The sequence below is a fragment of the Sarcophilus harrisii genome, chromosome 3, assembly GCF_902635505.1.
Source record: "Sarcophilus harrisii chromosome 3, mSarHar1.11, whole genome shotgun sequence".
NCBI lineage: Eukaryota > Metazoa > Chordata > Mammalia > Dasyuromorphia > Dasyuridae > Sarcophilus > Sarcophilus harrisii.
The window spans coordinates 223,422,802-223,566,980 of NC_045428.1; the positions used below are offsets into that span (position 1 = coordinate 223,422,802).

At 33.8% G+C, this 144,179-nt stretch overlaps 1 protein-coding gene across 1 annotated transcript; it reads left to right on the forward strand.

Annotated features, from left to right (window-relative positions):
* Positions 1-49,695: 49,695 nt before the first annotated feature.
* On the forward strand, positions 49,696-118,958 carry GABRB3 (gamma-aminobutyric acid type A receptor subunit beta3). The gene is made up of 6 exons (XM_031959099.1): positions 49,696-49,911; positions 65,589-65,671; positions 71,463-71,600; positions 85,578-85,730; positions 91,213-91,457; positions 113,648-118,958. The coding sequence occupies exons 1-6, from the start codon at positions 49,706-49,708 to the stop codon at positions 113,984-113,986; spliced, it is 1,164 nt and encodes a 387-aa protein (XP_031814959.1). The 5' UTR covers positions 49,696-49,705; the 3' UTR covers positions 113,987-118,958.
* The last annotated feature ends 25,221 nt before the right edge of the window (positions 118,959-144,179 follow it).

Genomic DNA, 144,179 nt, shown 5'->3' on the forward strand with positions numbered 1-144,179 from the left:
ATTCTCCAACTGATGGACATCCATTCAGTTTCCAGTTTTTAGCCACTACAAAAAGGGCTGCCACAAACATTCGTGCACATACAGGTCCCTTTCCCTTCTTTATAATCTCTTTGGGATATAATCCCAGTAGTAACAATGCTGGATCAAAGGGTATGCACAGTTTGATAACTTTTTGAGCATAGTTCCAAACTACTCAAAATAGGATTAAATTAAAGTGGATCTTAAATTAGATTTTTCCCATCAAGTCAGAGACGCTGAGAATACTGATGTGAAGTGAGGACCAAGACTTAATAGATCTTCCAAGTTGGTAAAATTGCCCAATAATATGTTTGCTAGGCATATAGTCAAGAAGACAAAGCAGTCCAAAATATGGACAGCAAGCCTACACTTTTCATTTACTTATATGTTCATCTTGTTATACACACATGCACACACACACACACACACACACACAGAGTAACAAAGTCTCTGAAGAGAGCTAGCACATAGTAACCAATACATAAAAGAGGATTGCCAAATGATTAATTATAAATGGTACCATCAAAAAATAGTGCAAAGCAGTTGGTTAGAAAATGAGCACACAGAGAGCTTTGTGTGAAATCTAATTAAACTAGATCATCCCTAGAGAATTCATGGATGAAAAAAGAATGAGGGCAACACACAAATATGAAGCCAAACAAATCTACATTATTTCTGTCATGATCGCTTTTCATCAGTGATAACATTGGAATGGATTTGGCCTCCACGATCTACTTGATGGTCTTGCAATATGCAGAAATAGTAATAGGAATGAAGGAGATGAAGCAAAAGAGATTGACTTGTTCAGTACTAAACTCCCATAGAAGAAATCTATGCTGAAGGTAATGCAATTTTAAAGACACTCTGGAGTGAATTTTCAAAACGTATCAAAAAAAGGAAAATGATAGAAAAAGATGACAGATTTGTCTTTGAACAAAGAAAACTTATGGAATTGAGCCTAATCATAATCATTATCTGCCAAAACAACTGTGCTAGGAAAACAAAAATGTATATTTTAAGAAGTAAATATGAGGTGATGAAATCTGTGTTCTTTTTTCCAAACTAAATATATAACATATAATACAAGTTTAAGGTCAGAGAACTTTACTATCCTGGATGCCCTCAGAGGTCTGATCTATTTTCTTTTATATTTATAATCAATACTTAATACCATATAGTGATGTATTTACAATTGCACACAAAGAAAGGAGACAGGATATAAGTTGAGTCTTTATGGTAATAGTAGTAATTAGAAGGTTTGCCTGTTTCTGGGTGTGTACATGTGGGAGAAGGTTAAGGGACTGACAGTATCTAAAGTGACCAATCAGTATATTAGCTGATCTGGCAGAGAACTTTTTCTTTATATCATTTCTCAGATTTTTTTAAAAATAAGTTTCAGAATAAGCAAGGAAGCTACAACGCACTAGCTTCAACATTATATACTGTTGGTTTTGTTTTAAGCAAATACAATTCAATTTAACAATGATTTATTAGAGGTCTACTCTCATCCATTATTATCTCTTGACAGATTTAATTAGCTTTAAAGAGTGGATATTTACTGAGGTGAGATAGAAAGCATTGTACTGCCTATGAGGTAAATAAAGATAAAAATGAAAATTCTTTCCCTCAAGTAGTTTATACACACACACACATACATTTATTGTTGTTGAGCTATTTTTCAGTCAGTTCTGACACTCCATGAAATGATTAAGGGTTTTCTTCACAGAGATATTAGAGTATATGCCATTTCCTTCTCCAGATCATTTTACAGATGAGGAAACTGAGGCAAACAGAATTAAATGACTTACCCAGGGTAGCATAGATATTATCTGAGGCCAGATTTGAATTCAGGAAGATGAGTCTGCCTGACTTTGAGTCATTGCAGCACCTAACTTTCTACACACACACACACACACACACACACACAAACATGGTATGTGCATATATACATATAGATATATATATATATATATATATATATATATGCATATCTATGCCTGTATTCTAAGAGTATAACTTTAATATATATTCTCTAAGAAAACTTCAATATTAACATTATAAATTAGTTGTTTTGGAAATTATTTTCATTTCAGATTTGAAATGTTTTCTACTAAAAGTCTTCCTTCAATAACTCATTAAACTATTGAGAGAACACTGAATTCTTTTTTTAAAATAACTTTTTATTGACAGAACATATGCATGGGTAATTTTTTACAACATTATCCCTTGCATTCACTTCTGTTCCAACTTTTTCCTTCCCTCCTTCCACCCCTCTCCCCTAGATGGCAAGCAGTCTTATACATGTTAAATATTTTGTAGTATATCCTAGATACAATATATGTGTGCAGAACCGTACAGTTCTCTTGTTGTACAAGAATAATTGGATTCATAAGGTAAAAATAATCTGGGAAGAAAAACAAAAATGCAAGTAGTCCACATTCATTTGCCAGTGTTCCTTCTCTGGGTGTAGCTGATTCTGTCCATCGTTGATCAATTGGAACTGAATTAGATCTTCCCTTTGTCGAAGAAATCCACTTCCATCAGAATACATCCTCATACAGTATCGTTGTTGAAGTATATAATGATCTGGTTCTGCTCATTTCACTTAGCATCAGTTCATGTAAGTCTCTCCAGGCCTCTCTGTATTCATCCTGCTGGTCATTTCTTATAGAGAAATAATATTCCATAACATTCATATACCACAATTTACCCAACCATTCTCCAATTGATGAACATCTATTCATTTTCCAGTTTCTAGCCATTACAAAAAGGGCTGCCACAAACATTTTTGCACATATAGGTCCCTTTCCCTTCTTTAGTATCTCTTTGGGGTATAAGCCCAGTAGAAACACTGCTGGATCAAAGGGTATGCACAGTTTGATAACTTTTGGAGCATAATTCCAGATTTCTCTCCAGAATGAGAACTCTGAATTCTTAAAGAATATCAGTAAACTACATGTACGGCAAAGTCCTAATGCAGAAAAACATTGACTATGGCCTGGTGACATATTTTATATCCACTATCCAAGGAACACCTCACTAAGTTCAGAGATTCTCATCAAATAGAAAAATGAATTTTTTCTGGTCATGGTCTTGAAGACCAGGAAGTAAATTAGAGAGAATATGTGAATAAAAGGAGTAATTATAGGATGAAGTCAGAGATGCTTGGAAGCACTAAACTATATGAAATGCATTTCCCCCGATCATCAAGTTTTATATGCTTACTGCATTTGGAAGATGAACTCTACATTTGGTAGGATGTACCCCAAACACTTAGGTCAATCACTTAGCCATTCTTGAAGAGTAATGGGCTGGGGAGAACATCAAATGGCTTTAAAATCAAGAGATGGTGTAAATATTAGGACAACTATAAATTTTATAGGTAATAAACTTCTGGACTTCTGGGCACATAGTAATCCAACCATTGTAAATCATATGGGAGCTTGAGATAACTCATCTAAACTCTAGTGGAGATAAAACAGCCAAATCATATTGCCTCTATTGAAAGGGTTCCCAAGAATCATACATTCAAACTGAAGGAAAGCAGGTGATGGATGGGAATGATACAATAACTATTATCTCCCTTTTTGTGGATGTGCTTTTACTATAAAAAGTTATTTACTTCATGATGATAAGAAATCACTCACTTTTTCAATTTTCTGCTGGTTATCTTTAATTCTCATATTCTTTCTCACCAGGAGAATTCTCTGCCCCAAAGTATTTTTAAGAGCCATGCTTTGGGTACATAATTATAGGATCAGAGAGTTTTGAAATTGACAGAAAAACCAGAAAACATCTTTTCAAATTGTTACTTACTGGAAATCCCTTCTTCAGGACCCTTGAAAAAAGAATATTTATTCTTCAGCTGAAAAAATTTAATGCAGGTCTTTAATATTATATGCCATTTTTTCTGTTGAATCATTCAGTATAGAGACATTTTTAAAAAATCAAATAATAATATGATCTTAGTATTGATTGAGAATAGTGACAACTTTGTGCACAGTGCCTTCCAGAGGGCAGAACAAAATACAATTTGGTCCTAGAGTTTAATCCTATATTTGGAAATATAAATGTCCCAGAACTTAGGATAATGAAGAACATCATTATTTAGTGAAAGAATGGTCAAACTTAGGAAGCAGTAAACATAATTTGAATCCTACCTGAAACACTCACCAGCTTTCTGACAAAGATTGCTTAATCTCATAAAACTTCTATCCTCATAGATTAATAGGCAAACTCATACTTGCTTTACCTATTTCCTCAGGTTATTTTTAAGGAAAAGTTTTTCAAAGATTAAAATCCTTTATAGAGATATTATAATAGATAGAGATAATTATAATAACAATTATCACTATTATTACTAATAATTACATATATTTACTACTTTTATTATTACTATTACCACCACTATATAATAGAAATAGCTCCAGCAGTAATTCTACTGCTGTATGATTTTGAATCACTTAATATTTTTCCTATATGTACCATTATGCTCTCAGGGTTAATAGAATTAAGATACTTTTTAAAATCTTTTAAATTATTTCAAAAAAAGGTATTTTGAATAGAGGTAATTTTCACTGTCAACACATTTACTAGGCCATTTCATTTAATTTCCCTTTTACATTGATATTAAATTTGAATGTTTATATATGTCTCTGTTTACTCTTGCTATTTTTTTATATATTGGTTGATGGATCCTTCATTACAAGAAGACAAAGAATGGGTTATTTTTAGTTTCGAGCTATAAAACTATTTAGTTGCTTGCCTTGTTCTCACTGAAGTGAATGAAATTCTACCATACCTCACCTCAGCCTGAGTATTTGCTGAAACTATATCTTTGAAGGAAAGAAATATAGCTAAGCTAAGCTGTATAAGTGTGATACACTTTTCATTTTTACTCTATGTTGGGCTTTCATACTATGTTTTTTGGCCAAAAGCTTGGTAACTAAGATATTATGCAGAAAGAAGTTTGAAATTTTTCACTTGAATTCCACTGAACTTTCTCCTTATTTATTCAGTATCACTGCACATCTTGGTCTACTTATTCCCTGGACTTAGGTTGGCTAGCAAGAGCTTCTCATTGGTAATGGCTCAAAATTTTATTGGAAAAATTACTGCTACCTTTTAGTTATGTAATCTTGGACTTGTTTCCCATCTTTAGCTATCAGTTTAATCATCTGTAATATTAGTGAGTTGGTCTAGTTGATCTCTAAGGCTCTGTGCTATTCAAATACCCTATGAATTGTCTATACAATATTGCCTTTACTAAGCTTATTGCATGTAGTGATTTAATTTAAAATGGTTTAAAATAATAGAAGCACAACAATTTTAAGCTGAGAAGACAATAAGAGATCAAGATGATATCATTTAAAACTGTTTAACAAATTTAATATATTATATAGTGAAACATATCCTGTCACAAAGTCTGATTGTGTACTTGTCACTTTTTCTTTCTAGATGAATAGACTCACTTGTGTTTAGTGAACAATGATCTTCTTGAATAGAAAAATGGCACTACCCATCTGCTATTGGTTCTTTTCCTTACCTGTAGACACAAAATTATATATACGGACAAATATACACATTATAAACATTTATTTACATATATACATGTATATGTATATACATATATATGATAAAACTTTTATTGTCAATTTCAAGAAATGGGAAATTGTAGTTAATTGAATTCTGTGACTAACTGGATTCTGTAGCCAAAAAGCCTTTTTTATTTTATGGTTACTCTTGAAAATATAAAACACATTTCCTTCTCTTTCTAAACAAAAATAATGAAATGATAAGAGACTTGTATACCAAACTTAGTGATGCTTTGTGTTGAAAACTTAATTTAATCTTTGAAAATCTTATACTACTCCTTGGTCATTATTCCAAATATGAGTTCCCATCCTAGAATTATGTGTTTTAAGAGATTGGCCTGTATCTGTACAAGCCTTGGAAAGTATAGTTTTTTGGCAAAAAAAATAATAATAATAACTTTTTGGTTGGTTTGTTAGTTGTTGGTAGTGGGTTTTTTTTTTGTTCTACTTTTGTCACTTACCTCTTTAAAATCAATAATAATTTGAAACAATGGCTATGAATAATTGTACTTTAGATGATTAAAATTTTGTGTTCTGTAACTCTATCTGACCAAAACCAAAAACTATATAATGGGATGAATTGAGTTTGGATTAGTGATATAGGTCTCACAATTTTGTAGGAGACTTCTAGCAGTGGTTGAAATTAAGGTTTGAGTCCTTAAGAAAGTATCATCGTTGTTTTTCCTAACAATGTCAACATTCTTTTAGTCCTCTTCCCTAAGAAACTTATTCTCCCTTAGAGAATTCCTTCTATTATATCTTTTTTTCTGCATTTCTTGGTATTATTCATCAGCCTCTCTACCCCCATTGCCAACTCTTGACACATACATTATGGCATACCTTGTAAGCATTCTTAAGTGCCTTAAGAGTACTTTGGTACTTTGGCCTTAGAGCCTCTTCCCTTTAAATATTTAGAATTATCCAGGTGATGTATTGATTAGGATGATAAAAGGGAATGTTTTAATTAATTAATTTATCAAACTTATTAGATTCCCATACCAAAAAGTTGAATGATGCACTATACATTGTTTGCTCTCACGTCAGGTAAGTCAGATTTGTCTTTACCACTTGAGATATGAGAAATGAAGCAGAGCAATCTTATACAGTGAGAGAATTAATGAATATGAGAATTATTGTCATTCGAGTACTTGTTTTTTTGGACTTATCCTTTTCCCTACAAGTTTGCAGTAGATGAAAAGACCGAAAATAATTTTGTGTTAAATTTTATCAGGGAATGATGGGTTATATGTCATTTAACTTCTGTAATCATCTCGGTTGCAAAATTAAGAAGCTTTCCAGAATATCTAAGAAATACTATTATATACATACATCACCTTTTCCTGTATGATTATATTCAAAAATGCATTTGCATCCATTGGTAAGAGGTAGATATAAATGGGAAGGGTGAGGGAATTGATACAAACATATCATATGTGGATCACTTTGGTAATGAAGACCCATGGGATATATACATCGTGATTTACTACCATCAAAAATCATACCAAAATGAATAAGACGGCAAGTACAGTCTTTTATGAGACAAGAAGGAAATGTCTGCTTTGAATCAAGACATTTGATTGTGTGCAGTGAAACATGCTAAGCATTATGAGGCATATGGAAAAATAAAAGTCCCTATACTCAAGAAGCTGACCTGCTTGGGAAGATAATATAAAATGGTACTTATAAAATTCTGAATGAATGTTGGTCAGAAATAATTGATTAAAAAAAAAGATCAAATGGGGGAAAGGGAAAAGAGAAAGAAAAAGGGAAGAAGATAGAGAGTTGGAGAACGAGAACAAATCACTGATAAATACAACGTAAGACAGAGAGACAGAGTTACTGTGTGTGTCTGTCTATTTGTGTGGATGTGCATGTGTGTATATGTATGTGCATGGGTGACAGAGAGAGGGGAAGAGAGAGAGAGAGAGAGAGAGAGAGAGAGAGAGAGAGAGAGAGAGAAAGAGAATGAGAACTTTACCTAGGATTTGAAATATAGGTAAGGCTTGGATAAGCAGAGAGACTAGGAAGGATACACTAAGCACCTGCAGAGCAGTGTATGTCAGGACTGGTCAGAAAGCTGACCTGATTAGAATGGAAGATGCATGTTGATATGTAAAGATGAAATGTCTATAATTTAGAAGGCAAAGAAAAAGCATTAACCTAGTGTGCGAAGGTCAAGATATGTAACAAGTAAAGAAGTATTTAAAACATTGGAATAAAGGATACTATAAAAAGAAATGTATCATCAAAAATTAGATGGGGTGCTTATGTGACACAACAAGAAAGAATAATATAATTCAAGAGATGGATAAGCTAAGTTCTTACCTGGTATTCTGTGATATCAAGAAAGATCAAGCAAGCATGTCGGCAAAATGGAACTTCCATTTATGGTGAACTTATGGAAAGATGAGGACAAACGCTGCATAAAATGGGTAGCCATGGATGAATTGTTATCTATGTCAGTGGCTTGACACTTAGAAAACCACAAATTAGCATTATCTGTATAATATTGTATTTTTAATTTTTTTTGTTATTTAGGTGGCCACATGTAATTCATGGGCCATGTGTCTGGCATCTCTGACCTTACTTTGGGAACTATAGTCATGAGGACATATCCCTTGAGATTTTCAGATTTAGTAATAGATCTTAGAGAACACTGACAGGTAAATTATGTAGTTTTCAAGAGATTCACAGTTTCCTTAATGTGCTTATTTTCTCTACTGGGGCAGATCATGAACTAGCAATTTCTTCTCCTGTGTAGTTCTTGCCCATCTGTTTCCATTAATCCTTTGTACAGAATCTTCCCACCATGGTAAAAGGATTCCTTTAAATCTTGAAATATTTTGCAAATTCTCATTTAACATTTGAGCTGGCTGTCATCTCAAAATCCTGCAACATGATAAGCCTAACTTCTTTTCCTGTCACCTAGATTCTTGATGGGTATAGGAAAGACCTTAACTTAAAAATATCAAGGTCTCCCACTACATCCTGAACTGTCTCCAGTCATCCTGATCTGTTTCTTGCCACTGGATCCAGATGATTCTAGAGGAGAGAATGAGGCTAGTGACTTTGTATAGCACTGCCTCACTTAAATCCAATTTACTTGCAAGTCAAGACATCACATTCCTGATAACATTGGCCCTCTTTGAGAATGAAGGACACCAAAATAATAACAATCCTTGATAGTATGTTTTATGCCACTTAATATATACAATGTCATTGCTGTAAATATAATGCAATGTATACACACCAAACATATATTATTTCACTACTGTACATTGGGTAATCCATGAAATAAATAAAAATGTATCTGATCTGATTCAATAATGAGGATATGAGCAATACTGAAATTCAAAAGCATTGTGATCTTGGTGTCAAGTCAGATTATGAATCCCAGCTCTGATAATTACTAACTGTATTATCATGGGAAAGTCACTTAATTGTTTTGACTCTTCCCAGGAATAGTGGTAAATAACTATGATATTTGAGTAGCAAGTTTAAACCAGATCTGGTATTATTATGGCGATCCCCATCCCCATACAGTGGGAAGGACACTAAGCTTCCTAAAGGCAAATTGGCACAGGTTGAAAATGCAGGAAGTCAAAGTTCTATGGCTACTGTACTTCCAATTTGTTAGAGATAATGAGACCCAGTCTCAGAAAAATAAGCAAATAAAATCTTCACTTTCTCCATAAAATGGGGAGTGGATAACATTTGTATTACTTCTCAGAGCTGTTGTGTAGAAATTATTTTCTACCTCTTAAAAAACTCCATAAATGTGGGCTATTATTAATAAAAGCAACCAAATGGAAGACTACAGTATGCAAACTATCCATTTATTAAACCATATATGTAACATATTTCAATAAAGTCATGCAATAAAAGAACCCATGCTTTAAGATGCATCTGGTCTAAGTCATATATACTTTTTATATTCAAGGCTGGTACTATTAATGGTGTTGTTCTCCATGAGTAAGAGTGTTGGCAGAGACCAATATATAAAAAGCATCCTTTTCCACATTCAATATGTGGGAAGTAGGTAGTGGTTTGTGCCCACAGCTGCTATTTTCTAGGCATTTTTTACTTTGCCCTTTAGACTCATAGGCTGCCTAACAGCTGTGCTCAAAAAGGGATACCCCAACTCTAATTGACATATCATTTTGGTGCTATTTTCTAGCATTTAATACTACATAATTTAAAGTGCATTGAAATTTGAATATTTAGTTATCTTTTATAAACAACCTAGTATAAGTCAGCACTGTGGGTAGTAATAAAGTGTCATATGTTTGGGGGCTTAAAATTTGCTTATATAGAAAGATGCTACAGGAATAATTAGAAAATGTGAATAACTGTATGGTGCTGGCTTTAAGTGTAAGGAATTCAGAAAAAGGAGAGATCAGTGAATTCTAAAGTCATAGGTGAAGATATGATGGTGATGTTGAGACATAAGCCTTGAAAGCTAGGTAGAATTTAGCTAATCAGAAGAAGAGAGGGAGATTTTAGATATAGAAAGAGCATTATGAACAAAATCAAAGATGTGGGAAAGAGCATAGGGTATTCATGGTACAGTGCAGAGATCACCTTGTTGGAACACAGGATGAATATTAGAATCTAATAGGAAAAATGATATCTTATGTGTAGGGGCCGATTGTGGGTGGTTACTAGAACCAGAGTGAGAATTGTAAACTTGAGTAGGCAGTAAAGAGTTACTGTGGTTCCATTAACAAGACAATAATATTTTATAATAAAATACAGCAAATACTTGAGTGATAACATTCTCATTACATCGTGGGTTCTTTGGGGACAAAGTAGACCAAGAGAAATCTAGTTTAACCCCATATTTAGCCACTGGACAGAAAGCATAGACATTAGAAAACATCCACAGAGGGCCAGTCCATTCCAGTGGGATGAATTATGTTCCCATAAGGCCTGACTGCTACATGGACTATATCTTATTTAATATGTGAAGCTAAATAGGATAATAGGCAAGATTTAGAGAGCAAGTAAGCAGGTCAGATCTGACATTCATAAACTAAAGACTTTCCTCTGAAATTACGCTCTATTTAGATTTTACAAATATTTTGTATAGATATTTATATGTTGCTTATCTCAATCGAATATAAGCTCCTTGAGGACTGAGACCATGCATTTGCTTTTGTATCTTCAGAGCCTAGCATAGTGCTTGATACATAGTGAGGGAATAATAAAAGTTTATTGAATCACTAGCTGAAGCGAGCACATAGTATGAGAAGTATGATCAGTGTGAACAGTAAGAATTCCTTCCTCTAAGTTAGCCAAGAAAAAAGCGATAAGGGTGAAATACATGTATAATGGATATACGTTGAGATTTTGAATTTGTGTCAGATAGGGGATGGAATAACTGCTGTAAAGAACAAGTTGGGACTGAGAAAAGGCACCAGGCATGCCCACCCATTCATTAAAAGTGTTAGAATGGAATTGTCTTTCTCAGGAGAGGTTACCTACCTTCTCTGGTCCAAAGCAATCTCTTTCATTGGGAAGAGTTCTTAAACTGATGACTGGATACAGCAAAATTTTAAGAGTGAGGTCAGATGGATTTCAGCATGGTGGGTGAGGGATTGTTGGAGCATTAGTGGCTAGAATGCATGCTTACCCTAGTGAAGTGACAAAGACAATGAAGAAGAAATTACAAATTTGAGAGGCATTTTAAACAAAGAGATGATAGTATCTAAACCCCATCAGTCACAAGTCATGCTCAGCTTCTTCTTTTGTCCTCATGAGCTCTTTCTTCCCCACATAGCTAAAGATCAGGCAATGCCCCATTCAGGAAAGTGGAATGAGAACATATCTGATCTATATCAGTTTTCATCTTTGTTAGTGTTTATAAGGAATGCAGGAGAGGTGTGATTGGGACTTTCACCTGGTCTCTCTTAGATAAAGGTTCAACTGATAATTGAGTCAGCTCCATGTACTCATAGCCTCAACTCAATATCTTTCTTTCATCCTCCCATCCATTCCCTGCACATAATCTTTCTCTTTCACTTAATCACTCTCTACTCACTCTCATTAAGTCTCATACTTAGTTATCTCTCTGCTCTGCCTCATTTCATGAAGTTTGTGAATGATGAAACCACCTCATGTTAAACAGACTTAAACTCACTCTTTTCTTCCTTCAGTATATACAATTTCCACATTGATTTAGTTTGTCTCCTGGAATATGCTAATTCTTAGTCCCTTTTTATCCTTTACTATACCTAGCAATAATTTCTTTAAAGAATACATATTGATATATTTTACTTTTAGATCATTTTCATTCTCCAATATATCCCACTCCTCATTCAAAGAGTTATTCTTCATTACAATGAATAAAAAGATAAGGATCCCCCTTAGGGGAAAATTAAAAAGTCATTTTTCATTTGGATCCAACTCTGACTTCATTTCAGATTTTCTTGGCAAAATTACTGGAGTGGTTTGCCATTTCTTTCTCCAACTTATTTTACAGATGAGGAAAGAGAGGCAAATGGAGTTAAGTGATTTGCCCTAAGTCATACAGCTGTTAATTGCCTAAGGCCAAATTTGAATTTAGGAAAATGAGTCTTTGTGATTCCAGGCATGACATACAATTCACTGAGTCACCTATCTGTCCTCAAGAAAAAAAAAAAAAAACAAAAACAAAACTAAACAAATAATAAGAAGAAACTGCGACCCAAGATTGCTAAGTCATTTATACAGGATTGAATAGGTAATCATTGTCAGAAACATGATTTGGACTGATGTCTTCTTACTCTTGAACTACTGTACTTTTTTTTTTTCCCCCTGAAGCAATTGGGGTTAAGTGACTTACAGAGTGACACAGCTAAGAAGTGTTAAGTGTCTGAGGCCAGATTTGAACTTGGGTCCTCAGGGCTAGTACTCTATCCACTGCACCACATAGGTACTATGCTGGGCTATCATGATTTGAGTTTTTTTCTGGGAAGAAAAAAAGAAAAGTGTTACTTTTTTTTGCAAGGCAATTGGGGCTAAGTGACTTGCCCAGGTCACACATTTAGGTCTGGTACTTTATGCACTATGCTATCTAGCTTCCATCAGATAAAGTTACTTATTCTTTATATGACAGGTGAATATGATGATCAGAAGAGCTCATATATGTAAAATGTGTTATAAGTCCTAAAACGCTATTTACATGTAAGCCATGCAACTACTGAAAGCATTCCCTATTTCAGGTTCCCAGGTTCCCTATTATCTTATTTGCAGAATAGGAGTAAAATAAACCTGGATAATCAAGAATAGAGTTTATGAAAAGAGCACTGAATATGGAGTCAGAGAATCCTGATACTGCCTCCTTGTTCTCTGAAAAACCTTGGGCAAAAGCTTACTGGTCTGTTTTCTGATCAATAAAGTGAAGAGGCTGCATATGATTGCAAGGGAACTTTCAAGCTCTAAATCCTACAATTTCTAAGTGTTATCCTTTAATATGACAAAGTAACTTCTGTGCTCTAAGGAAAATTATTATTTGAGAGCTAATATTCTTGGATTTTTGCATTCAGATACATAGATGCTGAAAACTCAAGAAATTTTTTAATAGAGAAAAAAATTGTGTGTTCAATTCATTTGAAATAGCTTTTTGTTCAATCTTACATGGGTAACAGACATGATACAATGTTGCCACTTTAGATCATGAAATTTAAAAATGGAAGCAAGTTCAACACTTCTATCAAATAACTATATTTTGAATGGTAAAGATTTTACAACTTTAAAGGTGGAAAGAAAATAAGCAAGTGAATCATGAATCTGATCAAATTACTATATGCTAATTATTACATCAGTTATAAATTATAAACTCTGATTCTGATTAACATAGAATAGAATTAATTGACATCATTGGTTATGTTGCAGTGAATCTGGCATGCATAGAAAAAAATTTGTGTAGAGGAATGTGTTTTTTATATGATGGATAATTAATTCCACAGTGACTGAATTAAATCAGTACTATTCCTTGAGAAAATCAGTAGAATTGCTTCAAATGTTAAGAACACTCTGTTATTGTCCTCCCCCACTAAAAATAGCCCAGTTGTTAGCTGTATAAGGCCATTTATACATGAAAACCTATATTTTAATATTTTACATTACTCACAAATTCAAGAAAATCTACAATTAAGTTGATACAAATTGTATGCTAGTCTAGCCAGTGCCTGGGTAAAGCCAGACCTTTCTCTGCTTTGTTACCATCTGGATGCCACATAAATGTTGTTTTCAGTAGTGTATATTCTGCCCCATTGTATGGCCCTGTGGGCCATAACTCATTTGACTGTGAATAGCATGGAGGAGAATATTTAAGTTTCAATCCACCATAAATCCCAGCTGAGGGAACACACCTGCCTTATTAAAACAATGTTTTTCCTTTTGAATAATTTACTATTTCTTGTTTATTTACCAACTTCCACTACAAAAATTGGGCATTTTAACAATCAAATCATCCTTTCAGTGTTTCTGTTGGCACCATAGACATTTCACCTTCCCTTCATGCAGACCAAAATTGTCCATGTTTATGCATGCCATGCATACACAAGCACTGAAAGGTAATAATTAGGAACATCTGTTTACATTTACCAAGAGCAGATGTTTGATGAATTAAAATGAGCATAACTATCACTCAACATCATAAAGAAATTGAATTTATAAAAATTTTCAGAACACTGGCAGGCAGCTAAAATTTCTACCACAATTTATTTCTGCTCTTCTTAAAAAATGCTTATGCAAAATTCCCTTCTAAAGCCATTGAAAAGGAGAAGTGGTAGGTAGAACTATGAAAATATTCCTGTGGATCATTTACTACACATTCTATGCCATAAGTTTTTTTTTTAGGTTGATGTTAACTTTAAGGATCGACCCATGAGTAACAATGCTAATTAACAACTTTTACCATTAGTCAACAAAGCAGGGCTTATTTTAGCTTGTATCAGCCAAATCGACTGCCTTTACAACTTCTGAAGAAATCTGCATAACTTTGTTGACCTGTATCATCTATAAAGACTTATTATTTTTAGATACTCCATGCATAAAAACATTTTGTCAAATCATCATCTTATAAATGCTTCTTGAAATCTGTTTGTAAGATTGGTATTCAAGCCAGAATGCTTCTTCAAGAAATAGAATGGTATTCTCCAATTGATAAATGGTCAAAGGATATGAACAGACAATTTTCAGATGATGAAATTAAAACTGTTACTACTCATATGAAAGAGTGTTCCAAATTACTATTGATCAGAGAAATGCAAATTAAGACAACTCTGAGATACCACTATACACCTGTCAGATTGGCCAGAGTGACAGGGAAAGATAATGCAGAATGTTGGAGGGGATGTGGGAAAACAGGGACACTGATACATTGTTGGTGGAATTGTGAACACATCCAGCCATTCTGGAGAGCAATTTGGAACTATGCCCAAAAAGTTATCAAACTGTGCATACCCTTTGATCCAGCAGTGTCTCTACCGGGCTTATACCCCAAAGAGATACTAAAAAAGGGAAAGGGACCTGTATGTGCCAAAATGTTTGTGGCGGCCCTGTTTGTAGTGGCCAGAAGCTGGAAAATGAATGGATGCCCATCAATTGGAGAATGGTTGAGTAAATTGTGGTATATGAATGTTATGGAATATTATTGTTCTGTAAGAAATGACCAACAGGACAAATACAGAGAGGATTGGCGAGACTTACATGAACTGATGCTGAGCGAAATGAGCAGAACCAGGAAATCATTATACACCTCAACAGCAATACTGTATGAGGATGTATTCTGATGGAAGTGGATTTCTTCAACAAAGACAAGATCTAACTTAGTTTCAATTGATCAAGGATGGACAGAAGCAGCTACACCCAAAGAAAGAACACTAGGAAATAAATGTAAACTGCTTGTATTTTTGTTCTTCTTCCCAGGTTATTTATACCTTCTAAATCCAATTCTCCCTGAGCAACAAGAAAACTGTTCGGATCTGCACACATATATTGTATCCAAGATCTACTGTAATCTATTTAACATGTATAGGACTGCTTGCCATCTTTGGGGAGAGGGTGAAGGGAGGGAGGGGAAAAACTGGAACAGAAGTGAGTGCAAGGGATAATGTTGTAAAAAATTACCCTGGCATAGGTTCTGTCAATAAAAAGTTATTTAATTAAAAAAAAAAGAAATAGAATGGCAGATAAATTTTAAATTATATTCTTATGAATGTTTTCACACATAAAAGATACCCCTTATTGCACTTAAGGCAAGCACAAAAACAAACTTGGGTAGAGGAATGTGTCCTTATATGATGGATAATTAATTCTACAGTAACTGACTTAAATCAGTCCTATTCCTTGAGAAAATCAGTAGAATTACTTCAAGTGTTAAAAACACTATGTTATTGTCCTCCCCTGCTAAAAAATAGTCCAACTGTATCAGCTGTATAAGACCACTTATATGTGAAAAACTATATTTTAATATTTTACATTACTCACAAATTCAAGAAAACCTACAATTAAATTGATCCAAATTGTACTTCAATATTTTGGACATTCAGAAAAAAAAACAGAGATTACTATAAATTACAATTATTTCATTATTTCATCACAACTATACAAAGTTTCTAGAAAAAAGAGTTTATTAATCAAAAAATTTTTAATATACTTTAAAGTTTCAAGGCTAATTTTATCCAAAATTTTCCAGGAAAATGAGTAAACTCAAATAACAAAGTTAGCTTACATGATTTTTTTTATCACCATTGATTTTGAATTCACAGAAATGGTATAGATGTTAAAAATATATGTTCTTTTGTTTGATTAAATTTAGTTATTTTAAGAATCATGATTTTCCCTTTATTTGCTGGGGATTTGAGAAGGAAAGAACTAATGTTTGTATTGCCCACCAAAAGAAGAAACAAAAAAAACATTGGGGTATCTTTAAAAAAACAGAGAAGGAAAAGGAAATAAATTGAGAAGAAAACACAGCTAAGTAGGACAGCTTTGAAAGTTAACGTGAAGGATTTGTTACTTAAAAAAAGCAGACTCTATGTAATAGAAATTTAGGGTTGTAGATATAATGCTCTACTACTGTTTTAGTGTACATGTGGAAATATTCTTTTTTATTCATTAAATAAAGAATAAAAGTTATATAAAAGTGTATTGTTAAAAGAAAAAAGCATAATTGTAATTATAACTTTCTATGTGAAATTTTGTTTCAAGTAGCCTGATATGATTATAAGACATAAAAGGCTGCTGTTAAGTGTTATTGTAAGATAAAATTTTAAAATAGAAAACTATGAAATGCTTGGGTCTATATCCTAGCTTTGAAGTTACTAAAAGATGTAAATGTGATATGGTATAAGAAGTTCTTTCCTTGGAGAAAGAAAACAAGAGTTCAAATCCTGGTTCTACTATTTATTATCCTTGTGTAAAAATTATTTAACTCCTCTCTGTTTCAGTTTTCCCATTTGGAAAGTGGGGAAGTTATAGCATATGATCACTTCCAACTAAATAGTACATGTTATGGTTGCAAACAGTGTTGGCATCTGACAACAATCATTCACTCACTCAATAACTATCTATTGAACACCCGGTCCATGCTGGACATAGCAGAACATAAAAGAAATAAAATAATGTGGTATCTGGCAAGCAGAAATATAAAACCTTGTTGGAAGTCAAAGCTTTGAAGCAATAGCAATATGGGGTTGAAATTTCAAAATAAGTGCTATAAGCAATTTGTAGTATGAGTTCAGAGAAGGGGGAAATTCAAAGTTACTACAAGTGATGTGAATTAGGAATGTGTAAGAATGGGATAGATGGAAAGAAAAATATGAAATTTTCTTAGCTAGTGGTGTGGCTAGAGCACTGGACTTTCAGTCCAAAAGACCTGGGTGAAAATCCTACCACAGAAAAACTTTACTGTGTCTCTTTTTCCTCACCTGTATTTGGGAAAAATATTAACCTCTTCATAGGGTGTTGGTAGGATCAAATTGAAATGAAAGCATTTTGCAAACCTTAAAGCGTGTTATCATCATCCCCCTCACTCTTACTCTCCTCTTTATTATCATCATCATTTTGTAGGGAGAATAGTATAATTATAGGCATAAAGTCAAAACTTGAAGACGACATGTTTCAGAGATATTGAAGAGCCTATTGTGGCTGGAGAAGAGCTTTATGTTGAAGAAGAGGAGGAAGAAATGAAATTGAGTTGGGTAAAATATAGCCTGTTTCTGTAAAGCTGTGGATGCTAGGTTTAATAATATTAGGGAATTCTCTTTCACATGAAAGAAAACTCTTAATATGTCTTTACTTTTGTAGTCAGAAATTATGAAACTTATAATTTGGGGGAGATGTGAATGAAAATTATAATTTTATACAACACTGAAGAGTAAAATGTCTTGGATTTAAGCAATCCCCAAAATCCCATTTTCTCCAAAATCTTTCCCTAATTAGAGGAAAGGTCCATAATTTCCACTTTATTCTTTGTTGTTGAGTCATTTCAATTGTGTCTGACTCTTTGTGACCCCATTTGAGGTTTTCTTGGCAAAGATACTGAGTGATTTGTCATTTCATTTTCTGATTCATTTTCACAGATAAGGAATTGAGATAAGCAGGGTTATCCAGGATCACACAGCTAGTCAGTGTCTGAGATCAGATTTCAACTCAGATTTCCTGAATTCCAACTATTGAATCACCTAGCTGCCCTTCACTTTATTCTATCTTATCTAAAAATGAAAGACATTTGCTTCTTAGGTGCTCATCATCTCTGACTGTCTTTGTTCTAGCCTGCACTATATTTCTTTCTGAAGCAATGTTGCACTTCTTGTATTCTGTGTTTCCAGCAGGGAAAAACTGTTTTGTGGAATGTCTTGCATTAATAGGCAACAAAATGCTCCCTGATGACAACAATGCTTATCTGAAAAGTTAATCACTATCATAAGTCCTATTTTACACTATATGATTACCAATATTGATAATGATATTTTAGTGCTGCTAATATAACAAGCTCTTATAAAAATAATAATTAAAAATGTTCTATAATGAGAGGGTTTTCCCTGCCTCCCTTTTTAGACTGAAGGAACTTGGAAATGTAGAATTGCTTAGGTTCTATGACCATTGACAGCAAAGATTTCCAAATTTCTGACACCGGCATTTCCTAGATTATAGGGAAATACTCAGAAAATGCCTACAAAGACAGAACTATTGTTGACTTTATGACTTAAAAGTCATCATTACTATCCCAATGCCTAAGGATTAAAAAAAAAAAAAAAACTTTATACTATATTTCAATGCATTTTCCCCAAGGACTTACATAACATAGAAGAACATAGACTCATAAGGGAAGCAAAAAATTAATCTGATTTCCCAGAGTTTCTCTGTTCTGATACAAAGAGGTCTCTTTTGCCACCTAGCTCTCTTTAATTCTCTTTCTAAAACAAAGAGCCCAAACATCTCAGTATAAAAAGCAACCGAAAGGCACAGGCTCCTTGACCCTTTCAGTGTTCCCTATAGGCAGCCAAAGAATGGTAAAGAGGCTGGCACATTTTAATAAGGTTATTGGTGAAAGGTTTTATTTTCTTCCTTGGAGGTAAACTATATTGGTTTGTTGATTCTGGCAACAGCATTCATATCTAAAGCCAGTCCTCCTTCATTCTCTCCCAGGAGGAGGCAAAGGTAGCCCTATTTTACCATGTTCTTTGGGGACAAACTAGCTAATGGCCATAAAATTCTGTCCTTTTTTGTCATTCTGGGGTAGTGACTGTCTAATAGATTTTATTTTTCTCATCAATGATTATAGTTACAAAATCCTTTATGTATTCCACTTTGGCACTATTTGCTTTGTCTTTTGACCAGGCTTCTTTTATTCCCTTTCCTAACTGGTTTATTTATGCTAATGGTCATTCCATTATTTGTTCTTCCTCTCTGTATATTGTTGGTACTTCTAGAAGGGGTTAATTATAAATGTGATCTATACTCCCTTCTCTTGTGGCCTTTGACCCTGGACAAAGGGTTCTATTTAGCTTCGTGAGAATTGAAAACTTCTCTGTAAGCCAAGTTAATAAATGTTCATTCCACTGAACTCCATGAGTCAGGATTTGTATTGCCTGGGGCATTGCAACCCAAATGTTACTCCTATCAAGGTTATATTGACAATTTTTACCTACTGCCAGGTAAATAAAATGTTTTATTACTATACCAACCCTCATTCTCTGAATGTTTCTTACATCATTGCAACATTCTCAACTAGTGACTTCCTCCTGAATGACATACAAACTTCCTACTAAAAGATGAACTACATAATACTGGTATCTTAAAATATATTTATGTATGCACATTTGCTCTTTCTGATTCTCAAATTATTAGATCTGACTTCTTCTTGGGTCATTGTATCATTTATGTCAAGCTGGAATTCCCCTCAAAACTACCTAATCCTCACCTTTCATTTTGCAGATGAGGAAAGTCAAACCTTGAGATTTTGTCGAAAGTTACAAAGGGATAGTAAGTTATAGAAGCCAAATTTGAACCCAGATCTTCTTATTCCTCCGGTTCTTAACTCAAGGTTGTTTCCTTTGTTTTATGCTGTTTTTCTATACTTCCAGGGCATCTTTCTTTCACCAGAGTCTATTAGCCCCCTGCATTTTCACTTGAGCTGCCAAACCAGATGCCCAAGCCTCCTATAGAAGAATCACTGTTCTACAAAACTTGATATAGTCGTATTTCAGGAGATTAAAGGAGATTATACGAGTTCACTGTTGTAGCCTTATTGCTGAACCCACTGGTATTATTAGATTAGATGATCAAAAGGACTACATTAAATGAATGGTAAGCCACATATTGCTACTCCTTAGGGAACAGCACTCTCCAACTTCCCAAAAGATGAATGACTCTGGGACTTTTCTGATACCCTAGTGGTTTTGAACAGTCTTCTCAGTGAAAGAAAAAATTAGATTATCAGTAAAACTAACATTGAATGTGCAGGAAGAGATGGGATTATTTACTAGTTGTTTACTTACTAATTGTTTATTTACTAGTCATATGATCAAGCAAGTCAATTTACCTAATTGAATTTCATTTTCCTTGTCTATAAAATAGGTTAATCATACTTATATTTACATGGTATCTTCTGGAGTTGTTATCCAGAGAGTACTTCTAACATCTTAAGAGATATATAATTGTAAGTCAATGTTGTTATTCTTCTCAATCAACCTTTATTCTTTAATCAGTAATAATAATCAGTAAATAATCACCAACCCAATGTGACAAACAAGAAGAGGATTTTATAGATATTGGCTGGTTTCCCATCAGTGAACATAGAGAACCAGGACTACCTCTATCTTGTCTTAGAAGAGAAAGAAGGAGAATTCAGTTTATAACCTATTTGTTAGAAAGAATTAAGTAGGACATTAAATAGAGTGATGAGCCTGAAGTTAGAAAGACAGGGTTAAAACTGGCCTCAGAAGCTTACTAGTTTTGTGACCGTGGGTAAGTTATTTAACTTTGCTTCAGTTTCTTCAACTGTAAAATGAGGTTAATTGTAGTACACATCTCCCAGCATTATTATGAGGATTGCATGAAATATTTGTAAAGAACTTAGCATAGTACATAATGCGTATTCCCTTCCCCACTTCTCTTCCTCTCTTCCAGGTATACTCTATAATTAGAATAAAACAACCAAATATCTAGACACAGGATACTCTTATGTGTCAGCCATATTGTAGTCTCTTCTACGAGAAGACAGTAGTCTTGTTTCACATTTACTTTAATGGTTTTGTTAAGTTTTTTAAGTATATCTGACTCTTTGTGACTCTATTTTGGTTTTTCTTGACAGAGATACTTGAGTGATTTGCCATTTCCTTCTCCAATTCATTTTACAGATGAGGAAACTTGAGGCAATATGATTAAGTGACTTGCCCAGAGTTACACAGTTAAGTGTCTGAAGTCAGATTTGAACTTAGGAAAAGGAACTTCCTGACTCCATCTCTGGCTTTCTATCCATGGTACCACCTAACTGTATTCTAATGGAAACCAGATAATATCTATATAATTTCCTCCTTCTTTGTTGTTATGAACTGGTGACTATCTACTGATTTCTTCTAAGTCAGTGACTATATAAAAAGACCTTTACAAATAACACTTAAAAATATTTTTTCATTATCATCTAATTGTCTAACTGAATTAAATCCAATAAACTTATCATATAATAACTGATTGTATAAAGCAATGGACAGAATGTTGGGCTTATAATCAGGAAGAACTAAGCTCAGATCCCAAAACCTACTATGTGCTGTTATTTTACTCACTGAACAAGTTACTTAACCTCTACCCAAAACATTCTCTGGTGTTTATTTTTTAATTTAGGAAGTTTTCCAGACTGAGGAATTCAGATATCTATTGTTCACATATGAGCATGTTATCAAAGCAAAACAAAAATAGGACCTGCCTTTAAGGAGCTTACATGGCTTTCAGTCAGTAGAATGAATTTATATAAACTATTAAAAAAAAATCCTTCTGGTTGAAGTCTAAGCATAGTGGACACTATATCTTGCAAGTAAATCTCACTTTAATCTATTGATCCATCGCCCCTACCTCCATAAAAACTGCTCAACGACTGGTCTCAAAGTCTTGAACTTGCTGATCCAGGAAGAACAGTTTTTGTTTCCTCTATTCTTAGAACACTAATTGAGAAATAATGGAAGATTGAGGCAGCAGCACTGAGGCCATCACTGAGATGGATGACAGCCATTCATGGTCAATTGTAGGTAGAATATTTCATGAGCAACTATACTACAGCTATTCATTAGACACTCAGAACTTACAGAACACATTATAAGCTTCCATAATATGTCATTGTTTATTTAGTCCCTACAACTCACCATTATCAGCAGCCAATGAAATCTGACACAAATGTCCCAGAAGGACTGGAAAAAGGCTCAGAAGATGCTATCCAGGATCCAGATGTCAATTTTTTAAAAGCACAGTAAATACTGCCTACTTTTTTGGTAGATTTTATACCTAAAACTCCAAGCAACTAATCATAGCATATATCTATGCCAAAGGCAGAAGCCTCAAGGACACGCAAAGCAAAGAATATGTAGAAAGCCTCCTAGCCAACCAGACTACCCAACAATGCACTTTTATATCACCAAAAAAATCTTCTATCATCCCCTTATTCTTTGTTTTTTTTTAAAGCATACAACTCAGTCACCATAGTATAATAAGCCAATGTAAACATCATTCCATAAGTTCATTCTTTAACTGTCTATATTATATGCACCATATAGATAGTCTTAAAGGGTCTCCTTTTTAAGGCCATTCACAACAATTGCTGCCTTTCTATCTCATGAATCAAATCTCAAAATATAAGTAAGGTAGAGCAAATCTATCTGAAGTAAATATTGATCTATAGAACCACATTTGAAACTGTCTGAACAATTGAATTTTCAAGGTGTGGGTGAGCCAAAAGAGAGAAGATTCCTTGGTTTTAATAATAATATTTAGTGTTCTTGAATTTTCTTGGAGAAAAAAAATAAATCACATATAATTTAAGAGGAAAAATAGACTTCGGTGTCCACCAATTCCAACCCATGCCTATTGAATCCACATTGTGACATATTTGGGAATTGGCCATGCAGCCTCTGTTCAAACCATTCAAATGAAGGGAATTCCACTCACAAGGTACTACATTCCATTTTTGGGTAGCTCTAATTGTTATGGAATTTTGGGATTTTTTTAACCTTCTTGCCTAATAATAGCAAGGTGAAATTATCTCCCCTTACTCTGTATTCTGCCCTCTGTGACCAAAGAGAACATCTAAATCCTCTTCTACAGATCAGCCTTTTAGATTCTCCCCTCAGCTCGTCTCATTCTTCTACTCTCAAGGTGAAATGTGGCCAGTTTCTTCCTCATGACATGAATCTTGGATTTTTCTCATCCTAATAGCTTTTCTCTGAATGTTGTCCAATTTATCATTATCCTACCTTCCAATTCCAGTAGTCTGTTAGCTGTGTTACCTGATTGTTATGGGGAAATTACCTAAGGAAAACTGTAAAAGTTTATGAGAGGTTTCATCATTATTCAGTCTGTATCTGAAATGTTTCCCTCTAGTTGAAGATTTAGTGGTCAAATAGAGTTCTCTATAGTTACACAAACTAAACTTTGTGTAGCATAAACGACATTACTCAAGTTTCTTCTTTGGGATGAAAGGTCATATGTAGTGAAGTTGCCAAATGTGGAAGAAAAATGGTATTCCTGAGGAAGTGTCAGTTGGGTCTCTACTATTTCTCCCAGGTGCTCAAGCATTTTTCTAAATTGATGGGTTGAAATAGGAGTAAAACCTGAATATTAGTTATGATTTGTGACATTGTGCTCCTAACTCTCCAATATGTAATCCTGCTCTATCATTGCCTTCATAAAAATATTCACTAGAAGATGTAATTGGGATTAATTGGAAATTTTTCTGTAAAAACTACTAATCTATTTCTAATTATACTACTTAAAAATTTCATTACATACTGTGACTTTTAAGTGAATATGGATCTCATTTAGATGGAGATTTCTAGGGCTACATATACAATATCATCCATAATCAAGCACATCTGGAAGATCTCAGCATTTAAGGGGAATCATTTTCTTTTCCTTTTTTGTGTTTAAATTTGAGTGAATATGCTCTATGATAGTAGCAAATGCTATCACTGACTCTTGTCTATTTTATGCCTCAACTGATATAATAATCAAAGTGTAACTGATCAAAGATATCTCTGTTACATTTTTTAATGAAGTTTGTGTGATTTTGACATATGTTGGAAGACTTTTTGAGGAGGAATTTTATTTTATTTAAATAGCCACACGGGAAAAAAGAAGAAATGTACAGAACACAACTGGTATCTAAACATGGACAAATTAGAACAGTATTGTCCTCCACAGATCTTGTTATATATACATTCATCTATCTTAGATTTAGCATTTGCTGCCACCCCCGGCTCTTTCATGAGACTTAATCCACTCTTTCGTGGAACTTCACCCTAGAGCTAGGCTATTCTAACTAGACTTTTTGTACAAGCCAACTAAGTACAGCCTAATTTACTAAATCTAGCTAGCATGAAACTAAGCTACACACTCACTCATCTCAGACATCTTGGTGCTGGACTCTACTAAATATAGTCTCCCTCTCTTTCCTTGCTGTTCCTTTGCTTCTGAAAGCCATGATAACCAAATAGCTTATGCTTCATTCACCATTCTTGTGATGACTCAAACCAAAAATTTTTCCTGATCACCATGCTTCTATGAGTATTTTATCCCCTCTCCTCCCCCCCATTTTGAATGCAAGCTTCTTGAAACCAGAAACTGTATTACTTTGGTAGTTGTATCACCAGAGTCTAACATAGTACCTGGTACAAATAGTTAATGTGTATTTTTTTTTTCATTCATTCATTTGTGATATGCAGGTGAATAGTCAAGTAAAATAGGTACTCCAAATACAGTGAATGTATTTTCAATAGATGCTGCAGATGTCCAAAGAATGTAACCAAAAGTAGAAAAGTAGAATGGTCTGAATTGACTTTTAGAAATTATCTCACACACACACATATTCTTACATTGATGCTATGTATTTGCAAATCCTGGAATATATTGGTGTCGAAAAAATTAATGTAGACATTTATCTAAATGAAGAAGTGAATGAAAGAAGAGATCGGGTTGTTAATCATCAGTAAAAAATTACTTAGGTGAAGTGATATAGAGAATGGTATTATAAAGGATACATCAGACAGAGAGAAGGAAGAATAATCAGGGCAAGATCTCAGACTCCATTCATCCAATGCAATCTTGGAGGACTAGTAGAGTGAAAATGTGTGGAAGATTTACAAGAAGACATTCAATTCCACAGAAATGGATGAGCTGCAATCTGTAATTTTATGTGGAGAAACCACATCAATGATCTTAGATACATTTACATATTAAAGTACTAGAACTTTATATAACATATAAATAGAGAAATTTAATATTTTGCCAGTCTGATAGTGTTGAATATTGTCTAAGTGAGCATGTCTAACTTATTTTAGTAACAATGTTAGATCCACATTTGCTAAAAAATTAAAATGGATTTTATAATGCACATAAAAAAGTTAGGTATGGGTTCTAATATAACCCTACTTTACCTCCTGAGTTATCCAGATTCATATTGAGCATGACAGTAATGAGTTTGTCAGTTAGCATTTATTTAATGTCTACTATGTGCCAGGCACTGTACTAAGCACTAGAGCTATAAAGAAAGGAAAACAGAAAATAAAAACAAATAAATGATAACAAAATCAACAATTTTTGGTCTCAGTAAGTATAGTCTAATAAGTTAGACAACACACAAAGAGATAAATACAAATAATATATAAATTGGAGATAATTAATAATTATCTGATAATCTGATATTGGAGATAATATCAGAGAAAAAGCATTAGTATTAAGAGGGGCTGAAGTTTTAGCAGAGAGGACATGACAGCTGATCATGAAACTGATAATGAATAAAGGGAATGAACCTTAAAATCTAGCTCCTCTCCACTTTTCTTGTATCTTTACTATAATGCCTAGATTCACTTCCTCCTGATTAATACTTTGGTAACAATGAAAAGGCAAGAGGGGGTCATTTCAGTCACTCATGGATGGTGGGTGGTAAAAATGTTTACTCCTGTTCTTGTGGTGTACTAACCTTCTCTGCATGCACTCAAATGATCTTTGGTTTCTTGTGCATGGCTCCATAAAATTGTCGTGTTTAATCCACAATCTTGTTGCCCTTTGCTTTTCCATCACTGCTAAAAATGAAACTGATAGTGGATGGTGCAGCTGCTTCTACTACAGGTAAATATCTCATTGTCTACAGGAGAAGCCTTGGGGAAAAAATCGTTAACTCCAAGGTCATCTTTTTCCTTCACTCATTTCCCAGTTGCTTTTTCCCAAACTTCTGCTCTTCTGTTCAAATTCTTCTCCATTTGTCTCTTGTGACTTCCAAGGTAATGTCATTACCTACTCATATTTATACAGAATCATGAGAAACGTAGTTCCTGAAGAGACAGGGCCATGATTCATAATTATGGTACCGGGGTCAAACAACTTAAGATTGGGGATAAGGGAAGGATCATGGGAAAGATTTTAGATGGATGTCTAAGGGAGAAACCTTGAGATTTCCTGCCTGCACAAGAGAATAAAGGAAGACCAGAGACCTCAGGAGCTTACCATGTCCGACTTAGAGTCACATAAAGAATGAAATTATTAATAAATTAGAAGAACACAGGATAGTTTACCTCTCAGACCTGTGGAAGGGGAAGGAATTTATGACCAAAGAACTAGAGATCATTACCGATCACAAAATAGAAAATTTCGACTATACCAAACTGAAAAGTTTTTGTACAAACAAAACTAATGCAGACAAGATTAGAAGGGAAGCAATAAATTGGGAAAATATTTTTATAGTCAAAGGTTCTGATAAAGGCCTCATTTCCAAAATATATAGAGAATTAACTCTAATTTATAAAAAATCAAGCCATTCTCCAATTGAAAAATGGTCAAAGGATATGAACAGATAATTCTTAGATGAAGAAATTGAAACTATTTCTAGTCATATGAAAAGATGCTCCAAGTCATTATTAATCAGAGAAATGCAAATTAAGACAACTCTAAGATACCACTATACACCTGTCAGATTGGCTAAGATGACAGGAAAAAATAATGATGATTATTAAAGGGGATGTGGGAAAACTGGGACATTGATGCATTGTTGGTGGAGTTGTGAACGAATCCAACCATTCTGGAGAGCAGTTTGGAACTATGCTCAAAAAGTTATCAAACTGTGCATACCCTTTGATCCAGCAGTGTTACTACTGGGATTATATCCCAAAGAGATTATAAAGAAGGGAAAGGGACCTGTATGTGCACGAATGTTTGTGGCAGCCCTTTTTGTAGTGGCTAGAAACTGGAAACTGAATGGATGTCCATCAGTTGGAGAATGGCTGAATAAATTGTGGTATATGAATATTATGGAATATTACTGTTCTGTAAGAAATGACCAACAGGATGATTTCAGAAAGGCCTGGAGAGACTTACACGAACTGATGCTGAGTGAAATGAGCAGGACCAGGAGATCATTATATATTTCAACAACAATACTATATGATGATGACCAGTTCTGATGGACCTGGCCATCCTCAGCAATGAGATCAACCAAATCATTCCTAATGGAGCAGTAATGAACTGAACCAGCTATGCCCAGAAAAAGAACTCTGGGAGATGACTAAAAACCATTACATTGAATTCCCAATCCCTATATTTATGCACACCTGCATTTTTGATTTCCTTCACAAGCTAATTGTACAATATTTCAGAGTCTGATTCTTTTTGTACAGCAAAATAACGTTTTGGTCATGTATACTTATTGTGTATCTAATTTATATTTTAATATATTTAACATCTACTGGTCATCATGCCATCTGGGGGAGGGGGTGGGAGGTAAGAGGTGAAAAATTGGAACAAGAAGTTTGGCAATTGTTAATGCTGTAAAATTACTCATACATATAACCTGTAAATAAAAGGCTATTAAATAAAAAAAAAAAAAAGACTTAGAGTCAAGCTTTGCTTTCACTGAAGTCAGATTAAAAGCACAATAATATGGTGGTAAAGGGGGAGGGGGAGGTGTAGCTAAACAATAATATTTGCTTAGATAGTCTCTTCAATTATGGTTAACCAGAACAAGGGCCCCATCTGCCTTAATATCTCTGCAAAGAAAACATGTCACAATTCCAGCTCAGAAACACATTACAAATTAGATATGGTCAACATTTGATTTGCTAATAAATAAAAATAACCTTATTTCTGCTGACTTCTGGCTTTTCAAAAATTAGATTTGTATTTTAAATGACCAAAGAGGAGATATATCTATATCTATATTTATATAGATATAGATATATATAAAACACTAGGAAACCTGGTGACTTTCTTCAAAAAAAAAAATTTGTTCTGAGATTGTGCACAACACCCAGCTAGAATTCAATATAGAATGATTATTTACCAAAATTACAAACACTTAACATTATATTGGGAATTCATTCTTCAAGCATGTTAGATTGTTTCTGGAAAATAAAGGATATTCTTTTTTGACATTTGGAACATAATAGGTGGGAGGCAGCCTTTGTTAATGAGAAACAGCAGAATATCATGGGAAGAACACTAGCCCTTGAGCCAAAGGGATGGTGTTCAAATTTTACCTCTGACAGTCTGTGACCTGTGTAACTTTGGCCACCTCAATTAATTTCAATGAATTTAATGCTCTAACTGGAGGCTTTGTAATACTGTCAAAAGAAGAGATACCTGGGATTCAAATACCATACCGTTCACATTGACTCTGTACAAATTGCTCATCCTCTGTTTTCTCATTTGTAAAGTGAGGAAGTGTGACTACATTGTCACTGCAGTGCTTTTCACATTCAGATCTATGATCCTATACATTACAGGAAAGCCCCACAAAACAAGTAGATTCTTTTTTTTCACTAAGATATATATATACATATATATATATATATATTGCAATTCACATGAGGCAAGGCAACATCTATTTTTCATGGGCAATATGTGCTATTAGTTGTTATGCTACAGCCTAGAGATGGGGCTCTTCTTGTTTTCAGAGCAGACTGAGGTCAAGATTTCTAGCTGTAATAAGGCTGATACAAGTTGCATTTGTTCCAGGAAAAAAAAAAAAAGCTTTCTGTCTCTCGAGAAATATCTATCTTTCTAGCTAGCTATGTACTGATCTCTATTCATATCTCCACCTTTTTGTATCTACTTATCTCTATCTCTCTTTTTCTATATATGTATCTATCTACCTATCTATCTTTTCTATACTTCCCTGCCTATCTACCTATCTACTTATCTCTCTTTTTCTATGCATTTATCTACTTATCTCTTTCCAAATATCTCTTTTTTGTCTATGTATCCATCTACTTATCTCTATTCATATTTTTCTATGTATCTATCTATTCACTTATCTATCTACTTATTTCTATCCATATCTCTCTTTTTCTGTCTACCTATCTCTATTTTTTGTCTATCTTATTTATCTAATCTACCTATCCACATTTCTCTCTATCCCCTCTATCTCCATGTCTATTCACCTTTATCTCTATTATTTTGTTTGTTGCTCTGAATGGCATCAAAGTTCCTATTGAAGAAACAGGAAAATCTCTTGTGTAGATTAGCAACTAAAGAGATGCTTAGGGCATTGAGAGATTAAATGAATTTTCCTAGGTCATATGGGTCTGTATTTATCTGAAATAGAAACTCATCCCCAGTCTTGTTAATTCTAAGGCCAGTTTTCTATCCACTATGTCATTTGACTTCTATATTTCTTTTTTAGATGTTTATTTCTTTAAAATCATAACAGCAGCTTATAGACTATATCAAATGTATAAATAGTTTTTCAGTCCCTTAAAGCCCATCAAATCACAGATCTTTTGCCAATGCAATCTCATAGTAATCATTCTATCTAATGGAAAGTGATAGGGAAAGGGTAGTCAACAGTGCAATTGTAGAATTTAAAAGGATTTTAAAATTAGCTATTATAGTGTGTATTTTTCTATAGGTGACAAAATTGAGGCCCCCAAAGATCCAAGAGTCCTATCCAAGTACTAAAGTCCCAAGACTATGGACCTATAGCCTGAATTAATTTAATATTTATTTATATGATTTAGTGATTACTGCATTAAGGATCAACTCATACTTCATCAAAAAAGAAGAAGAAGAAGAAGACTTCAGGGGACATATTGTAGTAGAGGAATGAAGATGTTAGAAAATATATGTTGACTGTGAGTCTCAGGGAAGAATTGATATACTAGATTATAACCATCCATTTTAAACACTGGATATCAGTTGCTAGGATTCCCCAGTATAATCTTAATCTCAGCAGTCCTTCTGAAGGAAGGCACTACCACCCAGAGATTGTATAAGCTCCTCAGAATAATTCTCCATCAACCCTACCCTGAGAATACCATACCTGAGCCATTTTGCATCATAAACTTGCTGAACCAGATGCAAATGTGGGTATCCTGTGGTTTTCACAGCTGCAGGTAAATATTGAAATTTGGTTTAGAGATTGCATTACTTTCTCAGGATCAAGTTAATTTTTCTTTTTTGTTTACTTGGGAATCTTTCCAATTACTTAATCACAGAATAATGAGCAATATTTCCACTTTTAAAGAGAATATATATACAGACATATTTCATTTTAATGTGGTAAATACCAGTGGATTCCCAGAAACTTTTTTTATATCTTAGTACAATATGTAAAAGATTAAATATATAAGAATTGCTTGAATCCTGGTTATTCAGAAGAAGAAAAACCACTACTCAGCTTTTCAGAAATTTGGATTTTGAGAATATGGGCTCTTGAATATTTGATACAAAGATGATCCACTGATCTATCCTTGCTGTGAGAGAGATTATGTGTAACAGTGAAGGGTGACCTGGACTTGTACTTAGGAACACCTGAGTCCAAGTCCTGCTATTGACATATAGTAGTTTGTGAGCCTAGACAGATAATTTAAAGTTTGTATTGCCCTAGGCAAACAACTCTATAAATCTCCACACATTGATGAAGGAAGTTTCCATATTGGAAGTTCCTAGAAAGGAATCTATACCAAAAAAATGTATATCTATGCTTCCAGAGCTTTACCCTATTTCTTTCCCCTCCCCAAACAAAGATGGATGCCTTTTCTCCATTTTTTCTCTTGGGCTCTGCAATACCTGCCATCAAATCTCTTCTTCTAATATTATCAAAATAAGCATTCACATCCCATTTCATCCCCTTGAAACATATGAGAGTAATGGAACTCAAGAGGAGACAAGAGAGGTGGGTGTAGGTTCTACAGTATGGCTTCAAAGGGAATTGATTGATGTTATTATTAGTAACTGAAATGTGAATAAATAGACCTATATAAACTGGTAAGAAGGTAAACATTCTATGAAATGTTGTTGCTTTTATTAGAAATTTATGCAGAGTTCCATATAAATTACATGGAAATATACTATATATTGCATATGTTATATTTAATATGCCATATATGGTTATGTTACATGGTTGATTGTTGTCCTTTGTTCTCACAGAGGTCCAAATTGACATCACTATATTAGAGTCAAGTTAATATGTCCAACTATGACTGATGAGATCAATAAGAGGTAGGAAAGCTATGTCATAGGTCAGACATAAATAGTCCCTGTGAACATTTGGGGTGGTTCCTCTACCTTTGTACATTTTATTTTTCTTCTGAGCTAAATCAATTCAACTTTTTTCATAGATAGAGCACAGCACCTTCCCTGATGAGCGCATGCTGTGCTAGGTGGTCCTCTGACAATATCTCTCATATTATACAATCAATTCTAAAATTCTTGAGAGACCTTGAGAATGTTCTTGTATCACTTTTTCTGACCATTTAGTGAGTGCTTGCTCTGTGTGAGCTCTCCATAAAATACTCTTTTTGGAAAATGTACATTTGGCATTTAAACAGTGCAGCCAGTTGAATAGAGTTGCACTCTCTGCAGCAGAGTTTGAAAGTTTGGCAGTTTCATTTGAAAAAAAAAAAAACTGTCTGGTATCTTATCCTGCTGGGTGATCATTAGAATCTTCCTAAGACAATTCAAACGGAAGTGATTCCATTTCCTGGCATGGTGCTGATATACTGTGCAGATTTCATAGATATAAAACATTGAAGTCAGCACAACAGTTCTGTAGACCTTCAGTTTGATAGCTAGTCTAATACTTTTTTTCTCCCATACTTTTCTTTGGAGCCTCTCAAGCATTAAACCAATTCTGGCAATGCATGTTTCTTTTTCATATCTATTTTGTAAGGAGTTATATGCTTTTTCCCATTTCATCAAATCTATTTGTTCAGGAGTTTTCTTCAGATAATTTCTGTTTTTCCTTTTCCAATCTCTTACAAAGTCCTCATTTCCTTTCTCCATTTTTCTTCTAACTTTCTTTTAAGATTCTGTTTGAATTCTTCCAAGAGAGCCTTGTGAAATGGGGACCAACTCATATCACCCTTTGGGGCTTCATCTGGAGATGATTTTCCTTTAGGATCTTCAGGGTTAGATCCTCCTCTTGCAATCTAATCTGGAAATTTTCAGCTTTTGTATGAGCAGTGGACTCCTGTACCCTCCCCCCTACACACACCTTGTAAATCTCGGCTAGAATAGAATAAGTACTAGGTGTTTTACCACATGATGACATTCTTTCTTTATCAGTTGGAACTTCAGCTAGGGAGTTATTGATTTTAACTTGAGATAAGTGGTCAGTGACTAAAGCATTGATTGATGATGCTCTTTTGACACTATGAAAGTGTTCAGCCCAATTCTCTAGGATCATGTCCTCATCACAAAGCAATGTGGCTTCATCAGTACTGAGTAGTTGAGATATGCCATAGGTCTTTGGCCCATAAAAAGCCTTCATTACATCAAAAAAAAAAAAAAAAAAGGCTTTGGATTGTTATTATCAGCATAAAACAGAATTTTATCTGCCTTCTTACTAAAAGAATTCTGTTCTGTTTCCATTGTACTTTACTTTTGATAGAAATTAATTCTACCTGTTTTTTTTTATTTTAAAGCTTTTTATTTCCAGTAGTTTTTATTCCATTTCCATTATTTTTGACATTCACCCTTGCAAAACCTTATATTTCAAAGTTTTCTCCCTCCCTTATCCTCATCCCTCTCCTAGACAGCAATTAATCCAATATACATTAAATATGTGAAATTTTTTCTATACATATTTCCACAATTTTCATGCTGCGTAAGAAAAATCAGATAAAAAAGGAAAAAATGAGAAATGAAACAAAATACAAGCAAACAACCACAAAAAAGTGAAAATACTATGTTGTGATCCACACTCCGTCCCTACAGTTCTCTCTCTGGGTGGATCTGGCTTTCTCCATCACAAGACTATTGGAACTAGCCTAAATCACTTCTCTGTTGAGAAGCCACGTCCATCAGAATTGATCATTGTTTAATTTTGTTGATATTGCATACAATGTTCTCTTGGTTTTATTCACTTCACTTAGCATCAGTTCATGTGGATCTCTCCAGCCGAAATCATCCTGCTGATCATTTCTTATAGAGCAATAATATTCCATAATATTCATATACCATATTTTCAGCCATTCTCCAACTGATGGGCATTCATTCAGTTTCCATTGCCTTGCCATTACAAACCATTTTTGCACATGTGGATCCTTTCCCCTTTTTTATGATCTCTTTGGGATATAGGCCCAGTAGAAACACTGTTGGATCAAAGAGTATGCATAGTTTCATAACCCTTTGGGCATAGTTCCATATTGCTCTCCAGAATGATTGGATCAGTTCACAACTCCACCAACAATGCATTAGTGTCCATGTTTCTCCACATCCCCTCCAACATTGATCATTATCTTTTCCTGTCATCTTAGCCAAACTGAGAGGTGAGCAGTGGTACCTAAAGGTTGTCTTAGTTTATGTTTTTCTGATCAATGGTGATTTAGAGCATTTTTTTCTTATGACTAGAAATGGTTTTAATTTCATCTGAAAATTGTCTGCACATATCCTTTGACCATTTACCAATTGGAAAATGGTTTAAATTCTTATCAGTTTGAGTCAATTTTCTATAAATTTTAGAAATGAGGGCTTTATCAAAACTCTTGGCTGTAAAATTTTTGTTCCCAGTTTACTGCTTCCCTTCTAATCTTGCTTGCATTTGTTTTGTTTGTACAAAAGTGGTTTAACTTAATATAATCAAAATTATTCATCTTCTATTCCATAATGTACTTTAGTCCTTCTTTGAGCATAAATTCCTTTCTTTTCCACAGATATGAGATGTAGACTATCCTTTTTTCTTCTGATTTGCTTATAGTATCACTCTTTATGTCAAAATCATGAATCTACTTTGACCTTATCATGATATAGAATGTTAGATGTGGGTTAATACCTAGTTTTTGCCATACTAATTTATAATTTCCCTAGCAATTTTTGTCAAATAGTGAGTTCTTATCCCAGAAGTTGGGGTCTTTAGATTTATCAAACACTAGATTACTATAATCATTGACTATTGTGTTTTCTGAACCTAACTTATTCCATTGATTGACTACCCTATTTTTTAGCCAGTACTAAATGATTTTGATGACCATTGCTTTATATTATAATTTTAGGTCTGATACAGCTAGGCCACCTTTATTTACATTTTTTTTTCATTAATTCCCTCGAAATTCTTGACCTTCTATTCTTCCAGATGAACTTTGTTATTTTTTTTTAGCTCTGGAATACTACCTTCTTAAAGATGGATGAACTATCCTGCTTGTACATCTGTGGAGTTCTTGTTTCTCATTTAGTAGCTTCTGAATTTCCCCAACATTTACATTAAACCAATTGATGTTTGTGAGTGTTCTGACCCAGGTGAGCAAATGCAGTGCTATACATCAATTCTCTGAAACCTGCCCACACATTTTCTGCTCCACTGTTACCAGCTTTAAACTTTGTTGGTTTAGATTACCCTCCAAGTTAGAAACAAATTGTTCCCTTTCAGAGAAGTGCTCTAATGTGTTGGCATTTATCTTCCTAGTAGTCTTTTTGTCTTGGAGTCAATGCTTTTGTTGAATGCAGATATTCATCTTGGAGAAGATAAGTTTATGGCACTCTGCACCATACCACCTTCTTCACTCACACATTCTGTCTGTCTCTTCTCCTTACAATCACATAATCTATTAAATGTCAATTTTTATTTTGAGAGTGTATACATGAAGTTATATTGGTAAATAGAATGTTGTGTTGGTAATAACAAGGTTTTGAGATATACAAGTATTCAGTAGTAAGTGACCAACTATTTCCACTTCCATTCTTCCTAAGGATTCCCACTATATCTGGTAGTCTGAGCCTTTTCTAACAATAGTCACTTAGTTTTATAAGATTGTCTTCTTTTGGCAATTGATGATAAGGGTCTCTAGGTCTTCATAATTTTTTTCTTTGATTTTATCAGGGTTTGTCATGGTGGGATTATAGATGCTGATGATGGAGTTGTGACATTTTCCTCTAAGTGACAATTACATTGTTATGAGCCTATTGTTCACTTCTTCTGGAAGGGATATATATGCATGTTTACTAGAGTAGTTGATTGCAAAACTTACAACAGTTTCATGACACTCCCCTTCACTGCAGCCACTTCAGAAAAATGTGTATCCAGCTCCAATTTCAGTAAGATGGCTTTCAGTTTGTCAACCTTGTTTCATTCAAGGCTGCTATTTGGATGTAATACTTGTTTGACTTCTCTTGCAACAAGAGATGTTCATCCAAGTGTACTGGATTTTGTGTTAGCTATAAGTATACCCACATTCCATTTACCAATGGTGATTGGAATCAACTTTGCAGATATTTTTGTACTTTTTTTTATCATTTCAATCACATCATGGGTTCCCTGCCTGCTGAAATAATCAGGCCAGGCATCTTTTCTAGTCTCTTCCTCATACGTAGAGATAAGCAGTATTATCCTTAAAAGGCTTCTCAGTTATCCAGGGGTCTGCCAAGTCTCACTAGTGCTTCCAGGGAGAAGGCAACCCTATGGCTTGGGCCACTGATGTACAGGTTTGCATCTACAACTCCCAGTGTATCCATACCTGGCTACTTTGTCATTCCCATTGCCACAGGACTTTATGATAGGTAGAAATTATACATGCTATGATGATGTTTTTTGATTCATGGATAAATCAAGTTTAAGTGAGCCAGACTTGTTCAAAGTTGTCAGTTTCACTCTCTTCCAGAATCATCACTATCCAATGAAAGGACAGAGACAAGACAACTGGTGATGATTCGAGATGCAGTAGATGAACTTGGTGTCTTTGATGTCTAAACAAGCCCTAAGTGCTCCACAGCACCTGCTTCACCTGCCTTCATGGCCATTGGAACAAAATTTTCTCATCTGCCTATTCCATCAGAGAAAGTCTTAACATGTTTTCCCTAACTTACTGTAGGGTTTGAGACACCTTGGTTACCCTCAATGTGGTTTAGCCAATCTGACAAAACAGTTACCAGGATATGGCCAACTTTTTGGAGCCATAGATGAGAGGTAGGTGAATCAGGTGGCCACCAAAGTTGGAAAGCAGCTTTGTAAAGTGCTAATTAGCTCTCATCCTTGATATAGTATATAATAAAATGGCATATATAGAATATAAAATATAATATAGTATATATTAAAAATACAATCCATTACACTAAAACATTATTGGTGGAGTTATGAATTGACTCATTCATTCTGGAAAACAATTTGGAAATATCCTCAAAGGGCTGTAAACTGTATATATTCTTTGATTCATCAGTTGGGTCTGTATCTCAAAGAGATCATAGAAAAGGGGAAAAGATCCACAACTGCAAAAATGTTTTGTAGCAGCTCTTTTTGTGGTGGCAAGCAATTGGAAATTGAGTGGATACCCATCAGCTCAGAAATGTTCAGAAACCAATAAACTGTGGTATATGAAAGTAATGGAATATTATTGTTCTATAAGAAACAATGAACAGGCTGATTGTGGAAAAGCCTGGAAAGACTTAAATAAACTGATGCTGAGTGAAGTGAGCAGACCCAGGAGAACATTGTACATAGTAACAGCAAGACTGTGTGATGATTAGCTATGAAAAGCTCAGCTCAGCTCAGCACTTTTCAGCAACGCAGTGATCTAAGAAAATTCTAATAGATGTGGAATAGAAAATGCTATCCACATTCAGAGAGAGAATGATGAAAACTGAATACAAAATAAAGCATACTATTTGCACTTTTTTTTCCTCATGGTTCTTTCCTTTTGTTCATATTTTTCTTTTACAACTTGACTAATATGTGTAATCTATATCAGATTGCATGCTATCTTAGGGAAGGAAGAAGTAAGTCAAGGAGGGAGAAAAAATTTAGAACTCAAAAGTTTACAAAAGTGAATATTGATTTCCCAATAGATAAATTCCCCAATTGATGGTCAAAGGATATGAACAATTTTCAGAAGACAAAATTAAAACCATCTATAGTTATATGAAAAAATGCTCTAAATCATTATTGATTAGAAAAATGCAAATTAAAATACTTCTGAGACACGACCTCACACCTCTCAGATTGGCTAAGATGACAGAAAAAGAGAATGATAAATGTTGAAGGGGATGTGGGAAAAGTGGGACACTAGCACATTGTTGGTGGAGTTGTGAAATGATCCAACCATTCTAGAGATCAATCTGGAACTGCATTCAGAGGGCTATAAAACTGTGCATACCTTTTGACTCAGCCATGCCATTACTGGATCTGTATCCCAAGGAACTCATAAAGGAAGGAAAAGGGCCCACATATGCAAAAATGTTTGTAGGAGCTCTTTTTGTGGTAGCAAATAATTGAAAAAGGAATGGATGCCCATCGATTGGGGAATCAAAGTTGTAGTATATGATGGTAATGGAATATTGTTTTTCTTTAATAAAAAAATTGAACAAGCTTATTTTAGAAAGGCCTTTAAAATTTTATACGAACTGATGCTGAGTGAAATAAGAGAACCAGGAATACATTGTACACAATAAAAGCAAGAATGTGTGCTGATCAGCTATGAAAGACTTGATTCTTCTCAGTGGTGCAGTGATCCAAAGAAATCCCAATAAACTTTGGACAGAAAATGCATCCAGAAAAACATCTAAGGAGACAGAATGTAAATCAATACATGCTATGTTCACTTATTTTTTTCTGTTTTTTTTTAATCTCTCCCATAGTTTATCCCTTTTGCTCTGATTTTTCTCCCCCGACATGATTCATAAAGCAGTACTAAAATAAATAAATAATTTTTAAATAAATGAACGCTTTTTAAAAAAAAAAAAGTGACCTATCTTTACATGTAATTGAGAAAATAAAATATTATTGAAATAATAATACAACTTTTTCCTAAATTGATAGTTTCTTATACATTAGTTTTTATTCAGAACTTAAGTTAGTGGTTTTGGAATAGTCAGAGAAAATGGTTACCAAGGAAATGATTTAAACCCAATTTCTCTGACTATTCCAAAACTACCATGCTTAAATTTAGAATAAAAACTAATGTCCTCTGAGATCCCTTTTGAAAGATTTAGCATCTTTTTTGTCACATATGGGAAAAGATGCTAGAAAGAACAGGAATAATGTCATTAAATAGGAAAAATGAAAATTAAAGATCAAAGAATTATAAAATCCTGTAAAATTTAGAGCTAGAAATGGCTTTGGAGACCATTTAGTCCAATGTCTTCATTTAGCAAATGAAGAACTTGAGTCTCAGAGAGATTAAGTGAATAATTAACATTAACTTAATTTTGGCCCTGATTATATTTCCTCTTGTAAAGAAAAATCATTTTCAGTTTAAGAAAATCTCTTAATTTTGCATATTATTCTTTGCAATGACTTAAGCTGGCATTTTGACCTAATTTTTTTCCCTGATTGTGGCCACTTAACCTCAACCTGGAGGTTCAGCCCTACCCCTAACTTGGAGTATAGTACAGTTGATTGTACACATAAGGAGCTATGGAAAAATAGTTCAGATGGCTTAGTATTGTACCAGCAATGATAGATATTACATCCTGACCTTGAATTCCCATTTTAATTATTGTTCTTTTGTATATTCTTTATGAACAGAACTCTACCTTGTTGTATCCGAACCCTGGAAGAATGTGTCTCTTTCTTGTTTCCTTCTGTCTGTTTCTAAATTGATATTCCACTCATTATCTCATTTCCAATATAATTGGGGTCCTACTTTGATCCATTCAGGAAATAAGAAGTAAAAATAGTAGTCTGCCTACAATACGGTGTTTGTTGTTAAAAAAAAAAAATTAAAAGCAATATTATTGAAGAATTTTGCAGTGGGAGCAAAATGCAGTTGTCCTAATAGTAAGAGATATAACAATGTAGTTACCATTCTACTGTCTAATTGACCCCATTTTTAAAGTCTAAGAACAAAGAAGCAGTGAATAAATTTTTAACTTAAAAGGAGATCAAAATATAAAGAGGACTATAAATTTAAAAGAATAACAGCAACTGTGTTGCAAAATTGAGATGAACTGACTTTCCTAGTGTAAGTGGATCCATGAACTTTCACTGCGATTCAGATGCCTCCACCTGGACAAAGTCACCTAGGTAGGGTGCTATCTCTACCAAAAAGCTATCTCATGAATGCTGATCTTTTTAACTTCAGTTTTTCTCCCTGAACTATTATAATGATGAGTCTTGTGGTTTCTGAAAAATTAAAGCTGTGAGTTGCCCAAAGGGCAATAGAGGGACCTATTGTGGCTGTAAATAGACTGAAGGTGACAATTTAGTCAATAATGAGCTGCACATATAAATCAATTGAACAAGCATTTCTCCATGTTGTTTCCCCATTAGATTGTGAGCTCTTTGCGGGTAGAAACTGATATTTACATTACTTTTTATTCCCAGTATATGGCATACAGTAGGTACTTAATAGATACTAACAAAACTCCAGGAATAAAAAGAAGAAATTAATGAAAAACAGTTCCTGTCCTCAAGGAACTTGATTCTTTTTTTTTTTTTTATTATTCCTTTTTTTTTTTTTAATAGCCTTTTATTTACAGGATATATGCATGGGTAACTTTACAGCATTAACAATTGGCAAACCTCTTGTTCCAATTTTTTACCTCTTACCCCCCCACCCCCTCCCCTAGATGGCAGGATGACCAGTAGATGTTAAATATATTAAAATATAAATTAGATACACAATAAGTATACATGACCAAAATGTTATTTTGCTGTACAAAAAGAATCAGACTCTGAAATATTGTACAATTAGCTTGTGAAGGAAATCAAAAATGCAGGTGGGCATAAATATAGGGATTGGGAATTCAATGTAATGGCTTTTAGTCATCTCCCAGAGTTCTTTTTCTGGGCATAGCTGGTTCAGTTCATTACTGCTCCATTGGAAATGATTTGGTTGATCTCATTGCTGAGGATGGCCAGGTCCATCAGAACTGGTCATCATATAGTATTGTTGTTGAAGTATATATGATCTCCTGGTCCTGCTCATTTCACTCAGCATCAGTTCATGTAAGTCTCTCCAGGTCTTTCTGAAATCATCTTGTTGGTCATTTCTTACAGAACAGTAATATTCCATAATATTCATATACCACAATTTATTCAGCCATTCTCCAACTGATGGACATCCATTCAGTTTCCAGTTTTTAGCCACTACAAAAAGGGCTGCCACAAACATTCGTGCACATACAGGTCCCTTTCCCTTCTTTATAATCTCTTTGGGATATAATCCCAGTAGTAACACTGCTGGATCAAAGGGTATGCACAGTTTGATAACTTTTTGAGCATAGTTCCAAACTACTCTCCAGAATGGTTGGATTCGTTCACAAGGGAACTTGATTCTTTTGAGGAATAAGACTTATGAATAGATAAGTAAATATAAAATGACAGGCAGCAAGGTGTGATGAAGAGAGAATCAGCTTGAGAGTCAGGAAGATCTGTCTCCAAATCTTGTTCTTGATATATTGAACCTGAACGACTTTGATCAAGTTATTTAAACTCTTAATGATTTAGTCAATTCTCTAAAACTATAAAGTATGGAATACTTGCAGATTTGTAAGAAAGTTTCTTACAGGGAAAGGCTCATATGAATGAGATAATAGTAATAAATCTCTCTGTTTCTTTCTCTTTCCCTTGTATCTGTCTCAATCTCTCAATATCTTTGAGATTGACAGATCTCTATCTCTCTCAGACTCTCTTTGTCTCTATCTGTTTCTGTCTTATTTTCTCTGTCTTTGTGTCTCTCTTTCAAACTCTGTCTCTGTCTCTGTGTGTCTATGTATCTCTCTGTGTGTCTCTGTGTGTTTCTGTCTTGCATACATGTATGTATATATGTATGTATGTGTACATACACACATTTGTGTCTGTGTCTGTGTCTATGACAGAAATACAGACAAGCTAAGTAAAGGCACATAAGAGATACTTTTAAGAAAAGCCTGAATAAAGATTCTAAAAATTGATTGTGAGGAAGGATGGCATTCCAGGTATGCAGGGCAGTCTGAACAAACATATAAAAAGGAAATGGAATATCAGGTTTAAATATCAGTAAGTAGGACTCTGGTTGGCAATTACAGAGTGCATGAAAGGGAATAATGTGAAGTATGTCTGGAAAGGGAGCTAGATTATTAATGCACTCTGTAAATTATATCATCACAGAGATTTATAACTGGAAAAGTAGGTCATGTAGTGAAAATGAAGATCAGTAGATGAAAAGTCCATGTGCTTCTTTTGGTACCACATTCTATCAGATGATATAAAGATAGGACTCCAACATATTAGGTGGTTGCAGCAAGAAATAGATGGAGGTTATACAGCCAATCAATCAATTAACATTTAGTAAGTACTTAATATGTGCCAGGCATTGTACTAAGTTCTGGGGATACAAAAAGGTGCAAAAAGCAATCATTGCCCTCAAGGAATTTACAATGTAATGGGGAAGAATATAAATATATACAGAGGTTATATCTAGACTACATATAGAATAAATAGAAGAATTAACAGAGGGAAGGCATTAGAATTAAAAGGAGTTGGGATAGGATTTTGTTTGGTAGTTAAAGGAAGCAAGTAAGTAGAGATCAGTAGAGAGAACATTCTAGACAGGAGACTTTCAGAGAATCTTGTTGAGCTAAGAAATGGAGAATCTTGTTGGTACAACAGCAACAGGGCTGATGTGAATGGATCAAAGCATCCACTGGATAAGAAAGTATGGAGGATTTATGATATAAATCACTTTAGGGATTACACATGTATAAGAACACAAATACCAAAAATATATTAAAATGAATACCAAAGTTATCCATGGAGAAAAAGGAATCTTTGCTTTCGTTTTTCCTTCTGTCCGAAATTCCATCTCAGATTATCAAAATCTTAACCATTTGTAAAAACCCAGCTCAAATATCACCTGTATTCTGAAGTCTTGATCATTAACATCACAACCTTTAGTAATAATAGTTTGCGTTTCTACAGCACTTCATCTTGTAATCCTTTTTTATTATTTTATTGTGTTCCACTTCTCTTATTAGATTTAAAATTCATGCTGGTCATTCTCTAATTGATAAATGGTCAAAGGATATGAACAGACAATTTTCAGATGATGAAATTAAAACTATTACTACACATATGAAAGAATGTTCCAAATCACTATTGATCAGAGAAATGCAAATTAAGACAACTGAGATACCACTATATATACCTGTCAGATTGGCCAGAATGACAGGGAAAGATAATGCGAAATGTTGGAGGGGATGTGGGAAAATAGGGACACTGATACATTGTTGGTGGAATTGTGAATACATCCAGCCATTCTGGAGAGCAATTTGGAACTATGCCCCAAAAGTTATCAAACTGTGCATACCCTTTGATCCAGCAGTGTCTCTACTGGACTTATACCCCAAAGAGATACTAAAAAAGGGAAAGGGACCTGTATGTGCCAAATGTTTGTGGCAGCCCTGCTTGTAGTGGCTGGAAACTGGAAAATGAATGGATGCCCATCAATTGGAGAATGGTTGAGTAAATTGTGGTATATGAATGTTATGGAATATTATTGTTCTGTAAGAAATGACCAGCAAGACAAATACAGAGAGGATTGGCGAGACTTACATGAACTGATGCTGAGCGAAATGAGCAGAACCAGGAAATCATTATATACCTCAACAACGATACTGTATGAGGATGTATCCTGATGGAAGTGGATTTCTTCAACAAAGACAAGATCTAACTTAGTTTCAATTGATCAAGGATGGACAGAAACAGCTACACTCAAAGAAAGAACACTAGGAAATGAATGTAAACTGCTTGCATTTTTGTTCTTCTTCCCGGGTTATTTATACCTTCTAAATCCAATTCTCCCTGAGCAACAAGAAAACTGCTTGGTTCTGCACACATATATTGTATCCAAGATCTACTGTAATCTATTTAACATGTATAGGACTGCTTGCCATCTTGGGGAGAGGGTGGAGGGAGGGAGGGGAAAAATCGGAACAGAAGTGAGTGCAAGGGATAATGTTGTAAAAAATTACCCTGGCATGGGTCCTGTCAGTAAAAAGTTATTTAATAAAATAATAATAAAAAAAATATTTTAAAAAATTTTAAATACAAAAATCAAAACAACTTTAAGATACCACCTTGTACATCTCAGATTGGCTAAGATAACAGGAAAAGATAATGACAAATGTTGGAAGGGATTTGGGAGAATAGGACACTAATACATTGTTGCTGGAGTTGTGAAATGAGCTAACCATTCTGGAGAGCAATCTGGAACTGTGCCCAAAAGGCTATAAAACTGTGCAGTTTTGTGCAAACCTTTTGACCCAGTCTTGCTACTAATAGGTCTGTATCCCAAGGAAATCATAAAGGATGGAAAAGGACCCACATGTGCAAAAATGCTTATAACAGTTCTTTTTGTGGTAGCAAAGAATTGGAAAATGAGTGGACGCCCATCAATTGGGGAATGGTTGAACAAATTGTGGTATATGAAGGCAACGGATTACTCTTCTATAAAAAATGAAAAACAAGTTTATTTTAGAAAGCCTAGAAAGATCTACATGAACTGATGCTGAGCAAAACAAGTAAAACAAAGAATACATTGTACACAGTAACAGCAAGAATGTGCAATGATCAACTATGAAAGACTTGGTTCTTCTCAGTTGTTCAGTGACCCAAAGCAACACCAATTGACTTTAGATTGAAAATGCCATCTACATCCAGAAAAAGAACTATGGTGATTAAATATAAATCAACACATGCTATTTTCACTTCTTTTTTTCTGTTTTTTTTCTCTCCCATGGTTTTTCCCTTTTGTTTTGATTTTTCTCTCCCAATATGATTCATAAAGCACTGTGTATTAAAAATAAATTAATTATCTAAAAATTAAAAAAAAAAAATTCATGCTGGTCAGGGACCATGCTATTCATCTTTTACCTTGTGACTTTTAGCACAAGATAAACAATCAAAGAACACTTGTTGACTAAATTAAACAAGAAAGCATCTTTAGATCACTGGTGTCAAACCCAAATAGATATGGATGCTAAGGATACCTGAGGGCTGCATAGGGACTCAGAAAGCCAAATGTGTTTATATATTTCTTTTTTAATAGTACATCAATACATTAACATGAAATAGAAACTACATTTTCATCTGTTTGAGGCCACATTCAGGAATATTATGGGTCTAGTGCCTGTGCTGCTTCTGCTCGAGGCAATTCTCTAAGAATTAATTTGCAGAGAAGATGAAAATGGCACATTGATAAGGGGAGAAAGGGTTTCCTCAACTAGACTTCTGTATAATTAGTAAAATCGAAACTCCAGTCTTTACCCCATCACCTGAATTAAGATGAAACCAGAGGCATGTATGAGTATGAGTTGGAGAGTGGAGATGGGGAGGAAAGTGCCAATATAGAAAGGGTAATTAAATCTGATCTGCTTAGGCATTTAATAATGGTAAATTATAGGCTCTACAAATAAATAAAAACTAGTAGAGATGGAATGTTGTGGAAGGGTTTTTTTTTTTTTTTTTTTTAACCAACTTCTTTTGGCTAAAAGAGGAAATGGCAAACTACAAACCATACCAGCATATTCGCTAAGAAAACCCCAAGTGGTGTCACAAAGAGTCAGACACAATTAAAATGACTGAACAACAACATGTAAATGAACCCTAGCAGAGCTATAACTAGCAATTCTAGACCTGGGAAAGTGATATAGGGGGTTAGGGTGCAGGGCTAGATCTTGAGAAGTAACTTCCTAATGATCAAGATTCTGTAGAAAAGTTGATGCCACATGTATATATTAATTGAAAAAAAATGGAATACAGGACAATTAGTCTTATTCAATTTATCTTAGGAATTATTCAACTGTTCCTATTATTCCCTTCTGCTTTCCCTAACATTACCTTTCTGTCTCACCTTCCTTTACTTCATACAAATATCTTTTCTACATAATTAGCCCTTTACAGAATTTACCAATTAATCCAAATGGTAGATTAAGATAGACTAGTTACTAATGAAGTACAAACTGGTATTTTAATTTTAGTACCATAAGTAAATAGCAACTTCAGTCTAAAGCTAGGTTGGGAGCTTCGTGTTTTTCTATTTGAAATCTTATTTAAAAGACAAGTGGCAAGAAACTTCAGGAACAGTTGTTATATCTCTAAGACCTCAGACTGTTGATAGGTGTGGTGAAAAAATATCCAGTAAGATGCTGAATCTATTTGAAAATTAATAAAATTCACTTTTTAAATGAACTAAATTCATTTTTTTCTCTTTGGCAAAAGGTAGGTTTATTTAGGAGAAAATCTTAAAGATAAAAATGAAGAAATATAATTGACATCAGGAATAGTAAATATGAAACAGAGTTGGGAGGGCACATAGCAAGAAAGGAGCTTTCAATAATTAATGATGAAAAACACAAGTTCCCTAGTGGACCTTATAATTAGCCAAAAGATGGTCTATGAGGTGGAATATACTGTTGACTGGCAGGCTAGTGCTAAAAGGGATTTAGCACTCTAAAAACATTAGTTAGTATAAGAAGGAGAGGGATATGAAGCATTATGGGGGAATGAGAGGAGAGACTCCATGAGACATGGTGGGGTAGAGAAAGAGATATCAGGGAAGTTCTGTGATTAGATTTCTCATCACTTTTCACCCTGATATTTTCAAAAATAAATGATTACATCTTGTATTTAACAGTACTGTTTACTAATATCATTCTTATATTTCTTGTCTTAATATATGATACTTCATTCTTCAATTATTCTGTGATCTTATGGATGTTGGGGCCATTGCAAAGATCAGGGCAGATAGAAATCTACTTATGACTTCTCATCCTGTGTGATTCTTATTCATGCTTCTTCATCAATATTCCATCAAGGATGCAATCAGTATGTTCTATGCTATACCCTAATATTTAGTTTTTTACATTTCTGAAATACTAATGGAGCACTCAGACTATTTGGGTGAATAGATTTAACAAAAGTAGAAATAAAGAAGGTGACTTTACACAGAAAATGTATTTTTATAAGGACTTATCCTTGTTTATAGATCTGCAATGATTCCTTATTGAATCAAATCTAATTTAAGGTATGGCTTAATGTGACTTCCATCATTTTCCTCGATCTATTTGTCCAAATGTGCCAGCATGGAATGATAGGAGTCACTAATCCAATGGGTCAGATTCCTAAATCTGTAATTTACAAGCTATCATTTAGAAACCTGTGACCTTATATAGACCTTCATCAATAAAATGGAGGCAATCCTGCCTATACTGCTTACTTCATAGAATTATTCTGGGAATTGAGCAAAATCATGTATGTGGCTTCTTTTATAAACTGTTCTAATTTTTTCCCACTATGTCCAAGAAAATGTGATCTGCAGTAATCATTGGTCATGTCTTCTAAAAATGTCATTGTCTTGCCTGTGTACAGAGTATAGTTTATGATGTTTTGGGAGCTCAGCATTTTTTTTTTTTGCTCATCCTTCAGGGCCCTGCTTTAAGTCTGCTACTCTCCATGAAGCTATTCCTGACTACTTCTTGTTCTCTAACTTCCATTAGTTTTAGGATATGCATACACACATGTACATCTATGTACATATATGTATTGGTATATGTTCTTTACTTTTCATATGTGTTAATAAGAGCATGTTGTATGTTCCTCAATATTAACTAGCAAAGTCCTGAATCATTTAAATATACATATCACATGTAGTCATCTTTTTGCCAATTTTGACTTGTAGTACTTTGATTTTGTCCATATGTATGATTTTACCAGCAAAAGAAAATCCCAGCATGGAAAATCCTTGTACTAAAGTTATTGTCAATTCTTCTCTAAATCAGAGTCTTAGGATAGCAAGAAATTGAGTGACCCTATGGTCCCAATAGTTAGTATGTCTCAGAAGCAGAGGACTTCAACCCAAATCATCCCAACTTGAAGACCAGCCTTCTGTCTACTAGACCATGTTCCCTCTCACATTCCTAGAGAATAATACATATATATATATATATATATATATATATATATATATATATAAATCCTTATGCTTTAGAACTATGTTGTAGATATTTCACATACACTCAATTTAGTGATAAGAAACAGGTATTGAGAAGCTTAGTTACAATAATTTTACAATCCAAGTAGTTTCATTTCCTTTGACATTGCTTGAGCTCAGATATTTAGTTATAACTCTCAAAATCTTTTCTGACTTCATCAATATTTAAAGGTAATGTTGTGTTGAACAGTCCAAGTTTAAATCTTGTCTCTGACTTGCTAATTGTGTGAACTTGCACAAGTGATTTCTGTTTCTTTAGCTTTGATCTTCTCATCTGTAAAACTATATGTGTGTGTGTATGTGTATATATATATATATATACACACTATAATATAGAGTTGTAGGGTAAGAACTTTGTGAACTTTGAGGCAGTCAGTAGCATTGATTTAGTATGTATTATTGGGCATGTAATTGGTGAAAAATAAAATATTAAATTAATAGGTATTGCTATTGCTAAAACAATGGGGTGGATTCTATTTTTTGTAGAGTTTGGTCTCTTCTTGTTCTATTTTTTTCTTACTCTATTAAAAAACAATCTCGGGGGTAATCTTATACATAGGATTCTTTTTGAAGTGCTCAAAAATCATTTCTTTGGGAAAACCCCATTTGACCACACAATTGAATTTGAATGCATGCATACATAGACACACACACACACACACACACACACACACACACACAGCCTGCTCAGGTATTCCCTTGTCTTCAGCTCAACCCTTTTGATTCCTCATTTATAATGCTGTGCAATTTGACTTTAAAACAATAACACAGGTGCCATATGAGAAGACAGGAGGCATAGTGACTATTCAAAGATGGGAGAAATGGGGAACACTAAAAAGAAAAATCTCAGAGTAATGTTTTAGATCATGATGTATTTGAAGACAGGGTTTCTATTTTCAGCTTCCACAGAAGAGTGAAAAAGACAAAAAGTGAATTGAAGGAAGAGAAAAGTCAGATAAAAATTTATCTACCTTGGATGGTTTAATGCTATGTCTGCCTGAATTTAGAGGTAGTTTCAAGGGAACATTTTAAGTTCCTTCCCAACTCTGTGATTTTATCTTTGTTTTCTATTATCTTTATGTTCATACTCTTATTTTAGGCTATCTGTCTAGTCAATTTTTATATTAGTTAGAGATAGGATTTATACACCTCGACACAGTTATTAAAAATTGTCATTGAAGTGATAGGTGGAAATATATTGCACCTATTATTAATTTTTACTTTCTCCAATAAAACAATTTCTTTGATATTGTTTTAATAATTTATAATAACGTTGATATTTGTATCATTCTTCATCTATTTCTTTTTTATATTTTAAGTTAAAAATTTTAATTAAAAATCCATTTACTCTCTCTCCCATCTTTCCCTATCCCCAAGTTGAAAGGAAAAATGGAACCCTTGTAATATTATATATAGGAAAGCAAAACAAATCCTTACATTTGCCATATCTATCTATCTATCTATCTATATCTATATCTATATCTATATATAGCTTCACCTCTTTGTCAAGAGGTACTAGGATATTTCACCAAGGATCCTCTGACACAGTAGATGATACTTGTGTTGATAAAAGTTCTCAAGATTTTTGAAGTTTTTTAATTTATATTGTTATATAAATTGTTCTTCTGGTTCTGTTCACTTTAGTTCAGTTCATACAAGTCTTTCAAGTTTCTCTAAAACTATTCCTTTCTTATTTTCTTTTAGCATAATAGTATTCCAGTATTCATATATCAAACTTTGCTCAGTCATTTCTCAAATGGTAAACATTCTCTTAGTTTCTAGGTCTTCGCCACACTCAAAAGAATTGCTAGTAAACATTTTTGGACATTTGAGTCTTTGTCTTTCTTTTTAAAATCTCCTTCCCACATACATTTTAGGTGACCATAATGTGCCTTTATTACAATGTCAATATACCTTTAAAATAAATAAATTTTAGATAAATATCTTAATCAGAGATTAATTGATTTTTTTTTTTCCTTTCTATTCCAGGATTATACCTTGACCATGTATTTTCAGCAGTATTGGAGAGATAAGAGGCTAGCCTATGCTGGGATCCCTCTGAACCTCACACTTGACAATAGAGTGGCTGATCAGCTGTGGGTCCCTGACACTTATTTTCTAAATGACAAGAAATCATTTGTGCATGGAGTGACAGTGAAAAACCGAATGATCCGCCTTCACCCTGATGGAACTGTATTATATGGACTCAGGTCTGTCTACCATCACTTAGGATGACTTCCTCACATGGTTATTGTTCCCTTAAATAAGGTTATTAAGGTGGGAGGTGTTGAGAAAGGCATTTTCAGGTAAATTAAGATACATTAAGCATATCTATTAAAAAATTTTACACAAATTTAAAACTTTGAATATGATAGTTATTACTATTTATATTTACAGTGATGGAAAAATTGGTATCTTTAGGTTCATTTTATTCATTTAAATTATTCTATCAGGAAAAACATTATCTTTCTGACCTGAATTTCCCTAGCACAATTTCTAAAGTTTCTCATCAATGTTTTAGTTGTTACTTTCAAAATTCATAGTTCCATCATTGAAAAAAATCTGTGAGTTCTCAATGCTGCCTTTAAAAAAAATTTGATTCTATGCATTTATATGTGAATAGCCAGGTTTTCATGTACATGCAATTTTTATTTCACTTTCTTCTTTGTTTAGAGTCTATAATTTTGTCAAAAGGGGAAAATTGATCTGGGTAGCAGTTATTTGGAGCAGGAGATGAAGGAGAGTAGAATCCAGATTTATTATTTTATCAGAGTATGGAACTCTTTTGGAGGGACTCCTTTTATAAATGGAGTTTAGCAACTGTTGTTTATGTAGAGATTTAATGAATTGCTTGTGGATGTTGAAATATTATATCTTGTTCATAATCTGACACCTGGAATTTATGAGATTAAGGACTTGAACTCGGGTTTTCCAAAGCCAGCACCCTATGTCATGTTGCGTTTCTAATCAATTGATATTGCTTTCCAATATTCATCTAAAATATTTTAATGAACATTTCCAAACCTCTCTATTGATTATGGTTTGAGAATAACTTTATAAATAATTTTTTATAAATTTCCACAAAAGTGACAATGATTTCTTTAAGTAAAATCTTCCCTTAGGATTATTTGAGGTATACTCATGGGTTATAAACGGATATATTTGGAGTGTTCTGTGAAAATCACCTTTAAAGTTTACAATTTCAAAACCTTTGAGAAGTCACTCTGAAATAAGAATCAATATGGTCAACATGTTACACTTCATTAATATTTATTATTGTTTTTAAACATTAACAATATGCAGGTTATAAATGTTAACCTTATCCTTGGGGAGGAAAGGACACAATATGATTTCGATATTCTTATCTTGACTACTAGGTTAAAATGGTCACCAATTGAAATTTCCTCATATAGGGATATATAGGAAATGAGTTCTGGTGCTAATGGCGTCATTACAATTATAAAATGTATGGTAGAAAATGCAATGAACTTGGAGTAAGTATACATGGGTTCCAATGCTGTCTCTGACATTTATTTCCTGTAGGATCTTTGACAAGTTACGTAAATAGCACTTAATACAGTGCCTGGCACGTAGAAGTCATTTAATAATAATTTTTCTTATATGATTCTTGTGGACAATGTAAAAAGATGTGAACCAGATGGTAGAATATGTGTTTATACACAAACAAATACATATATACATATGTGTATATAAATGCATACATACACAGATGCTTTTGGAACGATGTACATGCTGAAAGCCATCTGAGATGCCATTTTCCCTGAATGTGGAGGTGAAATTAATTTACAGGCAGGTAGATAAACTTAGTTTACATTGATTTTGTTAGTAGTTAGCTATAATGAATCCATGGTAAAACTAAATGATTGCTAAATTCGTAGAATGGAGTAGAATCTTTATAATCTGTTTTTCTGGATGAGGCATTGACTCATTGCTTCTGGAGTTTGGGGATTTTTTTTTTTGATAGACATTGATTGAATGTTATTCTTTAGCCTTTTGTTAATATTGAGATTTTATGGCCAGCAAAGCTATTAAGTCTTTAATTTGAGGCATGTGGAGTTACCTTTAAAAACTAGTTTTCCCTTTGTTACACAGTTTCATTACTTAGTTACATAGTGATAAGTACTAAATTAGAATAATTTAGAAACAAACAAAAACTACTGCAGGCCCAACAAAAGATAATACACTCCTTCCTATGAACAGATATTTTTATTGACATACCAACCATAATCAAATAAGGTCTATATTCCTCTGTTTTAATTGAATATAAGTTAATATAAGAGAACATTTCAAAGGATTTATTCTTGCATTTTAAACAGAATTAGCTAAAATTTAGTCCTCTGAATCTTCACTTATGCATCTCTGCTTCATCTTATCTGTCTCAAATAGATTTCTTGTTCCAAGAGGAGTGGTCATTATTATCTGTAGTCATCATTTATCACAAGAAACTTTAATTTTCACTATTTCTTACTGATATCTATAAAGATCCAATAAAACATAAAAATAACATGCCTTTGGGAATCTGTAGTGTATCTATGAGTAGTTTCAGATCAGCTCCTTGATAATGAACTTGGAATAGTTTCCTGTAAACTGAAGAAATTGATACAGGTTTTTTACATCCGTAAAGACCCCTTGACAATAACACTACAGACCCTTGTTTGAAATCACACTCTTCCCTGACAGTATGTAAGGGCCTAAGAAATTTGATTGACTCTGGTACATTTCTAACTTCAAACACAAGTAAATACCCACAAAGAAGGGTCATCAGCATAGCACAAATCATAATGTTCAGGAATTTCAGGGTAAATTAAAGTGTCATTCAAGTAATTCATCAAAAAAGAATTACAGAAGAAAAATGCTGGGTATTGGTGAAATTACAGGACCCAAGGAGCACAAAAGTATATTCATCAAGTCTAAATTAGGTCTGGAAGATTATGTCCCATTCAGATCCATGGCAGAAAGAGATTATCAATCAATTTTTATCAAGTATCAATCAATTTTTATCAAGTGCCTAATATATGTCCAGGCACTGTGCTAGTTGCTAAGAATACAAATGAAAAAGAAAGAAAGAGGAGGAAGAGGAAAGGAGGAGGAGGAGGTGCATATATATATATATATGTATATATATTTGTGTCAAAATGTTGACACAAAAGTTGTGACTCTGGATAACTAAAAAGATGGCTATACATTTAACAGAAATAGGAAAGCTAGGGGGAAAGAGTAGATTTTGGGGAAAAGATAATGATTTATATTGGACATATTTGGATTTATGTGCTGCTGCAATGGCCAATTCAAAAAATTCCATTTAAGTTGGTGAGAAGGAGAAGAAAGAGAAGAAGAAAGAAGAAAAAGAAGAAGAGGAAGATAATAGAAGAAAATCCTTTTTCACAGTGAGCTTAAAGGGTTTTTTCCACTTGAAATTACTTTATCATTTCATTTTACATAGTGAAACTATAATGTTAAATCATTTTAAATTCATTTTTATCTTCAGTTTCAAATTCTCTCCCCCCACCTTCTACTGTCCTACACTTCGAAAAGACAAAAACACAAAATTCATTTCAAATATGTATAGTTGAGTGAAGTAAATTCCATCATTAGTCTTTTCCAAAAAAAAAAAAAGGAGAGAAAAAGAAATATAATACAGAAAAGAAAAGAAATAAAAGATGCTTTAATTTATACTGAGTCCATCAATGAACTTACACACACACACACACACACACGTATGTATATAAGTTCACAAATATATGTGTATATAGAGTTGTTGAATGTTAGGGGAGGTGGAAGAAATAAGTGTGTAATTTATTATGTGTAAGGTATTCTGCTAAGTACTTTATAAGTATTTTGTTTGATTCTGTGAGATAGAAGAAAGAACACTGCAATTAGAGAAATCAGTAAAGGTTTCAAACAGAAGATAGTGCTTGAACAACATCTTAAAGGAAGAGAGGGACTCTAGCATTCCTGTAAGGAAAGAAGCATTCCAAATGACAGGGAACAGGTCTTTGATAGAATGTTGTACATGAAGATTAATCTGACCACAATGAACAGTAAAAGAAGAGATATTTTTCAATTAATGTTGGCTAAATAGTTTGGGGTCAGAATGTTTAGCATCTTTAAAACTATACAGAGGAGTTCATATTTTATCCTGGTGGCAAGGCAATAGAAAGCTACTGGTGTTCATCAAGTAGGAAAGTCATATAATCAGATCTGGGTTTAAGAAATATTACTTTCCTGTTATTACTTATCTCCTATTTATTCTACATATTAGTTGTTTATGCTTATTTGTTTGCATGTTGTTTTGTTCTTTAAACTGTATGCTTCTTGAGGATAGGACTGCCTTTTATTCTTTTTATATCTGCAGCACTTAGCACAATATCTGGCAAATAATAGGTGTGTAATAAATGTTTATTGATTGATCAGTTGATTGATTCTGGAAAAGCTTACAATAGTCACTAAGAAATAGTTTTTCACATATAAAGTACCTGAGAAATCTTCCCAAGGCAAAATTGTGGAACAGAGTTTTGAGAGACGTAAGGTAGAGACATCAAGTAGCAAGCTGTTGCAATAACCTGGATAAGAGATAATTAAATGAGATTGTGTTTTTCCATTGTAGTCCACTTTGGTATTCTAACTCAAATAGTCCCAAGAATCAATCAGCAGTGAAGGACAAAGAGTTCTTTTCTAATCATTGATTGTATAAAGGAATTGATGCAGCCATAGGTTATTGCTATTGTCTTAACAATGTTGGTGTATCAATTAGGAAAATTAATGGCCAAGTTAACTCTTATTTGATATTTAGGGACAAAGGGACAAGACCTGAGAGAGCAATAAATGTGATCTGATGGAATAGATTTTATGTCTATATTAATCACAATTGTTGGGGGCAGTGGGAAGATGAGATGTTGTCCTTAATAACACCAATATATTCTAATACTTTATATATACAGATTTGTGGTTCTTAACCAATTGCAACTGAGGAAACAGAAAAGTGGCATGTTGTCAGAATCTTCCTAGTAATCCTAGGTTAAGGCCCCAAATTTACACAGTTACAGGTTATTTTTAGTCATATGTATCACAATATAGGGGCTTGGATGTCTTGCACAAATCACAGTAATCAATCAAGAAACATTTTATAAAGCATTTATGTCTTGAACTGTGATAATATCAAATCAAATCAAGAAGTGTTTATTTAGAGCCTATTATGTGTCAGGCCTTGTACTATGAGCTAGGGATTAAAAGAAAGGTGAAAGACAATCTCTACTCTTAAGGAGCTCGTAGGCTAATGAGAGAGATGAAATGAGAATTAGCAAGATATTGGATAAAACAAAGTGAAAGAATTTGGATTAAGTAAGGAGGTTGTGAAAGATTTCTTATAGAAGGTGGAATTGGACAGGGATTTGAACAAAGTTGAACCTTTTTGCTATAATTCATAGGGAAAAGGCAAGTCAAAATTCAGGCAAATTATCTGCATGCCTCATGTATTTCGGAGGTGGGGGGGGGGGGGAAGGAGGCTTCAAGATCAGAATCCTTCTCTTAAAGCCAAATTCTCAGCTAAATAATCTGAACCTGGCGAGCCACTTTTTTTCTTAGAGTTTGTTTAATGTAGCCTTCAATTCTATAGCAGTGTCTGCAGAAGCATCCATTTGTTCTTGAAGAGGACTAAAGGGCTTTGTCTAAACTTATGTGGATCATGAGCATAGATGGCTATCAATCAGAAATACCCCTCAGCAGTATATCTCAAAGATGTCATCTGACTAAGCCAGTTGATGGCCAACCAGAACTGCTTCTTACAGTGGTACCTATGAAGTATAGTAAAGAAATCATAGGATGTTGGCTGCAGGGAAAAGTGGACCAAATCAGATGGGTATTAACCAAGGGTAAAAAGAAGTGATGACATTATACTGGGTTAATGTACCAAGGAGGTTCGATCTCTGAGAAAATTGGAATGGATGGTACAGAGATTTGAGGTTAAATGATGTTAAGATGTTCAATCAAAGCACCAAAGAAGTTCCAACCCCTAAGGAATAGAGGAAGTAAATGAAATACAGGAAATAATGCAGTTAAAGCCAACTAATTTGGTACTTGCTTCTTTCTGAAATGAATGAGTTGAGATGCTCCTATGACCACCCTTGGATTTTCTCATTTTCTTGGCCCTGGCCTTTTTTGCAGGAATGTGTCTGCATGTCTGTGAGCATTGTTGTTATAGTTATATGAATCTATCAGTCCTTCATTTTCAGAAATATTTCTTTGGATAATATTGATCTTCATGTATGAATATCCTTGAGAATATTTCTCAGGTACTCTATATGTGAAAAACTGTTTCTTATTAGTGACTATTGTAAGCTTTTCCAGAATCAATCAACTGATCAATTAATAAACATTTATTATACACCCATTATTTGTCAGATGTTGTGCTAAGTGCTGCAGATAGAAAAAGAGCAAAAGGCAGTCCTATCCTCAAGAAGCATACAGTTTAAAGAACAAAACAACATGCAAACAAATAAGTATAAACAACTAATATGTAGAATAAAAAGGAGATAAGTAATAACAGGAATTCACCAGAATTAAGAAAAGTTGGGGAAGAATCCATCTGTAATATACAATTCAGTCTCTTTGCCTCCCAAGCTTTATATTAGTCTCACATTTCTATAATATTTTGCCATTACTATGTCCTTTATTTATATCATCTCACTTATATAAAAGAATGCAGCAGTTTATTCTATTTGACTATACTGTAAGTCCAATATAGGACATTAGACAGCATTCTTGTCTCACAAGCAGTTAAGTAAATTTTGATTCTCAGGTACAATGAGAAAATCTGGGGATAAAAAGAAAGGACATAAGTTGGAGTAAGTAAAATAATATTTGAGAAAATCACTTTAGTGGGTGTCTTAAACATGAGGTAGCATGAGGAGAAACTTGAAACAGGGATTTCAGTTAGAATTATGTGTTGCCCAAGCAAGAGGTGAATGAAGACCTGAAATAGTTGTGTCCACTTGAAAGGAGAGAATAGGTCATATTTGAGAGATGCTGTGAAGAAATTAAAAGATTAGCCAACCGACTGCACATGTGCACTGAGTGAGAATGGGGACAAAATGTTGACACAAAAGTTGTGACTCTGCATAACTAAAAAGATGGCTATACATTTAACAGAAATAGGAAAGCTAGGGGGAAAGAGTAGATTTTGGGGAAAAGATAATGATTTATATTGGACATATTTGGATTTATGTGCTGCTGCAATGGCCAATTCAAAAAATTCCATTTAAGTTGGTGATGCAGCAGTGGAGCACAGAAAATGGACTGGGGTGGCTATATATATAAATCTGGAATTTATCAGTATGGAGATGAAAATTGAAATGATAGGTACTTCTATGATCACCAAGTGAAAGGAAAAAAGGACAAGAACCTAGAACAATGTCTTCAAGGACACCCACTGTGAATGGATAAGACAAGGATGAAGATTAGCAAAAGAGACTAGAAAAAAGCAAGAAGAGAGAAAGAAAAGAACCAACAGAATATAGGAGGTAGAGAAGGGGAAGACAGGAAGGGAAGAAGATAGTTTTATAATAACTTTATTACATATTAAAAAAGGAATAGTAAGTTGATTATCAGATTTGTAGTTTGTGTACAATCACAGTGTTTTCACTTTTTCAATGTTCCTGCTTATTTTATTTCATAAATTACAAATAAAATAAATAAACATTTAAATGAAAAAAATGAAAAACCAATAAGAAGTGAACATCCAGGGGGAGAAAGTAATCATTAGAGTCAAATGCTTGAGAGTTCTATGAAAGATAAGTTTGAGGAAAGAACACTAGGTTTGCATTGAAGAGATCATTGGTAGCAGGTATGTTAGGAAGTGATTGATTGACTGGCATAGAAATACTTATCAGTTTATCAAATTCAATATGAAATGATATGTCTAGTGCAATATGCATTTGTCTTTGTGCTAATTAAAATTTTTATAAGCAATTTGTATAAAATCTTACTCAGGAGAATTGTACATAGCATAAAACTGAAAAAGACAGGTAAGATAGCATGTCATAAAAAGAGCAAGCTCCATAAAAAGATAATGAAAATCTAGAATTATGGGTCAAAGTCAAAAGAAGATATTAGATTAGACACTTGGGTTCAAAAATTCAACCTTACAAGTACAAAATGGGAAAGGCATGGCTAAATAAAAATTTACATGAACAAGATCCTCATTTAGAATACTCCAAGTTCAACAACAAGTAATCAACAATGACATGGCAGTCAAAAAAAAGGTAATCTGGAGCTATATATATATATATATATATATTTTTTTTTTTTAAACTGAACCAGAGCACCATGGTATCACTGAAATGATTGCAGAAGTCATGCACAGAATTGGTTGAAGGGATACAGCTGGGTACAGTGATAGCTCCATTATCTTTATGCAACTTTGATGTCCACTAGCCCTGCAAAAATCAAGCCAACCATCCACAAAAAATTACTGAGTTGACTTTCATTCCAACTTCCATGCTTCAGCCAAACATTGCATCATTATATATTGTGTTTTTTGAACAAGAACAATGATGATGGCTTTCATTTAGATTTTGCTAATAAACAGAGGGTGATATGTGGCTGTGGATCTAGTTTCCCTAGTACAGGATAGTAAATTACCTCAGACTTGAGTTACATACTTAAAAAGGAATAGTAAATTGATTATGAGATCAGCACTCTGATGTATGCCAAATAATTGATTAGTTGTTTACTGATCTACCACCTTACATTGTTATTAGACTACAAAGAATCCTGAAGATGATCTGGTCTAGAAATTCAGTAATTTGCTGAAAATTATACAAATAATTGTGCAGCTAAGACTAGAATCTCTTGATTTCAAATCAAACATTTTTTCTACTATACCACGAAGCAGCTTAAGTGTGTATGTGTGTGTGTGTGTGTGTGTGGATGTACAATTACTATGCTAAAATATATTTTTAAATCTTTTAAATTTTTGAAATTAATCTCATAGAGTAAAGGGCTAGAAACCAGATTTAATATAAGCACCAACAAGGGATAAAGATGTAACATGTGATTTCATTGATGTTAGGAATAGTCAGGATAGTCCACCTAATTAAAAAAGAAGTCAGCATATCCTCAACAATCTATAGTTTTAGACAGCTGCCTATGTCAGTGTTGTTAAACTCACAAAGAAACAGAAACCACTAAATCTGCAATTATTAATGCTAAAATTATCTATGTTCTATTGTATTTTTATTTTTTCAATGTGTTCCAATTATGTTTTAATTTTGATAAGCTCACCCTGAGGAATTTTACAGACTGTCACCCAACAGTCTGCATGTTGGATATTCTGTCTTATATAAATCACTTAGAGGTTAAGTTATTTGCCTATAGTCTCACAGTTGTTATATATCAGAAAGAGAGAGAGAAAGAGAGAGAGAGATTGATTTTAATTTTGCTTCCAAAGTGTCCAGCACGGTGCTTAGAATTTAATAGGTACTTAATAAATGCTTAGGGATTAGAATTGAGCAATACACCAGAATTCCTCACAAATGCTTGAATCTAGTTTTACTGATAACAATACTTTTTTTGCCTTGCACGGGGATATTGATGATGTCCCAACATTAATCTATATTACCTTAATTTTTTATCACAAATACCTAAAGTAACTTTTCTCACTAAAGTTAGTGAACTTCACAACCCTGTATATATTTGGAATTGTTCTTTTGGAGATTTAAGTTTAAATTTAGGCATTGCTATTGCTTTGGTCCTAGAAATGAGGAGATAAGGTGCAATGGTTTCTGGCCTAAGAAATATCAAGTGAGTTGTCACAACTCTCATATAAGAGTTACCCAATGATAATTCACTTGATATTTTTCTCTGTGTATGAGAGACAGACGACAGACAGATAGACAATTCTACACCCATTGATATACGACCTCCTCCCTCCCTGCCAAGGGGTCTTCTGCAAAGCCTTGAAGGGGAAGGGAAAGTCTGCAGAACAGTCTACTTATATTAAAACAAGAACTGGTTATGTACACATATAGACATGTATCTACATATATATATTATATTGTATGCTTTGTAAATCAGTACATTTCCTCTTATATCATTTTTTCTACCATCAACCCTTGAGCCAGGATACTAATATAATAATACTATAATTCAGCATATTCCTATTACTGATTTACTCTGTTATCTTGATAGTCATCTATCTCTTTTGGTCAGTTATAGATAGATCGATAGAGTGATCAATAGACAGGTAATAGATATAGATCTATATGTATATACCTGATTTTTTTTTTCTTTAAAACCTACCAAATTGACTTAATAGTCAGCATATTCCCCATGGCTTCTTCAACTTGGATAATAAATACTTGGTTTAGAACACTCTGCAATATGAACTATTTGGCTCCAGGCCCTCAGCTCCAGCATCTGTTCTCCTGGGTAGTTGGCGCACAATACCGACAAGTATCAGAAACCTCTAAGGCCAGGTGGACTTGGCATTTGAGAAAACAGTATGATTTGAGAAAAAAGATGAGTGTGTTACTATTTTAGTGAAGAAAATATGGCTAAAGGTTATTTTTGTTTACCTTTTCTGATGGTGTCATTTGCTAATATTTTTATGTCATGACTATTGGCAAATCCATTGTTCAAAAAACTCCTGAAAAGGTACTATTGTACAGTAGTAGAGGATAAAGTATATAAAGTATAGAATAAAGTGCTAGTTTAGAGCCTGAAAGACTTGGGATCCAATCCTATCTCAGATATGCATAGTTATATAAATGTGGACAAGTCATTTAATCTCAGTTTATTCATTAGTAAAATAAAGGAATTTGACTCAATCACTTCTAAAACACTAACTTTATATCTGTAAGATACCCCTTCAAGGATTCAGGAGATTCAGAGGCCAGATGAAGTCCAATTTAAAATCATATCTTTTTTTCCCTTGTTGAAAATTAGAGAATAATTCTGTGAGATCAGACCAGATTTGGTGGCATATACTTATAATCCCTAGGACTGGGGAGGTTGAAGCTCCTGTATAATTTTATCTTAGACTAATTCTAGTGTGTTAAGTCAAACAGGGGCCTGAACAATGTCCAGAACCAATATGGTGAGCCCTGGCAGTAGATAGTGACCTGGCTCCCTAGAAGGGATAACCTAGCACCCATGGAATACAGAAAGAGTGAAATCCCTTGTTGATTAATATTTGTGTCCATAAGTAGCTATTACTCTTTCATTCTGTGAGATGGAGAAATAGTTTTAAAAAAAAAAAAAAAAAGAACTTTATAAGACTTCAGAAAAGATGTAAGGGTTCTGAGAAATTATCTAATTCAATTCTCTCACTTCAAGAATTAAGGAACTGAGGCCCAGAAAGGTTAAATGATAAATTCAGATTATGACAGTTAATTAGGGGAAGAGAATGTAAAAGGTTTATTACACATATGTTTCAGAGAGTTTTACCAGAGGAAAACTGCCATCCAATAAATTGCCTCTTTTTTTTAATCTTTCCAAAGATAGCAAGCCCCTCCTCATTACCAGAGAAGTGAAGATATGATTTCCTTTATAAGTCACAGTTGATTCAAAGATTTTTTTTGGATGCTAATGAAAAAGGAGACTAGACTAGACAGATAAAAGAATATCTCATGCTTTCTGCCATACTCTAGTACGTATGCCAATGGCCAGAATATCAGGTGGCAAGCAGAAGATAAAGAAGCCTGAAGATCCATATTTTTCAGATAGCCTCTAAATAGGTAAAATATTTCTGTAGCCACAAAACTTGATTTGTTATACATTCCCCCAAAAGTATAATAGGAAAACAGCAAAACTGGCCAGTTGGATGTATTTTTTTCCTTACTATTACTTCTTTATCTTTTGGGGGGATGGGGACAACTGTGTGGGAGTAGAGTTTAAACCTATGACTTCATGTGTGTAGGGAACTCTTGGTGTGAAAAATCCCTTCTATAGTTATTACTGGAAATTAATGTGCTACTAAAATGAGTTGCCTAGGAAACTGAAAGGCTTAAGTAATTTACCCATGGTTCCATAGTTAGTAATATTCAGAAGTGGGACTTGAATTTAGCTTTTCCTGACTCCAAGATTGGTCCTATGGCCACTAAACAACCATGCTTCTCTTTTCCTTTTTAAAAATTACTTTTGTGAAAAAATCACTTTTATTTGAGCTAACACAGAGACAGTTTTCCTCAAATTAAAGCCTTAAGAAAAACCACAAAAATCAGATTAAGAACATCATAATAGCACAACTTAACCTCAATTATATAAACATACATATACATATGTATATACATATATATGTATGTATATGTAAATAAATGTATTTACTTATATAACCAATCAACAAATATTCATTTAGTTAGTATTATGTACTAAGTACTCTCATGGGTTCTGGGAATACAAAGACAAAAAGAATTCCCATTCCTCGAGAAACTTACTTAATTTCCACCTCCACATGTTTTAAAAGATAGCTTCATTTAAGAAAGTATGTGCCTAATTTTTTTTTAACCTTCTCTCTTTTCATCTCTTAGAAGTTAAGTTGCTGTGCCCTTAAGGTGAAACTTGAAAGGAAAAGAAATCCTAAACCTGAATGTAGATTCTAAGTTCTTGGCAAATTGTTTCCCTTTTCTTATTCTCCTGTCAAAAGTCTTTGATGAACTTTTCTAAAAATATGAAAAATCACTAAAGAGTTTTAAGCCATCAAGATTCCAGCTAACTTTGGTACTATCCTTTACTATATGGAAATGAGATTCATAGAGATTAACAAAGGTCACTAAATCATTATACTTCAGACTCAGACATTCAGCTGGTTAATTCTTTTCCAGTCTTAACTGTAAAAGACCAGAGTAAAATGTGTATGTATATAAATAAAGGACATTTTTATTTGGATTTACCTCAGCCCACATTAAAGAACTTTTTTAGCGATGTTGCATTCTTATTCAGCTCAGAATTTGCTAGAATTTAAGACTGAGTGGGTTGTACCTGAATGAGATGAAAATATATCATTGTAATAAGCCAAATAGAAATTTATTGATTTTGGAATATGCAGCTAAAAATATGGTATTGAATGAAAAATTGGGAAATGTTCTGTCACTTACATAATAGCTTAATATCACTTTGAGCATTGTATATTACAGGACATAACTCAACTTGGCATAGATATTATATTTGTTTAGAAAAATTCAACGTTTCAGCTAGACTTCCTAAATAGTCATGCTGTGTCCCACTACTCCTTGAAAAAATAGCAATCTATAACTTGTAGACATTTCCCAAACCTCTGCATCTCCAGTGGATAAGGATGGGGTACATATTATTTTACTGCCAGTTCCCATTTCTCATTGTAGGTACTGTAGTTTATGAAGGATATAGATTGTATAGAGGTCATTCAGAAGAAGGCAAATGGCAAATTTCTAAAGACTGTGCTGTTAAAAGTTCAGCTGAAGGTGTGGGGTATATTTATAGTAATAGAAAACTTGGGAATTCTGGGATAAATTTAATTTTCAAGTAGTCAAAGTAGTAATGGGGGGAAAGCATGTCCCCAGAAGGTAAGCTCTATGAGAAGATACAGAGGTCCCAATTAGTGTGAATAATGAATTCCCTGAAAAGGTAGTATTATTCACATTCACGTAGCACTATTTTCATCAGAATGAAAAGCTGGTTTCCACATCAAATAGGTATGCCATTGTGTTGGGTGCTGAGGTCATAGCCAACTCCCTTTCTTGCCATTAGAACTGGGAGAATTGAGTCAAGAAAAACCTTGTAGCTCCGGTCACCTTTACATATCATTGTATCATAAACTTCAGGTGCATTATCTTGATCCTTGCTAGGATAATTCCCCCTCCTTTTGAATATTGCCCCTCTCCTTGCTGTCTTCTGTCCTTCACCTTCTTATCTTGACCCCAATCCTGTCAAGATTAAATTAGGATCCTTTCCTGGAATTATAGGTTGTCTGCCCACTTAGAAACTTCACTCCTCCTTATCTGCCTTTGTTTCCGCTATAAGATTGTATCTCAGGTTATATATTCTGTTTGCAACCCCTAGTTTGTTAAAATCGTATTTAAGTTCCCTGCCTCTGTTCCTCAGGCCGAATGCTTTGGACAAGAATCCCATCTGGCAGGCTAGTCTAAGACTTTTCACAATAAAAGATTAAAAAGCAATCTCTGTCTTGTCTCAGGGTTCACTCTTTCATGATATAAAAAATGATATATATCATTATATAATGATAATGATTATAATGAAATACAGTATGGTGAAAGGTGTATAGAGGCCAGTCTTAGACTTAGAAAGGCCTGGGTTCTAGTGCTTATTCACAGACTGGATATATGACCCTGGGTGTGTCAGTAAACTTCCCATTTCCCCAAGCAAATCTCTAAATTGAAAACTAGAGAGGAAAGGTCAGTCTGCATTTGCAGAAGGCATTTCCATACCAGGGACTCCCTAAAAGATGACATAAATCTAGACAAAACAACTTATTTATATAGTATTTTTTTTTAAGTTTGCCAAGTGTTTGATTATCCCATTTTTAAAGATGAGCAAACTGAGGAGCAATGAGATTAAGAGGCTTATACTTGATCACAGGGTTTATTATGTTTGGGAACAACATGAAACAGAATGATTGAATATTTGTGTGATTGAGAAAAATAAAGGAATTGATTTTAAATGCATTCAAAAGTAAATATGCTAATAACCATTAATCAGTTGATGAGTTTATAACTATTAGTGCCCAAATTAGTGCAATTGAGTTGCAAATTTTGTATTAGCTAAATTCTGACAGGTGGGGCAAATATGAGAATCACTTAAAACCATTTTGGAAAATAGATGTCCCATGACAGATAGCTGTGCTGAAATATCTTCATCAAATGGTGAACACAAATAACTTCTTAGTCTCAGCATATTCCCATTAAGCTCTCCTGTCATTGATCCAGACACATAAGAACAAAATATAAATACGAACGGCAAACTTCCTTTTAGAAAAAAATAGATGACATGATATTAAGAAGTTCTAAATATATAAGTAGAATCAGAATCCAGATATGAGTGGTGAGTATCTGATAGATGAAATTGATTGAAACAATGATCACTTTGGAAGCAAAAACTGACAATTTAGGGCACAATTTATTTAGAAAATGAATCCATCATGGAGAATTTTGAACATGCATAGAGACCAAAATAATTACAAAATGATTGGAAGCAGTTCACTAATAAAGAAAATATAATATCATATGGTAAATGAGTACCTTGCTCCTCTCCCGCCATTCCTAGGCCTAATACAATGTCTTTTGTTTCTTGTTGAGTCATTTCAGTTATGTCCAATTCTCTGTGATTCCATTGGGGGTTTTCTTGGTAAAGATACTGGAAAGGTTTGTCATTTCCTTCTTCAGGTCATTCTAGGTCATATCCTAGATAAGGAAATTAAAGCAAATAGGGTTAAGTGACTTGCCCAGGGTCATATAGTTAATAAGTGTCAGAAGCAGATTTGAACCCAGGTCCTCCCAAATCCAAAACTGATATTCTATCCACTATACTGTCCTATAATGCAAAATCAGAAAAACTATTAGTTAAAGCAGGGAAGAAAACTAAGAAATACGGACTTCATATCTGATAATTTAAATTAAAGGGTATCTAGCAATATAAATTTAATAAAAGTACTAAATTTCTATATTAGTTTCATTTTCTTAATTCTCCTTAACTTATTCTTTTTAAATAGAACTTTTAATCTGTTTTAATTCTATAGTTTAGAACATTAAATTTCTGTGGAAGATGTGTCTGCCATGAGGTGTAACCTTGTTTTTCTATAAACGGGTTTCACTACTAATAGGAAGACGTTATTGGCCCTAGCAGTAATATTTTCCTTTCCCTTCTTGTATTATAGAATTACAACAACAGCCGCATGTATGATGGATCTGAGAAGATATCCCCTGGATGAACAGAACTGCACTCTGGAAATTGAAAGCTGTGTGTACATATCTATGTTCCCTTTAGTTTTCTTAAGTGGTTCAGGACAGTTTCCCTTAGTGCTACCATACTAATTATTTTCCATTCATAGACAGATATAGTTAAAAGTCTCAAAGGAATAGAGAAGGCTTTAATTTCTCTTGTGGCTATTTCTGGGGGGTAGGAAAATGAGGTTAAGAGGTGTTATTAAGCAGTTCTCTATTCCAATCTGATTAAGCAGACGATTTGCTTTTCTGAAACATAAGAAAGCTAATGCTCCCCATCTTAATCCATTGAGTTTTATGAGAGCAAACAAAACAATTTGCTTACAAAATGCTGTAAAATGCTTGAGTCACATAGCTTTGGGTACTCCTGGGATTTAGATTTGGGGGAGGGGGAAGCAGGAGATTACCATTAGGAACTCAACTTTTATATATGGTTTCTGTAGTATAGTAATGTATTTCAACTTAACCATGATTCAGAAATTTTATAATTTATTTTGGAGTGTCTATATGAGAAGGATAATTTCTTCACTAATAGAAAAAGAAATGGATCCTCTGCTCTGTGTGTCCAGAGACTGTTGATTAGCATTATGTAATGCTATTTTCCCCTTGAGTAATTCATAGATAAGGCTACTATTTTGTCCAAATTGATTTAGACTTGAAAATATGAATTGTTAATTGAGGTAAAAATGAGTATGATTTTACAATCTAATTTAGTGTGTATTTGATGAGTGGCAAAGATGCATTTCTATATAAAACAGATTGGAGAAATAATTCTTTGGCTCATATAGATAGATTTTTTTTATTTTAATTTAAAATAGCAATTGTTTTACTATGTGATCTTGGGAATGTCACAATATCTCTGCTTGCTTGTTTTATGTCAGGGTTTGTATCAAATGACCACTAAGGTCCATTCCAGATCAAAATCTAAGATTCTGAGATCTTAAGATTATAGGACCTACATTATAGACCTGTAAGATTATAGTCTTTATAGTGTCTTTGTACAGCTTTAGATATTATTGTCGAAAGATCACAGTATAGAAATTAAGTAAAATCTGCATTTAAAATCTATAATCTTTTCAAGGAAAATGAAAATCTGATTATACTACTAAGACATTAATTAAATCCCAGCTTCTTAAACTACAGTTTACAGCTTTTTATGGGGGTCTTATAACTGAATATGGGGGGATCATAAAATTATGATTTATTATCACTAAATATTTGATTTGTATATCATTTTATATACCTATAAATCTGGGGTCTTATAAAAATTTCTCAAGCAAAAAGTGAACCCGAGTGAAAAAATTTTAAGAAGCCCTGATTTAAAGAGTTATATTGATGAACTGAAGTTTGGGGAGGAAAGTAACCAGAATAATTAGGGGGTGTCAAAATTATTTCATATAATAATAACAACAGAAAGGATAGTTGTTTAATTGTTTTTTGGTTGTTTTTCACTCATATCTGATTCTTTATGACCCCATTTGGGATCTTCTTGGCAAAGATATTGGAGTTGTTGGACATGTCTTCTTCAGCTCATTTTATAGATGAGAAAAGTGAGGCAAAATAGGATCAAGTGTCCAGTTACACAGCTGGTGGGTGTCTGAGGTCAGATTTGAACTCAGGAAGATAAGACTTCCCGTTTCCAGGTCTAGCATGCTATCCACTACACCACTTAACCATCCTGATAGAAAGAGCCCTTATATAGTGTTTTACAATTTACAAAGATTTTTTTGTTTATTTTCTCTCCTTCCTTATCTCAGTTAAAGATAGATATAGGGACTAGATTTGTGATTTCACAACTACAGAGAACTCTGTGTATGAAAAGTGCCCCTACTCATAGAGTTTGGCTTCTTTTACCCAACTTAGAACCTTAGAGTTACAGCTGGCAAGCTGTAACACTCTGAATGTAACCAAAGCAGATTAAAATGTAATTGAGAAATATTTAACAAAATAAACATACAAAAGAACATAGATAACATTAATATATGGTTTTTTAGGTCAATATGCTGCCTTCAAGTATCCTTAGGCATCATTTAATAGTCCTTTTTTATTGGAGTTTGAAAACAAGTGACAGATTAAGAGATTTGCCCTGTGTTCCACATACCTTGTGTGTCTGAGTGTGGGGCAAGAGGTAAGCAGAAAGGAATAAGATTTAAATATAGGTATTCCTGCTTCTAAGACCTGCACTCTATTCATTAAGTCATATTGTCTTCTCTTTTAAAACTCCATAAATAGTAAAAATAAGATTATCACTATTTCAAAGATGAACTAGATAGAAATGAGAAATGATTTTTTCAGAATCATATAGCTGGCAAATGAGAGTGCTGGAGCTAAAGTTCTCAGCTCAGATCTCTCTGCCTCAAAATTTGGTGTTCTTTCTACTTTTCAGTGGAGAAATAATTAAACTTCTACAGATGTATGTGATGACCGCGTATTTTAAAATCAGCCGGAATTCATGTTAGGGGAAAATCAATCTTTTATTCTCAGTAGAGAAGAAGAAAGATTGGAGGTAAAAGGGAATCAGCAATAGCAATGTGTGCAGCTGAGTCAAGAAGCTAGTCAGACCAGCAGCCACCAGACCCGAACCCAGCCATCAATCTCTCCCAGCCTCTCTTCCTGCCCCTGTGCCTCCACCTACCAAAATCATCATTTCCTATACAACATATCAAGACTTGCACAGAGAATGGGTGGGGCCATTCTTTATCTAAGCATATATATTAATAGAGTATAGTCCAATTACTATTTAGTATCATGTGCTTGGGACCTCAGTGCATCAGCTCAAGCCTCAGCCATTACAGATGTAAATATAGGAAAAGAAAGTTCAGGTGGAGAAAGTGCTATCTTCAGACATTTGAAGGGTTGTATGAGGGGAAATTCTTTTTTTTTTTTAAACCGCTGATAATAATAGCTAAGCTATACCTGTTTTTTTTCTGTTTGGGGAGAAAAGAGAGGAGGAGAAAAGTCAGGGAAGGGAGGAATTTAAGGCAGAATAATATTTGAACTATGCCAGTCACCATATTCAAAATTATAATAAGAGAAATTTTAGTTAAACATAAGGAAAATATAATAACTTCATGTAGATCAAAACTGAAACAATCCATTTCTTTAAGGGGTGGAATTCCCATTAATGAAAGTGTTCAAGAGAATTGATGACCTCTTTGTCAAGAGTATTATGAGGGTTAAAAGACTTGTACTGAGTGATGCACAGGTCAACATGGTTTCTAATGTTCCTTGCAATGTGAAGATTTTAAGGTAATATTATTTAGACCATGTTCTAGAACTTTTCTATAAAAATAATAAAAATAAATACACACATAAACATACCTTATGGGGAAAATTTAATAACTAAAGTGACCAAAGAAACTAATACGTGTTTTAGTGAATTATGAATGAATTTTATTCAGGAAAACCTGGTTTTAAATCCTGACTCATGCTTACCAACTATGTACTCTAAGCAAGTAAATTCACCTTTTTGGGCCTTATTCTCCTTCTCTATAGAATAAGGAAATATGTTTTAAATTGAGGTGTTAATCTGTTTTATATCTTCCACTCCCTTGGCATTGAAGCCTAAGAATCCCTTTCAAGAATAATATTTTTAATTTAATAGAATGAAACACACAGGATTTCAAAAGAACCCAAATGAAAATAAAGATTTTTTTTCCACTGCAAATTTATGGACCTCCTGAAATCTACTCACAGTCTATGAACTTGAGGTAAGGAATCTCTTAGGCTAAAACATCCATTTTATCTCTTAAACTATGTTCTAATGATATATCAATTTACCCCAATTCCTCTAAAGAAAAGTCACCATCAATTGTTTTTTGTTTTTAATTTTTAATGTGTACTTCCTCATGGGTGACAGTTTTGAACTACCAAATTCAATCAATCCTTAGTGCAATTTCTTATCACCTATAACAGAATTAACAAAGTCCTTATTGATAGTTTAGCCTTATCAGAATCATAGGAAATATTCACTCTGATTGGTCCAACTTAGCAATTATCCCTTTTCTCAACCATAGACCATCTTTTTTTTTTTTTTTTTTTTTTTTTTTTAAATTTAATAGCCTTTTATTTACAGGATATATACATGGGTAACTTTACAGCATTAACAATTGCCAAACCTCTTGTTCCAATTTTTCACCTCTTACCCTCCCCCCACCCCCTCCCCTAGATGGCAGGATGACCAGTAGATGTTAAATATATTAAAATATAAATTAGATACACAATAAGTATACCTGACCAAAACGTTATTTTGCTGTAGAAAAAGAATCAGACTCTGAAATATTGTACAATTAGCTTGTGAAGGAAATCAAAGAATTGTGAATTGGAGAACCATAGACCATCTTTACCTACTTGAGCTAGTATGGGAAAATCCATTTCCCAGCATCCTGAATGTGAAACTTTTAATCATTCTTTAAAAATCAGTGCTTTAGCCTTCTCAATATGTCAGGAAATTTTAATTATGCTTCATATATCTAATAATCTCAAGTTATTAAACATTGCATTGTAGAAAGTCTAAGTATCTTTAGCTTTTGAACTTTTCAGTGTTTTGAGATGTCTCCTGTTTAGAATTGTGCTACTTTTATCTAATCTTCTCTCATTCACTGCTATTATTAAAATCAACAGTTCTAAATCTAGGATCAGTGAACTTTAAAAAAAAAAAAGATAACTATTTCAATTTAATTGATCTTCATTGAAATCTCATGTTTTTTTTCCTATGCATTTAAAAAAATTGTTTTGAGAGGAGGTCTGTAAACTTCATCAGATTGCCAAAAGGATCTATGAAACAAAAAGAGGTTAAGAACTCCCATTTTATATTTTGCATAACTTCACATGTATCTTCTCAATAGGGAGTGCCAGTAGGAAGGGGAAGAAGAGAGAGAATCTGGAACTCAAAGTTTCACATAGAAATGTAAAAAAAAAAAAAAAAAAAAACAAATTCTTTTACATATAAGTGGGGAAAATTAAAAAAATATATATATATTTTTAAAAACTATTTTAATTCAGTATCTTCCTAGGAAACTTCCATATAATTCTTATATCATTTCATCATTTATCTGTGGAATATGCACAGTTTCACAAGATTTAGAAATGGCAATGATCCTGGAGAAGAAATCCAGTTGAATTTCCTTATTTTGCAATAAAGGAAAATTGGACCCCAAAACTGCATTTAGCCATGGTCACTACAATGAATAGTCCAACTGGAATTTACACCCAATTCCTGTGATTCTAAATCCAGTGCTTTCCCCATGATACCAAATTCTAATAGAACACTTAGAGAATACTCTGAGTCTATTTAATTGCTAATTGCTTCACCCTGTTTTTAGTATAAAACAGATAAAAATGGTAATTCAACAAAGTCAAAAGAAAATGTGCCATGTAAATAACTATATATATAGTTATTTACATGGCACATTTTCTTTATATATATACATAATTAATTTATATGCATATATATGCATATAAATTAATTTTATATACTGACAAACTGCATAAACTTTTACTTTAAAAAATAATAGTAAAAGGTGATACAGTGAATAGAGTGTTGGAGTCTTGAGTTCAAATCTGTCCTCAAACACTTATTAGCTGTGTGATTCTGGGCAAGTCACTTTAACTTGTGCCTCAATTTCCTTATCTGCAAAATGATCAAACCAGTTCTGTATCTTTGCCAAGAAAACTCCAAATGTGGTCACAGAGTTAGCCATGACAATAACAATAATAAATGACAATAGTACTGAATTTATTTTTTAAACAATTATGTCAGACTCAGACTTAATACCTCTGTTTTTCTGTTTCCTTCTTTTTGGTAGATGGCTATACAACAGATGACATTGAGTTTTATTGGAGAGGTGGGGACAAGGCTGTAACAGGTGTGGAAAGGATTGAACTTCCACAGTTCTCCATTGTAGAACACAGACTGGTCTCAAAGAATGTTGTCTTTGCCACTGGTGAGTTCTTCCTACATATGTACTTTCTCTTTCATGAAGGGTAATATCCTACATCTGTTCCTGAATGGAAGAGTAATAGGACTGATACCCACCTACAGTGAATTTTTACTTATTTGTGGTTTTCTCACACTGACTAGGGTCAACTAGGTGACTTAGTGGATAGAGCACTGGGTCCCAACTCAGGAAGAAATGAGTTCAAAATCCAGCCTCAGAAACTCATTCACTGGGTGACCCAGGACAAGTCACTTAACCTCAGTTTGCCTTAATCCATTGAAAAAGCAAACAGCCTCAGTATTTTTGCCAGGAAAACCCCACAGGTAACTAGATGGCTTAGTGGGTAGAGTAGCAAATCTTGAGTCAAGAAGATTCATCTTCCTGCATCCAAATCTGGCTTCAGACACTAGCTGCATGACCCTAGGCAAGTCACTTACCTTGTTTGCCTCAGTTCCTTTACTTCATTCAGTAAATGAACTGGAAAAATGGCACTATTCCATCATTCAGCTCTTAATTGATGACATTTCTATTTGTGCCCTTTCTCTTATTAGTTCCAGTTATGTTTTAAATGTTACCAGCTTACAGTATTTTTTTTTCAACAAAACTTTTATTCACGTTGGTTTGCATTCTTATAACAATTTTGAAGTATCAATTCATTAAACTAAAGGTGAAGTCAGACTCTTAAGGAAAGTTTCAGTAACTTTAAGAGACTTTGGGTGTAAATGTGGCACATGCTGTCAGATATGTTTATTGTGCTGGTTTGTTTTGCTGAACTGTTTTTCTGTTTTATTCTTTTTTAAAAAAATTATTAGTTAAAATATAGGGTGCATTCAGAAATGAAGTTACATAAAATATTTGTTAAAGAAGATTTTGAAAAATTGAGGCTACTATAATTTCTTTACTGATACAGTTGTTTAAATAGGGGAATCAATTCTGCCTGTTATTTTGATAGTTGACATTCTTTTGTTTTTCTCCCTTGAATGTGGACATCAATTTCTGTTCCCCAAAGAGTATTCAAGTGTTGGTAAAGTCTACACATTGACAGGCAAGGAAAAGCTTTGTTATCAGTGAATTAATACTCTTTGAAGCAATGACATTAAGAAGTAGACAGGAAGGGAAATAGGTTGCCTCATGTGATAAGGATGGAAAAAACATTGAATGTTTACATTGTCAAATTCATGCAAGCAAAGACTAATCTGGTATGTTTTTGTTGTTGTTGTTGTTGGTTTTTTTATATGGAAGAGCTATCAACTATCATATCCCAGTTTTATACGTACAAGTTCTAACCATACTTGCCTAAATAACCATAAACTCAAAACATTTAAACATTTTTTCCACAGTTAATAAAATTCCTTTGTGGTTAACTAAAAAAAATTGTCAATTATTAAAATTATGGTTTAATCTATTTCATAAACCAAGTTGGATCAGCATATGACCTGCTGAAAACACAGGGAGATTCTGATTGTGAAATAGATTCAACCCATGCCTGCCTCAGTCTGAAAAATTGTAATCATTAGGTTATTAGGGTGTACTTAGAGAAGAATTCTTATAATTTTTTCATGCAGTGTCATCAAAAATATTTTAATAGGTGGTTGTAAATGATGTGAATTCTTTTAAAGGGTAGCTGTAACCAGGAAGGGTTTCATATTACTCAGAAATAGCCAATTAGTTCTTCCTACCATTAACTTCCACCCTCTCCCTCCCCAATTTTAAATATCATGTGAAAATAAATATGGTAGATACAGTGGATCGAATGTTGGATGGGGTATTAGGAATACCTGATTCAAATTGGGCTCAGATATATTTTTTTTAAACTGAATCAGTGATTCCACAGTGCAGGGAGCCCCTCATGTAAAACTTCTTTTACCCAGCTGGCATATAATATTAGAGAGTTTCCTGGGTCACAGAGGTGATAAGGGACTCAATCAGGTCACATAGTCATCATGGAAAAGGCAGGGCTCAAAATCAGGCTTTCCTGATTCCAAAGCTGGTTCTCTATCCTCTATGCCTTTCTTCCTTTCCCTTGAATATGACTCCTTAAAATAAGTAAATGGATAAAATCTGCCTATTCTACAACTGTATTTCACTAGGCAAGGAGATAAAGTTTACTATATCATCAAAATCATAGATTCTTTTAATGTTGGGAAACATTCAGTAAATATGATAATATATTATATTTATATAATAACTCATAATATACAAGGACATTTTGCCTACACAATTTAATTTGACTTAATTCCATTTAAGAAACATTTAAAAGTCATTTTGTGCTTTGTCTTTTACTAGCAACTAGCTAGGAATTTAAAGTAATAAATATTTATTTCATAATATATCTGTGCTCTCCATTTTTGTACCTTCCACTAATTTAGATCAAAATACATTCGTGTTTTCATGCATTACTATTGTTGTCCAGAACCTTTAATAAATCATCAGTGAATCACCACCCAGACTACTGGGCAACTTCTAAGCCCCTCAACACAACCTAGATATCAACACAACATTTATTCTTCATGCTCATCTGGTGACTTTTCAGATTATACAATTCCTTGATGAAGATTTGATATCATTTCTTGGAAGTCATCACCAGAATTATGCTGAATTTATAGTGATATTAATGACTACAATCATAAATATTCAGATACTGGGGCTGGAATTTACATCTGATAAATTAGAACAATTTCCTAAACAATATTGAAAACCATTGTTATTTAATAATGACTAAAACATTAATTCAAAAATTGTTGTAACTTACAATGGACACAGCAAAAAGTGTATCTTATACTTTTCATAAAAAGTTTTCTAATCAATAGCAGTACAAATAAGTTGGGAAGGATGTATAACTTGCCTGCAAACATTCAAATCATTTATATACTCATTACAACATATTCATTTATAGCAAGTTTTTCTAAGATGTCCTGGGCAGGATTTTCATCATAGTAGTAGTAGTGTATATTATACCTCTAGAACCTTAGAAGTCATTTAATACAACTGCTTCATTTTAGAAATAAGGAAACAAGCATATTAAGGTTAAATAACTTGCCCACTATCATAAAAGCAGTCAGATTCAGAAGCAATATTTAAACCCACAGAAGCATTATATATATTCTATCTATTTCGTACAGAACTTTGCACAACATAGACATTTAAGAAATGTTTGACAAATTAATCTGAATTGCCAATTAAAAGAGAATAATAATTAAGATTACTAGCCAGATCATATAAATCAATGCATTTATTAAGTATCTTCTGTGCACTAGCCATTGTGCTAAGCACTGGAGATCAAAACAAAAATAAAAATAGTCCTGACCAGAGCAGAAGACAAGTACCTATATAAGTATACAAAATAAATACATTGTAGTCAAATCCAAGATCTAATGATTTTTTACTACTGAAAAGAAGAGCTCCATAAGTTTGGATAATTAGGAAAGGCTTCCTGGGGAAAGTGAAGCCCATTCAGAATCTTGAAAGAAGAGGGGTATTCTATGACACAGAGGGAAGGAGAGAGTGCATTTTAGGCACTATGGAACAGTCAGTAAAAAGACAAAAGAGATGGGAACCATGAGATGTTAAGTGAGATAATGAAAGAGAAGCCCAATATAGTTGAATCACAGAGTGCAGAAAGTGGAGTCAATTCAAGAATAATTCCGGAAGCTGTTAGAGTTGGTTGTTAAATTTTCAATATGAATATTCACCCATCTAAAATCAGCAAATGTTACAAATCAGAGTTTGATTTATTGTTTTGTTGATTGTCTAGACTGAAGGAAGTGATGGGGGAAATGTTAATAATGTACATTAAATTTTAAAGTGTGTGTGTGTATGTGTGTGTTATTTCCTTTCTGAGGATTAGGTAAAAACATTTACTAGCATACACCTGGGACTAATATATTTTTAAGTTGTTAAGATAATTTAAGGTCAAGATTGTTAATTGCTTTAAAAGCCAAACAGAGGAATTTTTGTTTTATCTGAGATGAAATAGGAAGTCACTGAAGCAGTCATGTAGCTCAGGGAAGCTAAAATTAAACTAAATCCTAAGATACTCAGCTTCTCAGAGAGAGAGAGAGAGAGAGAGAGAGAGAGAGGATAGACTAGAGTTAAGGCAAAAATATTGTTTTGTATAGTTATTTTGTTTTTTCAGTGAATATACTAGCATATATTGGGAAAACAATACCTTTTTGATTTATTTCAAAATACTTCTATGATATTTGAAGAGAAAAGAAGGAACCAATGATGAATGATAATGAATAATTCTATTTGCCACATTAAATTATTATCTTTCAGAGACCAGGCATCACATTTATTTTTATCTGTTATTTCAATTTGCACACTCCTACTAGCTCTGGTTTTCAGTAAAATTAATAAAAGACATATACTTTACAGGTTTTGTAACTTCTAGCAAATTGGGCTTTTACATACAATAATTGTCCTAATATATACTTTAGTAAAAGACTATTGCTTGAATTATTATCAAGCATAAATATATATATGCATATATATGTAATAAGTATAGATATATAACACACATAGAGACTCACTTGTGTGTGTGTGTGTGTGTGTGTGTTTGTGTGTGTGTCTGTGTGTGTGTGTACATATAAATGAATGTGTTTCTTCTCCAGGAAGTCTTTCCCCTAGCCTATCCTTAAAAACAATTAGAACCTAAGAATTAGGAGAGACTTTATAGGTTATTTAGCCCATATTTCTACCCAACCACAACAGAAGCAAAATTCCTATACACCGAGCTAACAGAAGCCAGTATATTACTTCTACAAAGAAGCCACTCGGGTCCAGGGTCCATAATGGAGTTCAATTGTCATATCTTTCTGATGTCCTATTTTGAGGAAACTCCCTTTCTGTGCTCAGAATTTCTTCATTGGGGACCTAGATTCCTCTTTGGCTATCATCATTTCACATTCAGATCAAGGAGAACACCTACCAGACTCTTTTGGAATTACTTTTAGAGTGTATGTCACATCTTTTAAAAAGAAATCTTCAGTGGTGTGTAATCTTTATCTTTGTGGGATATATTTGATTCTTTCAACTAGAAATTATTCTGATCCAATGCATGTGAAAAATACAGGTAATTGATCCAAGTAGTATTGTTCTGTTTTGTTTTAGCTTTGTGTTGTAAAAACAATGTGACAAAAAATGCTGAAAATATTGATATGGTAGCTCCTATGCTAGCTACAAAGACGTTCTCAAAGATGATATCATTAGTGATAACATTGCTAAAACATATGCATACACTCCCAGTGAGATTACTTTGAAAATCAATGCTAATTCAAATATAAAATACTGTCAGAATTTAAGCTTCGTGAAGGAAGAGTTTATTTAATTTCGTCATTTTATCCCAAGTATCTAGGAAAGTGTTAGACACATAATAGGCACTTATAAAATGATTGTAGATTTACTAATGGTATTCCTATTTTTAAAATAGTTACTTTCTAAAATCGTGGTTAATATAGTCCAGAGTTCAAAAAGAGGAATATTTTAGACTCTTATGGATATGGAGCTATGGAATTCTTACTGTTTAATTTATGATATTATACATTCTTAAAAGTGCAGTGGATATCAAGAAATTATCCAAATGAATCCATGTCAGAGAAGGCATATCCTCTACAACATCCCTGACAACCTCCATTCCAACTTGGAACACAGACACTTTTGAAGAGTTCCATTAAGCAGTTCATCCTTTCATTGCATATGAAATCTGCCTCTCTGAAACTTCTATCTGCTGCATCTAGATATGTCTGAGATAATTTCTTTTCATATTAGTGCTATTAAATTTTATAAATTGCAATTCAAACAAGACTTCAGATACAGTTTAGTTTCTTTAGCTCTACCAATCAGGTATCTAATTGGAGGAGACTTCTTAGCTATCCAAATTTTACTTTAGAGATCATCTGGTTCAAGGAGTGTTAGCTTTTTTTGTGTCATAGACTCCTTTGATTATCTGGTGAAATTTCTGGAACTCTTCTCAGGATAATGGTTGGTTTTTTTTTAATTCATAGTTGGAAGAAATGCTAAATTTTAGTTAGGAATTATGGACTCTCTTCCCTAGCTTCACCCCCAGAAATCTATTCAGAGACTCAGTTAAGAACACTCAATCTATTGTAATGCTTTTACTTCACAAATTAGGAAGCCCATAGAAATTAACTCTCTTGCTCAAAGTAACACAGATAGGTAGTAGGAAAGTCAGAAAAAAATCCACATTTTCTGATTTCTGATCTAATTGTCTTTCTACTATGCCATTTGGGGGATGAGAAAGAGACTGTGAATTGTATTATTATATGGAAGAACTGACAAATTAGATGAATGAATGAAGCATTTATTAAGTGCTTAATATGTAAAAAGCACTATATTTTATGCTAGGGTGCCCTTAGAAAAGGCAGTCCTTGCTCTTAAGGAGTTCACATTCCAATAAAACAACACATATGGAAGGTTTCATCAAGTCAGATGAAAAAATCCCATGGCTCTTCACATGCAGTGGCAAAGCAGATGGTAATGCTTTTCTTGAATGTCATCTCCATTGCTAAAATCATATTGTTTCTGATACTGAATCATTTGACAATGTCCAGAAACGTAGTGATGGAGATTTTATTTTTTAGCAGTCTGCATTTTCATTAACTTTGCTCTCCTGGACACTGAATTGGGAGCATTACTATTCTGAAAGTTCTTGTGTTCAGGATACTGGGTTGTATCCTTCAGAGTCCAAAGAGAATGGTGGTCAAGGGCATTGTGTTGTTTTGATTTGCTTCTCATCTCTTTTTCCAATTCCCCTGGCTTGCTTGCCCTTTGAGTGGCAGTTGGTTGGCATTTGGCAGTGATGGCTTTTCCACATGAGTTGCTTTCCTGGATAATGTCTATGTGGGCTGAGCTAGAAAGCAGGACTCGTTTTCTGGGGAAAGTTCCCACTCCTGTGATTTTTGTGCCTAACTGCCTATTGGTGGCATTTGGTCTGCAGCAATTGTTGGTGATAATGAGTAAAGTAGCCATCTTCTCCACAATAATTTCTCCCCTCACTGATGGCAGCAAGGGCTGGATTGGAAGCAGGTTTGGTGGCAGATACCTTTGTTTTGGTCTGACAAAAGAACTTAGGAATATGTCCAGACTTTTGCTTAAGTCCATTACTTTGGTTCAGCATCTACCTTGGCATCATCAAATATCTGCATTGGCACATTCACATTAAAGCTTCTGCACATTTCTCTTGACATTTTGAAACAGGCTTTAATGCACTAATGCACTGCAGTATCAATTTCACAGTAGCAGCCTTAACGCATCTCCATCATAAAGCATTAACTTCTGCCAATGGAAACTTTGCTAAGTTTTCTGTGTAGTTCTGGGATGTGTGCATCAATGCATTCTATCCTGACAGTGCTTTTAGGAGGTGATGTTGTTCAGTACTCTGAACTGTTTTTTGTTTTGTTTTTTTTTTTGTCTCAGAGTACTTAATGATAATTCGTATTTGTTTAGAACTTGAAAGTTGCCGAACAATTTCCTTGTAATGATTCTGGACTGTGACATAGGAAATTTAAATAATGTTACATACATGTTACAAGTGGGGAAATTGAGACCAGGGAGAATAAGTGACATTCTGAAGTCATGGAACTAAACATGCCTGAGTTAAAACTCTAACCCATCTCTTCTAATTCCAAGGCCAATTTTTTCCTCTATACTAATTTTTCTGTTCTAAACTGTTTTTAAGCGGTCCCTGATTTTTGTACCTATTTTATTATTGTCTAAACAAGAGGTTATTGTCATTTAGACTTCTGTTTATGAATGTCTTAGGGTGCCTGTCATGGGATACCTAAAGGAACACTCAGAGAAAAATATTTTAGGGACTCTGATGTTTCAACATATATCCCTTAACATACAGAGCTTCTCTACTATGATACTCACTCTCTTACAACATTGCTGCAGTTTTTTTTGTTCTTATCACTCATTCCTGGTGACACAAGATCCAAAATGATCACTTAAATCTCTGTGTTTTTCATCCATACTAAACACAATAATCAACTACAATATAATCTCAAAACACAAAAGAAATTATCTTGATTTTTAACTGTATAAATGGGAGCATGGTATCTAGACAATAGAGATGACAATCCTGCTCTTGTCCATTGGGGTAAAAACCATATTGGAGTACTATGTCCACTTCTGCATACCAAATTTTAGAAAGGACATTGATGAATTGGAACAGATTCAGAAAAGAACCAATAGGATGATATGATGTAAAAATAGGAGATCCTGTCTAAAGAAGCAAGGAATAATAAAAGATTTTGGGGAGTGGTGTATGAGAGCTTCCAAGTATTTGATGGGTCATCATAGAGAAAAAGGATTAAATAATAATAATAATTATCATTATTATTGCCTTAGAGGACAAATCTAGAAATAATATATGAATCCTGAAAAAAAAATCTTATTAGAAAGTGAAAAAAGAAAAAAAATTCAAAACAATACAAAAGTAATAGAAAGATGTCAGGAAATCGTGTTTTCTTCCTTCAATAACAATCTTCATGTGGAACTATGAATGGGCATTTGTCTGTAATTGTGTAGAAGCCACTGTAGGTATGGTATAGGATGGATTAGATGATGTCTGAAATTCTTTTCAGTCTTAAAGATAGTCATTATGCTAAATAATTTTATAATAAATTATCTCATTTGATTCTTTCAAAAATCAGATGGGGATACAGGGAAGTTGGTATAGATATTATCCCTATTTTACAATTGAGGTAACTGAGGCAATGAGAAGTTATATGACTTGTCCAGGATCACAGAGATGGTAAATGTGTGAGGCCACTTATTCAGGACTTCTTGAATCTGAGCCAGTCATTCCCCCAACTCTGTCACCTAATGTTTTGAGGTTATGTAATTGTGGAAATTTTCTTCCTTATTTATCAGCAGCACATATCCCTGCAATATAGAATAGAACCTACCATGCTTTAGCAGGTAGACATCTGTTTATTTGTTCTTTATTAGTTCAACACAAAACTTATTCTATAGAGCAGATAATTTGCTATTTGCCTTCTTTATATGTGGCTCATGAGAAATTGAGGGTGGAGGTCACTAAAAAAATAACAATAAAGTCCTTGATGTGAAGGTGTTCACTGGAATATTTCCCATAAGAAGGTGTGTCTCAAAAGAATTCTAAAGCTGATGGCTTAGCTCATGAGGATCTGGAGTATAGTTGAGATATAAAAAAAGGTTACAGAACTTACCTCTTTCTTCAAGCTTGCAAACTAAAGCCCAGTGGAATCACTGGGGATACAGAAAATAAAATTTGAGAAAACAAAGCCATTATACATGGTTTCATCTCATAAATACATAACAAAATGATATTTATTTATTCATCAGAAGTTTTTTGAGCCCCTAGGATGTATAAGTTGCTATGTTGATCACTTGGGGGAAGGGGTTAGTTATAAAAATGAATAAAACCTAATCAAATATTTTATAACACAGTAGGGAAAACAGAAAGAAAAAGTATAATAAATAAGACACAAGACAGAGTAAAATAACACTAGGTCATAGTATTTTTATTTGACAAAAGGTTTTATAAACAGCAGTCAATAAACTTATGCTTAGCACTGAGGATACGAAGAAAGGCAATAGAAAAGCTCTGCTCTCAAGGAGTTCACAGTCTAATGGAAGAAACAACATATAAATAATTATCTACTACCAACATATAGACAAGATAAATTGGAGATAATTAAGATAGGGGAAGCACTAGAATTAAGGAGGATTGAGAAAATCTATTTGAAAAAGTTGGGATTTCAGCCAAGATTTGAAAAAAGTCAAGAAATCTAGAAGAGATAAAGAGAGAAAGAGAACATTTCTTGCATGGAGAGCAATCTAGATTCAAGAGATGAAGAATGTCTTGTTAGAGAATAATGAGGAAGCTGGTGTTAGCAAAAAGAAAGATGTATATTCAGGAAATAGTATATAGTTTGTTTTGACTTAAGGAAAATCTCTAGGAAATAGTGAGAAATAACTCTGTATAGTGGAGCTAGGACCAGATCATAAAGGGCTTTGATCGTTATACATAGGGATTTGGATTTTATTTGGCAGATGGTAAAGATTTATAAATCAAGATGACCAAACAATTGGATGACATGAGTCAAGTTCTTCTTTAGAGAAATTAATCTGACAATGGGATACAGAAGGAGAGAAGTTAGGTGTGGAAAGACCAGTTAGGATTCATTTTATACTGATGAAAAGGAATGGGAGCTTAAACTAGGCTGACAGTAGTAGAAGTGAAAAGAGAGATATGGATAGGGGACACATTTTGAAAGTGAAATATATAGAATATGATGAGGAAAAAATCAAAATAAAATGGTAGTACCATTAATAGAAAATGAAAAAATCAGAAAGAGAACTCAACTCTGTAGAGAATATAAGCAGCTTAGATTTTCACATATTTAGGTTTTTCAGCAAATATTCAAATGGAGGTCCTCAAGAGTGTGCTGGAACCAAATAGTAATGAGGGTGAATTATTAAATTATGTGAGTATTTACACCTAGAAAATGGGTGTTAAAAATCAAAGCCTTCTTTGTTGTTTTGTTGAAATATAATTGAGAAAATATCAATAATATAGATTTAACTTAAAATGTGTTATGTAGCCAGTTGTTAAATATTTATCAGCATACCCTTGGAAGAATCCATCAAGCAGTTTGACTAGTAATTGGGCAAAACATCAGGTTCAATGGTATAGATGTGAGAATCATTTATATAGAAGTAATCACAGAATCTGGGAGGATCCTATCTGGGGAAGGAAGAACTCTAGATATAATATAACCAGTGGTCCTTGACCCATTTTCTATAGAGTGTTTTTTTCAAGATTTTGATAACTATTTCAACTATTTGGCTTCCTTTGTAATACAAATTATCTTATGCATTTAAAAGCATTATTTGATAAAAAGATTCTTACGTTTTGTCAAACTGTCAAAAAAGGCCTTGTGTCATAAGAAAAGGTTAAGGACTTCTGGTCCGGTAAAATTCCTACATTTTCTATATAAGGCAAGTGGAGCATACCTGAAGTTGATGCCGTTCTAGTGGTAGAGAAATGAGGTGTGAGAATTGATGTGAGAATCCTCTCTGGTCTCAGGGCAGGTCCAACAAAGCTGAAATCTTAGTGGCAAAAAAGGAAGTTTTATTTTTCACTAAAAAGCTCTCTCTTAGCTGACAAATCTCTTAATGAGGAGATTTGCAAAGAATGTGTTAACAGAAACCTATTTTATGAGAAAATTTGGGGGCTGGGGCAGTTTGAGCTGATTATTAGACCAAGATCTCCCAACTGAATGAAATCACTTTGAAGGCTTTTTCTAGAATTTGGAATTTCCTGAATGGGGATCCAGTTACCCAAAAGACCAATGTGGGGTTGGGGAGGTGATTTGCCCAAGATCTCCAGTTGAATGATGCTGTTTATCTTAAAAAAAGGCTCATCCGGAAAATAGGCCCCCTCCCAGTCGGGGAAACCCCAATCTCACTTTTTTTTTTAACAGATCAAAGGGGACACAGTTTCAGAGTAATTTTTTTACAGATTAAAGGGGACACAATTTCAGAGCACCCCACCAAAGTTATCAAAGCTTATAAAAAGAAAAAGACTAAGGAAAAAAATCTTCATCAAATAATTATATTTGAAAGAAAAAACACAAGTCTGATGGCAAAGTGAAAAATCACAATCAGAACAAAGAATGAAAACAGGAGAATGTGTGACATATACCAGGGCCTTCATAAATGCTTATTGATTAATTGAGGGACTTGATGAGGTGAAGTCTAGTTTTGGGGGTTCCAGGTTAGGGAACCAAAAATATGAGGTTTAGGTTTTGAGGTTCTCTTTCAGGGAACCAAATGATGAGGTTTAAATTTAGAGAACCAAAATGAAATTTGGATTTCTGGTGGTCAGGGAGTTAGATGATAAGGTCTAGTGGCAGGTTCGGAGTTCAGGGAACCAAATGGAGATGTTTGGCTCCCCTACATCCCCTTGGGATTCAGTGCAAGGGTAGGGAGTTTTGGGGAACCCCCTTCTGACAGCACAAAGATTCTTTGTAAAGGAATTTACAAACCTGAAAACCTAAATTGATAAAAGAGGTTTATTATAGGGATTGGGAAGTAAAGTTAGAAATACCAACAGAGAGGCATAAAGTCTCTTTAGGGAAATAGGTGAGGATGAAGAGAGGGTAGCACTGGAAAAGAATATTATCCAGTGGGCAGAGGCCTCCCTGGCATAGCAAGCATGACATAGCTGGCATGTTTAGAACCTCTGCAAAGAAATGAGTTTTTAATTGCCATTTTTATAAGGAGGTCTTTGGCTGCAAGGGAGGCCTGCTCCCCCTCCCAATGAACCTGGTGGGTGGAGTTGAATTGAATAGATCTTTAATTGAATAGGGTTGGAATTCTTTTAGCTCAGGACTGAACCCACCCCACCTAGATAAAAGAATGAAGCTGTTTATCTTGTTCCCCTCAGGCAGGGTTCCTCACTGAGGCAGAGTTGAAGCAGATTTTTGAGTTTCTGAATCCCTCTTCAGATTGTCATGGAAGCTAATAAGTATGGGAAAAGATTTAAGGATGATAACAGCATATGTAGGCTACTCTTTTAAGTTAAAGTTGTTTAAGATAACAAAGAGTAACAGACACCACATGACTAATATAGAAATATGTTTAAAAAGAATTGTACATTTTTAACCTATTTGAGATTGCTTGCTGTCTTGGGAAGGGAGAAAAATTTGGACATAAAGTCTTACAAAAATGAATATTGAAAATTCTCTTTACATGTATTTGGAAAAGCAAGATATTATTGAGGAGAAAAAAAGGGTATCAGATTGATGGCATGAGAGGAGATTTGTAGGGAATGTTCTTTTAGAATCAAGTTTTTCTAAACTTATTTGTAGGACAAGAAGATTCTAATGAATCTTTGTGAGGCTGTAATCTTGAGGCATAACTTGAGGGAATCACCTTCTCAGAGGAAGCAGGAAGGAAGAATGATCCAGAACAGAAGTAGAGAGTTTTTTGGGGGAAAAGAGACAGTTCTCCTGGGACAGGAAGGAAAGAAGCAATGCTACAAGTACAGGAAAATTTGAGATTAGGAGAGAGAACTGTAAGGAACTCTTGTCAGCTGCTTTTGATTCATAGAATGGATCAAAGAAAAGGATGGCTAATAAGAATTTTAAAAAACATATTTGTTATATGTCGATGTATTGTAAATCAATGCTTTTTAAAGGATGATATGTGGGAAGAAAACATATTAAGATGAAAAGCATTATTATGTGCACATAGATATATGAATGTTGAGAAATATCAAGGGTAATGAACTCAATGCTTTCATCTGTCAAAGAATTGTAAAACGTCAGTGTAAAGTTAAAGAATGTGTTTTACTAGGGTTAAGTATCTCCCATCTTTAATCCTTCTAATTTTTAGAGTTTTTCATTGCAAAATTGTAGGGTCTTTGTACCTTTGTTAAGTGCCCCCACCTTATTAACTTTGCACTGTTTTGAGCTTGGTATGTGTGGGTGGTAGCAAAAAAGAAACCATTTGGCTTGGGGCAGCTCTGGGCCAAATCTATCTACAGACAATGAAGAAGTAGAAGAACAGCCATTAATTAAAGGGATAAACAAGACATTTGGCTTTCTTTTGCAGCCTTCTGTTAAAAGCTTTTCTTTAAAAAAAAAAAGTTTTCCAGAGGATATTTCTCAGTTTAGTGTTTAGCCTTAGTAGCATTTCCTCATTATTACATTAAAAATAGACTACATAACAGTATTTTTCTCTCAAGACACTGTTGGTTCTCTGTAAATACCATTTGCCAGACAGAAATAAATTGTATGGTTGTGGAGTATTCCACAATCCCTGTGGCTCCAAAGATATGTTTTAGTCCCCATGGCAACAAAGGCAAATTATTTTGTTTGCCAATCTCTCTCTCTTAATCTCTCTCTCTCTCTCTCTCTCTCTCTCTCTCTCTCTCTCTCATTATAAATAACACTTTTGTGTTTTTCATAGGTGCCTATCCACGACTTTCATTGAGCTTTAGGTTGAAGAGAAATATTGGATACTTCATTCTTCAGACCTACATGCCCTCCATACTGATTACAATTTTATCATGGGTGTCATTCTGGATTAATTATGATGCATCAGCAGCAAGAGTTGCTCTCGGTATGTGATTAAAAAATAGCATTATAATTTAACTAAATATATCATTATAGTATTGAGTGATTTCAGAGACTATAGTTCACTTTAGCATTTTGACGTCTCGTGACACTAGCTTTGTGGACATAATTCTGTTTTTATCTTCAATCAAAAAACTCACACATGATTCCCTTGATGTGATAATTTAATTAAAAAGGCTTAAATGTGAATTTTCACAGCCATGATAGGGAAAATATGCCTCTAGATTGTTTTCATCATAAAATATTTGTTACTAATTTTTATTAGGCAAGGAATTATTACCTTTTTAAAGGGAAGCCTCTATCCCTGGAAGGGGACCTGATCAATTCCACATTAAAAAAATAAGCAAAATGGAAAATAATTAAATATTACAGTAATATAATTGGAATTGTACCACTTAATGAGCATTATAACACAGCATTTAATTCTTAGTGCTGCCTTCTAACAGTTATTCTGCTCATTTGGTCACCATGTTACTTTATAGAAAATATGAATCAGAATTTTTATTTATAACATTTTCTTAGATCCTTAAGGGAAAAATATAAAATAAAATTATGCTTAACCTATAAAATATAGAATACTCCTCAATTAATTCTAATTTAGATACAACTGAGATAGCAAAGCTCATAAGCAACAGACATTGATGAAATGATTTTTAAAGTACTTATTTCCAAGAAATACAGTACAGAAATAAAATCTTACAGCAATTTTCTCATTTTTCCTTCCTCTCTCTAAACAGCACTGTATTTAAAGCATTATAAATATATGTTAATTTATAGTATTCATTCAATTAATCAGAGAAGAAGAATACAGATTGCCCATCGTTCAAATGCATTTGTATAGTCTTGCAAGACATTTAATCTAGCATGGTGAATACAGGACTATCCTTTGAGTCACAGTTCAAGTACTTCCTCTGATAAGCCCTGTCCTTGTGATCTTAACTTCTCCCTGTTCTAAATGATTCTTTTGTACTGTGTCTGATTTTTCCTGATCCCATTTGGAGTTTTTTTTTTTTTTTTGGCAGAGATAAGGAAGTGGTTTGTCATTTCCTTCTCTAGCTCATTTTACAAATGAGGAAACTGAGGCAAGCAAGGTGAAGTGACTTGCCCAGCAATTAAATGTTTGAGACCAGATTTGACTTCAGGAATAGGAATCTTCCTGACTCCAGGATAAGTATTCTATTCATGGCACCAGCTAATTACAAATGAAAATCTTCATTGACAGAGTTCCCTACATCAATGAAATCACAGGCTTTATTCTTAAAAAGCAGGAATTGGGTGGTGATAGTAAAAAGATCATAGGTGAAAAGTTTTCCATTCCTTTCATTTTTCCACTCCTTCCTTCTCCTCCTCCTGTTTCAGAGTCAGGAAAACAATTTAGAGATCCCAAACTAATTTTACTATTGTCAAAACTCTTCAGCTAGGTTCTTCCTGAATTCAAATCTGACCTCAGACACATGCTAGCCTGTGTGATCCTGAGCAAGTCATTTAATCCTGTTTGCCTCAGTTTCCTCATCTGTAAAATATGCTAGAGAAGGAAATGGCAAATCACTTCAGTATCTCTGCCAAGAAAAGCCCAGATGGGGTCAAAAAGAGTTGGATACATTGAAAATAGCAGAACAGCAACAAGAAAAAAATTTGGAGATTAAGTAAAACTTTTCATTGGAAATGATGTTTTGTATATATCTATGTAATTTATGATATTTGTCAGTAATATAATTATATTATATATAATATATATAATATATAGCACTTTAAGGTTTGCAAAATGCTTTATAAATATCATCTTATTTGATCCTCTCAACAACCTTGGAAAGTGTTATAATTAACATTATTTTACTGAGGCAGATAGAGGTTAAGTAACTTGCTTGAACAACTTATTAAATGTGTGAAACCATATTTGAAATAATTTTTTTTCTGATTCCATGAAATTCAGAGCTCTATCCAATGTTACAACTATCAAATCTAATAACCATAATAATATCATCTTATACTCTTAAAACAATTTTAGATTTTATATATTATTTTCATTTATATATTATATGAAGTATTCCCATGAAATTCTCACAGGAAAAAGGTAGATTGCATACTTTAAGGACCTGTGATTGATGTGGAGATTTCCTTCAGTGATACAGGTCCCAACCCATTTGTGATTTATAAGTAATAATAAACATTTACATAGCACTTTAAAATTTGCAAATCATTTTGCCTAAATAATCTCATATGATCTTCACAACAATCTAGTGAAGTTAAGAACTGAAATATTAATTTTCCAATTTTATAGTTGTGGAAACTGAGATAGGGATTAGGAAAATTGTCTAAGATCACATGATTAATAAGTGGCTCATTTATGATTCATGCACTTTTTTGGTTTTGGTTTTGGTTTTGGTTTTTTTACCATACAACTAATCTTTGAAAGTTATTCTGTCAAAAAAAAAAAAAAAAAAAAGGATCAACTTACAATTAGCATAGTGATGAGCATATCAGAACCCATGTAGATTGGGTCTTGGACAACAATCCATGGTCCAGGACTGGCCCTATACTTAAAGTCTTTTCAAGTTGGTTCCACTTTCCAGATCTTATTGTCCATTGCCTTAGCTTTGATGAACCTGGTTTGTTGTTGTTTTTCAGTCATTTTCAATCATATCCAACTCTTCCTGACCCCATTTGGAGTTTTCTTGGCAAAGATACAGGAATAGTGTACCATTTTCTTCTTCAGCTCTTTTAATAGATGAAAAAACTGTGTCAAAGAAGTTTGTTAAGTAACCCAGGATCACACAACTAGTAAGTGTCTGAGGCCAAATTTGAACTCAAGATCTGCCTTCCTGTCTCCCATGCTGCCTATGAAGAGCCTATGATCTCTTCCATACCATGAGAAAATTGAGTAAAATTTAACTTAAATATAGTGAAGTCTAAGTTCTTTGTGAACTATCAGTTGGAACTGAAATTATTTTTCTCTATTCTTTAGTTCTGTATTTTTAGCAGTGATGCTGAAGGCAGAGGCACAAAAGCTTTAACTTCAAAGTAGGAGACGTAGGCTCCATTCCAAAATCTACAAATGACTCTATGGGTAGCCTTGATTCAATTACTTTACTATCTCAATCTATGAAATGAGACAATGATGATTGTTGCCCTCTCTGAGCAAATATTCAACCAATTATATTGATATACTTAGAAATATAAAATGCTTTTTTTCCCTTTAAAATAATGAACTTTATTCTTTACTTCTCCTTAGTAACTTGAAAGATGTTCCATAGTGGGAAGAGAGAAAATGATGCACTAGGTTGGTAACTCTTGGCAATGCGCCTCAAACTACTTGTTGAGCTTTAGGAGTATGGTTACTAGGCAGTTATGGCAGCCTTGTCTGTCTATGTCCTTATGTCCTTCTCCCAAACTTTTCACATAATTGCCCAAGTCAACATATTCTGGAGAACATGGCTGTAGTATTTTTTCTTTAGCTTGATATAAGCCTTATGTCACTGGTGGACCTGCCAGCAAATATTACAGATATGTAATTCTGTCTACATGAAGGCTGAAACTTAAAAGTAGAACTTTCCATCTTTTTTTCCCCTCATTTGTAAAAAAGGAGTAATAACATTTCTATCTACCTCATAAGGTTGTTATGAGAAAAGCATTTAATATACAAATACTATATACAAATGCATGTTATTCTGTTGCTATTGTTATTTTTGCTATTACTGTGTGCTTGAAAGGAGATATAGTTAAGTGCTTTCCTAGATTCTCTCCTCCCAATAAATACTGAATTAGATTAATTTTATATGTAAGAAAGGAGTAAGCTACTTACTTTTGAAACATTTCAAAATATGAGAGGGAGGGAAGAGGGAACTCCCTTCTTAAGTCCAAATGATGTTTTCTATAATGTAAACAACTTTGCCCCGCAGCAACCAAAAGTAAGTAATCTTTCTGTTCATGATCTTAGAGCTGGACTCCAATTGCTTGGCCAACTGTAGGTCCTAAGCCAAGCCCCTAGTGGTCATTGTTTGGGTCCTTATTGATTCAGTGGGAATGTAAATAGTAGTCCTTTCTATTTTTCCCTCTTCTCCCAGATTCATTCATTCATTCATTCGTTTGTTTGTTTGTTTATTTTGACTACATGAAAGAGGCTATTCTTTGCCTCAATTTCTACCTAGCCTTAGACACTTGAATGGGTTCAGTCTCAGTCTAACTGAGACCTGCTGAAGACCTTAGCTTAAAAAGGCCAAGGTCTCCCACTGCATCTAGAGTCATTTCCATTCTTCCTGATCTATATCTGGCCACTGTTCATATCTGGAGGAGAAAGTGAGGCAAGTGATCTTTCACAGGTCTCTCTCCCTTTGTATAACATAGAATCATCTCTCTAATATCTTGGTCCTCTTTGAGAATGAAGGATAAACAAAAAGAAGAAAGTCAGAAGCAGAATTTGAACCCACCTGTTCTTGACTTCAAAACCCTGGTAGTACACCACTTCATTCTAAGATACTTCTTAGACCAAAAGAATAATTCTATCATCAAAAACTGAATGGCTTTCTTACCCTCTCATCAGGAAGTTTAGTTTAAGCTAAATAATTCAGTTTTGTCCATTAACTTATTGTGACATTAGGTGAATCAATTTACTTCACTTCTTTTATTGGATAACAATACCTATAAAATCTTTTCATCTTTAAAATTCAATTTTTTAAAGCCTAGTAAGATTTACATAAACTGATGCTGAGTGAAGTGAACAGAAACAGGAGAACACTGCATGGTAATAGCAAGATTGTATGATTATCAGATATGATAGAATTAGCTCTTCTCAGCCATGCAGTGATCCAAGACAATTCCAACACTTGTGGTGGAAGATGTTATGCACATCCAGAGAAAGAATTATAGAGACTGAATGCAAGTTGAAGTATTTCTGTTATTTTCTGATAATCCAATTAATTTAATAGGTATTTATCAATCAGTAAGTTTCATTTTGCCTTTGTTAAAAATCTTTGCAGGGTTTGCTTGAGGAGCTCCATGATACAATTCTCCTTCCTGAATATTTTTTCCCCACTCAGACTTTTAGATACTGTTATGAGATCTCTCATTTACTTTCATTTATTTTCAGTTCTTCCAACTCTTCACATGTGGCACTTTCTTCACTAGTATCTTTCACATTTTCATCTCTGTTTTCAGAATTCTATTCCATTTATTGTAACATATTGGTATTATGGAGCACAGATCTGTACACAGCTTTCTAAGTGCTATCTTCCCTAGAGTAGAGATGTCATTTCACCACTCCAAATGTTATAGTTCTGCCTACACAGCTCCAAATGACATATTTTATGCTGTATTGCATTTCAATTTCACCTACTACACGAGCCAAATAATATCCAACCCATCATTTGAAATGACTCAAGCTATTTGGGGATTTTTTTTTTTTTAATATAGGAAAGATGAAACCCAAGGTGTCAAAACTTCAGGAACTTACTTTCACATTTCTTTTATAGGAATTACAACTGTACTGACCATGACAACAATCAACACTCATCTTCGAGAGACTTTGCCCAAGATCCCTTATGTGAAAGCCATTGACATGTACCTGATGGGATGCTTTGTTTTTGTCTTCTTGGCCCTCCTTGAATATGCCTTTGTTAATTACATCTTTTTTGGACGAGGCCCTCAAAGGCAGAAGAAGCTGGCAGAAAAGTCTGCAAGGGCAAAGAATGACCGCTCAAAAAGTGAAACCAATCGGGTAAGTTTTTTTCTATTAATTCAGTCCTTGAAACAAGTTAGATTAATCTGCATGTTGTCCTATTGTGCTCCATAAATTACCATTCTCATATCCATAGACTTATGGAAGTATTTGGTAAATTATCCTATTAGTTGATATTAATTTCTCACAAAAATGTTTCCAGTTAAGCCACTCAAAAATTATATTAGGTCAAAAGAAAACTTGTTATAATGGAATCAACCCTGGATATGGAGTTATAGGAGCTAAATTCAAATCTCAGTTTTGGCAACTTAATAACTGGGTGAGTTTAAGAAAGTGGTCATTTTTTTTCATCTGTAGAAGAAGGAGATTTATAATAAGTTTATTTCTGCCCTAAATTTATGAGAACGCGTTATTTCTACGAAAAAGAAAGCATCACTAGTATGCTCATCAGGGAAATTGATGACTCATGAAATAACATTCTTTTCACTCAAAAGAATTAAACATTCAGTTATAAAATCATGAATTCATTTCTTTACAAGGAATCACTACTTGTCATTTTGCTGTATTGGTTATATATGTTGACTAAAAGAGCAGTTCAAATGCCACAAAAATTAGACATTTTTGTCAATTTGATTATGAGTAGTAACTAAAAACCATGCTGCCAACTGTTTTATTCCTATACAATCTTAATTATCCTATTGTACAGAAAGAGAATATTGATCCGTTAGTTGATCATAGAAAGACCCTCTAGTTTCCAGCAATATCTCTTCGTAGTAGTAGGAAGATTCTTCCCTTTTCTACTCCTTGGGTACAATCACAGTGAATATACCTTTGGTGAAATTTAACTTCAGGACTCATAAACAAAAGAGGTAGTAAATTATGTCCCAAGACTTTCCCTCCTTCCCTCCCCCGCTCTCTCCACACACACATATACACTACACACAATACTGCACACTCATTCTGTATATATGTCTCTCTCACCTACCTACTTACTGTAACTACTACTTCTCTTGTTGTTCCTTATCTGCCTTCCTCTTTCTTAGCATGTTAATATCTACTACTCTTCCACCTTCAAGTTTGTCACAAAGTGGAGATCAGAACAGGCAGGCATGCTATCCATTATGGCTACTCTAAGACCCTAACACAGCTCTGCCAAATCTTAAAACTGCATAGTATTTCATAAATAGCCCTATAATTGCTATCAGAATAAGTCTGAGAAAAACAAGAACTTGAGCAAAGCCAAGTTCAAACTAAATGGAAGTCTCTAATTTCTCATCCTCTTATAGTCAATACAGGATGGTGCCAGAACACTTCTTTTTCTTCCCTTCCTCATATATCACTGTGGTTTCCACTTGAATTCAAATTTACTTGGTGTTAAACTAATTTAACTGGAGAAAATTGTCTTTGTTTAATATTATTTATTCTTTCTTTCCACCCCGTTCCCACGCCCACCCACCCCACTTCAGTAAGGGTCATTTATTTGTGCTGGATCTATGGATGAGGTTGTTCAGTTTTGCAATAGGGAAGGAGTAGATTAACATGCTTAGTGTTACTTTCTAGGAACTAAAAAAAGAGCAGGGTACATATTTTCAGCTGTTGTAGCAAATCCTTTCTGAAATTTCACAGTGAGTATTATCTCAAAATAGAAGAAAGCTAAGAAAAAATAAATAATTTGAAGTTATCCACCAAAGCACAGTGGAGCAGAGAGGACTATAGTTGGAGTTCCTGATATCTATTTTGAACCCAAGGAATGACCATTTGCAATTCATAACCTTGCCCCAGATTAAATTGAAATTTCTATGCTAGCAGTGTATTTACAATCACGTTTATATGGAATATCTAAATTGACTGGTGTATGACTGTGGACATAAAATATCATATTAAATCAAGACGTGCTCATGCTGTTTCCAAGGAAACCAGAAATGATTGGAATAATCCCTGGTTCTTAGATTTTCAACTCTTCTATAGCCTCCTTTGTTATAGCAGATTAGAAATGTGTTTTCTTTCCTCTAAAGATATGATATTTAGAATAGACAAATGCAGCACATTCTGAGTATGAAGCTGTTAACAAAAAAAATAAGGACCTTTACTGACAATTAGTATTGTTGAAGACATGCTTTTAAGTGTAAAAGAAACATACAAATTGGAAATAAGATATACTTGTAGTGTCTTTTCCTTTATGTTTAAAAATTTTCTTACCATATTTACTTGATACTTTTAAAAAATTACTTAAATTACCCCTAATTTCTTAAGTTTATAATTACTGTGTAGCTCTAAAGGTTCTAAAATTCAGGCATAAGTACGTGATTAGCCATCTTGACAATTTTATAAGACGTGCTGGACTTTCCCCAAGTCAAGCATTTAGAAAACTGAGCCAGGTAACTATACCTAAGAACTCAGTGATAATTTTTAAACATTAAAGTAAATCTTCTCATCAGTTATCATTCCAGTGAAATTTGAATTAGTTTAGAAACTGGGAGTGGACACTATAATAATATCATTGAAATATACATCAAATATACACTAAAATAAAAAATACAGAACATTTAATAAATATTTTACATATCAGCCTTCAAATTCTTTCAAAGTTTTGTTCGTTGGAGCTAGTTTTGTAATGGGAGAATTTGAGAGAAATGGGGGCATTAGGGTTAATTTAGTATGCCACCTACATTTTGCAGATAAAACTAAAGTTAAAGGAGAATAAGAGATTTAATCCAGGGACATGAAACAAGTTAAATGCTGAGCCAAGCCTACAGCCAAGACCACTTGATTTTCAATTCTTTGCTCTTATGTTACTCTTTTTTTATTATCTGCAAAAATCCCCGTTTAGACAAGTAGATAAAGGTAGAAGATTCCATCAAATTTATCTTTTCCATAAGCCACTTTCCATGGATTTACTTTATAAAAATGGATAATTGTCCATTTGGAAGCCCTGCAGTATTCTTAAGTTAGTTTCAATTCCTCTTTGACACAATAATAAAATTATTATTATTATTATACTAGAATTTATTTAGCCCTTTATTTGCATCATTTTTTACATATATTATTTCATTTGATTCTCACAAAATACTATGACGGAGGGAGGTGCCATTATTATCTCCATTTTGCAGAAAAATAAACTGAGGCTGAGAGAGGTTCTTTGACTTGCCCCACATCACAAAACTAAAAAGAAAAAGAACAACTGACTGTGTTAAATTTTGAACCCAGGGCTTCCTAACTCTAAATCCAAATATTTTTACACAATGCCACCTATCTGCCCAAATTGCTGAGTGATTAGGAAAGTGCCTAACATATAATCCTCTAGCATTTAATACTCCTCAAAGAGATTTAACTAAAAAGTTCTGTTAATTCATGATGAGATTCATTAATACTCAAAACTTTTCTTATCTCTGTTGAAATATGATAATAGTAAAAATCTGTCTTTGGTCTTGGAGTCAAAGCAGAATTCAAGTCTCATGTTCTTTGATTTTATGCTCTTGGATTGGTGGCTCCACAATTCAAAAGATTTCTAACAAATTATTAATATCTATTTGCATGTGATTTTTTATATTACTTTATGTTTAAGAAATTTAGGCTGAGTATATTATTGTTCATTATATCCTTGTGGGTTTGAACCTCACTAAATGTCAAAAAGACACAATTCTTACTCAGAAAATTATAACTTCAAGTGGACCAACAGACATAAGAACTATGCATTTTATCAACAGAGCAGCATGTATTTTCCTACCTGGTGAACTATATTTTTTGTTGTGAAATAAAGTTTTATAGTAACACCTCAAAAAAGTTAGAAGGTAAGTGAAGGATTAGAAAATAGGCGAATCTGCTAAAGGATTCTGGAAAAACTTAGAGAAAAATATTCTGACACAATCTCTTCTTGATGCTCTATTGCTTACAACAAAGTTCTATAAGAGCAGAAGAGAGCAATAACTAAATCTAATAAGAGGAGAAATGGATTAAACTTCTATGAGCCAAGATAGCAGAGTAAGCAGTGAATTACTGTAACTCTCCCATGTTCACCTCTGGGCAGCTATAAAATACCAACCCAAGACAAGACCTAGAATAGCAGAACCATTAAGGGGATACGGTGAAACATTCTTTTGGCTCAGGAAACTTAGAAGATGGACAGGAGAGGTCTATCTCACTCAGATAAAGAAGGGCTACAGTTCAGGACAGGAATCTCCCCAATAAACCAGAAGTAAGCCCTGCCTCAGCAAACCAGCAGGAGACCTGAGACCCAGTGTGGTAAAGTGCAGGAATACCAACATCAAGACTCCTTATGTGTCTTTGTATAGTGATGGGTGCCAGTGAGTTCCAGATCTGGCAACCATTAATGTATTTTGGAATATTCCTGGACAAACAGGTAACCTCCAGAAGCCAGACCACTGTGTGCTTCAAAACAGCCCTGAGCAAACAGACAGCTTCCAGAGACCAAACCCACCAAGTGCTTCAGTGTAGTCCTTAGAAAAATATACTGGGTCACTAATCCTCAGCACATACTTGAAACCCTTGCCAGGACCCCAGCTCCACACCAGATAAGCTGTCAGACGCCTACAGCACAGCACCAAACACTCAGTTTCTAGGTTCTTGATACTACAAAAAGGTCTGCTACAAACATTTTGTACATGTGGATCCTTTTCCCTATTTTATGATCTTTTTGGGATACAGGCCCAGTAGAGACATTACTGGATCAAAGGGTTTGCACAGGTTGATGACCTTTTGGACATACTTCCAAATTGCTCTCCAGAATGGTTCAATCAGTTCACAACTCTTATCAACTATGTATTAGTGTCCCAGTTTTCCCATATCCCTTCTTACCTTCATCATTATCTTTTCCTGTCATCTTAGCCAATCTGAGAGGTAAGACAATCTGAGTTGTCTTAATTGGCATTTCTCTGATCAATAGTGATTTAGAGCATAAAACTAAAAATAGTTTTAATTTCTTCAATTGAAAATTGTCTATTCATATACTTTGACCATTTATCACTTGGGAAATGATTTATGTTCTTATAAATTTGAGTCAGATCTCTATATATTTTAGAAATGGGGCCTTTATTTGAACCTTTGAATGTAAAGATTTTTTTTCCCCAGTTTTCTGCTTCTCTTCTGATATTGACTGTATCAGTTTTGTTTGCACAAAAACTTTTTAATTTAATATGATCAAAATTGTCCATTTTGCACTTTGTATTGTACTCTAGTTCTTCTTTAGCCATAAGTTCCTTCCTTCTCCACAGATCTGAGAAGTAGACTGTTCTTTGTTCTTCTAATTTGCTTATATTATGATTCTCAATGTCTAAATCATGAACCCATTTCAACCTTATCTTAGTATAGGGTATTAAGTTCTGGTCAATATCTAGTTTCTGCCTCCAATTTTCCAACAATTTTTGTCAAATAGAGAGTTCTTATCCCAGAAGCTGGGGTCGTTTGGTTTACATAATAGGAATTTCTTAGAGGAAATTAGTTTTAAGAATATTACTAAAATCTGAAATAACTACAAAGAATCATTAAGTGAGCCATTGGTATTTCCATAGTCTATACTACAGTCGCACTGTTGGTTATCAAGAGAGGCTGATGATTGTCTTCAGTACAGACCATTTATTCCTGAGATCATAGTTCTACAACTGGATGGAACTTTGTGGAAGGTGATTATCTTATCTGGCCCCTTTATTTTACAAATGAGGAATCTGAGGCTTGTCTTCACTCTCTACTACATTATCAGATTTAAGTACTCTTGACCATAACTAGTCAATTTTAGATGCTTGCTATTCGAAATCCAGCATTCACATTCACTTCTTGACTAAAACTTCTCTTTTTTTCCAAGAGAAATTCAGTGGTCTTTTTTTTTTTTGTCCCTTTGAATTCTCCAGAATATTCGACACTATTGACAATTTTCTTATGAAAACCTTCTTACCTTTATTCCTTCGCTAGGTAACACTCCTCATGTTCTTCTTACTACATCTAATTATGTTTTTGTCCAGCTCCCCTTTATCTAGCAGGTGACATGGGTGTCCACTATTCCCCAAAATTCTGTTCTTCATTCTCTTCTAATATCTATCTTCTCTCTCAGAAGTTTTATTCAAGCCAAAGGCATTGATTTTTTTCACTTCTATGCCAAATGACTCCCAAGTCTATAAACCAATCTTGCTTTTTTTCTGACTTTCAGATTTGAATCCCTGACCACTTATAAGTATTTCTATCTGGTTGTCTCACCTAATATCATTCTCCAAAACCTCGTCTTCTACCTGACTTCATTTGTTAAGACTACAGGTCCATTCTCCTATTTTCATTGCTCATAGTTTAATAGAGGCTATCACTATTACATACTTGGATTATTAGAGTTATTACATAAGTTTTCCCACTTCTCTTTCCTTTTTTTCAATCCACTATACTAAAAAAATCACCAGACTATTTTTCTTGATATATATTTTAGTCAATATTTTTGAACTATGTGTGTATGTCTGTGTCTGTGTTTCTGTGCATGCATGCATGCATGTGTATGGTGTAATAGCTCCCTATTGTCTACTGAATAAAATTCTAAATTTTGTTATCTATAAATTTTTGCAATTTGTAAATTCAATTCAATTCAACAAACATTTATAAGCACCTGCTATTTTTATGGCACTATACTTGATATTAGAGATTTCTTTTAAAAGACACAATAGTTCCTCTCCTAAAAAAATAAGTATATGTTGAATTGTATTGAAAGAATTTATATTTCACTAGTACTATTCTTCCTTTTCAACCTCATTTAATATTAACTTTCCACCTCCTATATATCTATATATTCTAGTCATCTAACCTAGTATAATATAGTATAATTCCCTAACACCTGCTTGCATTCCTCAGAACCTATTTACAAAAATTCCTTTGCTTGTAATACTGTCCTTCCCCTGTTACTATCTATCCTTTAAAAAACAAATCAAGCAAGCCACTTCCTTATGGAAGATTTTTTGACTGCCCACTTGATGATGATCACCTCCTTTGAACATCCCATAGAATTTTATTTAATGTTTTCAATACATTAAACATATATTACTGTGGATTATACTAATATGTTGTGTCCGGACTAGCTCTCTGGAGGATCTGGGTACCAGCCCGAGTCCTTGGTCTTAGAAGAGGAATGAAGAGGTGGGACTCATATGGATGGTTAAAACATGAAGTCCATTTATTCCAAATTTTCTCAGTCTTATGTACCCTAATACTCTTATATAACCAAAGCACACTGCATATGTGCTAACTATATACTGTTCATGCAAGACTACATAAACAACTTGCTATTGTGTGTAAATGTCTCCTTGCCATTTGGTATCACTCTGCTTTAATTACAGCATAGGTTGTCATTGCCCCCTGACTTTTAGAAAGGCTGAGAGCCTTTGGGGGAGATGAGGAGCTGAACCATGCACTGTCAGCAGGTTCCTCTGGGCCGAAGGGTCTTATACTTCACCCAAAGTTCCCCCACTATCTATGGCCCTCTACACTAATACCTGTTATAGAATCCTTGAGCTTGAGAGTAAGAGTGTTCATCAGATTTTATATATTCCTACCTATATCTGAATAGGAATATTTTCTATAATTTATTCAATGATTCATCTCCCACATACCTCTTGAAGCTCTCCATTAACAGGAAAATCAGTATTCCTAAAAAAATCCATTTCATGTTTGGATATTTCTGAATTTGAGAAAAGTTTCCCCATATTTATGTTATATGCATGTTATATATTAATTACATTTCTATCATTTGTATTTATTTTATGTTATTTACATTTTCTTTATAGGTAATCTGTCTGAAACCTCTACTCATTCCCCCTAATTCTGATCTCTGCAAGCAAAATTTACTCCTTCCATAATCATATTATGATTATACTCATAATTTATCTTATTAAATATTGGGAGACAGCTAGCATATACTCTTTTTTTTTAATAGCTTTTTATTTACAAGTTATATGCATGGGTAATTTTACAGCATTGACAGTTGTGAAACCTTTTGTTCCACTTTTTCCCCTCCTTTCCCCCATTCCTTCCCCCTGATGGCAAGTTGACCAATATATGTTAAATATGTTAAAGTATAAATTAAATACAGTATAAGTATACATGTCTTGACAGTTATTTTGCTGTATAGAAAGAATCAGACTTTGAAGTAGTGTTCTATTAACCTGTGAAGGAAATCAAAAATGCAGGCGGACAAAAATAGAGGGATTAGGAATTCTATGTAATGGTTCATAGTCATCTCCCAGAGTTCTTTCACTGGGTGTAGCTGGTTCAGTTCATTACTGCTTTATTGGAACTGATTTGGTTCATCTTGTTGAAGAAGGCCACGTCCATCAGAACTGATCATCATATAGTATTGTTGTTGAAGTATATAATGATCTCCTGGTCCTGCTCATTTCACTCAGCATCAGTTCATGTAAGTCTCTCCAGGCCTCTCTGAAATCGCCTGCTGGTCATTTCTTACCAAACAATAATATTCCATAATATTCATATACCACAATTTATTCAGCCATTCCCCAATTGATGGGCATCCACTCAGTTTCCAGTTTCTGGCCACTACAAAGAGACCTGCCACAAAACATTTGTAGCATATACTCTTAAGATTTTCTCTTTTCTAGGAATAACAACTGATTTGTGAATGGTATCCTTTCTCATGTATCTTGTTCATGCTTCTCTAGTTCCATAAAGATAGGGATTAGGTCTTCTAAAATTTTCTAGGCTTTGATTGCCTAGAATTTGACTTTGTACATAGTAATCACTTACAATGTTTCGTTGAATTAAATAATTAATGATATTGTCCCTTAGCAAAACTATGTAGTTAAATCAATGTATTCAATCAACTTAAAATTAAGTTCCTGCTCTATATAAAGTTCTGTGCTGGATACTTGGTGAGATGAAAATATAATGCTCCTTGCTCATATGGAGTTTATAAGTAAGATGGACATGAAAAGTATAAATATCACAATTTTCAAGAAAAAAGTAATTAAAACTTTATATTCTTTATTTCTAGTTCATTAGATTCATTCTTATCTCTGAAAGATGGTGCTTCACCCCACACATACACACATTTTTCAGCAAGGTGGCGGAAAAGAAGTAGAGATTATAAACAAAATATTTTTGGGTGACCTGCTAAAGCTATAAATCATTAGAACCATTCACAGATGGTTTGAATAATAGACTTGCCAAGTATTCCTTTCCTTTCCTTTAAAGAGACACTGGCTAATTTGGAAATTCTTTCATAAAAGGTGTTTTTTATAATCCATTGAACTATTATTTATAAAGTGGTTTTACTATATAATTGTTAATAACATTAGCAGAGATAAATTGTCGTTGATAGTATTTCATTTTTCAGTTTTTTTAAGTTGACAGTGACTAGTGAAATTCTAGATCTTGTATGTCTCTTGGCTTGGACATAATTAAGGCAAAATTTCTGCCCACTGAATTCTCTTTATAACATTCCCAAATGGTGATGCAATATTTCCTTAAAAGCTCTGAATGCTGGCTTCATCTTTTTTTTTTTCCTTGTAGTAAGTTTATTTATTTTTAATACATACTACTTTTTGAATCCTGTTGGGAGAGAAAAATCAGAGCAAAAGGGAAAAATCATGGGAGAGGTAAAAAAAAAAAAAAAAAAAAAAAAAAAAAGAAGTAAACATAAAATGTGTTAATTTACATTCAGTCTCCTTAGATGTTTTTTTGGGGATGCAGATGGCACTTTCTGTCCAAACTCTATTGAGACTGCTACTGATCACTGAACCACTGAGAAGAACCAAGCCTTTCACAATTGATCATCGCACATTTTTGCTGTTATTGTGTACTGCTTTTTTTGCTCAGCATCAGTTCATGTAAATCTTTCTAGGCCTTTCTGTAATCAGTTATTCATCATTTTTATATAATAATAATATTCCATTACCTTCATGTACCACAGATTGTTCAACCATTCCTCAATTGATGGACATTCACTCCTTTTTCAATTATTTGCTGCCACAAAAAGAGCTGCTAGACTTTTGCACATGTGGATTCTTTTCCCTCCTTTATGAATTCCTTGGGATATAAACCCAGTAATGGCACTGCTGGTCAAAGAGTATGCAATTTGATAGCCCTTTAGGCATAGTTCCAGATTGCTTTCCAGAATGGTTGGTTTGTTTTACAATTCCACCAACAATGAACTAGTATCCCAGTTTTCCCATATCTCCTCCAACATTTATCATTATCTTTTCTTGTCATCTTAGCTAATCTGAGAGGTATAAGGTGGTAACTCAGACTTGTTTTAATTTGTATTTCTCTAATCAATAGTGATTTAGAGCATTTTTTCATGTAACCCTAAATGGCTTTAATTTTGTCATTTGAAAATTGTCTGTTCGTATCTTTTGACCATTTATCAGTTGGGGACTGACTGACTCTTTACTTCACAAAGCAATCCATTCTATTTCCTGACCAATCTAATTATGCAAAAGTTTTTGTAGGGAAGGAAGTTCATATAAGTTCTTTAGAGGTAAAGATGGCTTCTCTAATTTTGAACACATATTCCTAATTCTCCCCACCTAGATTCAAAAGGAATACTATCCAAATCTTCTTCTCTGGGAAAAAAAAAAAAAAAAATAAGATTGGTCTTCTATCTTTCCAGCATGAAAGTGAAAGGGCACTTGTGATCCAATTTCACTATTGATAGACAGGAGAAGTCTGACCTGCTCCATTTCTCACCTGGGTCACTGTATCTATCTGTAGGCTAACCCACTGAACTATGGTCCCAAGGACTCACCATTTTATTGCAGAAATTAGTGTGAATGCCTGATCAGCCCACTACAACTTAAAACTCACTAACTTAAGAGATCAGCCAGCCTCAGCCTTTCTGGGAGCTAGACTCACAGGAGTACAACATCATGCCTAGCTCTTTAAATATTTAGGCAATAATTAAAGGAAAAGAAAGATATGACACACAATTAAAATATTTTAATTAGACCTAATTAAATAAATTATTGACATTAAAAAATGCACAAGGCAAAGACATCATTTCCAAAGGAAATGTTAACATTGTCCCTAAGTTACAACAAAAGTCCTCAAATTTCTTACAATTGATCTTCTGGCCAGAGAGAAATATATTCATGAAGGGAAATGAGTTTAAAAAATAAACTCATTTGTAGAACAGCAAGGAGTTTTGGAGATTTTAAGCAAGTTTATAGAAAGCTTGGCAAGAGGTATAATTAATCTACAATATACCTAAAAATGGAACTGGAAAAATAATGAGATTTTAAAAATAGAAAAAAAAATCTGTCAAAATTTCTTTAATTTCTCCATTGATGAGAGTAAAGCCACTATATTTGGATTCTTCATCATATCATAGTATTGCTAACATTATATAGGAAAGAGAAATGTCACAAGAATAACTGAACCAAACCAAACATATACAGAGAAGGCATGTTATTACAGTTTGATGATACCAAGGGACTTGTTCTTAAGATATCTTTAAGAAAGGAAAATGCTGAGTGTTGGGGAGGAGATCACTAGAAGGAAAAGGCAGCCTGTCTGACATCATAAGTATTAATCTGAAAGGCAAGATTACATAGCAGATCTAGCTTTGGAGTCAGAAGCATGTAGGTTCAAATTCTCCTTCTGATGCATACCATTTGAATTACCTTAATTAATTCAACTATTTTCACAGAGTCCTAAGCAAATCTCTAAGATTAGAAATTGCAGAAAAGATAATAACCATCAATAGTATTCATATAGAGTATTCCAAACTTCCTATAATAATGACATCAGAAATCTTTAGGAAGAGAAGGAGAAAAATTATCTAAACATGTTTTAAGAATATATTTGATGGAGACATAAGAATGAGACAGGACCTTGTTCTTAAATTATATTATATAGAAAACTATATCTTTACATACATGTAGTTGATAAAATTTGAGGAACACAGGTTCTGCTATGCATATTGCTCTGTGTTTTTAGAAAGTATTTGATTTGGTAAAAGTGAAATCCTCCTTTAGGTTTTTCTACAACAGGGAAAATCATAGATATATACATATATACATACATAGATGTGTATATATATGTGTGTGTGCTTGTATATATGTGTATTTTGAAAGCATACAAGGTTACATGGAATCCAATATTCTATCATTTTTCCAGAGTCTTCTTTGGTAAAAAAAAAAGTTTTGCCAGAAGTATTTCTCACTGCCAGTTAAAACTATTTTCTCTAAAATTATCTAAAATCTCCTCACTGAAAAATCTAATGGCCTCTTCTCAATCCTCATCCTTCCTGATTCCTCAGCAGCATTTAAAACTATTAAATCTTGAATTCCCTCTCCTCTCTGATTTTTAGTGATATTGCTTTGTCCAAGTGGACATTTAGCATTGCTAAATGCTCTTTCTAAGTTTTCACAACACTTATCATCTGTGCCCAGAGTCTCCAAGAGTGTGTTCTAGAACCTCTTCTGTTTTCTTTTTATATTTTATCATGTGATCTCATCATCTCCCATGGGTTCATTTGCTTCTTTAGACCAATGTTTCCCAATCTATATGTCCAGTTACTTTCTTCCAGTCCTGTTTTCTCTCCTGAATTTCTGCCCCTCATCACAGTTCCTATGGAACATTTCAGATTAGGTGTTTCATGGAAGTCTCAAATGCAACACATTCAAAACAGAACTCATAATGTTTCCCTCTTCTAAACATCCCTATTACCGTCAATAGTACTACCATCCTTCCGGGCACACAAGCAGTATGTCTAATCTGTTGCCAAATCTTTTCCATTTCACCTGAAGAACATTTTTCTCATACATACCCTACTTGTCATTTGCACAGCTATTTCCCTAATTCAAGTTCTTATTACCTCCTGCTTGAACTATTACGATAATCTACAATTTGGTCTCACTATTGAAAGCCTTTGTTCATTATACTTAATCTGCCACTTAGCCACTCATGTGAATTTCCTAAAGCTCTTGTATGAACATATTTTACACACACACACACACACACACACACACACACTCTCTTATGGTGACTTCCCGTTACACTAAAATCAGTTATATTTGGCATTAAATCTCTTCAAAATCAAATGTCTTTTTAAGTAGGACTGAATCATATGTACCAAATAGCCATGTTCTTAGTATCAATGGTCTTCTAGTAATGCTGTATAACATGGAATCATGAAGCGTCACAGTCCCATGATTGAAGAATCAAAATGTTTTCAATCAAAGAACAGACATTTAGCAGACATAATTGAGGATATTACCAATGAAAAATAGTCCAGGTGAAGAAGTATAAGAGATACTAATATGGTATAAATAGAAAAAGTGGATGAGTTATCTTGTAGTGAGAGTACAAGATAACAGAAGGATAACTTATGAGCTCCATTGGTACACAAACAATATCAAGAGGCATAAAGGAAGTATAAGATATGTTGAGTATACCCCTGTAGTGTATTGGAGGACATGGATAATAAGAATCACACAGAAGAAGAGATGTATGGGTAATAACCTGCATTATTAAAGGAAATAACCTCATTAATCAGATTATAGATCCATAGAAGAATTAATTTATCATGTCCCCCTAATGTCTTCTCCAGTTCCTTCAGGTCTTCCTTGTGTGAGAAGGTTTTAAATGATAAAGAAGAAGAAAATGGACAGGGATAAGAAAATGTGGATTAGTTGTGATTGACACTATCTGGAGGAGGAGCCAAAATGATGAGACTGCTGATCTACTGATAGTATTAGAATACTCTAAACACTTTTTGCTCTCCATTCTCTAGTTACTGTTCAGTCTATCGAGAACATATATGTAAAATAGAATCCGTATCTCCTTTATTCTTAATTCTATATTTTATTTTAAAACATTAAGATTGAATTAACTGTGAAGTCTTAAAATGCTATACAGACTCACCTGATTCTTACAATCCAATAAAAAACAGTATTCAAGTAGGCTTTAAATGCTTCTGTTAATTACATTTGAAAACTCAGTATGTATTTCCAAAGAAAATAAATTTTCCAGTAGTAGAATTGACCCCTTTATGGCACCATTATACTACTTTTTTTTCTACATTAAAGAAGCCTTGAAACTTTTTATGTAGCAAAATCTTTTTTTTTTTCTATTTTCATGGAACAAGGGTTTTAAAATCCCCTCCTGTGTGCAAAGCATTAGAGATTCAAGGACAAAACAATAACAGAAATCTCTTCCCTTACCCAAGTGGGAAAACAAAACATTGGCACAGATGAATACAATATAATTTCAGGACATAAAAGTGCTGTTAGGGGGATCAGGAGAAGCCCCTAAGTTGATCTTTTAAAGAAAGTCAAAAGCTAAAAATAAGGAGATAGTGCATTCTAAGCATTCAGGACAAAGCCAATATAAAGAAACTGAGAAAAGTAGAGATAGAATCCTCCTTTGGGAGAAAAAAACAAATAAAGCATGCTTGCTCAAACACATTGTATAAAGAGAAGAAATGTGAATTAAGTTTGGGAACAGAGAATGAAGCTGGACTATGAAGGGATCTGAATAATCAAATAAAGACTGTGCATTTTATCCTATCAAAAGAAATCCAAAAAGCTTGTTTGGCAAGAGAGCATGATCTATTCTGTACTTTGGCTTATTCATGAAGAAGAACGAGGAGAAGGGGATAAGACTGAAATCCAGGACACCACTGAGGAAGCTATTGCCTTTTATTGTCCTAGCTTGGGTAATTAAAGGCTGAGATATGATAATTATGTCATAGATTCTAAGACCATAAATTTTAGAACTGAAAGGAATCTAGGAAGTCATCAAACCCAACTCCTTCATTTTATAGATAAGGAAACTAAGGCACAGATAGAATAAATTGTTTGTCCAGAATCATATAGTTCATAAGTTTTGGAGGTAGAATTTGAATCTGGGTCTTCCTGACTCAGTCCAATGGCTGACTGAAGATAATAGCTTATATTTGGGAGACACTGTAAAGGTAAAAAATAAAGAAAAAAATTATTTAAAGTTTTGATAAATATTTAGCAAATCTCATCATTATGAGCAAATCACACTGATGGTGTTATTGGTTTTTTTAAGTATCCTCAGACTCATTTTTAAACTTACCCTTTAATAATTCTTTAAACTTGGGCAAAGCAGCTTACTGCTTAAACATTTCTATTTAAAATATAGCCTATTTTTGAAAAGTGTCATTGATGGCTGTAGTTTATTAAGTCCCCTCACAGTGATAATCCAGTGCATTTTCTTCACATTTCCATCTCAAAATAACTCAAGCCTAGAGAAATGGCTCCTTGTAGTGTTATTTATAAAGTATCCTTTACTTCCATTTTTTCTGCTGGAAGAAGTTAGGAGTTAATGGAAGACACAAGCATATTCCCTAATCTGCTCCCCATTGAAAAGATCCTGACATCAATATGAACTCTCAATCTTTCTTTCCTCTAAAGGTTCTTCATTCTTCCTGGAAATGGAAGGCAGCCAGCCAGCCAATCAACACCCTTTTCCCTAGTGTACCAGAGAGGAAGGGTTGGGAATGCTGGCATCCTGAATGTTGCTATTTCTAACCAGGCCTGTAATCACAAGTTACCAAGAGATTCAGTTTTTGAAGAAATTGATCCCTCAAAAATGTTGAAATAGAAAAAAAAAAAAATGTTGTACCTATGGATAGTCTCTTGGTAGTAACAAACATATATATATATATATATATATATATATACATACAGAGAGAGAGACAAAGAGAGAGAGAGAGAGAGAGAGAGAGAGAGAGAGAGAGAGAGAGAGAGAGAGAGAGAGAGAGAAATGGTATTTTATAAGCTTCAAAAACTTTCAAATCAGATAGTATAAATAAAGCATTTTACAAAGTTTAAGCTGCTATATAAATATGAACTTTTTGTATTATCTCATTTGGGCTTCTCAACAACACTGTTGTTGAGCATGCATAGAGCTTGAAATGGGTTTATGCAAAAATATAAGCTTCATGTATAACAAATATTAATAGTTATGTTTTTTTTCAATAGTATAAGACAGAAAATAAAAAAGAATAAAAAAACCAGAAGTATATATTGAACCACAGCATTATTCCCATTTCTCACTTTATATATATAGATATAATATTCCCCCCCAAGATCCCTTTTCTCTACTCTCATACAGACATCACATTAGTTCAGGCCCTCACTATTTCAAAATAAAAAAGAATAAAAAAACCAGAAGTATATATTGAACCACAGCATTATTCCCATTTCTCACTTTATATATATAGATATAATATTCCCCCCCAAGATCCCTTTTCTCTGCTCTCATACAGACATCACATTAGTTCAGGCCCTCACTATTTCAATCAGTAAATATTTAAGAGTCTATTCTTTGCTAAGATTGAGGATACTAATATGAATAAAGATAGTCCCTGACCTCTAAGAATTTATAATCTAATGGAGGAAGACAAAAAATACCAAATGAAAAAGAGCTAGTAAGGGACATTGTGGGTAGGGAAGGTACCCAATCAAGGGTATGATTGAGATGCACATTTAGTCCATCGAGATGAGAAATAAAGAGATATCTGAGCTAAGATCTTACCTTAAATAGAGGTTTGGAGTTCATGACCTACCCTTTGCCACTCTGTAAAGATTAGATACAGCATGTCATGTTAGTTAATGATGAGGTTATCCCAGTAGTGAGATTCCTAGGGAATAATGGAAAAGTCAGAGGGAAAAGTCCTAAATTAGTGCACCCAGGGCTAAACCTAAACCATTACTGTATATTGAATTCCTAATTGAGCTACTTGCCCATCCCATCCATCCCTCCTACAACTGCCAAAGTGATTTTCTGAATTACAGATTAGAATATGTCTCTCTCCCACTCAATAAATTTCAGTGGCTCTCTATTGTCTGTAGCATAAACTATTAAACTTCTCTCTTTTAATGTCCTTCACAAGGTGGCCACAACCTCTCTTTTCAGGCTCTTTATACATTATTTCCCCTTATTTCACTTTATGGTCCAGTCAGACTACCCATAATTTGTTCTTCACATATGGCACTTTAACCTCTGTCTCTCTCACTTTATACAAGCTTTCTCCCTCCTTCTATATGCATTCCCTCCTTCTATATGAAACCTGTCCCAATCTTTTCAAATGCTAATTTCCTTGCTAATTACCTCATCTTGAAGTACTTCATATTTAAGAGTATGTAATTATCCATATTCATTCTTTATATATTCATATATGTGCATATTATCTTCTCTGATGGATAGAATATAAACTCTCTAAGAGTAGAAATGGTTTCTTTCCATTTATATTTACATTGCCTAGCACAGAACCTGGCACATAAGTGGCATTTGATAAATGTTTGTTCATTAATTGATTTGTTTAAAAATGGCTGAACAAACTAATATATGAAAGTAATGAAATATTATTACACTAGAAGAAAAGACAAATATGAGGAATTCATAGAAATATGGGAAGACCTAAATGAATAGTTATAGAGCAAAGGAAGCAAAACCGAAAGAATAGTTCACACAATGACACTAATAATACGATTGAAAACAACATTAAAAGATGCCAATGACGACATACACTGAAAAATATAATCACTGTATCAATCTTGCTTAACTAATTTTCTAAGTAAAGTAGCATGGTTTATTGGAATGATTATGTTATTAAAAAAAAAAAAAAGCAAAGGCATTGAAAGGATTTTATTTTAGTAATTCCACTAAAAAGGTTTTTTTATTGGATTTCTGGCTCAGTATGTTTCAGTAGCATGATATGATAGCCAAAAGAACGTAATACATTCTTTATAGATGATTAGAATGTAACTAATTAGTAGTACATAATTGTGATATTTATAAGCCCAGAATATATTGAGAGTACTAACAGATTAACTTACTTCTGCAGATATCTAAGACCTCTATCTATTTAAATACCCTTTGCAGTCTTTCCCACATTTGTCCCCCCTCTTTCCTCTCCCAATACTACCATCACTGTGAAAATTAATAGAGGGAACAAGAGACTAAGAGATATTTTGTGCTTTTGCCATGAAATGTGTCTCCTAAATAATTTTTTTAGGTCTCCAAATGTTTCTACTGGACTATTACATTGTATCTAAATACTTATTGTCATATCACATTGGTGTATTATTTTGATTGCATCAAGACCTACAAAACTATAAAATCTCCTTATAGAATACATAACAGTACAGAAAAGATTAGTCTAACTATCCACATGTCAAAACAAAGTGGATGGAAATTCATTTTGACTTTGATGTGCTGCTAGATTTATGGACCTTTGCAATGTCTTTTCGATATAAATTGATGTTGTGGACAGAAAGTGAAGTAGTTTTAAGTAGAAGGAGGTGATAGAACTGGGTTTAATTAGACAAAACAAATGATATTTTCAATAAATTCAGACTATGTGACAGTCTGTCAATAAGTAAGTCAATCCATAAGTATTTATTAAGTGCCTACTAACTAGAAGATATTGTGCTAAGCCCTGGTGATACCAAAAAAAAAAAAAAAAAAATTTTACAAAAGACAGTCCCTGCACTAAAGGAATTCAAAATATATTGGAGGAGATAATAAGCAAAAAAGACATGTACAAACACACTATGTTTGGCACAAAGAGAAAAGACCTAACAGAGGAAGACACTAGAAGGAAGAGATATTGGAAAGGCTTCCTAGAGAAAGTGAGATTTTAGTTAGGACTTGAAGGAAGCCAGGGAAATCAGAAGATAGAGATGAATAGAAAAAAAAAGCATTTTAAGCATAGGGGACAGCCAGAGAAAAAGCCCAGAATCATGAGTTGAAGTGTCTTGTTAATGGGGCATTAAGGAAGCCAATATCTTTGGATTGAAGAGTATCTGGAGGGGTACATTAAAGTTTTAGAAGACTTTTTAAAGTTTCAAGTAATGATGGACTTTGAATGCCAAATAGTATTTTGTGTTTAATCTTGGAGGTGATAGGAAGCAACTTCAACACAAATAGTTAATGAATAGTGCTATATACTTGCAAATCACAGAACTTAAAAATGAGCTCAGAAGAACTGAGATACACATAATTCAAAGAACATTAGGGCTTATAATGTGTTTAAATGTGCTGCAGCAAATTTAGCAATAGCAACTTGCATAAGAAAAGTTTCATAAAATAAAGTATTATGAATATGTAAAACAAACAAACAAAAAGCATGGGTGAGCCTTGAACCAAGAATAAAAGATCACAAATGAATAGTTGGAGTAGTAGGAACATTGAAACCCCTAAGAAATTGAGAGAACTAGAGTAATATTACAAGCAGAGGTATTGTGAGGCTCAATTGAGATAATATATGTAAAGTATTTTGAAAGCCTTAAAGCACTATATAAATACAGATACTATTATTGTAGTTGTTATTATTGTTCTTATTATTATTATCTTTATCATTATTATTAGCCTATATATACTAGGCCTCCAGTCTAGTGATAACTTCATTCCTTTCTCCTTCAATTGCACTCCTGCTGATCTCAAGCAGTGTTTATAGAGCAATACAGAGGTGTATAGTAAATATGTTAAAACAAGATTGGGAATGTATGCACATATACTTTTAAGTATAATCTGCATTATTAACACTTTCTTAAGATGAAAAAATAAAGCAAATAATAAATCAAGTCCCAATTTGGTACAATTGTCAATTTCTGAGATATAAATGCTCCCACAGAAAATTTAAGTCAACTCTTACAAGTCAGTTAAAACTAGCTCTAGCACAACCCTGATGATGAAGAATGTATTTCTTTTTAAAATTGCATTTATTTTATTTTGAACTTATGAAATAAAACAAACATTTCCTTAACATAGTAGAAAAGGAAAAAATGATTATATGTGGAACTGCATGTATTTCAGTTCTGAGTGTCATAGCTTAGAAATTACATTCATGTAGAAAAATGAATCTAGAGAAACAGTAATGGGAATGAATAACACTTTGGAATGAAACAAAAATAAGAAAATATATCAAAAGAACTGTTAAGGTTTACCTTGGATGGTGGGTATGATAAGGAGTGATGATAGTTTGAAGACTTGACATTTAAAATAGACTGTTGTTCAGTCATTTTCAATCATTTCTAAATCTTTGTAGCCCCATTTGGAATTTTCTTGGCAAAATTATTGGAGGGGTTTGCTATTTCCTTTCCTGTCTTATTTCACAGATGAGGAAATTGAGACAAAAAGGGTGAAGTGACTAACCCAGAGTCACGCAGTTAGTAAGTATATTGGGTCAGATTTGAACTCAAGAAGATGAGTCTTCATGACTTCAGGCTCAGCATTCCATCTAGTGTGCCAACAAGCTGCTCTACTCAAAATAGAGTGTACTTGTTCTTTTTTCCCTAAGAATAAAACTGGATCAAATGGTTGCATGTTGATTTTCCCTAAATATAAGAATAAAACTTTATTAAATAAGAATAGGGATAAAGACTAAAAAGTTCCTTTAATCAATGAAAGTTGACACATTCTCTGTAATTTAATCTTACCTGGGGTTATATAGCCATTATGTATCAGAGGCAGTACTTGAATCCAGATCTTTTTGCCTCCAAAGCCAACATCTATTCATTCTTCTGTGATGACTTTTTAATAATTGAAATATCCTAGAAATGAAATTTTATAATGTAATTCATTCCTTATCATAGGAAGGCTTCATGGGGTAGCTTGATTTCTGAGATACTATAGATAAGATTCATTCTTAAAGCGGGACAGTGGAGAGGATTTGCACCAGATAATCTAATATCTCTTCCTACTCTATGAAGATAAGAATTTTATTATGCAGGGCAAAAAATCAGTTAATGAGTAAGAAATAACTTTGAAAGCAATATTTGCCTTATTGCTGTAAAAGTTAGGAAAATACTATCTCTGTTTTCCCACCACATAAACGTATACCAGGTTTTTTATATGGAGGAATCATAGGGTTGTATATCTCAAACTGGAAAGGTCCAACTCCATTATTTTGCAAAAGAGAAAGGATGTAAAAACTCAGGGAAATTAAATTACTTGACCAAGAAGATAGTACCAGAACAGGATTCAAACCCAAGTTTTATGACTAGAAAAGCTTTGTTCTTATCCCTATGCTATATGGCCTTCCTACAAAAATATTCAGGAGCTGAAAAAAAGTGTAATCTTCCCAATATAGTAAAAGCCTATTCCATACCACTTTCTCCTCTAAAAATAATTTAAAATTTTAAAAAAAAATCTGTGGCCCACAGTGAAGAGAGGAACTGAATTCAGTTCTAGATCACTACATATATCATATCTTCCTTGTTCCACAAAACAGGCAATTTACTATGTGGTTTCTAAGAGTCTTCAATAATAGCCCCTCTGGGATGAATATTTCTGGACAACCAAGTGATCTGTTATAATTTCTCTAGGAAATATTTCAATAAATTGAGTCCCAAAACAAATGAATGTTTCTAAAAATACATATCAATAGTATTCTGGGTAGTTGAAATAGTGTCACAATGAAGGTATATCAAGGCATTTGAGATTCTACCAACATGAAATGAACTAACCATATTGTAAGAAGCATGTTGAGTTTAAAATGCTTTATCTAGATTATCACTCCCTTGATAGGGGGAACATGAATCTTTACTTGGAGTATATTCATATCCTCAAAATCATCTTGAAGGTGGTTCAACCATTGACCATACTGGAATACATTTTTTACTTGTGGGTTTTGAGCTAAAAATACTGTCATTTTTATTTGATTTGATAATAGATTTTTATCTGATAGCTCACACACCAAGTACATACAGAAATGTACTACTAATACATAAGTTAAAGTATCTTCCACTTAGCTGTACAACAGGTAAGAGAGGCATCTGAACTATAGTAAAACACTTTTCTCTTAAAAAAAGGAAAAAGCTACTTTTCCAATATAGAAAAAAGAACATAGTTGCAAGAAATTTAAAACCCTTTTAATAATCTATCACAATTCCAAATGTATAAGTATTTAAGTGAACATTTCAAAGAAAATTTATAAAAATGAGAAATGTAATCTTCAGTTTTCTAATAGTGCTTTGCATTTTTATTGTAGAATTTCAATCTGAACAAGTTCTTATATTTATTTTCATACATAAGATTTTTTCTTAATCAAGACAGATGTCTAAAATGCATTTAAAATTCTAGAAATTATATTTTCAATAAAATGCAGCACTGAATAGGACATATATAATTTCCCATGATATGCTCAGAATAAAACAAATTAAGAGTCTACTCTTAATTTGTATTTCTAATATGGAAATTAAATTTATTGGCACTTGAGTTGTCTGATGATGTAACATTTTTCCTATTAGGTGGATGCTCATGGAAACATTCTATTAACGTCACTTGAAATTCACAATGAAGTGAATGAAGTCACAGGTGTTGGAGATTCCAGGAATTCAGCAATATCCTTCGACAACTCAGGAATCCAGTACAGAAAACAAAGCATGCCTCGAGAAGGGCATGGGCGACATATGGGGGACAGAAACATCCCGCACAAGAAGACCCATTTACGGAGGAGGTCTTCACAGCTCAAAATAAAAATCCCCGACTTAACAGATGTGAATGCCATAGACAGATGGTCAAGAATCGTGTTTCCATTTACTTTTTCTCTTTTCAACCTGATTTACTGGCTGTACTATGTTAACTGAGTGACTATACTTGGTTTTTCACAGACTTCATTTAACACTGAGTGAAATATTACTCTGCCTGTCATTTTTATACCTATATATAAATACACACACACAAACATATATATATACATATGCAAATGTATATATATGTGAGCTTTCTCAACATACATATATAAATACACATGTATATAAGAATGTATGTGCATATGTTTATTATATACACAGGTCTATGTAACTATGTGTATGTAATACAAATACACATACATGTATACATTCAGCAGCTATGGACAATTTAACACAGAATGCATATCAAAGGAAGTGGGTCCATTTTTTTTTTACTGAAAGGGACAGATATCATCTAAATATTCACCTTAAGAATGAGGGAGTGTTACATAGTATCACCCCTAAATATGTCTTAAGTTATCATAAATTTGACATTTTCAGTACTGATTTTCAGAACCTTGATTCTAAAGCTAATGTACTCTTCAAAAACCCATCCAATGGTACTGCTAGTTTAAAATGAATCACTTCTCTTTCATTTCATAGGCTTTGTTTTACTGAGCTAAGTTTTCTTTGCTCATTTGGATTATAGGGTTTCTTTTCATCTTCCATGCGTGTCATTTTTCAGTGATCATTGACTTGGATTAAATAATCACAGAAAGAAAGCTGTCCTGTTGTTTAAGATGCTTACATTAATATGCTCAAATTCTCATCTTTTGAAAAATCCATCCGTGGTGAAAGAAATCTCATTTGTAAGTATTGTAATACACAGTTTGGGGTTGGTTTTTGTTTTGTTTTTGTTTTTTTGTTTTGGTACACTTGGACTGATTCCAGCTTAGTTGTACTAAGGGGAAATTTTTAGCACATTTTGGTATCATTTTAGTTGACATTTTAATTACTGAAAATTTGTTCTGCATCTCATCGATTTTCAAGACTGACATTCACCAGAAAGCATAGAAGTCTCAGGTTATTTGTTACTCTAACATGAAACAGTCTAGACTTATTTTTTTTTAATTTGTGTTCACATCATCCAAAATTCTTAAAACATTGTATGTTACTATAAAATATATTTGCATAATATGCATACATATGTATATTTTATGAAGACTTTCTTTCTTATGCTTGCTACTGTGGCAGCATGCTATGTCATATCTTTTCTTCATGTGATGTGACTACTTTTTTATTATCTGGAATTAAGACTTAAGCTACAAAGCTTCTACTGTTAAAACATAAAAATCAAGACATATACTCATGGCCTTTATTTCCATGTCCAACATATGCCATAAGGAGCACATCAAAACACTCCTGGTACAACTGGGATGCTGCAATCAGCAATCAGTAAACTAACTAATGCATGGCATTTCATCATCAAATACATGCAGCCATTTTTTTTTTGGCAAACATTATTGACCTGACAAAACAGCACGCTCATTTTTTAGTTTCTTTCTGAATCCATCTCCTCATCCTATCGACTTTTTAAAGCTAGTAGATACAAGTTAAGGTGCACTGATTTCATAGATGCAACCTTAACTTGCTATTTAGACAACTAGATCTTTCTAAAGAAAAAAAAGATGATATATTTTTTGTAAACAATATTTCTATCACAGACATCCATAAATGGACATTACTATGGTCCTATAAATAGGTGTCAAAGTGGAATTAAGCATTTGGAGGAAAAAAAAAAAAAAAGCAAAATGTGCAGGAAAGAACTGCTAAATTTCTTTTTAAAATGAAACCTATCCATATATTTCCTGGCTGCTGTTGTCTCAAAATGTTGCATATATCCCAGATGCCTCTGTTCTGTCCAACACACAGAAGCAGTCAGCCAGATTCTTGTTCAACTTTCTAACCCCTGGATTTCATTTCAATATTGATAGGACCTATACCACCTGGGATATTACAAGGATGTAAGTTGCCCAGTATTACTTATGTGGGAGTTCCCTTCAGTGGTCATTACAACCTTTGATTTGAAGGAGTAGATAACAGCTGTTAGTTTCACTCTGGGATTAAATAGACACACAAAGTCTAATGCTGGAAGCAATTATTAATATTTTTCTTTACTCTCCTTCTCCTTCATCCCCAGCTTTCTCCACTCTTCTTCCTTCTCCCTCCCTCAAAACAAAAACAAAACACCATCAATCAGATTTTCTCTTGTTTTAATTTTTATGGAGGCTAAACAGGTTATTACAGATATGTGCTTATTAGGGTTTTTCTTTGGCACTCTCAGGATAACAATATGGATTTATAAAATATGAACAGAATGGGAAAATCTTGTGAGTGGCCTTATCCATTGAAAACACTTTAAAGAAAAGAGATGTTGCTGAAGATCATATCTTTTTCAACACTTCCGCTATTTTTCTGTGTCCAGTGACTCAAGGTTGGAGCTCCACACATATGAGGGACTCAAAATGCAAAAGAATGTGAAGAAAGCAGTTCATTGTGGACATTTGGAATCTTTAAATGCACAATGTGTACTGTTCAGAACTGTGCCATTAATTCTTTCTTGAGGATGGGAGGAGAAAGAAGAGAGGGTGGGGAGAAGTTAAAATAATTGCATATGTGAACTTCAAGTTCATGAACAGCAATGGCAGAGAACCTTCAGACCTCAAAAGAGCTCCTGCAATCCACTTTACAAGTTTTCCTTGGTATAAATTTGCATGGTAGGTAATAATAGCTTTTGAGCTTTTTATATGCATTTGGCAATGAGATTGGGATTCACAACTTTGTAGACATTGCAACGAAGTAAATATAATGGCTATACTACATATTGTATTTGTAACTATATATATATATATATACATGCATACATGCATACATACATATATTCGATAAAACCTTTTTCAGATCCATGGCATGTGTTTGCTTTACCCATTTCTGGGGCAAACAATGTTTTTTTCTGACAAAAAGAATTGTAGTCTCCCTAAACTTGTTTTCTAAAGCAGCAGAAAAATTTGGGAATGAGCATTTTTTTTACCATCATGACCCAGACTAATTGAATTTGTTTCCCAACTCTTTTCTTTAGGTCTTTAGACCAATATGGCCTCTCATGAACCCACAGCAGCTGTTCTAGTCATTGAAGAAGCTGTATAGATGAGGCTCAAAGCCAGAACTCTAGAGTTAAAATTTGATTGATTGTAAAGCCTCATCAAGGGTTGTAAAGAAAAGGTTGGTGAAGGGACTTATATAATTACTTTTCTGAGAATTTTCAAGGAATTAAAAAAAAAAAACCTCAAATTTCTAAATAGGCTAATATATGTCTTTACAAAAATGTTCACAAGTCCTCAAAATATACAATAGAGTTCTTGTGAAGTATGTTATTACCCAGACTCACCTATTCTTGAATCAATTCATAGTCATCCAATTGTACTACATTATTACTTCAGTGGGTTTGGGTATTCCATTTGATGGTGCAGATCATAAATCATCTATGACTTCTTAGCCTATGTGATTCTCACCCATGTCATTCCATAAATCCTCCATCCATGATCCACAGCATGGTTAGCTTCTTAAGTGGGTGTTGCTCTTGTTGCCCCTAACCAGCATCTTAATGGGGTTTCACTGACTGGACCATAAGTCACTTATGTAAATCTCATCACTAAAATCCCAGAGTCTAATGTGAAGTTAGGAAATCCCAAATAAAGTTAGGAGGAAGTCCTGAAGTTTCAGTCAGTTATGTTAGAAAAACCACACCTAAATGCCCTTTAGTTTTAGGCCTCTGCCTTATCCCTGTGCTGGATCATCTCTATGTAGTGACTCTCATAAGACCCTACTTTGTCAAACTTTGCTTATAAATATTTTCAACTAAACACTGCAAAGGTAACTCCAGACTGGCTGGATACCTTTTATAGGATTGAGCGTGCTGCAGGTCTGGGTGCATTATTTTGGGTGCCAATATTCCTATTTGGTTTCTCTGGGCAATCTGGCCTTGTAACAATGTTTTAAGCTGAGCAAGTGCCCAACTTTGAATAAAAACTATGCCATAAATATTATTTGAATCTGGTACCTGATTTATAACACTGACCTTTTAATGAAAGCAAATTGGGCCATAAATTCGGTTATCCTATTATCCCTTTTGAAATTCACTCTTGTTATTTTATCAGACTGGAAAGCATTATTTTTCAAAGTGATTCCTTACTCCCACTCCTACCCCCAGGACACTAGGATGCCCACCAGATAATTACCTCTTCTACTGCACTTCAAAGGCAACATGATGTCCTTAAAAAATCATAATAACTTGCCTGGACAAGTGGTTTATTCTCAGAGACTAGTTTGCATATCATGCCTCACCCAGGACTAGCCCCATAAGTGTGCTCTCATTTTCATTTCATATTTCACTTTTACAAGTCTATGAGGGCATCCAAGGCAACTACAGGACTATCCTGAGTTACAGCCTGAAGAGTCTGAAGTAGAAATAGATGTGTGTTGTGATAGCTAACTCCTATGTTAATGACATCCCATTGTAAAGATAAATTAAAGCCCAGTTTTGCTTAAGCACATTTATGTATATATTCTTTTGTATTATTTGACATGGAAAAAAAAAAACAGCAAAACTGAGTGATAGACAAAACATGAGCAATGTTGATGAATGAATACTAATTTATTAAAAAAAAAAAAGGACTAAATGATGACTTGCAATGATTCATTTGGGGAGAGGGAATTACTATTTAATTCTTTTTTAACTGTTTTGCTTTCATGTTTAGGTTTGGGGTTTCATTAAAAGTTAGAGGAATATATATGCAAATTTGTCAGGATTAGAAACAAATCATATATAAGTATTGTTCCTCTCTAGCTACATGGGAAATATATTCACAGTGGCCATCTAGTCTTCTTTCTGTCTTTAAACAAGCTTTAGCAGAAATTATTGTTCTTTTTTAAAAAGGTTTACAAAAAATACAATGGATAAAACTACTTTTAAGAGCAGGTCTATGCTAGTATATATTTAACTAGCTCTCCAGAAAAAAAAAAAAACACTCTTCAATTAAGTTTAATATAATTTATCAAAATTCTCTTCATATATTTTTTGAATCTAAATAATTAATAACACAATAAATCAGGCCCTGATTTATAGCACTTGCCAATTCTGATTTCAGAGGTATACTCACATTGCAAATTTAACAATTAGCAGAGTGGGTTGGGGTACACTCCAGGATACCTCTCCTTAAGACTGCCTTCTGAATTTTAATGATTGTCAGATTAGTGAAGATTTCCAGAGTAAATCTGCAAGGCTGAAATAAATATTTTTCTTCTTTTAATTTTATCTCCTGAGGAGTAAGAAATAATAGATGAATATAATATGTACCGAATAAAACACAAATTTATCATCAATGTTAGAAATCTACCCAGATCTCTACTCTTTGTTCTAAGAAATAAGGAAAAGACCAATACCAATTATTATATAATTCAACCCTAACCTAACCTCTCTCAACTTTATATCAGCTTTACAAGGGATAGATTCCCACAGTGGTTACTATACCAGATAGATAGAGAGATAGATGTTGTATAGAGACAGATCATTAGAGATAAGTGATAAAGATTAAATAATTAAAAGTTAGAAAGAGATTAATTTTTAAAAAGAATATTTAAATTCTTGAGAACTTATGGAATTTATGCTTCAAATTATTCTTTTGTGAACTAAATAATAGAAATTTCTAATTTTTTCTTCACAGCTAACATTTTTAGATTATGTATATGTAAATTTTGCACATTCTTAAATTCTGAAGGCCTAAAATTCTGTAAAGTAATGTTCAGAACTAAGGTAAAAAAAAATTTCTTCTCCCCATTATTCTGTAATATTATGTTAACTTAATTGCAGAATTTCTTCATCTACCTTTATCCAAGTTGATTGATATAATTATCAAAATCAGAAAAGTTGGAAGAAGTAAGAAGGAAAACTTTCTGTTTTTCCTGAATGTTCTGAATCTTCTGAAGAACTTATGGTTTTCAAGTTTCAAAGAGAAAAATTTATTGATAAATATACCAAGTTCCATTTTTTAAAAAATGCTTCTTCAATAAAGTAATTAAATTATACATTGAATAGCAATGAGAGTTTTTTTCTTCCACTTACTACTATTTTCTGTAATTTTCTGAATGGATCATTTGACAATTATTTATCCAATTGCTTTATCCTAAATTTTTGCTAAAGATTTTTAAGAGGCCCTTGGACGACAACGAGGCCAAATCAGTCAATACTTAAAGAAATTGATTCAGGCTATTTATTGGAAGGTCAAATACTGAAACTGAAACTTAAATACTTTAGCCACGTAGCAAGAAAACAGGATTCACTGAAAGATGTTTTGTTTTTTGTTTTTTCCCGTGTTGGGAAAGTCTGAAGGCAGGAGGAAAAGAGGACAGTAGAGGATGAGATGGATAGATAGTGTAATGGAAACAACTAGCATGACTATGGATAGATTTTAGGAGATAATGTTGATAGAAAGATAGAAGACCTGGTGTGCTATTTTATGGGGTCACAAAGAGTCAGGTGTGATTTAATGACTGAACAACAAAATTATCCCAAATTTCTAGAAAATAGGCATTTTCTTTAATAAAATCTAAGCAATTTTTCAGCTTTCTTTTCATTCTCTTGCAAAAGAGAAAACTGCTAGTTTATTTTCAGTGGGAAAAGATTGAGTTGAACTAAAATAACTAATAATTTGAATCTTTTTTCTTTATACATAAATAAGTAAACATGGGAAGATTTATGTATATATTAGTACATACACTTACATATATGTCATATATAATACATGTACATATGCATATGCATGTATATAAAGGCTAGGCTTCCCTATCTCAAATGGCTTGAAGTTCATTAGCGATTTACAGGTTCAAATCCACTTTCAATTCATTAGTTTGACTTCCATTTCAGACCTTGGTAAGTTTATCCCTCCATAGACAATCTGGTCTTCACCTGTTCTATCCGAAGTTCATCACACAGATGCCAGACAGGTGGAAAACTGATTAGTTTAGTCCAGTGAAGCTCAGAACTCCTAAACTCAAGTGTTCTACTGGCCTTTGCCTCCCTGGTGCTGGGGATTAAAGGAGAGTTCACTATGTTCAGCTAGCAATTTAGTATATTTTGTAACTGATTCTAAAGAGATATCTAATATTTTTCTTTTAATAAACTTTTTTGGGCTTTTTAATTTTTGTTTTTGTTTTTCATCAAGAAGGCAAAAGAAAGCATGGTATGAAATATTAAAGGAAAATCAGGATGGTAATGGATCTTCAGAGTATAACATATAAGAATTAATTTAAGAAAGGTGATATTTAGTCTGGAGAATACAAGAAAAAGAAAAGAATGATACTTTCCTGCAAGTACTTGAAATGCTATTTTATAGAGAGAGATTGAACTTAATCTACTTGACCCCAATAAAAATAAGAGAAAGCCAGTACAAGTCATAAAAAGGCTTTAAAATGAGGACCTATTTAATAACATTCAGTCCCATTGAAAAATTGAATGGACTTCGTCAGGATGTCATGATTTCCTTCACATTAGATGTCTTCAATATTATGAACAGAAGAGTTCTTTTTTGGGAATGGATTGAATTACATGCTTTATGAATTACCCTTTAACTCTGGGTTTTTTTGGATTTTATAATGAAGTGCTTGGAGATTTAAATTTTTTTTTTCTGAAAATTGACTAGAAAAACCAATGTGACCATTCTAGAATGGATTTATGCACACAAAGTAGGTAACTGAGTTGCAGCAGCAATAGCTACTCATACTATGTCATGGTTGAGCTTTTTGAAATTTTCAAAAAAGAAGGCTATGTTATTAATTATATATGATTGTGCATTATATATAGTACATACAATATTATGCATAAATTGTATATAATTAATTACAATAATACATAATTTAACCACCAGGAAATGCCATCCTCAATCTAATAACCATATGGATTCATCAGATAGTATTCACTTTACATGTACCAGTTTTACCAATGGCAGGAGTATCACCACTGTTCACCTGAGGATGGTGAGCATACAAACCCTTAAAATACACTTCCCTCAAACTTTTTTGTTCAGTCATTTTATTTGTGTTTGACTCTTTGTGACTACTGGGGCTTTCTTGTAAAGGGACTGAATTGGTTTGTCATTTCCTTCTCTGGGTCATTTAATAGATGAGGAAGTTGAGGCAAACAAGGTGAAGGGACTTCCTCAAGGTCACTCAGCTAGTGTCTGAGACCAGTTTTGAATTCAGAAAAATGAATCTTCCTGACTCCAGACACAGTGTGCTATTCACTGCACTACCTAATTGCCCAAGCTACATCTTAAATAGTTCTTAGAGGGTGAGACATATTGCACTGATTCAATATTGATCTAAAGACATGGATATTGATCCAATGGTCCTTGATTCTGAAATAAATAGTAAAATTATGAAAATCTCAGTTTGTTTCTCAGTTTCAACTCTTCATTTGACAAATCACATTCTTTTGGTTAAATAAATTCAATCATAATATTTAAATGATATACTTTTTGTTGGTCACATGAATTAATGTAATTGAAAAGAATTGTAAAAGAACTACTGCATAGAAAAAGTATAAAGGAGCTATTTTGTATAAACCTCAAATTTTCCCCAGCTAGTATGTTACAGAAGAATAAGGGAAGGATAGCATATTTGGAATTCCATTGGAACAATGTCCAAACAATCAGAAAATAAGGATGATATGCTGCAATTTGGGACTAATTTCTTGACATAACAAATTGAAAGTTAAATATTTATTCAGAAAAATGCAAACCAACCTATATAGTGAATGGACTTGTACCCTCTCATATTGACCATGTATTTTTCTCAGAAAAAAGGTACTGTGAGACAGTGTAAAGGTAGCTTTTTCATAAATTAGGGGGGGAAAGGTACATTATTTAAACTTGTGTTTGAGGAGAGTATTTTCCAGTTACCTCCATAAAGGCTGGAGATAGATCTTTCATCATCAATGCTTTTATCATTATTTGTAGTTTTAATGAGTCAAATCATATCTCAACTCCTTTGAGTAGCCCTGGGTTTGTTATGCAATCAAGATACTGGATTCAGCATGAAAATCCAGATTATAAATGACAAGACACAAAACCAAAATCATTTAGTGAACCTTTTCTAAACTCTGAAGTAGTCATGCAAACACAAAAGATCTCCAGCAAAAAAGTATAGTTTGCTAGCTTTGATAATATACTCCCTCTCCTGAAAAGGGAAATATCCAGCATTCTAAGGGGAAAAAATGTTCTCACAACAAAAGCAAGTGAATTATCATGAGTTCCAGCAGCTTTCAGGAAGATGAATATCCAAAATTTATTATTTTGGGCTATTTTGGAGATATTTGGAGGCAGTTCATGTTCATCAAGTAGGGATTAGAATACTATCTTTTCCTACTCTACAGCTTTATGATTTTAATCCAAAACTAAAGTGAAAAATTGAATTTCAGAGTTATCATCTATGCTAAAAACAAAAAGTCTTATTTCTAGGCCCCATCTACTTAAATATGATAATTATTGGTGAGGATGTCTCAGATAATATAAAATCCTCTGACCCAAAGGGAATATCTATTTGGTTTTAAAATGGCCCCAGATAAAAACTTCAGAGGAATTCTTTGACCACGTAAGGGAAGCCTGAAAAAAAAAAATAATTCAAAATCTATCCCCAAAAAAGACAATTTTCTGTTAATTCATTTTATCAGGGCAGGTGTGCTGCCATTTAACATGAAAATTTCTAGGAAGAATGATGTGGGTAGCTTTAATAGAAGTTTTCAAATACTAGCCAGGCACAAATCAATTGATTATTTCTAGCTGATATGGAGAATAAGTGTCTTGTTTGACATAAAATTAGGCATCACCCTGTTCCTGATCATTTTGTAGTGTAAAATCAGAAGTACAAAAATTGAAGGACAATGGGCTTGTCTCCCCAGAATAAGATATAACATGACTACTCCAATATCAGCAGTTCAAGAATATGTTCACTGCTAGAGCACGGAATTCTGTGATTAAATTTTGCTTTCATTGCTAGGATTACCTTGAACTACTTTGAAACACTAATCAAACCCAATAAAGACTCCTAGGAATTCTTAGAGAAAAGTATCCATGGGCAGAGGTAGTATGGCCACAATCTGTGGCATAGTAATTATCAGAGTTGGAGTCTTAGAATTGGGAGAGCTAGGTTCAAACTTCCTAGTCACTTAATAGCAATTTGACCATTAGAAAAATAATTTGACTTCGCAATACTTTAGTTTCTTCATTTTTATAATATCTGCCTCACAGAATTGTAAGTGAAGTGCTTTGCATACCTTTAAACATTATATAAATATAAATAGATATTGTTCATTTATTGTCCCTTCTCCTCCTAGAGACCCTATGTCATTTGTGAAGGAAAATAATGAAGCCATCAGTGCCATAACATCTTCCATTGACCCCTAACTTGATTATTTAGGTATTTTTACCAGCTGTATCAGCATAATTTTGTGAGAAGCCCAGTGGCAAGATTTCAATTTAAATCATAGCTCTGTTACTTTGTAATTTCATGATTTAAGTCCCCTAACCTCTGTTATGCTCAGTTTCCTCATTTATAAAATGAAAACTTGAATTAGATTATCTTTAAAATATCTTTTACCTCTAAATCTTACAGGAGGACTCTAACATTATTTATATATCTGAGAAGAATTAGTAGAAGATGTTGTTTGAAAGTAGTTGGGGGACAATCTGAGTACAGTTGATCTGTGTAATGCCTCCATGGTTTTGTGGGAATTTATAATCTTGGTTTTTATGACCTGGTGGTTGGGAAAGCTTACCTCAGTATTTATTTTGATTTATTAAGAGTAGTCTAGCCAACATAAGTTAGTAAAAAACAATTGCTGCAGCACATGAACCAGAAACATGCAATCATGAATCTAGATATGAATATGAAAAGAAATTACTATTCCTATAATATATGATTTGCCATGGAGGAGTGATAGATCAAGAAATGAGCCTTGCAATGGGGGGATCTTTTATGGACCCATAGCGATTTGGTAAGTTTGCAAATTATTACTCCCCTCCTTTATGTTGGCACCCACTTTGCTGTGCAGAAGTCATCAATAGCATTTTTTATTATAGCTTTTTATTGACAAAAGATATGCATGGGTAGTTTTTCAACATTGATCCTTGCAAAACCTTCTGTTTCAACTTTCCCCCTCCTTCCCCTACACCTTACCTAGATAGGTAGTCCAATACATGTTAAATATGTTAAAGTATATGTTAAATACAATATATGTATACATATTTATACAATTATCTTGCTGCTCAAGAAAGAGCAGATCTAGAAAAAAGGTAAAAAAACCTGAGAAGGAAAACATAAATGCAAGCAAACAATAACAGAAAGAGTGAAAATGCTATGTTGTGGTCCATACTCATTTCTCCCTCTGGGTATAGCTAATTCTCTTCATTATTGAACAATTGGAACTGGTTTAGATCATCTTATTGTTAAAGAGAGCCAATTCCATCAGAATATATTCTCATACAGTATTATTGTTGAAGTATATAATGATCTCCTGGTTCTGCTCATTTCACTCAGCATCAGTTCATGTAAGTCTCTCCAAGCCTCTCTGTATTCATCCTGCTAGTCATTTCTTACAGAACAATAATATTCCATAACATTTATATACTACAATTTATTCAGCCATTCTCCAACTGATGGGCATCCATTCAGTTTCCAGTTTCTCGCCACTACAAAAAGGGCTGCCACATACATTTTTGCATATGTGGGTCCCCGTCCCTCCTTTAATATACCTTTGAGATATAAGCCCAGTAGAAACACTGCTGGGTCAAAGGGTATACTTTTGATAACTTTTTGAGCATAGTTCCAAATTGCTCTCCAGAATTGAATGCATTCACAATTCCACCAACAATGTATCAGTGTCCCAGTTTTCCCACATTCCCTCCAATATTCACCTATCTGAGAGATGTGGTATCTCAGAGTTGTCTTAATTTGCATTTCTCTGATCAATAATGATTTGGAATACCTTTTCATATGATTAGAAATAGTTTCAATTTCTTCATCTGAAAATTGTCTATTCATATCCTTTGACCATTTATCAGTTGGAGAATGGCTTAATTTCTTATAAATTTGAGTCATTTCTCTCTATGTTTTAGAAATGAGGCCTTTATCAGAACCTTTGACTGTAAAAATGTTTTCCCAGTTTATTGAATAGCATTTTTAAAAATGCAGGATATATGGAAACTAGTTAAAGCCCATTTAAGTCTTAATACCATCATTTGGAAGAAGCCTAAAACTCTATTACAATTCCATTTGGATCAAAAGAACTTAAAGTACCTCCAACATTCCAAAAAGTGAAATTAAACTAATGAGAATAATATATTCCCTCCAGGGATGTGGGAAAACTGGGACATTGATTCATTGTTGGTGGAGTTGTGAACGAATCCAACCATTTTGGAGAGTAGTTTGGAACTATGCTCAAAAAGTTATCAAACTGTGCATACCCTTTGATCCAGCAGTGTTACTACTGGGTTTATATCCCAAAGAGATTATAAAGAAGGGAAAGGGACCTGTATGTGCACGAATGTTTGTGGCAGCCCTTTTTGTAGTAGCTAGAAACTGGAAACTGAATGGATGTCCATCAGTTGGAGAATGGCTGAATAAATTGTGGTATATGAATATTATGGAATATTACTGTTCTGTAAGAAATGACCAACAGGATGATTTCAGAAAGGCCTGGAGAGACTTACACGAACTGATGCTGAGTGAAATGAGCAGGACCAGGAGATCATTATATACTTCAACAACAATACTATATGATGACCAGTTCTGATGGACCAGGCCATCCTCAGCAACGAGATCAACCAAATCATTTCTAATGGAGCAGTAATGAACTGAACTAGCTATACCCAGAAAAAGAACTCTGGGAGATGACTAAAAACCATTACATTGAATTCCCAATCCCTATATTTATGCACACCTGCATTTTTGATTTCCTTCACAAGCTAATTGTACAATATTTCAGAGTCTGATTCTTTTTGTACAGCAAAATAACGTTTTGGTCATGTATACTTATTGTGTATCTAATTTATATTTTAATATATTTAACATCTCCTGGTCATCCTGCCATCTAGGGGAGGGGGTGGGGGGGTAAGAGGTGAAAAATTGGAACAAGAGGTTTGGCAATTGTTAATGCTGTAAAGTTACCCATGTATATATCTTGTAAATAAAAGGCTATTAAATTTAAAAAAAAAAGAGAATAATATATTCCCTCCATACCTCATCACAGCTAAATTTAACTTTTTCATAACATAGCTTCAGAAGTTGAAGAGTATTTCCCAATATCTAGTAACTTAAGAAAGCACTTTTAAGACTAGAAAATTTCATAGTAATTATTTGCAACTAGATCATATTAAAGAGACAATGTTGCATAATAATTAGAGGACTGGCATCCGTAGGAGGGAAATAATTTCACTTTCTGCTTTCATACTGGTTGTGTAATCTGGACAAATCATTTAATTTCTCAGAGTAACTCTTTAAAAGACTATAAGTTACAGAAAAGGTGCTGATAGCCCTGCATAATGAATCTTCTCATCTGGGAGTTTCCTATATTAATGAAACCACAGGTCTATCACTGTCCCTACCTCTATGACAGACATCATCAATATAATCTGACATAAGTGCAAAATATATATATATATATACATATATATATGTATGTATGCATACTCGAGGTGAAATATCTACTGTCAATGAAGAACTAACCCCATTAGGAGAGGGTCAGCATTTGATGAGCTTTTTTCCATTCATGGATTCATTGAATATAATCATTCAATATCTTCCAGCACTGTTTTGTGACTTCCTCCAGCTCTGTTCACCAGTATGTGAGGAGGAGGAATGGAGGCAGATGGTAGAAGAGAGTAGGATTGTTGTCTGGCAAGGCGTTAGTAGCTGTACAAAAATAAGTACAATGGATTGAAGAATGGATGGTAGTGTAGAATAGAATTGGTACACTCAGGGAACAAAACTTGGGAAAATAATAGTATAGGAGCAGGGGTAACAGTTTGGGAAACTACTGAGGGGCAGGAAAATTAGAGATCACTGTGAACATTAAGAATAGGTTTAGAAATATTAAGTTACTGGAACAAATGGAATGATAAAAGATTATGGCTAAATTATCAAATGTCAGGGTTCAAGGACATAAACAAATTGAAGACCTAAGAATTTAGAGCATTTGAGACCTAAGAAAGAACTGGTATGGAGGAGGAGACTATGAATCAGGCAATGAAGTCCTGAGAATAGAGGGAGAGGATGGTATTTCATAGCTACTAGAATCTGGATTGGATAATAAATTTGAATAATGAAAATCTAAAACGAAGTGGAGTTGTTGAGCACTACAAGGTATAGTGGAATTGAGGAAGAATCTTGAAGGGGAAATGTGAAGAACGAAGTATTTTGACTCAAAGATGAGGATGTATGTTTGTGTGAGTGTGGATGTGTGTAGGAGGAAGAATGTTGCTATGGTAAAGGGAGCAAACAATATTATAAAGTTTGGCTAGCAATGCAAAGTTATCACAATGAGTCACGTCTAAGTGAGTGCCAGATAATAGAAAGAGCATGAGAGGAACAAACTAAAAGACTTTTTCTCATAAAGAAGTAGCTCAAAGTGGCTTTTCAACTGAGATTAAACAATTAGGTATTCTAAGAGGCAAAAGTGAAAAAGGAGTACATTCCAGACCTGGGGAAATATATTAAAGCATGACTAATCAGCAAAGTGATGTGTATGAGAAATAGTTTGAGGGCCAGTTGTCTGGATTATAGTTTATGTAGCTAACTGATATAATGGGTAGAACTCTGGACTTAAAATCAGAAAGCCCTGATTTCAAATTCCATCTCAGACTCTTGTTAGCTTTGTGACAAAGTCACTTCAGTTTTCTCAACTATGAATGGGATAGTAATAGCACCTACTTAACAGAATTGTTGTGAATCACATGAGATAGCATCTGCACACAGTTTTATGATTCTTAAAGTGCTATTACAAATGTTAGTTATTATTTTAGAGCATGTGAAGGGCAGTAATGTATGTAATAAGCCTGCAAAGTTAGTTTGGAGTTATGATGGTCAGGATTTTAAATTCCAGAGTGGAGTTTGTATTTTCCCGCAGAGGTAATACAGAACCATTGAAATGTATTGAATAGTAAAATAAAATGGTCATATTTGTGTTTCAGGAATATCTCTCTGAAAATGTGAAAAATAAGTTGGAGACAGAGAGACCTGAGGCAGATAGAACATTTAGAAAGTTTTTTTATGATAGTCTAAGAAATAAATTGTAAAGGTTTGAGCTGGGGTATTGATCTTGTTAATAAAGAGAAGAAAACAGATTTAAAAATATCTTGTGTTAAAGTAGGTAAAACTTGGCAATTGTTGGATATGTGTGGTGATGCAGAATAAGGAATTAAGAACGACTCAAAAGTTTTGAACCTTGGTGACTGAAAAGAGAGGGGAGGGTTTGAACAGAAAGATGTCATATTTTAGACATGAAAAATATGAAGTTCCTGATAAAAATAATAGGAAAATTAATATTGAACATTAAATATAAAGTTTAATAGTAAGAGAACCATATCACTTAGGGCCTTTTTTTCCTCTTTAAACTCCATTGAATATAATGATAAGAATAACAAAATATCAACTACAATAGTAACCTTTTCAAAGACCAAGTCATCATTCACATTATGACTGAATCCAAGAGGCAATGACCAAGAGAATGCTGCCTAGAATGATACATACATAAACAGCAGAGTATTTGTCTGCTCTGTGACTACTATAAATAGCTATTGAGGCCTATAAAGACTCCTGAAATATTAAATAATTATTTATGGTAATACCTCTGACTTAATAAGGACTTGATCAATATGATGTTATTGTTCCTCTGAATAACAATTTTTTAAGCTAGCCCTTTGTACTCAAAATTATGATAATGATCTGCTTACCAGTGTAGCAAGTGGTGCTCAAGCATATTCTGATACCACAGGAAGGCAAAATACATCAGAAAACATTAGAAATATCAATATCCAACATGTTAAAAATGCTTGGGTGCAGATGGTAGACAGCTAAGTGGTTCAATAGATAGATTATAAGAGTCAGGAAGACCTGAATTCAAATCCAGTCTCAGATAATTGGTAGCTATGTGACCCCAGGCAAGTTGCTTAATCCTCATCTGTCTCAGTTGCCACATCCTGCCTCAGTTTCCTCATCTGTCAAATGAGCTAGAGAAGGAAATGGCAAATCACTCGAGTATCTTTGCCCAAAAAAAAGCCATAAATGAGGTCGCAAAGAGTTGGACACAACTGAATAATTAAAAGTACAGATATCACTGACTGATAAAATTAGCAAACCCAGTGGATATAGGAAATGCATCTGAGAAATGAATGCTTTTGTTATGCTTCAATACTACATCATAATGGCAATTTCCCAAATTTAGGCACAAATTTCCTGCTGTTTTTTGTCAACATACCCTTGCTTCTAAGCTATCTTACATATTGTAGGTTGATGAAGAAAAACTGAAAGAAATAACTGCATTCTTAATCTCAAATTAGATGAAGATGAGAAGTTGCTTACATATGAAGAGTAAAAAGCTGAAGAATATAAAGCCACTGAATTTTTTCATTTAAAAGAAAAAAACTCTAGAAGTGCTATTGAAAGTGATGAAAAAATAGTTCTAATGTCTCACGTGATTTTCAAAAGATAGAGGTACTTAGAATTTAATTTTCAGAATAAATAAACTATATATTTTTTAAATTTAGCATCAATGTTTGATAAAGAATTTTAACATTTTAGACCATGGGAAAAAAAAAGAAAGATGTGGAAATTTTCCGCTTGTCAATTTGATACCAAAAAGTATAACAACAATTCACTCAAAAGTGAAACATATTTATGCATCATCAACATAATGAGCAAGAAAATATTCGTATCAAGTATGAGTGATTAAAACCCTAACTTATCTGCAATGCTAGATAATGGCAAGTCTGGATAAGAGCTAGGTATCATGATTGGCCAAATACTTCAACACAGTGCATGAATGATTAACAAAAGCATTTTGCCCGTCTCTGAGGCAAACTTCATTTCATTTCTCTATAAAGGCATAACATGTTTTTTCTTAACAAGATATGAGATTACCAGTGACCCCTCCACATATTGGCCAATTACATGTTTATACTCATGATATGGAGTGTTATCACTTAAAGAGATTTCTAAACTTTTTCTCTCTCTACATATATATGTATGTGTGGAATATACATATGTACATGTGCATATATACACACATGTACACACACATACACACACACACATATATGGAATGTCTCTGCTCTATTACACATTAGATTTTAAACTTTTTGAGAGCAGAGACTAAATTTTATCAGAACTTGATCCCTCCAAATCAACAACTCCCACTTAGAACACTGTACATACAATGTTTACTCTTTTGTATTATGTTGTGTTCTATTGCATTACATTATATTATTTTTCATTATATTGCATTGAATTGCATTAGAGGAATAACCTGGGGAAGACTAGATCTGTGAATCATTAGCTAGTTTAAGAGTCTAAGAAGTGGAATTTTTGGTCACTTTGCCAGTGACTGACTTACCGGGAAAGACAATCTTAGTATGACATTAACTTTTAAAAGGTCCTTCATTAATTTCCCCATCTTTAATTATAATAACAGTCAATTAACTATGTATAACTAATATGCATTTGCTAACAATCAATTAATACTCAAACATTCAAGTCTCATTTATCACAAGCAGATTATCCGAATTTCAAATTCAGAAAATCTTGTTTTTATACTGTTGTTAGCATTGTCAAGATTGCTGTTGAATTAAATACTATATTGAAATAGTTAGGATTTTTATTTACTCTAATGTAATAGTTTAAAGAAAATAATAATGGTCGATTTTTATATAAGATTACAAAGAACTTTGCATATATCATGTTGTCTGATCTTTGTAACAACCCTGGAAAACAGGGGCTTAGTATCTCCAGTTGCAGAAGAAACTGAATCTGGGAGAGATAATGCAACTTACATTGCTAGTAGGAGCCTTTTGGCCATACTGAGTTCTAGAGAAATTCTAAAAATCAAAATAATGATCTCTCTTCATGAAGCAAGTCACAGAAGACTAGTTTTGACTTATGTTTATCTTATGTTCATTTATTCAACAAGTAATTAGCAAATGGATAAATTTTCTATTGAGTTATTAGCTCTGGAATCAAAAGACTTGGATTTAAATAATTTCTCTGTTACTTCCTTAATTGTATCACTTTGGGCAAGTCATTTAACTCCTTGAATCTGAGTTCCCTTAATTATAAAATAAGGCAATTAAATTAGTTTGCTTTGGAGGTCCCACTACTAATGAAAATTTTTTTTCTAGTTCCTCATTAAATGGCAGAGTTCTCAAAGGCTCCTCCTCAATAAAGAACAAATGATGAGTTTCTCTTTGGCCAGAGCAACTCCTTAAAAAATGTTCTGGAGGGGTACAGTAGATAGAGCTGGTGTCTTGAAATCAGGAGGACCTGAGTTCAAATTTGGCCTCAGATACTTAAAAACTTCCTAGCTGTGTGATCCTGGGCAAGTCATTTAACCTCAATTGCCTCAAAAAAAAAAAGTTCTGTGATTACTTTCAAGGGATATAAATCTGTACTGGTAGACAAAATGATGGAATCTGAACTCCTTAAAATATGAAAGAATGACAGCACAAAATCTAAATACAATATTACTAAAGGGAACATTTCATTATTTTGAATAGTCTAGCCTCCTACAGTTGGTATTTAGAGGTGGGGTATCTTAGGGAAAAAAGAACAAGGAAATCTGGGTTCAAATCTGGGTTCTGCCTTCTATAGCACAGTGGCGATGCAAACATGGCAAATCACTTAATTCTTTGGCATTCTAGGCAACTTTCTAAGGCTTGTAAAGAAAGTATCCATCTGCTGATCTGCATATTCTTTATATCAATGAAACTACAAATACAGTTTCTATCCATATGGAAGCTACAATGAGAGGTACAATGAAATAGTTCTTTTTCAGTTGTTTTCAATTGTCTCTGACTTTTCATGACCCCGTTTGCAGTTTTTTTTTTTTTTTTTAAGCAAAAATACTGAAAGGGATTGCATTTCCTTCTCAAGCTTATTTGATAGATGAGGAAATTGAGGCAAACAGTGTTGTCCTATGTCACAGAGCTACTAAGTGTCTGAGGCCAAGGTCTCAAGGTTCCATTGTACCACTTTGGGGCCTCTACAAGTTATAAATTATTTCCAGAGTTGGGGGCAGTAGATTTGTCTAACGGAGTCAACTTGAAAATTTAGAACTTCCAAAGTATGGAACATGATAGAAGCATTTTAGACTTATATTTCTTGGAAATAGTCTATTCTTTGGTTTGAAGTATTACTAATTTCTTTTAGTTTGTTTTCATCTGTAACTACAACAAATTATTTGGGAGAGGAGTATCTTCCAAATAAGATTGTGTGTGTGTGTGTGTGTGTGTGCACGAGCCAATGTTTCCTTACATTATCAAAGTAATTTAGAGTTGGCTCTATTTCACCATTGCTTTGTTGATGCATTCATACAGGCCTAAAAATTATGTACTCCATAATAATTTTCTTATAATGAAAATAAAATCTCATTAAAGTTTGCAAAGCACTTTCCATATCTTTGCTGTGAGACTCACAACAATCCTATGACTTATGTTTATTTTATGAAAGAGAATAGAAGCACAAGGAGAAGTTAAGTGACTTAAGGCATAATTCAAACGCAGGTCTTCCCAATAACAAATCTGTCTTTATCCATTTTACTATGTTTCATCAAATATTTTATAAAGAATAATTTTCTCCATAAATCCTTCTATTTTGTATAACTTTTGAGCAAAGGTACTCAATCACTTTCATTTTTACTTTACCTTGTCAAATATAAACAATAGACTGACAGTTTGAAAATTGTGTTATGTATTTAGTTGTTCTTTATTCAGTTTTACCTCTGAAACACATTCCTCTAAATAAATTATTTCAAGTGTCATTCCAGTGTCCATAAAATATATACTTTTGGGAGGAAATATTTTACCATAACAGTATGTGTTCACTTCATGCTTTTTAAGAAATAAATAATTTCTTGAAAAGCATGAAGTGAACATACATGAAGTAATAGGTCCAATAAATGTATTAGTAGGAAAATGGTCCTGTGATGTGTGAAATCTGAAATAACTGAAGAAACAAAGATTTGGTTTTTTGAGCATATTGATTTATTAAGCAATGTGTGCCAATTGAATAACAAATTGGGACCAGGTCTCTTGAGCTTGGCCCTGGACCCCAAATATAGGGGGAGACCAATTATACATTAAAAGAAAGCAAATAACAGGAGTTAAAGCAGGATATGAGACTAGATAATCTGATTTTTTAATTGGAGGAAAGATTAGGGATTTTCTAAATTAAGGATAAGTAAGTTCCAGGACTTGGGGGTGGAGGGAAAAGAGTGAAGAAGTGGACTTTTCTGGATGTGAATCAGGATGTAACTTAATTTTCATGATTAGCAAGCATGTGAAATTTTTAGGAAAATAAAACTTAAGTCTTAAAATGGAAGGAGCTTTAGAAGATGGAGGTCAGTTTGATTCACAAAATTTCCATAATTTTCTCTGTTTCTAGCCAAAAATAAAACCAGGGGCAGGGGAGGAAGGGGGATGGCGCGGGGTGCAGTATCCAATATCTAGTTCAGGTTCAGAGGTAGGAAGAAATGAGGTAAGTCACTGAACATTTTCAAAAGGAAGTTGATTTTCACCCAACACAACAAAGATATTCATCAATGATAATTATGGCCTTCGCTTCTCTGAACATGATTCTCTTCCTCCTCTTCATTTTATTATCAGAAACATTTCTGGTCAATAGGGCAGGGTAATCTTATTTTCCTGGGCTTTAAACTTCCATCCAATTTGAGAAGCCGAGGTTCCACATGGCTGAGACTTTGCATGCTCTTAGATTCCCAAGAAGCTAAATGAGGGAAATTAGAGCCAATCAAGTTCCAGAATCATAATTGTTATAGGCCTGCCCTTGTTAGAGGTGTAAGCTGTGTCAGGAAATGTAAGGCGAAACACATAGGCTAATAAGGGCTCAGATGAAGGTTTGTTGTGGTGGTGTTTTTTAGGTAAAATCTTCCCATATTACAGGTGACAGGGAAGAAGCTAAATTAGGAAAATGCTCATGCTATCAAAGTAGCTTCTTGAAAAATTCTGTTAACTTATCAAAAACAACAACCTACTCCTAAATTTCTTCTGCATGCACAGCTATTGCTAACCACCCCCGCCTTCCCCCAAAAAACAAAAGCAAATTAAAAACTTAGTCCTATTTCCTTTCTGAAATTTCCATTTGAAATCCTTTCCCTCTTTATTGGATTGTAAGGTTCTTGAGGGCAGGGGTTGTCTTTTATTTCTTTTTTTTTTTTTTGGGTGGGGCGAGGTAATCCCTAGTGCTCTGGACGGTGCCTTGCTCACAATTGGTGCTAATGTTTACTGATTATTGACAATTAGGAAGAAAGAAGAGAAAAGGTAAGAAAGATTCTAGAACTGGGAGAATCTTTGGGTTACAAAAATTGTATGAAACTATAATGATACTATATGTTAAATGATTCAAGTTAAAATACCAGAGAGGACTTCATTCTTTTCTGTTCATCTGTTTGTTAGCCTCCCCATGTACTTTACTCTTCATAATGTGATATTGTAAATGGAGAAAAGATCAGAGCACATCAAAAATGGATCACCCACACATCAGTGGCTCTGTACCCTTATTAACTTCTTCCTGATTGGTGTCAAATTGCTCTTTATTGCTTTGGGTAACTGGGTAATGTCTGAATTATGCAACACCACTTCCTCAGGACACATTAACAATAGAATCTTCTATGAGAGAAATGGGATTTTTCAAACCAAAGATAGTATTTCCTCAGTGCAGAACAGACTATCTATAAAAGGTGAAACAACTATATCCGATTTTGCTGACAATGAATAGTTAGAGGCATAATCTTTTCCCTTACTCCAAATTTTTAAACTTTTATTATGCTACAATTATGAGGTGATAAATGGAATCCATTTCATTTCATCTTGCACACAATTATCTAGCATGGATATTTTTCTTCAAATGGAAATCCATTGCATTAGCTCTGCAATAATAGAATTTATCATCTTTTGTATATTAACAAATCAAAGATTATTGGATATAGTGATTGAAACAGTGACACTGTTCTGTTGACAATCTTAATTTTGAAAATAAACATTTGACTAAATAATATAATTAGGTAACTAATTCAAGATCAGATTGTTTCTTGTTTTGAATGATATTAATAAAGCTTTTCCACTAAATTTGTAGAATAGGAAAGAAAATTTGTAGCTCCCTATTGAATGAAGCAAGAGAGATAATGGAGTTCCTAAGTAAAACACAAACAAGCCATAGGATTCTATGTCATGCAGCATGACATTATGAATGTGCAGTGTATTGAAGTGAGTGAGGGTCCCAAATTAGAAGTCACATAGCCTGAGTTCTAATCCTGACTCTGCCACTTAACCATTTATCTAACTTTGGGCAAGTCAAATAGGCCCCTCTCTGAGATTTATCATTTTCTGCATCTATAATATGAGGGGACTGATCTCTGATGTTCCTTTCAGCTCTATTTTATAATCCCATGCTTGCCCAGGAACTTACTTTGCATTTTACACAATGGACCATAGTATTGGTTAGGAAAGGTCCATTGAGATCTCCTGATACTGGGGACTCAGACAGATTAGCATGATGTATTGAAAGGGATCCTGGATTTGGACTCTGGTTTTGTGGATTCAAATACTTCAAAGAATTTTGTTAATGGACATGTTTTATATGCAATGCAAAAGGGACTTTGCATTCTTATAGATGCAGGAATGAGCCTTTCATTTCCTATCCTGAAGCACAAGGTCCTTCACTTGTATCCAATTAGCTGGGGATAACAAAGTTAACAGATTTTCTGGTCCTACCATTTCATGTTGCTCCTTGACATGTTGCCCCTCCATCATGATGCAATCTATGTTCAAAAATGGTGAAAAACTCCTCTTTCAGGAGTTAATATTAATTAAGAAATTAAATGAGAATTTTGGGAGAAATTATGTAGAAATCTCAGGTAATATGTAAAGGTCATCAGATGACAGAGGAAAATTTAGAAACTCAGAGATACATAAAATATATGTATAATACTGTATAATATAGCCTATAACCAAATAATTAAACCAAATTTTAAAATAAGGTACAATAAAAACCACTTAAAAAAGACTTCTTTGATAAGAAGGAAGAACTAAAATATTTTACACTGGATGATGTTAGGGGTCACCATGATCCTAACCCTGTGATGGGAAGGAATAATTATATTTAATAAATGCTTTTTCTTTCATTCATTCATTCATCCCCTCACTCATTCATTCATTGACATCTTACACTAGATAAGAAAAATGTTACCATAAAATCAGATTTTTTCCTGCCCTATATCCCTGCACCTGAAGCTGTAGGGATTATAGATGGCATGGTAATAACTACTCACTGCTATTCTTGATAGCTCTAGAACAAATCTTTTTTTTTTTTTTTGATAACCTTTTATTGAAAGTACATATGAATGGGTAATTTTTTACATTATCCCTTGCACTTACTTCTGTTGGGATTTTTCCTTTCCCTCCTTCCATCCTCTCCCCTAGATGGCAGGCAGTCTTATACATGTAGAAAAAATCACTTTAAAGTTTTTCATGCATTTTAATCAATCACCATTTCTCTTAGAATGCCTATAAAAATAATACATAGAAACCAGAGAGGCAAAATAATGGAGAACAATAAATCTGAGACTTCTTAAGAACCTAGGTTCTAGTTAGTCTTTTCAAAAATCACTGCAGGTTTGTGCCAAGTGCTAAATATACAAAAAAAGGGACAAAAAAGGCAAAAAACATTTTCTGAACTTGAGCAGCTAAAGGGAAGACAACTAGCAAACAAATATGTAGAAACAATCTATGTACAGGATAAATGGGGGAAGGGATTAAGAGAAAAGTACTAGAGTTAAGAGGGGTTGGGAAAGATTTTCTGCAGAAGGTGGGTTTTACTTGAAACTTAAAAGAAGACAGAAAATTCCAGATATGGAAAATAGAGAAAATAGCTAGAATTTGAGATGTCTGAAGGGCAATTAGAGATGAGAAACAGATGGGAGGTCAGGAGAGAGGATAGTGCTGGAGAGGTTAGTGGCTTTGACCACTTGCAAGTTGTGGCTATAGGTAAATCACAAATCTCCCTTGTGGGCAACCTGAAATGGACAGACACGAAATAGACAGCTCAGACCAGATTATTTAATTTAAAGCATTCTTTATTGGCTGGCCGGCCAGTGACTGACCCCCACTAGGACAGGCTAGTAGAGATCAGCCTTTAGCGAGGTACACTTTTAAGCATGTTTGCCACATCCTGGTACAGCCTTGCAGTTACAGATTTCAGAAATCACTAATGCAGTTTTTTGTTTACAATGGGGATATATCTGGATGTGAGTGAGCACACATGGGAACCTGTCGACATATTTTGCAATGTTGTCCTGGCTCTGTTAGGCACATACTTCTCAGAAAGTCTAGGACTTCAATTGCTTCTCAGAAAATCTAGGGTCTCATGAACCAGGGGATGGAGCCCAGTCTGAATATAACACTTCCCTTACTTTAGTTTAAGCAACATTTTCCTATAAGCCTGAGGCCCCTTGACCCAGGGATGAGGGGGCCAGTCTTTTGCCCATTTCAAACCTATAGAATTGTATTTCCATATAGGGACAAAGACTTAGAGAAAGATCATATCAGCTAACCAAGTTAATTACACAAAACAAAATACTGGGCTGCTGAACTGATAAAAATCACCCCAAAACAAGAAGTTGGTGAAAGGTATCTGCAAACACTGAGTGCACATGCTTAATAAGTTCCATGATATATTGAAACAATAATAGGGAAAATTGTGATGTGGTAGGGATACCCATACATATTATATGCTATCACTAAGCTCTGTGATAGTATATAAATAGAAATGTAAGACAGTCTCTGCTATCAAGGAGTTTACATTCTAATAGAAAAGACAACATATAAATGTTTTCTGGTTGGTGCTTCACCTTTCCTTTTTTTTTCCTTTTTTTTGTGATGTTGAGGGGGGACAAATCTATCCTCCTATGTTCCACTGTACATTAGAATCAGCTTTTTTGCTGATCAGATTTTGCTGATCTGCTTTGCAGATTGCCAACTGATTGCTGATGATTTTGCTGAGATCAGAGCCTGAAGAACAAAAGGAGTTAAAAATTTATGTTTTTCCCTTTCCTAGGTAGAAATCATTAGAGCTCTGAATTGAGTTAGAATACATGATTCTAGTGAACCAACCATCACTTATTTATTTATATCAGTACTTTAAAAAAATCCAAAACTATCACTTTGTAGGATCATAGATTTAGAGCTAAAGGGTAAGTCACAAAGCCCAATGCCAAATTTTATCTTTCACTCATCTTTACTTCTATAAAATCCTGCAAAAGTGGTCTTTTTGTTATTTCTCTCACACATTTTATCTTCCAACTCTGTCCCTAAAATGGGTTTTTGGCTTCTTTCCAGATTCAAATTCCATCTTCTACAAGAAATATTACCTGGAATCTCCCTCTTTCTACCATGAATTACATCCCATATATATGTTAGATATATAGATGGATGGATTAATGGATAGATAGATACACAGACAGACAGATAGAAAGATATGAATAAAATGAACTGTGAAAGCTGTCTCACAAGATGGGGACAGTGTTCTAAAGAGTAAAGCTTGGGCTGTGTTCCAGGGCCAGATTTCTTTCTCCTGAGATCATGTGGTTTACAAGGAATGGGACCTTTTCTTTGTGAGATTAAGTTGGGGCCATGTTCCATAGAAGGTAATTTAGTAATACTAAAGATGTGGTTGGATTGAAAGTTTTTCCTCATTTATGACTTAGAATGTGAGGTCATTTGTCATGGCTAATCAGGGCAAAGATCCAACCTACAGGGAGTGTTACTCCAGGCGCCTAAATAATTCTTGTCTGTTAACTGGTCCTTTCCTTTCCTTGCCTAACTGCTTGTGGGGAGGGATGTAATGTTCTTCTTGGTTCAGTTTCTTTGGAGTTTCTGGGAGCAGCCTTCATTTCAGTTCAGTAATCACCACACAAGTAGCCAGGGGTTAAAGTCCAAATCCTTTATTATCTCCTTCAAAGTCTTGTCTCCTTTCCTGGGGCCTGGTTACCTTTCTTAGAGGTCTATCTCTCTCCTTAGTTCAGAGAGATTGAGCTCCTGCCACCAGTCTCTGAATCTCCCCAAATCCATTTGTGCTTCAGCCTCTAGCCACCACAAAGGTGGACGATAGAATGAATCTGTCTCAGCTTCCAAGACCTTCTAGTGTGCTTGTCTTTTCTGGCCCTGATAACTTCTAGCTTAAATGCTCTAGATTGAGTATAAACCAATCATTTTATCAGTAGGAAACCATTATTTGTTGTAGGATTAAATCAATGCTAAACTAGATTTAACCATTGTTTCCTCAATTCCACTTAGTACCTTGTTTCAAGTTCTGGTCCATAACATCTCCTGCTTTCTTTTGTTTTTAGAATATAGGTGGTCATGACCTCCCTGACTTCTCAAAGAGGTGAAAACCCCCCAAAAAAGAAGGTGATCATTCCCTCCCTGACATCTCAGGAAGGGAGATGGAAACACCAAAGGAATTAGGAAATCAAATTAGATTAGTGGATTTCTGAAGGAGCTCATTTGAAACGGGTATATATAAATCCATCAATATGAGAGGTATTACACATAATTACTTAAATTACATAAGAACATAGTAGCACTGGTTAGTAGTGATGTAATAAATAACATGAATCAAAATGAGGAATTATACATGTCCATAAGTCCTAGAACTATTCCAAAAAGAATCTATTGTCCATTACTTCATGTACCAGGAATCCAATAATTCTTGCAAATTTTGAAGTCCTGCAATAGTCTTATTATGTGTTAGAGAATCCAATGATTCCTGGTGGTTTTCAAGTCCTATAATAGTCTTTATCAACAATTTTTTATCTCAGGGAATCCAATGATTCCTGCTGGTTTTAAAGTTCTGTAACAGTCTTATTATCAGCTATGCTCTTTCAGTGTCAGATTTTTTTTTTTAGGTCTTCTCCTTTGTTTTGAGATTTATTTTTCTTTTTCTGTCTCTCTCCAGGTGCTTGTTGGCACCCATCTGATTCCCTCTGCATCTGTAGAAATAGAAGCAAACCCTTTCTCCCAAGCAGCTAACCTATCTAGTCCCTTCTAATTACCACTTTCTGGATCTCTCCAAATCATCTGACAATTACATTGGAGCTGTTCGCACTGGACACTGCCCTTCTGTTGGGTTAAAAAAGCCTGTATTCTCCCCAATTGTAATCCCTTTCTGCTATCTGATTGCTTTTTTGCTGATCAGATTTTGCTGATCTGCTTTGCAGATTGCCAACTGATTGCTGATGATTTTGCTGAGATCAGAGTCCTGAACTTCTAAAGGTACAACCTCAGCTGCCATCATGCCCTACTTGTCTTTTGTTTGATATCTTAGAGCTGGGCCCTGCCTCTCATTTCCTTGGGTCAGCCTATATTCTGAGGCCTAGTGGAAGCCTTAGTGGCATTTTGGACATAGGGTTTTGGGTCTTCTCTGATTGACTCTGTCTTCTCACTCTATTTCTATACCTACACTGGGCTCTCAGATGACCAATTTTTCCATACTGAAAACATTGATGACTCTCTTTAGAAATATCTTGCCAAGAGGGACCCTGTCTTCCCATGTTCATTATAGTCTGGATATAATAAGCCTACTTTGCTTGTGCCCACTGTGGCACAGCATCTTATAATCTCCTCTAAAGGAGCATCTTTGTGTAGTTCCTATATAGTTCTTCTGCAAACCTCATTAGCATTTTCTTTAGCCAATTGTCATCATAATTCTTGTAGCTGCATTTTCTCCAATGGTTCTTGTGACAGTTGTTTGCAAACATCCCACAAAATCAGCAAAAGGTTCATTAGGCCCTTGCTCTATTTTTGTGAAGCCTTCCCCTCAATCTTTTCCTGGGAGGGAACTCCAAGCTTTTATAGCAGCAGCAGCAGCAATTTGCTCATATGCTGCTATGGAGTAATTAATCTGTGCTAAATTGTCTGCATGCTGATCTTCACCTGTACTTGATCAAAGATGATTTGTATGTTAACTCCAGTTTGCTTATTACAATGGGCAAGTACATAGTATACTTCGAAAGCCACAACAAGTTTTGTCCAGGTTCTAAACATGTTCTTGCTATGGATTTCCAGTCACTAAGGGTTAAAATTGCATAAGCCAAATTCTCTAATAATATCTTAAGACAAGATGATGCAGCCCCATAAACAGTGCAACTCTTTTTCAAATCCTTAATTTTTTCCAGATCAAAAGGAATGTATCTTCTACTTTGTTGACCTGAAGAGTCAATCACAGGCTATGCCTTTATTAAATCAGATATATCCTGTCCTTCTTTTTTAGCCTTAACCAGGGCTTTTTGTAATCTTGTCATAGGCTGCTTCATAGGTGCTGATTGTGTTACTGCCTCTCCTTCTCCTCCTTCTCCCTCCACCTATGAAGAGTTAATTGAGGGAGGTTAGGTCAGGGGATGGGGAATGCCCTAATTTCTCCTGCTATAAAGCACCACACTCCAAATTGTACTTAACTCCATTCTTATCTGATTCTTCATCCGTTTCATCTAGTTTATCTGGATCTTCCCCCTCCTGCTCTTTCTTCTTTTTCCGTATTCTATAATTTATATAATTTCCTAAAGCCAGTTGTATTAAGTTATATGTATAGAGTGTTTCTTTGGAAATTGAGTCGGTCCATTATCATTGTAGTGTTCATATAGTTGCTCTCCTACTAATTTCCACTTGACTAGATCTAATTATTTTTTCTTAGAGAATTAAGGAGATGTGTACTGTACTGTTTCTAAAAGTTCAATGATTTGCTCCCAAGTTACAATCAAACCTTGGTTTTTTTTATAAGTTTAATCAAGCTTTCGACAAATTTTCCTTTTGGTGGAGAAATCTCCTTTCTAAACATTTGTCCCATTTTAATTGGAATATTACTTTAGCCCTTTACAAAGTTTCCTTCTGTACTCACCCTAATTTGTGGGTCAGGGAGACTTTTCCACTGAAATCAGGATCAGAGGCTTTTCCACTGGACTCAGGATAATGTCAGTCCCATGTTTGTATGCCAAAATGTAATGTTCTTCTTGGTTTGGTTTCTTTGAGGATCTCTGGGAGCAGCCTTTGTTTAAGTTCAGTAATCACCACACAAGTAGCCAGGGGTTAAAGTCCAAATCCTTTATTATCTTCTTCAAAGTCTTGCCTCCTTTCCTAGGGCCTGGTTAGCTTTCTTAGAGGCCTATCTCTTTCCTTGGTTCTGAGACCTTGAGCTCCTGTCACTTTTGCCATTGACTTCTGAATCTCCCCAAATCTAAAGATTTGTGCTTCAGCCTCCAGCCACCACAAAGGAGGATGATGGAATGAATCTGTCTCAGGCTCTGAGAGCTTCTAGTGGGCTTGTCTTTTCTGACACTGAGAGTTTCTAGCTTATATGCTCTACACTGAGTATAAACCAATCATTATTTCACTAGAAAACCATTATTTATGGTAGGATTAAATCAATGATAAACTAGATTTAACCATTGTCTCCTCAATTCCACTTAGTACCTCGTTTCGAGTTCTGACCCATAACAGAGGGAGACGTTCTTTCTCACAAAATTATAATAAAATTCCTTTCTGCTTTTACCTTGAGAAATCTCCTTAATTTATTTGATTTATTTGAGTCAGTAGTCTTTGTCCCACAAAGATACAAAGATAGCTACATAGATCATATAAATAGAAGGTAATCTCTGGTATAAATATATATGCACATATATTACATATCTATCATAGCTACTTGTATGATATATACATATACATATATATGTATATATGCATATTACATGTATATGTGAATGTCTTGTGGTTAATACATATAGTTATTTGTATATCATCTTTACTAGACTGTGAGTGCCTTAAAAGCATGTTTTTGCCTAACTTTTTATCCCCAGGGTACACAGTACCTGAAAAATAGTAATTAAAAATGCATATTGACTGACAGAATAATCAAACTGAATGCTAGAAAGGTTAAGTGACTG

What these genes read in the sequence shown, in the direction of transcription:
- GABRB3 (XM_031959099.1), top strand. Translation starts at nt 49,706, where the DNA reads ATGTATTTTCAGCAGTATTGGAGAGATAAGAGGCTAGCCTATGCTGGG. An exon ending in CACTCTGGAAATTGAAAGCT is followed by an intron (nt 65,672 to 71,462) that starts GTGTGTACATAT and finishes TCTTTTTGGTAG; the next exon opens with ATGGCTATACAACAGATGAC. An exon ending in GAATGTTGTCTTTGCCACTG is followed by an intron (nt 71,601 to 85,577) that starts GTGAGTTCTTCC and finishes TGTTTTTCATAG; the next exon opens with GTGCCTATCCACGACTTTCA.